Source organism: Ixodes scapularis, unplaced genomic scaffold, assembly GCF_016920785.2.
Source record: "Ixodes scapularis isolate PalLabHiFi unplaced genomic scaffold, ASM1692078v2 PGA_scaffold4__175_contigs__length_147842914, whole genome shotgun sequence".
Classification (NCBI taxonomy): Eukaryota; Metazoa; Arthropoda; class Arachnida; order Ixodida; family Ixodidae; genus Ixodes; species Ixodes scapularis.
The window spans coordinates 44,640,010-44,750,139 of NW_024609879.1; the positions used below are offsets into that span (position 1 = coordinate 44,640,010).

General features: G+C 43.5%; 1 protein-coding gene across 1 annotated transcript; it reads right to left on the reverse strand.

The window, feature by feature from the left end:
• Positions 1-15,070: 15,070 nt before the first annotated feature.
• LOC8029197 (venom metalloproteinase antarease-like TtrivMP_A) lies at positions 15,071-75,232 on the reverse strand. Its single transcript, XM_042293227.1, has 14 exons — positions 75,172-75,232; positions 61,881-62,053; positions 53,357-53,449; positions 48,633-48,759; positions 46,369-46,416; positions 44,899-45,020; positions 42,063-42,137; positions 41,803-41,963; positions 40,252-40,301; positions 37,507-37,618; positions 27,140-27,304; positions 19,948-20,113; positions 18,566-18,670; positions 15,071-15,305 (listed from the first exon to the last, which is right to left on the reverse strand). Exons 1-14 carry the CDS (start codon positions 75,230-75,232, stop codon positions 15,180-15,182), a joined length of 1,584 nt encoding a protein of 527 aa, XP_042149161.1. The 3' UTR covers positions 15,071-15,179.
• Between the last annotated feature and the right edge of the window lie 34,898 nt (positions 75,233-110,130).

The window sequence follows — 110,130 nt, forward strand, 5'->3', positions numbered from 1 at the left end:
TGCTTATGAAATACCCGGTTTTGATACATTCTAACTGTTAGTAATTATATAACTAGTCGGAACTTCAATACTTTAGTCCAGGTAAGTCAACCAGTTAATATTCTGACAGCTTAAAATACGACGGGCAAGGCGTCCTAGATGGCACTCCAGAAAAACACCGAACTTGGCCAAAGTTCGGAAACCCAGGGGCCTAACTTGGCCTATTAAGGCTTTCTTCAAAGGCACTATTTAGTGCCGAACTACACTTTTTAATTCTAACTAGGCAAGGAAGTGTCAAGTTTGGCGTTTCCCTTGTTCACCGAATGATTTCCAAGTTCAAGACAAAAGCCAAAAATAACACGTGACTACCGAACAACCACCAGTGATGCGGAATTCTCGCAAATGCTCTGGAATTGAGGCCCCAGATATGACAACTAAAGAGCAGGGCAATGAAAATTGAATCTGGCACTTCTTTGTGCCAGGTTAAATTTTGCCAGATTCAATTTAGGTTCAGAGCCAGGTATGTTAGATAACAACCGAGCGATCAGACATGAAACATAATGCTTGCGTTTTCCCGGAAATTGACAGCCAAAGAAGCCCACTGCCAACCAAAGCGCCAGGTAGCAAAGCCTAGTTATTGGACATGTTTGGTGGCTCAGCGCCAAAATACCCAGACTCGGGGCAAAAAAATAGCTGCAGAAACCACTACCGTTGGTTGTCTATGAACTGCGGTATCACTCGTTATGACACTCACAACGGATTTCACACTGAATACAGCGACGAAAATTTTGAGTAAACTCACTATTTAATGAATTCACTTTTTCTGCCGTAATTTGATTGGTTCATAGGTCGTGACGTCAAATTTTCCTTACATTTAGTAGGAAAACTGAATTGTAAATAGATCACGTGACGTCTATTTGTCCACTAAGTTTAGCGGAAACCTAAATTGGTGCAGAGGACACAAGACGTAAATGTTCCGCTTAATTTAACAGGAAACCTGAGTTTGTCTATAGGTCTCGTGACGTCAAGTGACGTGACATCAAGACTTAAGTGAGATTTAGCGGAAAAATTGAATTGGTCCATACTTCACGTGCCGTCAATTTCTCCGCTAAATTTAGCGGGGAACCTGAAGTGCAGCTTAGTTCCAATGCCGTAAATTTTCACCTAAATTTAACGGGAAACCTGAATTTGTCTGTAGGACCCGTGACGTCAGGTCACGAGAAATAATTTTTTCTGCCAAATTTAGCGTAGAAGCTGAATTGGTGCATAGGTCCAGTGACGCTAACTTTTCCGCTCTATTTAGCGTGGAACCGAAATCGATCCATAGGTCGCGTGGCGTAAATATTTCCGCTGCATTTAGCGGGGAACCTGCGTTTGACTTTAGGTCCTGTGACGTCAGGTCAAGTAACATCAATTGTTCTGCCAAATATAGCGGGGAAACCGGATTGGTGCATAGGTAACGTGACGTCAATTAGGAATCACTAGGAACCCAGAAGGCCTTAAAGATCCACGGAATCCGGGGGGAGGGGTTAGCTAAACAATGGTATCGCATTAAAATCTGGAGATTTCTTAGCCATATGTTACTTAAAGTATATTGTACCTTAGGTTGACAGACAAAAATGGGGCCTATTTCGCCCACAACGTAAGAAGCAAACGCGTCAGCTCTAGCACGTTCGAGCGCCTTGAGCTTCTCTTGTCGCTGTGTAAGCCTCCTCTGCTTTGAGCTGTCGTACCTCGGGATCCTCAGCCCGTGGCGGCTTCTCGTTCGTTGTCAGTGTGGGCGCGACGCCGATCGAGAGCCGAGGACAACAGCCGTTTCCTCCGCCCTCACTCTTGGGACGGAGTACGTCCTCGGCGCAAAGGCGCCAAGGCCGTATTCCTTCTAACATTACGCGTAGAAACTGAAGACTACCAAAGTGGCAATTTCTGTAACGCGAGTAATGTTTAAAAGCACCTGCGTTGAAGTTATCCTAAGCAGACGACAGGGCAAAACGCTCCGCTGACGCTTCCTTGTCATCGCGTCGATATTGGCGGGTTGTCGGGACTCGCCTCTCTTCTTTCTTCCCGCGGCGGGGCAATGAGAACACCCGACTACTATCGCCTTGCACTATTGGTGGAGAGAAGTGATTTTCCATCTGCGCAGCAGAGACAGACAACTGCAAACGCCGACACCAAAATCCTTGCAAAGTGTCACCAGTAAAGCTATAGCTTTAAAAGCTACAGTCCTGTGTGAATGCACAGTACGGTCAAGGCGATAGCTAAGACACCTTACCGGGCCCTAATGTATCCTTATGTCTCTCAGACTTGTGTGTCTTTTTCCACACAAGGAGAAACCATCGGAAATCTTTGATCGGAGAGTGACATACTCATCTATTACTCGAAAATCCTCGGAATAGATGATGTCGCGTGACTACCAGTGCAGTGACGTAACGTGCGACGCATTGTGACGCCGTGATGTCGTCACTGCCTCTTGTCATATGACATTGACGACACCGTGAGGACACTTGACATCATGTCCCTAGTGAAAAATCTCATATGTATAAAATATTTATTGCTCCAATAAACGCCTACCCTATTGAAAAATCTCATTTGTATGAGACATTTTTGTGTCCAATAATCACATATAAATCAAACAAGATATATAAGAACATATAAGAACCATATTTGAAGCTTGTGAGAAGTTTCTTATAAGTTTTCTTTATGGTTCTTATACGTTCTTATATATATTATATCGTTCTTATGTAGTTCATATATGTTCTTATCTATCTTGTATGATTCATATATGTTGTTGGACAAAATTAATGTATCATACAAATGGCTTTTCACTAGGGTCTGATCAATTAAGATCATATAAGAGCATACAAGAACCTTATAAGACATATAAGAACACAAAGAAAAGGTGTGGCTTCTATTAGAATTTATAATGCCAAAATCCGTTAAAATAGAAAGGAAATTTCAATCATTCTTTTTATGAGGGGATTTTACTGAGCGCACCAAACACAGTCTCAGAATATCGCATTTACCCTGCGGCATGTTAACGTTATAAGTTTTCAAGAACACTTGGATCAGTTGAATGCTTATTTTCAAGGCAGATTCAATAACCTAGGTGTGTTAGTATTGACGGAAGTCAGTGTTGATAAAGCTGCTTGCTCTGGGTTAAATTTTAATAATTTCATTTGTCATATTCTGTATCATGAAAAAATGAAAGTTTGTTGTGTACTGATGATTGTTAGGAATGATTGGGTGTCAGAACGTCTAGAGATAACATTTACTTTTCCGGAGGACATAGCAGTGATAATATTTTTACAAAAACCGCCGTTCACAACTGGTTCTGTTTGCAACGTACCTTCTTTCTGCAATAAATTTGGCTGATTTTAAGATAGTTCAATATCCCCCCCCCCTGATAATGGCGGGTGATTTTAACCTCAACTGTAAAAATCAATATAGGTATGGATCATCTGAATACCTAAACATATTAGCCGAATTTGGTTTGAAAAACACTATCACTTACTTAAAATTGAAGAATGCTTAGGAGACCATATATCGCGAAGCTGCCTTGGTCATATCACAGTGAGAATAAATTAATTTAGAACAGTGTCCGGAATGATTATGAAAAAATTTACAGATCATTTCTTCGCAACAATACCACTACTTGCTTGACAGATACATTCAAAACCTTGAGACAGAGGATAAGATTGTATTTACTTTAGATGATAAAAAAATTGAGAGGTTAATCCCGGCGCACGATTGGAATCGCCTTGCAGAATATTATCATATTACTATATCCAGAGCTGGGCAGAGATACACCAAAACGTTTTCGGAGATACAAATACTGAGATTCATGTTTTTAAAGCCCAAATTCAGATATTCAGATACACCAGTCTTTTATGCTACGGAATATTCCTGAGATATTTCTGCAGAAACGGCAAAAACGTATTCCGGAATACAGATACAGATACATATAGAAATACATTTGTTCACGAACATGCTACGTGGGGAGGGTGTAGTTCGTGGCGAATGCAGATTGTAATTTATGCTTGCGCTACTCGTTTTGTGCCGTTTTATACACTACCCCTTACCTTGAATTTTTTATTTATCATTAATACCGCTAACAAAACATATCACCCACGTTGAACCACATAGTTAAAGAAAGGTGAAGACTGCGTATCATGCTTGACAGAAGGCGTCTGCCCGAAATGAACCCTGTTTCGCCGTGAGAGCGCATCTCAAATTTCTCGTCTTATACACTTCTGAGTCACCCATAGTGTGGGGAGATTGGACAACAGGGCCGTATTTTTTTTTCCACTCAACTTTTTTGCAGCGTTCACTCTGCTAAATTTGAAAAAAGTGCAGGGCTTTGTGAGTAGAGCTGATTTTGTAATTCTTGTAAGTAACCTTCTTTAAACCACAACTTTTTTATGTTGGGGACTGTGATGGATTATGTTGTAGGGTCGGGTTATATTATAAGTTTCCGAAGCAACTTGCACCAAACAGATGTTTTAACCATTGAATTTACGTTAAAAAGGTAACAACTGTAACAAGATACCTAAGTCTGGCAAAGTATGTGATACAAGGAATACATTGCAAATGTGCTTCACTACTGAGATGCAAATACAATTTTAAAATGTACATCGATACAGCGATACAGATAGTCGAAAGAATTGTTTCGCCACTATAGACCCTTTCCGGAATTCAGTGCCATCTGGAGACTGAAATGTCAGTTCAACTTTTACCGTACTAATGGCGGCAATGAACCTGTGGTCTGCAGTATTTTATGGGGCACCGTCACTTTCGCAAGCCGACAGTAAACGAGAATCCGCGCTTCACTGTACAGTTCATTTCCAATCTCTTTCAGTGTTGATGGCGAAAAAGATGCAACCAGTCAAAACGAAGTGCCAGCCCACATAGACACCTTGATAAAATTCTATACATCAAGGGGCTTTGAAGCTGAGTGTGTGCTCTAACAGATTGACTGGGCCCTAGTTAGAAATGAACGCTTACGTAGCTCTTGCATCAAACTCCTGATTCACGTCGCGCTAACGTCGAGAATGTATAGGCCTCGAATCATCTGCTTAGGAGCATGTTCAACTTATTCCTTCATCAGTAAACAAAAGGCCGCCATTAGTATAGCACATACGCCATTTTTTTTTAGATAATGATAGTGATCAAAGTTGCCAGACTGAATTCCGGAAAGGGTCTATAGCGATACATTTGTACCGCGATACAGTCCAGCCCTGCTACATACCAGTGCCTAGTCAATAAATTAAAAATATATATATACAGCGACTGAAAAAAACGTAAAAAAAACAAAAAATAAAAAATTTTGGATCGATAAAAATGTAATGGGATTCTGCCACTCTAAAAACAAGTTATAGGAAAAACGTAAGCATATTCCTGGTACATTACATTTAAAGGTAGAATTTAAAGAACAATGAGAAAAAATGTAGCAGCTACGATCAGACTAGCAAAATAAGAAATATTACCTAATAAGTTTAAAGACTGCAAAGATAGTTCCAGAAGCAATTGGCAGCTTGTAAGAAAAATAACAGATCAGACGGCTGAATAAAACATTGATAAAATAATCATGAACAATTTTATGGGAGCTACTGACTTTGAAGCTGTTGGAAACTCTTTTAACCATCCATTTGTTAGCACTGTACATCGGTTGAGGGGACACGTAATCAATCAAGACATTACGACTACGGGAGAGCCAATATCTAATTTAATTCAGCATTTTACCACTCATGTCGCAGCGCGACATAAAGGAAATGAGCTTCAATATGTCTTTGGTGAAACCGGCAGGAAATAATCTATACGAGTGCAAGATTTTTATTTCAATTTTGTCAAACTAATAGGTGTGTTATTTGGCATCTCCAATGCCATTTTTGAAAACGAAAACATTCCCGGCGGTATAAAATATGTTATTCTTATTCCTGTGCAAAACACTGAATATAAAGAAGAACTTGAAAGTTATCGACCAATATCCACAGTCCCAGGAATCACACATATCACGAAAAAGTATTTAGCGAAACTTATGAGCCCAATTTGTGACAGATATTCTCTAATACACTCACCGTAATATGAATTTTGCAAAGAAAAAGAAAACGATGTTGCGAATAATAAATTATTTAGTAATCATCTATCAATCTTCAGGTAATAATCAAATTGCTCTTGCACTCTTTCTCGACCTATCTAGAGCATTCGGTACCATAGATCATTCAATTATACTAGAAAAGGTACGTAGATTTCGGATCAGGGGGCCGCTTTCTGCAGTTCTTGAAACGTTATGAACAGATACCAGGTGGTGAAGATTAATGGGCAAACAATTAATCCAATTCAAAAGCAGTTTGGTGTTCCACGAGGATAAACCTTAGGTCATTTCCTCTTTAACCAGTACATTAATGAAATAGCTCACCTGAAATTAAAATCAAAACTATTCCAATACGCAGACGATACAACACACCGCACGAATAATACAATATAGCCGCCACTATTTTTCATAATGATATAGCTGAATTATTTAGCTGGATCGCTAATAACTATATATTTCTGTTGATTGAAATGAGACTACACTAATGTGCTTTCAAAATTCTTATAAACAATTTATTTGATATCCTTCAATTTCTTTATGCTCCACATTGTGGCCCAGCTCGACATTGTGGTGCGTGTAACTGTAGCGGATTGGAAAGTGTTAAAGCAGTATATTATCTTGGACTGCATTTTGACGAAAATGTTATTTGGGGTGATCACGTTGATTATGTTATAAAAACAATTTTTTGTGGTTTTTGTCACATTTTTATAGACTTAAGAGTGGTTGCGACACCAATTTGATGCGCGACGTATACTAATCTCGGGAGTGTCTGTTTTACGATAGGGAAATACTCCATATGGAACTTGTCCTAAATATACACAAGAAAATATTGATATAATCAGTTATAAATGTATCAATATTATGGAGTATATATCAATTTATGAGGCTGACTAAAATAATTAGAAAAAGAATGCAGTCGGAATATCGTCATTTTAAAATATTTTAACGGTGGTTGTTTTAAGCAGTTACTATTTTTCCAAGGGTTTCGAGGAAATACCCAGCAGACAAAAACATCTTCAACATACAGAAGCCAATGCTATTTCAAAAATGTGTACTAACTATAGAAAAAAGCAGAACCAGTATTACGTTCCTACTATACCATTAGTATACCTAAATATCTTAACCTATCGTACAAGAAGCAGATGAAAAAAAAGATAAATGCGTGGTGTTTGTTTTTTTCAACAGATCGAACTAGAGGATCGATGAGTTGAACCATGAAACATTTTGTGAAAATCTGTATTATTATTCATTGCATCTTGTTAATGTGCTTATGGTGATCTTCGTCATTACATATTGAAATGTGATGAACTGAATTTTATCTCTGAAAAGGTTCAACACGAACTAAGTCTATACTAATCCTTTTGATTGCATTTTTTCTTGTTTTATTATTGTGAAGCGCCAAAACTGTATAACAGCACCTTCAGTAATTTTTTGTTTAGGTCTACAAATTGAGGCGATTAAATTTCTGCCCTGTCCCGCATACGCGCATTCTACGCTTAAACGGGCTCGATGTATTCTTGATTATTTTCTTCTATGGGTAAACTTTATCCTTTATTCTTATCCTTCTTAAGTTATCAGTGAGTCGACCTAGATAAAAAGATGGAGCGTATCAGATAAATCGCCAAACTAATTCAGTGAATGAAAGAAAAAAAGCCCAGCCATTATCAGGAATGTTTCCTAAAATCTGTAAGTCATTTGTTAAGACTACCCAGCGTCCATGGAAGTCGTTTGCATAATTGGACACTGAATGTAACTTCATTTTAAAACCATTATATTATGAACGTTTTGACATTTTTCTCAGAAGCAGAAATGTTAGGTGTCCAAGAGTTATTTGATAGAAGACAAAGCTTTCCTAGATAGGTATATAATGCATGTCGAAATCTGCACCAGTATTTGATGGTATGCCTCTAGGATATGCTATTTCGAGGCCTTCTGGCACCAGCAGGTGCAAGAAATGCATTTAATTTTAGGAGCATTATTTCAAATTAAAATTTAACAAACGATATCGATTTCGTCTCGAGTGTTTTCATAGAATACGTCAGGCACTGATAAATACATTTCGTTTATATTTCACTCGCATTTAACTTATATTCCAATCCTAAATCAATTATGTTCTACACATATGTCACTCATATTTTACTTTGCTTCACTCTTATATCTCTTATGCTTCCATCATATTTCACTCATGCTTGGCTTATGCTTTACTCATATTTCACTCGTATTTGACACAAAGTTTACGCATATTTCTCTTATAATATAGTTTTAATTCATTAATATTTGACTTGGATTTTACTTAGATTTCATATATCTGCCTCAGCAGTTTTGTGTATTGAGATAATGAGAGAAAGAAAAATGGAGGTTATTTTCTTTTCATTGCCGTTTTCTTTACAGATCTTCAATACGGACATACGATGCATAAATTGGGAAAACTACTGGGAAGACTACGTGAAGGGAGTACGTCGGTATTTGCTCAAGTTAAAACATGCAGTAGTTCCTGATTTCGCGAAACCAACAGAAAGGTAAAATATCTTGGACTGTCACGGCACTCCCACGATGACGGAAGATTTTACATGTTATGCTTAGTTTTATTTTGAGCAGAGGATGAACATAGTCAGTTCCCTTGTTCTTCAGCATAATTATAGTTTATACACCAGTATGATGTGCATAAAATGTAAGATGAGCAGTCACTTTAAAATGTCCAACTTGTATACTGAAAACCTCTGCAAAATATGGGAGCCTGCAGATGTAGAGCTTGTCATAGACGTGCATACGTCGATTTTACACCCGTGAGCGATATAAAGGTGAACAGCCCTCTTCGTGTTTATGAAGCTCCTGCAAGTTTTGGAACAAGCTCTGTTCCAGAAGAGGTCTAGAACGCAAAGTTTAGACTCCAAGCCGCGTACCATTTGAGACGTTGAGAGTTAATATAGCTTTAGGGAGCCGTAAAACAAACAAGAAACCAGGTAAGGTTTTCACAATTATATCGCCGGCGGGTGCACACACAAAAAAGAAGCTTTTTCACACACAGAATTACGTGTGTGCCACAGACATTACGTGTGTGCCACAGACATTTGTTAGCATAACTAAACGGCCTTTGGGCATATCATTGTAGCGTACATAATAGAAATGCGGATTGCCTTGGTTAGTTTTAACAACAAAGATGACGATCACAATGAAGCTTCTCTGATCATTCTAAGTTAATTTCTTCTAAGTCAATTACTCTTGAAACAAAGCCGCAATATTTTAAAGGTACTAACTCAAGCTTACCTGTGTCTTTTTATTTCAGGCAAAAATATTTGCAGACTATTCTAGCAGTTCCGCTGCTTCTTGGAATCCTGACCATCGTCATTGGCTTCTGCCTCATTTGACTTGAAACAACAGGCGCAACGCCTGCACCGTCCTTAACTTGCTGATACAGACACCTTCATGCATAAATAAACCACAGCTTATTTATGATATCCTTTGTGCTTTTAGGAATGGCATTGCAAAGGCTTTCGGTCATTGAACGCATTACGTTCACAAGGAAAGATAGCGAGTTTCCTGAAAACGCTACTTCAACGAATTGTAAGCGAGAGCGATAATCATTTAAGACCCTGTTTTTTTACGTCTGGAAAATAAAATGGAAATAATGTGAAACGCTTAGGAAGAATTTTATTCAATTTAAAGCTGGCCTAAAATTTTTGCGTTAAAACAGGATGCTAATGGCAGAAGCCGTGCGAATTAAACCACGACAATTGTAGATGACAGTCAAAAATGACCGCAGACTAAAAAATAAAACTTGGTTCTGGAAACAAAAAGACAATTAACACGGGTTGCTTTAGGCCGCGGTGTGAGAAAGGCTATTTAGGTGGGGAACCACGGCTGTCCACCACAGCCAGATAATGTTCCCCCGAGATAGGCTTCGTGGAGTCGCGTACGGATGGTGCTACGAGCTTTAGGCCGGGCGATTCGGGTGGTTCGGGTGGTTTGAGTGGCTCGGGTCCGGACCGGCTGCCCGGCAAACTGCGTGATCGGCACTCTAGGGGACTTACGTGATCTATGCTACCATTCGGGGCACGGTGTTGCGGAGGGACAAAAATATTCCCTGGAGAATGGAAACAAGAGGGACAAGGGACATACACAAATCTCCAAAAACGGCTATGCGACTCGGGCGCGACCGAAAACACTTCGTGGAAGTATAGAGTGTGCGTCTGCATCGGTGTTTGAATTATTAATACTAAAACATGCACCACCGTGGGTGTGTATTTTGTTTCTGCATTGAATACCGCGAACTTCTCCCCAATGGTAGGACGATTTGCTGGACCATTCGTTGTCGAGCAGAACAATTTCGGAACGGTCTGTTTTTTTTTGTTTTGTTTTTTATCGTCGTTTGCACAAATTTTTTCACCTAAAATAACTACCTGGTGAATATTTTTTTTATTTAGAATTTTTTTTAATATAGTCTTATTTTATATTTTTTATCTTATATTTTTTATTTAATATAGTCACAGAAAGATCTTCAATCGTTCCGATTGAAGATCTTTCTGTGACTATATTATGTTATATTAATCTTTTATTGCACCTCTCTTCTTTTTGTTGCACCCCACATACTAACTAAATCTGGAGCGTTCTAATGTACCGACTTTGTACCTCGAAAAGTGTTACACTTCATGAATCCTGACATAAAATCGTTATCGGCGTCAGTTCCCTTCGGCATTCTTGTTGCTGACACAATCTGTGCCTGTGTTCAAACTTCTCAATGTGTTGAATACAAATATTTGCAGACTACATGCACTAAGTTGTGTCTTTTATTAAAATAATTTATTATTTTCAATAAAATGTAATTTCTATGATATGTTCAATAGTTTTAATGAATAAATGGCTTGCCGGTGTAAGCGCAAGTTCTTTTACCTTCGATATTTTAATTACGTCACTTCTGACTATTGATAGCCTAAATCGGATATTCACGCGATATTTGAGGAGCAGGAATGACGCGGTCATGCAACTTAATTAAACAGTTTGCAATCCTTTAAAATTTCTTTTGTCAGATACAATAATGGAACCCCTTAATCTCGTACGGCAGGGAAGGTTGCTTCCGTGTATGCACGCGCGTCCACGCATATAAATTTATTTTATTATTACTTAGGTTTGGGCCTTACCCCACTTCTTATTGACTCGTACGAATATAAAGTTGCTAAATAAGAAATAGCGCTCCTCATAAACGTCCTGGACGTGCACCGGCGCGAGTCATACATGTCGATAAATAATATGTACACACTAAACATTTTCAAGCGTTATTGGTATGAATGGCATGGGTCACACTCACCCCCTTATTGGTGTACAAAAACGCCCTAGGACAAAGGTGTTATTTCTCACATTCTTAAAAGCCGGTGTAACTACTTACACCCTTTACAGAAAGGTGTGACTCTGCTCTACACGATTGTATAAGGGTGTAAAGGCTACAGTACACTCTTCCAAAAAGGTGTACTGCAGCTAGAAGTGCATAGTGAAAAAACCCGAGACTAGTAACGAAACATTGGGACAACAAGCACTGTCTCAAAAAGTTTTGAGAGAGTGTTGTTTGGACAAGATTGGGACATCACGACACTGCCTCAAAAGGTTTCGAGACGTGTTGTGTTGTCCTAATTTTTTGGCCCTAGTCTCCGGGTCGTTTCACTATGATCCTTCACCACATCGCCTGAGCAGTAACTCTCATATTATTCAGCTAGAAGAGGCATTATAAAACGGATAACACAGTCACGGAATATTGCACAGACCGCCGCAGCACTTCATCGAAAGGGTTTTTGGAGATTTGATTGCCAACAAGTTGAAACATGCACCATTTATTATTTTTTTTCAATCACAAGAAACGTGCGTGCAATTTATCTTCTTCTGTCGTGAACTCGCGACAAGCCAATTCAACACATCAAACACCAGCTTTTGTGACCTAATGTTTAGTTTTCGTGACAAAGGCACAAAATTCCTAGAGGCTTAAAACAAATGCACTCAACTTTTTACTAGGTATTTCCTTCGCCTAAACCTACTTTAATTTTTTTTCTACAGGCATCAAAGACCTAGGCTAGAAGGACGATGCACCCAAAGCCACTTTACGCCAACCTTTCTCTTTTGGTATTGAGTTGAAAATCGTGCAAGGTACTTCAAGTTAAATTGGAGTTTTTGTACATCGTCTTTTGTACATCAGGCTTTAGTTTAAAGACATCTTGTTGAAACTGGAGCTTTTGTACATCGTTCTGTACATCAGGCTTTAGTTTAAAGACATCTTGTTGAACACCTTTATTGCTACGACCCGCATAGGCGAAAACACGAGCTTCATACCAAGCCTTTCCAGGATGCAACAGTGAATCTGCTTGTTCGGGCAAGTGCTTGCAATTGTAAGCTTGCCAAAGGACAACTCTACCTTCACGCGCTCGTCATCAACCTCGGGAAGGTAAGACTGAAAGAAATAGTCCCGTTTTACCTTCGCAATTTCACCACGACCAAGAGCCTTCTGAGTCAGTCACGGTCCGTGCGAGTATAGTTAGGCCAGACTAGGACCAGTACCCATGTGTAACGTCATCAACATTCCAACTGGATATTGTTTTATGGACCCGTTAATTTTGACAACCGAAGGCCCCAGTTAAATCTCAAAATTTGCTTTCGTGCAGCATTTATGCCTTCTAGCACAGGTGACGTAAGCCAAACTCGACGTGCTTGCAAAGACGGAACGACCGGGAGTTGCTTGGGACGTAAGCGGCAGTTCATGTTTGTAAACAGTAAAATGGTTCGTTGAGACGGAAGCAGTCTACTATCATAAGCATGCTTGCAGAGTACTTACAAATAAAACAGCGATCTCACGCAATCTGCGATAAATGCATAATCCCATTCCGGCAGCATAGGACAATTCACAAACACAATGTCGAGGATGAAGGCTGTCGCTCACATTCAACGGAAGTCTCGCGGTCGCCGATGAGCAGCCCTCTGTCGAGAAAGATGCAAAACCGATTCAGGCAGCACCAAACCACGCAAATCCTGTGTCGAGGTTGAAGGCGGTCGATCACATTCAGCGGAAGTCTCGCGGTCGCCGATAAAGTGCTCTTCGTCGAAACGCGTCCAACAAACACAGCACAATAATTCCACGGACCCCGAAGAAATAAACGGCCATTACCATAAAGTTGGCCTACATGCATTCTGGCCGTTCAGGACGAACTATCACGGCCGCGACTGCAACCCACGAAAACAGGAGAACACTGACGGGTGCTTTTTGGAAACCGAACCTACGTCGCCCCTACAACTCACCATAACTCGGCATACGGCAGACTACGGCTCCAGTGAGCGCATCAGCGCGTCAGAGCGATTCACGTGACAAATTTTTGTCCAAGCGCTTTTGTTCTACGGAAAGCGGTCACGTGTTTCGCACCACCCCTCTGATTTGCTAGAAGCGGCCTTCGCACTCACTCACAGCCACACGAAGACAGAAAAAGAGGTTTGGAGGCTCATCAGAAGACGAGGTCAAAGGGGGTCAAAGGTCAAAAGCTGGCCATGATTTCTGTCATCGAGGAGTTTTGGAACTGATTCGTGACATTTAGGTTGCCGGAATCGGTGGTCACGGATAAAGGTAGGACGTTCCATGGCCTCCTCTATAGTCACAAAGCCCGGCAGTTCGACGACGGAGCCATAGAGTGCCCGGTCGCAGATTTGGAGAACGAGGGTCTGCTAGCACAGAGCATCAAAGAGGCATTTCTCGGTGAACCTTGACGTCAGAGCAGAGTTTTTGCAGCGGCGAGCACTCGAAACACACTTGTTCGCTCGCAAAAAGCGTGTTTCAGCGTCTCGCCGCAGCGGGGCGCCAGTCACGTGGCTCTCCTCTCATCCGTTGTCTGCCTGTCCATATTTTTTTATTTCGTTGACCGCTTCTCGTGATGATCCCGCAGGCTTTGCCAATATATAGGAGGTTATAGTGGTTCGTATAGCCTGTGACTAAAGTGGTCTTAAAGAACAAAAAAATAACGGTATTAAAGACATCACCAGTGCGCCGTATCATCTGGCAACAAATGGCAATGGCGAAAGGATGAAACAAAAAGCAAAAGTAGCGCTTGCTAAAATGAAGTCAGGCAGCCTTGCATGTATGCTTGGTCGGTTTCTAACCATGCAACATACGACCCCAAGTGTGACAACAGGAACGGCGCCTGCTATGATGATCTTTGGTTGAGAGCTAACAACTGTGATCACTCGTCTGGGTCGCCTTCAGACTGATCAAGAAAGGAAATCAGATGAAAAATAATAATAATAAAAGTTCCCATGAACTTTTATTTAGCAAAGACGCGTTCGCCACAGACTCAACGAAGCAGTACGGTGGATGCCCGGAACTGTCGCAACCGAACTCCAAAGCACCCAAGTAATTCAATCGCTGTAAGTTGTGTTCGGATGGTAGTAGCGTGAAACCGGCTCAAGGTCTTCCATCGCACTGGACAATACCCGTCTGTAGTTAGCCGCCAACAGTGGACGTTAGTCAAAATGCGTCGAACCCTGCGACCATTACACATTCCCACTAACACAGCGCTCCAGGTTCATCCACAGCTCAACGACTCAGACAGCCTTCTGAAATATATGCTGACTGTCTCTAAAAAGAGCAAAAACGTTGTATGTAGATTTGTTTCCTTTTTTTATTGACTCGGTGCTTAAAAACGGCGATCGGGACACACATGCCACGGGATCCGAGTGTGGAGCCACTCTTGAGCATCGCCAGTACCAGCCAGTCGCCGATGGCTGGAACAAAATAAATCCTACCTATTCCGTGGTAACGTTCTGCATACACGAATACGACAAGACAGTGAGACAGGACAGGCGCAAACTTTCATTTAGCGCCTGATCCGTCTTATCCCAAAAACGTAGTGAACTGATATTCATACCCCTAGCAACCGCACAACGAGTGGCTTCCATTATTTGTTGTGGGTAACAATTGTGGCAACTAAATCGTATTTATTTTAACTTTAGCCGTTTTTCCCGTGCTGGATGGTAAAGTAGTGCAATCCAAAACATTTATTTCCAATGCACATCGAAACGCGAACTGCTGGGTTGACCTTGGTTCTTCGTTCACAGCTGCGACTTGCACTAATCACGTGGACACGTTTTAGCCACTTCGACGTCCCCAGTAATAATAACGTCCATAATTACGCGTCGGGGTCGCTGTGGTCGCCCGCCGCGGTGGTGACGCTGGATGCTCGCCTGGTCTTGCGCACACATGTCTCATACAGACCTGCATAAAGGTAAAGGGACCGCGGGCAGAGATTCAGCCAGCGGTTGTAACAGGCGAAAAGTATTAACTCTTTGTCAGTTCGGTCAAACGGCATGAATCGGACTATTGTACACAAGCGTTATTATTTCAAGATATGTTTTAGACTATTGTTTAGCTACCATATATTTTATATAAATCGTAGTTACTTTTTTATTACATTTGTCCTATTTACTATCTAAAACCACCGAATGTAGTCTTGTGTAAATAATGGGATTATAAAAAAATAAGCCAAAAATAAGCCTGTGTAGTCCCAGACCTTAAGTTCTTAACAATTGCGTGCCTAATTTGTGTACTGAAACATCAAGCACAAAAAAATGAATTTTTCATGATTCACAGCCAAGCGGTCTGAAAGGAAGCCACTGAAACATAATGCTGCTGACATGATGCTGCAGAACACGTTTGATCTCACAATCAATATTTTGCAGGGGCTCCTCTTTTCAAATTATCATTCTAATAATATTTAAAGTGTCCGCCTGGATAAAAGTGGAAATGTCTCTAACCAGCAACAATTTTCATTTTTGACTACTTTTTTTTTTAAGATGCACGTGAATCTTAGTTTACAGCGGGCATTTAGAAAACCAATGACTGCGATCTACGAACGGAAAAGGGCCAATGATGATTGCAAAACTATATTAAAACAAGAAAAAAGTATTGCCCACAGCTTGACGTAATGCGATTGACACGTGATGGCCAGGGTCACATCAGAGATTTTACTTTTAGGTCAAAGCATATTTCGGGCCTCTTCATTTGCCCTCCGTCGGTGGATGACCGTCATTCGCTGACCGATTATTCTGCAGGGATGCGAACTCATGAGATTTTTACGTAAGTGACGGTCAAAACCGCCGAAGTTTAATATAGGGATTTGTTGTTTTTTTTTGGTGTGTAAATAAAGTCAAACCATCTAGCAATTCAAATACCAAAACCTGAAATGCTATACAGTCATACCAATAAGACTTCGTAATAATAGCTAGAAACAGATGTTTCAAGCTATTTAAGGTACATCAAAGATTACGGGTCAAATGACATGTGATTTTAGCCCATTAAATTCTTGTTCATTATAATAGGTCTTCTCTTCCAATTACCCCGTTCCCATTCATTTTTACTTCAACGTTCTCAGGAACGTTCGTTTTCATTTTTTCTTTTTTTCTTTTTCACGTATTCAACTCGAAATCAACTTGGTATTAAAATGTGAAATCCTTATAAACGCTACCTTCAATTCCAAAATTCTTTCCGCCCGTGTGTGCATCTATGCATTCCCCGTTAAATTTAGTGGGGAAGTTGATGTAACGTGGATCTATACACAAAATCAGCTTTCCCGCTAAACTTAGAAGGAAGTTTGATGTCACGTGACCTGACGTCATGGTACCTAAGTACTAGTTCAGTTTCCCCGCTAAATTTAGCGGAAATATTGATATTACGTGACGTATACACCGATTCAGTATATAGGCTAAATTTGGCGGCAAAATAGACGTATCATGACATATACGCCAATTCAGTTCTCCCGCTAAATTAGGATAGAAATCGATGTCACGCTACTAGACGTCTTGTATCCAAAGCACCAATTCAGTTTTCCCCCTAAATTTGGCTGGGAAATTGATGTCACGTAACCTGACGTAACGTGGAAAATGCGTCATGATAGTTTTCCCGCTAATTTTTGCGGGAAAATTTACGTAGGGTAACCCGACGTGACCTGACCTTTATACTTTATACATATATCTATAGAGAAAGAGAGAGAGGGATATTAAAGTATGTAATGCTTTTTAAAACTACCACCAATGCAAATTTTGTCTTTTCGTTCGTCCGTTCATTTTCCGCTAAATTTAGCGAGGCAACTGATTTCGCGTGACCTATACACGAACTCAGTTTTCTCGCTAAGTTTAGCAGATAAATTGATGCCAAGTGACCTGACGTCACGGCACTTCAGACAAATTCAGGTGTCCCGCCAAATTTAGCGGAACAATCTATGTCATGCGACCTACGCACCAATTCAGTTTCCCTGCTCAATTTGGCGGTAAAATTGATGTCACGTGACTTGACGTCATGTGGGCTAAAGACACATTAAATCAGAAACGACAACCAAATTAAAAAAAAACTACCCCGTCTTAAACAGTGCATTTCATGCATTATAAAACTTTAAAAGGAAAGGTCGCTGCCAATTTTGTATTACTTAGTTAATTTTAACGGCTTCCTAACCGTATACAATCCTGCATACACTGGTATAAGAGATTGCGAGACTTGTATACAATAGAGTTTTATATATACTACACGTTTATATTTCTTTCTGTTTAACAATTAAACATTTTATTATTAAAGCTGGTGATCCTGCCAGATTGAAAGAACAAGTATAATTCATTATTTCAAAGTGCAACGCGTTCTTGAACAAAAGCACCTCAATCTAGAAACACCTTGCTTCCATAAATCACTCTTTCGTGGTGATCGAATTTCGCCAGCTACTGAGACTTAATGGAAGCTGGAGGGCAACACTGGTTGCTCTTGTCAATGATATTTCAGTACTAAATGTTGAAGAAGACATTTCCAGGAATTTGTCTAAGTTTAAGCAAGGGTCCTGGGCCATACTTCGTTTTACCCCAAGATCCACTAAGTGACGAAGCTATGGGCTGCCAGGACAAATCACGATCCAGACAGAAACCACGATTATTTTTCGCCGTAATGGCACAGACCTCAGTGCAACATATCATGTGGTTTGTATATGCATCGTGATTGGACCTGGCGGACCGTAGTTTCGACGCTTCGCCCTCCCTAAGGAGAGGAAGAGTACGCTAGGTCTGCATATTACGGATCCATACATTCTTCAAAAGCACCCCTACTGTGCCAATATACAATGGCGGAAGAAGCGGCACAGAAGCGTTTTTCATCGTTTAGAGCCAACGGTATTTTTATGCCGAATCCAGGAACCGTCGTTAGCGTCATTCTCTTTCCACTTGACACCCCTGTGTTTCGGTGCTCCTTTTATTTAGGTTGTTTTCCACGTATGTTTTCCTTGCCTCTACATATTTTCGTACAAATCACCTTCCCCGGGAATTTTTTTTTTTTTTTGGGGGGGGGGAAGGAGGAGGGGGAAAGGGGAAGGAATCTCATTCTATGACATGCTTTACGTAGCAACTCAGAGTGCGGAGAACACCCTACACTGTCAGCTATCGGGAACCAACTCGAAGCTTGATTAATGCACAGAGCACGGAAATTTCCTGTATGGCGCTTACCTTTTGATCGCCACATGTCATTCCATCCACCATGTCGTGAACGTAGCACCCTCCGTAAGCTGAGGGGCAGCATAGTAGCTTGCATCGAGGCGCGTAGGCAAGGTGCTACTCATAAAAAACAGGCAGATATCAAAATTAAAATCGCGTGATGCGATGTGTAAACGGTGCAAAATAAGACACCAAAACGAAACATCACCTAAAGGTGATGTTTCATTTTGCCCTTTTTAATGGTAAAATAATCATACAACCGCACTAATTACTTCTACATTGTTATTTGAAAAAGTCACAATTATGAGCATTAGTTTCTGTAGGACCTCTTCCTCAACTCCCTAATCTCGCTGCTTTTTTATAATTTTTTCGTTGTTCTTGCAAAGTGTTTTAAAAAACCCTGCTTTCAGGAATGATTTTTAAAGATTTCATACATTTTTTTTTATTTTATGCTTTAGGCTACCAGACTGAGTAGTAACCTAATTAAAGCTTTTATGTTGGTGCAAGCCGCCGTCTCAGATGAAGGATTCAGCCTATTCCTCCATCCATCCATCCATTCAAAATACCACTTTCGTCCTGCTAGAGTGACTAAATAAGCTCTGGTTTAAAAAAACCGCTGACCCAATCTCAAATTTGAGTGCAGTGTTTATTTCTTGGCGAAGCTTTGCTTTTTCTTAAAATATTCAGCAACGTAAGAGTCCTCTTTTCACAAAATTGTGGTTGAATAAGCTGCTATAAAAAAAAGCAACAAAACATTAGAGATTGTAGAGCGCAGCTCTTAAGCGCCCGTTTCCGGCTTGAGCAGCGTCGCCGTCGCCGTCGGCGTTACCGCGCGTTGCATTACGGGACGTTTCCTATAATAACGTCATGAGTGACGTCAGAAGGGTCCCGCGCACTGCGTTATGGGATACGTCCCATGATGCAACGCGCGTGACTATCGTGACCCGCGTGTTGCATCATGGGACGTTTCCCAATTTGGCGTCACACGTGACGTCACGAGGGTCACGAGTGACGTCATGGCGTTCACGAGGGTTACGAGTGACGTTACGAAGGCCACGAGTGACATCACAAGGAGGAAGGGAAGGAGGGGGAGGAAGAATGGAAGGGAATGAGAGGAGGAGAATGGAGGAAGAGCATGGAGGAGGGGGTGAGGGAGGAGGAGAAGGAGGGAGAAGCAGAGAGTACGGAGGAGAAGGAGGGGCATAACCTTCTCTCCGTACCATGCCCTCCTCCTCTTCAAGAGCTGCGCTCTAATTTGGCATTACAGGGAGTCGTAAACGTCTCCTTTTTTTTAAGAAATAAGTATTTTCCTCTGCAACAATGACGCGCAGTCAAAATGAAAACAGTGGTTAATATCGGTATTTTGTGTAACAAACAAAGGTCGTGCTCCTTACGTCACGTGCTGTTACACGCCATGAATTTGCGTATAAGCTCTTGCAGTAGAATGTTTTGTCTAAGGCTCGTCCCGGAAACGGGTTCCACTTTGTGCCCGGAATTGGTTTCGTGGGCATTGTGAAGGTACTGGACACCGAAATGTTAAAGCATCTTTGGGATAATGTCCTGTGGAAAAAAGTACAGCATGTCATAGAAAACGGTAGCGAATATTTGTGATTTCTTGAATATAGCAATATAATTTTTACGGTCCTGGTCCGCTGGCGAAATGTGGCAGTAAAATGCAGAATGCCTTTACTTTCAAATGCTAGTTCTGCCATGGCCTAAAAGTATAAAATTAATTCTACGTCATCGAGTTCATACTTTGTAAAAAAAATGTTTTAATGAAGCTGTTAAGAAGGCAATAAGAATTAAAAGTAAAAACCATACGGCACTGAGCTGTCGTGAAGCAACGTGTTTAATTATGTTCCAAACAATGAATATACCAATAGGATCAAAACTCCCCAAGTCACCAATAATATTTATGTTCTTTCGTACTTTTTCAGTAATTTCTTCAAATATTACCGACCGCTTCGTTCCGAACATACAAAAGGCCATTGTATGTTCTATAGAAATATCTATCCCTTATAGAACATTTTCAAATGTGTGCGACATCTAGTTGCTCCGAGCCTACATTGCCTGGGCACGCACTTAAATCATGTAATAGAGAAGATTGCTAAGCTACGATAGGTTCAGCGCCGCCAAGGACACTGAACCTATCGCAGGATCGATGCCCAAGCAAAAGCGACCACCAGCGTTGGTTGATTGGACTGTGATCGAGTGTATTGTATCATATTTCATACCAACAAAAAACATTCCTCCACAACAAAGTTTTTTTTTTTTTTGTCGTTTACGTCAATTGTGTTTTGACGTATCGGACGCCGAGAGAGTTTCCCACGCCTAACAGTCACACGCACACACGCGTATGTTGGTAATACTCACAGCACTCTGTGCAAACTCCACATTGCAAGTGTTCGGCAATATCTACAGCCAGCTCTTATTAGCTCTAAAGATGTAGTCGATTATTCGCCGCTTCACTGATTGTTAACAAGCGCCAGTCGACCAGTGACGTAGTTTTCAGTGATCTTTCCCAGTTATCTATCCTTAGCAGTTCTCAGGTTCAATTCAGTCGATTAGACAGAGCCCACAGAGATTTGAAAACATCCAAACAAATTTCAAAGGAAGAAAGAAAGAAACGCGTTTTTTTTTTTTTTGTAAAATTCAATTACGAATGTTACGATTCTGCGTATATATTCCTAAGTTATGGATTTCCTGTGCCGCGCTAAGTGATGAGCAGGTGGCAAGATTTAATCATATTATCCTCAGATGGTCGCATTACACTGGCAAATAAAACCGGCCAGTTTAGTTTTTCACCACTGATTAGCGGTCAAAGATAATACACAAATGCAGAAAATATGCCTGTTTTTTCCCCGTTGAGCAGCCGTTTTGACTGAAGCGTCCAGCGTTAACCAGAGAGCCTATATTTAACAGAGAGAGCAACTCATGACACGGTGAGCGTTTGCAATTTCATAGTGGACGCCTCCTGTGCCGATTGATCGCAAGTGCGAAAGCTCTGCGTTTTCGCGTGGAGAGGAGGAAAGCGGGCGGAAAGGTGGAACACTTGCAGACGACGTCACCACCTCTGCTCGTAATGCAAGCAATGCTCAGAAACCAAAAAACGCCGACTGAGCAGTTGGAAACTATCCAATTAACCAGGTGGCGACCTACCCTCATTTCAGCAAAGGACAGTCTCTCGCCCTGGTTTTCCACTCTTAGGGTGGTAACTAATCCAGCGCCCCACAGCCCCACCAGTATCATGAAAACAGCAGACGATAGTCTGTCACCATCAGGAGCGCGACCGCAAAATTCTACTATGACCGCAGGGCCCGAGATTTTCAGACATCATGGAATAGCCAGGACTATTGTTACATCTAATGGAAGTAAGGAGCATGACGAACGTAAGCCGACTCGGCTCTTCCATTGGACTTTTGACGTGTTACAGCGAGTTTGTAGCAAACACGGCTACTCTTCTGGCGCCATTGTATTATAATCTTCCGCAAAATGAGAGCTGGATCTGGGACGAAACAAAGGAGGACGCTTTTCAGAAGCCAGACCAGATACTGCAGAAGGCTGATGTGCTCCCTCATTTTGATCCGTCACAAAAGTTATGTCCGGAGTGTGCCACGTCCCTCTATGAAATTGGCGTGGTGCTGTCTCACCATGTCGAAAACGGGTACAGACAAATCGGGTTCAGGTCGGGGACACTGCCAAAGGCAGGAAGAAATTCTTTAAAACTGGAGCTTGTACCTTTAGCCTTATCATTTGGGGTGACCAAGTTCAGATACTAGTTGGTGGTATGAGAATTCACTCTCGTAACGAATCACAAGCCCTTGGTAGGTTTGTTGAGGGAAGAATGCGCAACTCCCGTGATGGCGGTGGCCAGTATGGAGCGCTATCAGTACAAAATTGAGTACAGACCGGGGCTCAGAACCAGAAAGCCAACGCACTAAGCCTCCTCCCAGTAAAGGTTACCAACAATGACACAAGTAGGGCTGGGCATTTGGTCGATTAACCTACCGATTAATCGATTAATGCTTTAATCGCGATTAATTTTTTAACCGGTTAATCGGTAATATTTTAACGAATTAAAATAAAGTAAAAAGTAAACGCTTTCACCACGCAGACGTGGACGAGAAAACCTCTATGAAGGGCAAACTTTAGGTCAAAATTTAGCCTAAAGTAAACTGTAGGGGGAAGATTTGTAACTCCTGACAAAGTGCAGATGGTTACACGTCTCCCGGCCACTTCAATAGCGTTTCAGTGTCCGTTTAGCGCAGCAGAGAGAGACTATAGTGCGAACAATCAAAGGAGGTCGCTCCTGCCGGATAATATCACCGAACCTTTTACCTCATGCAGCTGAAGTAATAATGTGTGAGTGCCTCCGAACTGTTCTTAACTACACATTAAGGTTGATTCAAAATAAAACTTGTGTGTTAGGCCCTTTATCTCATGTTCAGCAAAGGCAACAACAGAAAACAAATATTAATTTTTGACTTGCTAAAAATATTTTGCATGGACAATTAACGAGACCGATTAATCGATTAATTGATCGATTAAAGGGTGGCGATTAATCGGGTTAAAACTTTAATCGACGCCCAGCCCTAGACACAAGCGAGCTAGCGGAATATGTGCTCTCAGGGCCGGTTGCACCAACGTCCCTTACCTTAACCCAAAGCGGCTCTTTCTTAAGTCGGCTTAGCGTGCTAAACCGAGCTCGGATAAGCACGGGTTTAAATTCCAGTTGCACCAACGTAAACCCGGCTTTACAGACACGCCCCTAACTAAACACTGGATTTGCCTAGGGAATGTACGGGCAAACAGAGCGAACTAGGGATCGCTTAGATGAACGAATACGATTGGCGGAGAGGAATTTCGAGAAGTAAACAAAAAACCTGCTGTAGTCTGCGTCTGCTTTTCGCTGTATTTCTTCGGTGAGTAAGGAATTAAAGGTCTCCAAATTCAATCTTTTTTTCGCTTAACTTCCAACTACAGGAGTCAACGCTTTAAATAAACACGGATGCTCTTCACGTTTGTGATTGTGTGTTTATTATCGGTCAATAACAGAATATTTTGACAGTGACAGTAGTTCTCGTGCTCACATTTTGAAATAAAGGAGCCATCGGGGGCCCCAAATCTCACCGAACGCCAGAAGGACGCTTTACTCGCTACATCGCTGAAGACAAAACATCATCAAGAGTAAGTAGGCAGGTAAGATGACTACTAACATCAAGTCATGCCTGAGACCGATGAAGTTCAAAACAGTGACGAACTCGCCACGGCAGCTGCGAAAATGCCCGGAAATCGACGAATATAAGTCGTCGAGTTGTCGTCGCCACGAATATAAGTCGTCGTCGCCACGAATGAAAGCTATAAAGCAAAATATTCCTAAAAAACGCGACCACCAGAAAAGTTACGGTTATGGAACGCTACAGTTTTCTGAAGCCAAGATTCTACTCGCGAGACAAGAAAAATTCACCGAAGATTGTCTCAAAACTCATAAAACAAAAGAAATTGACTTTTCGCTGTTTTATAATTTAAGAGCGCCGCAATCTGATGCAAACGGCAGAAGTGTTGACATTCAGCTGATCGCCGAGATGATTTACTGTCACCATTCAACGCGCTGATCGGATTGAACGATATGCGTTGCAAGTAGAAATAAAGAAGGTGGTAAATAGCACTACGTTACAGTTATGCGAAAATCAGTAGAGTAAGTATATACGAATAAGCTCGTTGACAGGATAGCCAACGGGAAGACAGACGTGAGCCCCACAGCTCCGTATGTATCTCGGTTAGGGCTAACACGCACTGAAAGTGGAGAGCCAACTTGAAAACAGGGGTTGATAAACACTTCACGCGAAAATATTTTGCACCCTTGTCACAATCGAAGGTCATTCTGCCGAGACTCTCACGCTGTTCTAGCCTAAAACACTTTGTACAACTAATTTCGGCCACCGCGTCGACAGCCACAAACCAGCCGCCATGTTTTAAATCCAGGATTAAGAAACAATCAAAAGCAAAGCGCCAAATGTTGAGCGCTTAGGATAGGCGTAGTTTAGTGCTAGGTTTAGCGATAAGCGATTTTGGTGCAACCGAACGAAACCGAAATTTAGCTTAGGTTCCCGGCTAAGCTCCGCTTTGCGCTAAGCGGCGTTGGTGCAACCGGCCCTCAGTGAATCAACTTGACGAGAGGATTTTCTCGGAAAAGTAACTGCAAACATTAACAAACCAGGATCAATTTCGCTCACTGGCGAAACCTTAACAGTTGTACGGCTGGCCAAAACTACTAGAACGCGATGATCCGCGAGTGTAATCTTTTTTTGTGTGTGTTTGGAACTCACCGAGGCTCACGATTTGCTCTATTCCGGAAATCTAGTGGTAGACCATAGGCAGCACGGGGCCTAATTTACCAAATGCTGTACGAGTCTCACAAGGGAGCCTCGGCAATAAAAGCGGTTGCTTAACCCTGTTCTGGGGGCCAGGCTTGGATGGTAAGATCGGGCATCTTTCCCGTCACTGCAGTTCGTGTGTCCAGGCACGATCAGTGCCTCGTGCAAATGTTCCTGTGAAGTGTCCGGAAACACACAAAAGGTTGTCGCGTGTGCATTTGTACTTGCAGGGCCTATAGGTCAAGCTATGATATTTCTACCGGTGGACTCTCATCCCAAATGGAGAAGAGCTGTTTTATGAGGAGCGCCACCTCAGATTCAACTATAACCGTAGTGGGCGAGTTCTTCAGCCATCTCGAAATGCCAAGGACTATTGTTACGGATAATGGAACTCAACCTACGTCAGAATTTTTATCTCAATTTTTCTTGGGGATTGACTTAGAACACCTGCGCACCGCACCATAAAACTTTCAGTCTAACGGGTTAGCGGAGAAAGCTGTCAGGGAAATAAAGGATGGCCTAGATAAGGCCAAACAAAGCAGCCTATTCACGCGCCTGGCTATGATACTACTCCCGTGTTGCAGAACGCCTCTGCCGGACGGGACCTCTCCGTCACAGCGACTACTGCGCTTTCAAGGTAGATAGCGCATCGACAACTGCGTACCATCCCCTGCTGCTCCTGTTGCTTCATCGATGCCTCTGCAGGAACCGACAAGTAAGCTGTGGCCCGTAAATGTGGTTTGGGCACAAAATTTCGGAGAAGGGGAAACATGGTTATAAACAAACATAAAGAACAGCGACCGGAGCCGCGATTGTGTGCCTGGATGCACCACTGGGATAAGTACGACATCACAGGGACGAGGTTTGCTCTCGAAAGGTACTGGCACATAGAGCACCCGAGGCAGCGCCGGGAACAACATCCGCCGCTTGAGAAAAGGAAAGCACCATATCTGCAAAACACACTACCTACCTAACCAAACCAAGCCTAACCTAACCTGCCATAAAAATATGTCTGTTATTTCTGTGACTGTGTTATGTGGTACAACCTACAAGAGTGGCTTGAAGCCTGGATTTAATCGTGTCTTCGAGATGAAAACGTCAACGAAAATAGCTCAGCACTGAGATTTTCGTGTGTCTGCGCCTACAGTGGTTGTGTGTTCGACGAGGGTCTGGCAACTGCTACGAACCGACGTACGCGGTGTTTAATAAAATCAACATGAGAAGTACTTTTCGTTCCTTATTTTATCAAATTATTCTTAGCTCGCTGGCAGATCGAGCATGGCCTACTGGGAATGAGATAATTCCGACTCTTTCCTCCATGGCATGGAGGGGCTCTGTGTTTTTAATTTCAATCAATAGTGAAAAGGAAGTTAGTCCGACTGTGGCCCTGAACGCCAGTGTGGCCGATGCTCAGGTATGGTGGCACAGCTGAGCTCTGCACATATTCATGAAAAACGACTGGCGCAATGCTTGCTCGTCGTCGGCTGCTACACCCGACACGCAAGCAAAATGGCTCTGCTATACTTTATTTCAGCTTAAGTACAGACGCAGCGCTAAAAGCGCAAATCACTGGGGCTTTTTGTTTGTGATTATTCCGGTGATGATAGAACACAACAAAAACGTTAAGAACACTATGATGGGATGCTTTTGGCGTTGTCTGAATTGTCCCATAAGCTCGCATCATCGGCTGCGTCTGGACTTAAAGGTCCATTGAAAATAAAATTAACATATGCCTTTTTAACAATCGGGTTGGGACACACGTGTAAAAACAATTTCCCCGAAAAAACAAATTACAGCAATATTGACGGCGCGAGACGCGATTTAATTGGTAGTCACCTCCTTTTCACTTGTTTTCTTTTTCGGCATTTCGGCCGTATGGAAGAGAGCTGGATCGGCTTGTCCATCTCGCTGAGGTGGAAAGATTGTATGACCAGTCCGTGACGTGATGGACTTGGCGCGCAGAATTTAAAATAAATCTCCGGCCATCAATATTGCGTCAAAAGATTTTTTTTCGCGTAATATTTTTTTTTACACGCGTGTCTCAACCTGATTGTTTTAACAAATATGTTTGTTGTGTCCCTTTCAAGTGAAACAAACTATAGGTATCGCCAATGTCTTGTCGCCCTCTTCCAGTAATTAAGCTTCAGTGCTGTAGTCTGAGAGTGCACTGTAATATACTTCTGAAGAGGTGATCATGCTGACAGCTTACCCGGCGAAGGACGACAGTTGATTCAGGGAACAGGTGGAGAATTTCCCGAAATTCTTGCCGCCAGCGACAGGCGCCATAGTATATTCATCACGTGCGTTACAGCCGCTGACTCGTTTTCCGACGGTGGCATAGATGGGTTGATCTCCGTCATGAACACTTCCAAGACTGCCAAATCAAAACAACTTTGTTAAATAAACACTACCTTAGTAGACTGCAGATTAAGCATAAGCGAAATTCGGGTTGTTACTAATGTGGTAGGGTGACAACCCGCATTTGTGTGAGGCTAGAAGACTAAAAAAGGCAGGGGGAACTGAAGATTGCTGAACCTCAGATATAATGAGATGCTCCAGAAAATATTACTTGGCGAATTCTTATTAATTCAGCTACTAATTACGATCTAATTGACCGGTGAACTGCAAGAACCATATTTTTTGTTAAGTCGAGTAGAGTCGGTTGACACGTGCGATATTTCCTCATTTCTGTTATTTTTATATTGTATTTGTGTTGCACACGTCAAAAGACAAATAAGCAAGCAATTTGGTCGACATGCTAACTGGTCGTTACATTTTAAACATGATTAATTATATTAGCCCATTCAAACGGCAGCTGCATGCTCTCGGTGACAGCAAGGCACTAAACTGCCAAAGCTCAGAGCTAAAAAAATAAAATAAGAATGGTTCATGCAATAAATGAAGATACCGCACATATATGGGACAAAGTTCACCTGCTGAAGTTCGCAGTTCATCTGGTGATATAGAAACGTAAATTAAAGGAAAACAAAAGCAATTCTGTACTGTAAAGGCAAAATAAGACGACATAAGAAACTTTGATTAAAAATTTCTTATGTCGTCTCATTTTGCCTTTAGGATCACGAATATCGGGATTATTTTTCAATGACATGCACGCAAGCTGCAGAAAATCATGTTCAAAGTACCGCCGAAGGCCCTCCTTCCCGGAGCGTGACGTCATTTTCAGGGTTTTCGGAATATTTGTTTTCCCGCATCTTCAGCGTCTATCAAAGCTATGCACGCGTACCCCTGCTATTTTCAAAAAGGTAAAACAAAACACGTCACGACTGATATCAGTGCGGGAGAATATGAGGGTTTCTATTTTTTACAAAAATCACAATCCACACCTGGTAAACCGCAGTCCAGCCAGCGCTCGCTCGCAATAGCGGCCAGCCAGAAAGTGTGCTTGCATAACACACACACGCAGCGACGAACGCGTCCTCATACGCATTCATGGAAAGGCGTATGCCTGGCAAGCTTGCAATTGCACTCGCTGCACAAGCGAACGACACGCGCTTGGCCGCCGAAAGATCTGGGTAGGACGCAATGACCGGTCGAAGGTTTTTCCTGTATTATCACGTTTAGTTAAACCTCCGGGGAAAACGAAAGTTGTATTCAGATTCACGGGATAGAAATAATCTAAAATTCCCCTCTAACTCTTTTTTTTTTTTTTTTTTTTAGGAACGGCTTTAGCATGCTTTTGAGACTGAGACCAAAAATATCCGAAAGTAGGCAAAACAAAACTATGTATATTTTCATTTCCGAAAGGAGTTCTAAATGCTATGTATATACAAAGCTTTTCATTGGGTTCGTCCAAAACCAGGATCAAACGCACAAAGCACATACTGCCCTGAGCAGATTGTCAATGAACTGGTGCTTGAATTGCCAGTCGGCCGCTCTGAAATGGCAGCTGTTTTTCTGTGGCGGTTGGGTGGGCGTTTTCGTTTTGTAGCCAAGTCCTTTGCGCATCCCTCTTCACCTTGCTGCGCCCGCCAATGAATCTCCGTCAGCGATTTCATGGTGCACAAAGTCTGCATGCAAGTGGCTTCAAAGTGCGTGTAGTCCACTATGCGCCTCCGAGATAACACTTGAGAAAGTTCCCGGTCGTTCTGAGATAAGATCGAACAACCATGTCCGGTGACCATTTTTAATTTTGATGAAAAAAAAATATTTTGCTGGCGTCATGCCCAAACAAATAATCCCCCCCCCCCCTCCCAATCTTTGTTTTCTACAAAAAAAAATGCTTTTGTCTGCGACACAAAAAAAAAGTTGTAAGCGCCGTCTCAGTGAAGTGCGCGTTCTGCGTATCGCGCGATGTTCACATTTCGGGCGGCTTCCCCAAAAAGACTGTTCTAGCTACGGGCCTAGAAAAGATTATTGAAAAATTAGGCACAGGAAGAATTGACAAAGAGTATTAATCACCAACTTATAAAGTTGTTATTTTGAGAAACAACATCGCAAACAAGGCACATTGCGCAATAACGATCTGGATTCACCATTTTTTTTCTCCGTATCTATAAAAGCTAAGGTCTTAAAATTTTGCCAGCGTGTTGCCCTACATATAGTTCAACTGGGCATGAAATATCATTGCCCTGGTTAGCGGGAGAAGTTTACAAGACTTACTCACACAGGTGCTTTTAACTAAAATGCCTTATTTTTATTTTGAGAATCATTTTTAAAAAAGGACATCTTTAATTTTCTTCACACTCTCCGAAATTAACATTTATAATATGTACTAAACGAATCTGCAAAAAACGTAATGCAGTATGTGTGTGTCTTTGAAGTTATAAAGCCAGAAATATGGCCAAATTGATGTGCACTCCCCATAAATGGGGAGTGCACATTCATATTTTTCACAAGTTCATTATTATTAAAAAGCGTAAAAATGCTACGTGGTTGTAAGGAAAAGACAAATTGACAGCACAGAAGTGGACGGTAGTTTTGAAGGGAAAGCTCCTAATGCATTTTCGTACAACCGACCCAAAAATGCCCATGGGCCGGAGCGATCGAGGTTCGCCATCTTGGAACATGCTTCGCGGTGCCTGTTTCAAGAGCCGACGTGTAGCGTCTCCGCCTACGCGACGTAAAGGAAGCAACCGGAGCAACTTTGCAAGCAGATGAGCCTACAACCTTGGCGGTAACATGATATAGGAGGAAGGGCCCGGCAGAACCTGAACCTGCGCCCCCTGTGAGCGCCAATAGATCCGCCGCCATGGAGGGCCGCACAACGCGTAGAAAATAAAGAAACTTAAAAGAAAAAAGATTTCAGATCGACTCGGATTCTCTGTATTGGACGTTTTCACATAGGATCGAACGACCGCGTCCGGTCGATATTTTTCTTTTAATTTTTACCAAAAGATATATAGGAAAGAATCCCGAAGAAAAGCTCACCGGAGAAAAGCTCACCGCAAAACCGGCGGATGCGGAGAAAAGCTCACCGGCAATTGAACGTAAGCGGAGAAAAGCTCACCGATCTTTTTTCTTCTGTTCATATAGAAGTTATTGGATCATGCGTAACATATATATCAATTCATTATTTTTAAAATTTATCAGCTTTATAAAAAAAGAAAATGTCCTTTTTGTAATATTTGTTAAGCTTATCGGATATATTGCTCCCAAACTAATAATTGCGGGCGAGTGTTTTTCGTGGTTTGCTGTCCAGGCAACGAAAGTCTAACTGAAAACTTCATGAACTTGGAGAACAGGAAAAAGTTCGAAAACTTATAATGTCTGCCTAACACCTAAAAAAAAAGCAAAATGGTAAATGCCGAATATCTGAAAGTGCATGCGCAACAACGCGGTGCCCGAAAATCTCAATGAAGCTTTTGGTAACCTGTGAAAACAGGATAGAACGGTCACTGGGATATCGAGGTTTCTTTCTCCCACGGACATGCATGTTTTCAAGCCGTTCGTGCTGGTGTTTCCACACTTTGCCTTCGTGTGATAGTGTCCTTCTACAGCAAGCCACCCATGACCTTCAGAGCTGCACACTGTCACCGTTCTTAAGCGCGAAACAGATGTACGACGAAACCGTCCGATCCGACGTCCGACCGCGCAATACGACGGTCGGAGGCGAGGGTTTTCAACGCTCTCTGATGCTGCTAAAACCCTCTCCCCCCAAGGTCATTCCGGCAGTCCGCACGTCGGATCGGAAGGTTTCGTCGTACACGTGTTTCGCGCTTTACTCGTGACCTATATAAAAAGTAGCCTTCTGTCAGGTAGCGAATAGGGCGAGTTGGTAAGCGGTATACATAATGAAAACAGCTTAAACGACGAAGACAGGCTGAAGACAACAAACAGGACAGGACGAAGCTGTTCTCACAACTACAGTTTTACTACTGAAAATAACAGAGAGACAACAGCGCAGTCGACACTGATTATGATGAACAAACACCTACTCAAATCTGTCAGGCACCATACAATCTTCGAAGCTGAAACAGTTCTCACACCGCTATTCATACTAGCTCGCAAAAAAACAAACCTCTTTATCTGACAGGGCTACCGACGGCGCACTGTCAAGCAATTGTGGTCTCTTTTACGGGCGTCCGATGTTCTCATTTTATACTTGCGGCGTCATTAATACTCAGAACGGGTGATTACTAATTTCTGAAGAATTAGTAACCGCCGAATTCAGAAACCTCACTCAAGCTACACTCAAACTGAAGAGCCCCTCCACTTCCTCGAGGAAGGCGCGAGGGCCGGCGCTGGCCAATCGCGACGGCGGATCTGTCCTCGCGATTGGCCAGCGCCGGCTTTCGCGCCTTCCTCGAGGAAGTGGAGGGGCCCTTCAGTTTGAGTGTAGTTTGAGTGAGGTTTCTGAATTCGGTGGTAAATATGCCCAAAATCTCCAAGAATATTACAAAAAAAAAAAAAACAATTACCATAATTTCTAATGAAGGGACGAATTCTAATCGTGCTAAATTGCTACGTGTGACGCACAATCCGCTAAGCTAAGGAAAAACAAACGGTGAGCTTTTCGCCGCATCCGCTCAAAGGCCGGTGAGCTTTTCTCCCCATCTGCCGGTTTTGCGGTTAGCTTTTCTCCGGTGAGCTTTTCTCCGGTGAGCTTTTCTCCGCCGCCCAGTTTTCTTGTTGTCCAAGCGCAAAGGCATATTCGAACTTTTTTTGGCGAAAATAAAATTTCTTTTGAGGATCAGAAATAACAAACTCGCTGTCGGTATGCGCGCACGTTTTTGCGAATTGTGTGAAACCGTCCTTCTGGATATTTATAAAAGAAAAACTGTTGTAGACTTATGAATAATGTTTTTGTTTAGAGACTGTACATAAACTAAAAGGAGGTAAACATGCTTTTTTGATTACGAAGCAATTCAGGGTTTTATGGATCCGGATATTGAATGACTGAAAATTTAATTTTATAACAAGATTTGGGGGCGTTTGCTCTATATACGCCTTAAATTGTCATTAAATTGAAAACGATAACCTTTCTAAAAAAAGAAAAATACACTGAAGTGTAGACAAGTTACCAATGTTGCAATAATTCGAAACTCAGTTTAAAACAAAGGCCAGCTTAATTTTTCTTCTATTTTTCACTGATCAAGGCTCAAAATCTGTTCTATGGGGCACTTCAAAATCGCTTTGCAATATGTTTGTATTTTTTATTTTACAGAGTGCTTAATATACAGAATTGCCATAACGGGAGTAGAGAAAGATACGACGCTGCCGATTTCAAACAAGGGCAAGAAAGGTTTCGAAAAATGTAGCAAGTCTGTGAAGAGAAAGCACTGTGGCAGGAGTTCGTGAAAAATAAGAATTCATACAAAAGATCAGGCACGTAGCCAGGGGGGGGGGGGGGGGGGGGGGGGGCGCCGCAATAAAATCCTGTCTACGTGCCTGCAAAAAAACTACAGGTGAGTTTTAAGCACAACTCAACAATTTAAATACAGATTCCATCGGATCAGTGAATTTCGGAGCCTACCCTTCTTAGGGAGGCTGGGCTGCTAAGCGACAAGTTTTAAATATTATTAAGAACACATGTTTAAAGTGGTACAATTGAAACGAGTTTAATGGATCAAGATCCTGTGCGCACATTTGGCGCTTGTCGCGTGCATCCTTTCTGCCGGACGCTGACCTGTGTCGGTCATGGCGCTCTCCTGGCACTCCGAGGAGGAACAATCTTTTCCCGTATTTTTGTAGCGATCACTCTTCATTTCTTCTAAGTGGCACCGCAAGCTCGCGACCTCGATCTGCTTTTCGCAGCCATAGGAGACTTTACTTTGAAATATATATCTTTTCTGCGTCTACTGTTCTTGCTAAAACAGCTGTGGTTGCGAAGCGTCGGACCGCGTACACTGCTATAAATGAGAGGACTGAATTCCACGCACAACAGAAACAGAGTACCACCCATTTGCTTTCATGTTCCTGAACGCTTTGACGTAGGCTTTCGATAGGTGGATTAGTTTCACGTTCGGCAGTTTAGTGGTCAGTGGGGCAACCATCTCTGACGCCGACCTGATCACCGACTTGGTGGGCCGTCGGAAATTGTGCAACGTTCCCTGGTGCTTGACACGACCCCCGATTCTATCGCAGGCATTCTTGCAATGTCTAGTTGCGGAAAAAAATACACTTCGCTGACGTGTACTTGTTCCTCTGCAGCTCGTGTAGTTGGTACGTGTTCTTAAAGTGGCTTGCTGACGTAGGTCACATGAGCATACACAAATTCGATTTCACGATTCTTCAATTGCTGTAATATAAATTAAGTTACAAACAACCTGATCCAATCGCAATTTTTTAAAGTATTTTTTTCCCCTTTTTTTTAAGCGTTGTGCGGTTTTTTTAGGGCGGCGGATCCTTTGGCGCTCACAGACGGCGCAGGTTCAGGTTCTGCCGCGCCCTACTTCATATATTAAGTTACCGCCAAAATTGTGGGCTCATCTGTTTGCAAAGTCGCTCCGGTTGATGCATTTACGTTGCGTAAAAGGAGACACTATACGCCGGCTGTTGAAACAGGTAGCGCGAAGCATGTTACAGGGTGACACACCTCGATCACTCCGGCCCATGGGCGTTTTGGGTCTACCGTCTACCTCTGTGCTGTCCATTTGACTTTTCCTTACCACCCCGTAGCATTTTTACGCTTTTTAATAATAAGGGAATTGTTAAGAACGGCTATGTGCACGCCCCATTTATGGCAGTTCGAAGATATGCGCCCAAAAAGAAGGACAAGAAGAGACGTAAACAATGGCGCACTCGCAACTAATATTTATTGAAAAAAACGAATCCCTTATATGGCCGTGAAAATAAGTGAAAGCCGTTTACAACTCCCTGTAACGCCGAATTAGAGCACAGCTCTTGAGGAGGAGGGGGGAAGGGTACTGTGGGGGTGGGTCAAGTGACCTCGGGTGGCGGGGGGGGTCACGTGACCTTGGGGTGTCACGTGACCTGGATGGTCAAGTGACGATGACGTCATAAGTGACGATGCGGATACCGATGACGTCATCAGTGACGTCATTGATGACGTCATCAGTGATGATGACGATGACGATGTGCATGCCGGTGACGTCATCAGTGACGATGACGATGCGGATGCCGGTGACGTCATCAGTGACGTCATTCATGACGTCATCAGTGGCGATGACAATGACGATGCGGAGGCCGGTGACTTCGTCAGTGACGTCACTGATGACGTCATTAGTGTCGATGACGTCAACGGGGGGTCACGTGACCTCGGGGAGGCGGTCACGTGACCTCAGGAAGTGACGTGGCCTCGGGGAGGGGTCACGTAACCCTCCAGGTCACGTGACCTCGGGGGCGGTCACGTGAGCTCAGGAGGTCACGTGGCCTCGGCGAGGGGTCACGTGACCCTCGTGAGGGTAACTCTCGTGAGCCTCGTGAGGGTAACACTCATAACCCTCGTGAGAGTAACTCTCATAACCCTCGTGAGAGTAACTCTCATAACCCTCGTGGCCCTCGTGAGGGTAACCCTTTTGAGGGTAACTAACCCTCGTAACCCTCGTGATGGTTGCGAGGGTTAGGAAGCCTCGTAGCCCTCGTGAGGGTAACCCTCGTGAGAGTAACCCTCGTATCCTTCGTAACCCTCACGAGGGTTACGAGGGTTAGTGGCGGTTACGCCGACGGCGACGGCGACGCCGACGCCGCTGAAGCCGGGAACGGGCGCTTAAGAGCTGCGCTCTAAAACCCGTTTCTAGAAAACCAAATTATTTTGTCGATAAGGTTATTGACGTGTCACTTGCGTACATCTTGCCCTTTGCTTTGATTTCAAAAGCCTCCTGGAGCTCCCTGGATATCTTATCTGGGTATCAGGCCTTATCGACAAAAGAATTTGATTTTTTTAAAAACGGGTGCCTATACTTTGCCTCATCCTACGATGCACTAAAAACCAAAGCCACGGGCCGCCAGGTCGAATCACGTTCCGGGCTATACTATGACACGCTTAACATTGAATAGGGGTGGACGAATAATGCTCGAATCCAAAAGCGCTCCACCATTTCTATAGCTTCGACGCTGCAAAGAGCCTATATATGTCGTGGCTTTCTTTGCGATGTAATACTGTTGAGTCACTCAGTGCTCTTCGATTCGAACCACTGTCCACCCGTTTCCTTATAAGCAATCCTAGACGCTGGCACCGATACGTGCAACGAAGCGAAATACCGCAGAATTTCTGAGTGGCTCGTGATTGGATCTGGCGGTCCGTCACTTTTGCCTGTAGTCCATCGTAGGGTGAGACGAGGTATAGTCGTGACGAAGTTTTTTTGTTTTTTTTTTTACGACTATATACGGGATTCGTTTTTTTCAATAAATGTTAGTTGCGAGTGCGCCAGTGTTTACTTCTCTCCTTGTCCTGGTTTTTTCGGCGCCTATCTTCGATTATGAACCAACTGGCCTAAACTTCCATCTCAATGTTACATATGGCAACTGCATTAGCGTCGATTTTGCCATATTACTCGCTTTATAACTTAAAAGCAAAAAAAAATATTGCATTATGTTTTTACAGACTCAGTAAGTACATATTATAAAAGTTAATTTCAGAGAGTTTAAAGAATATTAAAGCTGTCCTTTTTTAAGATGATTTTCAAATATAATTCATATTTTGTTTACTGCCCGTGTCAGCAATTCTTGTAAATTTTTCCCGCTAACCATGACAATAATATTCCTTGCAAAAATGCGCTATATACAGGGCAACGCACTGGCAAAGTTTAAAAACCTTAGCTTTTATAGACACGAAGAAAAATATTTTTAATCCAGAGCGTTATTGCGCTATCTGCCGTGTTAGCGATTTTGTTTCTCAAAATAACAATCCTATAACTTGGTGGTTAATATGTTTTGTAAATCCTTCCTGTGCTTAATTTGTCAGTACATATTTCTAGACCCGTATACCCAGAACAGTTTTTTTGGGGGAAGCCACCCGAATGGTCAACATCGCGCGATACGCAAAACGCGCACGTGAGTGAGATGGTGCATACAAATTTTTTTCGCAAAGAAATTTTTTTTTCCGGAAACAAGGAGTGGTTTTATTTTTTTGGCACTGAGCCAGCAAAATATATATTTTTTCATCAAAATTAAAAATAGTCACCGGACATGATTGTTCGATCTTATCTGAAAACTCCGTTCCAAGAACAGTTGCCGATTGCTCGCCGGATGACAAATCGGCAAAATCCCTTTTTATACCGCGAGTCGTGTCGAGCCTACATCTCAGACCCGCACACAAAAGCGCTAAGTGTTGGCCCTATATGTACTTTGTATTTAAAAGGAAGGTAGACAGACACAAAATCATATTTGTCCATTCGGCCGTCTGTCCATCCTTCAATAGGCTTTCCGCCACGTTCCTTCATGTGGCTGTTTTAGTTATGTTTCACTTGCTGTGATGTTTATTTATACAAAAATTCAAAGAACTGATTCGCCTTCACTGTTGAAGGAAACCAACAAAGTATAGAGCACTTTAGAAGAAGAGCCCATTTAATTTTTTGTCACTCTCTTCATGAAAAAAAAGAATTGTCATTGTATTCAGGTTATTTTTTAAATCCGTTTTCCACAAGACCTGCTAGGCACCATCATCAGCATTCCTTAGCACAATTTTCGGCAGGCACTTATCTGTTAAAATTTTTGTATTTCCCTAGCATGATTCAGGATGGGAATTCTCTTCCATGTCCTGTAGTTTCATCTTCGGGCTTTCAAACATCATTAGATCAATAATTCTAGATTTTTATGAGGTGTCTTTTTAGATTCACTTCTGTATTTTGGAGTGCTTCGGTGTTGATAAATTTGGTGCTCGTAAACTTCGGTGTTGAGGTTTTTGTGCTGCTTGCAGTTTTATATTGTATCGCCTCTCTTGGGGTTATCTGTTGACTTGCTTTTCTTTCTTCTTACTTTGTGTCGCTTTTTTACGAGTTTTTTACGTTTGTACTTTGCTCCCCCTGCATGACCCAATTGTGGTCTGTAGTATCAAATAAAGATAAGTAAATAATTAAACCAATTTTCTGCGTACCGAGGTTGACTAAAAATGGTACACAGCCCTAGATATCCTGATTTGGCGCCACCCCAACTGTGCCCGGCACTATATTCTCAGTGCCAGCATCAGATCTCGTATTTGTTGAATTCACTTACGCGTGAGCCAGTTCGTGTGCAGTGACGCCAACCGTGGAAAATGTGTAGGCGTGGTCCTCAGCAAGAGCAGCTCGTAAACTTGCACTGCAGACGGCACCAAGGTACGCAATTCCTAAAAAAACAAATGGAGAATCTATTTAGAGCACCATCATTTAAAAGATAGAAAGTTCCTTCATCCTAAATAGGGCGGCGCCATTTTTGTTCATTAGACAATCATCTGCGCTAAGAAAATATAATTAAACAGGACGATTTATTGACAAGCGTTGACAGCGACACGGATTGATGATGCACTATTTATCGTAGCTTTTCCAACTGGTGGTCGACTTAATTTTCAGTCCGGTATTGGCGGATGCCATAACCGACAGCGCTTCCAAGCGGTCTTCGCACACACTTACGATTAGTACTCTGCTTAGAACGCGTCTCTGAACTGTTGTATTTACCGAGTCCAAAATCTTCTACTCAGATTTTCTCCTCCAGTTCACGTCATACAAATGTCTTGCTCTCGTCGACCGCAAACCGGGCGCTGTCACAGCATCGGCGCAAGACGTGGAAAACGCTTGCTCTGCTTCGTTTTCCAATTCACTGATGCTTCCGTAGGCAAGAAAAGGGACGTCGCGACAGCGAGATCGCTTTCCGTTGTGCATATTTTCAGGACATCGAGGCTTAACCGCCTGGATTGCGACATCCAAAGCATGACACTCCGACTGTCGTGAGGTCATTTATGCCACTTAGGGGCCACTTTGAATGCATGAGCGGAGTAGGACGATATACACATCTGTCAAACACGCGTTCCTGCACCGCAGTATGTTAGTTTTAAGACTAGATGAAACATTTCCACTTGTCTGCAGCCGAGAGCGTTACGAACACTCGTGAATGCTTATGACTAGGGAACGCCCTGGCACCATTTTCGAATTGCTCGGGAAAAATTCTGATATGCGTGTATTTCCGAATATTTAAGCGCCATTTTTTTACCATCCGCTCGAAATAATTTTGACAATGTTACCCGCGATCATTTTTAACAGGAACCGCGAAGATATCATATCGGAAATGCGTGAAACGCCTCGAGCCTACTTCAGGACTCAAACCGTTTGAGCGCTATATGCAAGCTCTAGCATGCGTTATCCGTTATATGGTATCAGTCGATTTCGGGAAGTTTGTCGGTCTTCATTTCTGCAGGAATAGATCTGGACTTTGAAATTTAAAAGTTTGAGCAATTTATGTGCCTGTGGTGACTTTTTCCGGTTTCCTTTATAGCGTGAGAAACATTTGGGGTAAACAATATATTATCGTTCCCAGCTTAAGAAAATAATGTGCAACATATTCACACGGATGCAAGATTTGCGATCTTCTGACAAAGCTGTCTTGGAAAAATAACGGCCTATAAGAAAACCTATAAAAAAGATGCGTGGAAATTGCTTTTTTTGTTGTGGTAGGCAAAATACTGTAGATTTGAGGTGCCCCGTCAGCGTGACCAGAGGTAAACATGAAAAGCTTTTCGCCGAGGTAACTGTGTTATGTCATAAATATTACGCGCATAATGTTCTTATAACCATATTGTACATAAAAAAAAGAATATTATAGCGATAACGAACCATGCAGCATACGTTGGTGCTGAATTGTTTTCCACTGCGTTGTGATAGGCAACTTAATATATTGTCCTCGCATCTTAACATACAGAGTGTTACGCAGCTTGCAAAAAGTCATCATTTAAAAATTGTTCCCTTTTATATTCTCTCGCGTCTACAAGCCTGTTATCATAACAGCTGATATGGTGGGATGGGTTTACGACGGCACCAATTTTTCCGGGTACGTATAGTGTACAACATATAAGCAGACAAGTAAAGTGCACAAGAGTAATGGTGTCATGCTCGAACTACCCGTGTCCCGAAGCTTATGCTACAGTGGCTTAAAGGGGCTAGTGTAGTTACCGCGTAGCCTTCACCATGCATCGGGAACGGCCGCTCCTTGGAAGACGGTGTAGTGGCGCTTCGATTCGCAGCTCCGTTAGGGGGAATACATCGGCCGGCAGATAGAGGCACCTTAACACGCTTCATAACTAATATAAATACCTTAAAAACAATTATTTGTTTCCAGAGAACTGTGAAGGACATGGTTTGTGCTCGTAGGTGAAAAAATGTGAAACTAGCAGACGACAGTGTAGTCGACAGCTCGGAATCGGCCGGAGTTGGCCGGAGCCATAGCAGGAACGACGGTGCTGCAAGCGCCAGCGCAACCCGCGGCCGTCTTCCAACGCTCTGCCGCCTCTCCGGTTTCGTTTTAGCCACTGTACTTATAGCGCGAGTCATTGTTTCAAAATGCGACTTCGGGGAACCGGAACGCGAGGACGGGCTCATCTTTCAAGGGGCAACATGGTGACCGCGCAAGGAACGCCCGATAACGAAGCAGTCGAGCTCGCGTCCCGAAGTTGGTATTCGGAGGGCAAACAAACGCACAGGGAGCGCAAAGAGAAGACAAACTTCACCGCCGTACACGTTGCACTAACAATATGCCTATTCTCTCACTTATGTGTCTTCGGAAAGCCTGGGCATCGCTAAGTCATTTCCTTCTTTTAAATCCATGCTGCTGAAATGTTTTATTTTTCTAGTTTTTATTTGAATTTTTCCCCCAAAAAAATAAATCTTCAAAGGAAGTGTCAGTGCAGGTCAATATGTTAGTGTCGTGCGAGAACCTGGCGTTAATTTTTGGCTAAGAAAACGAAAGCGATGAAAGATGTTTTATACTAACCCAAGACTGCATTTTCTACTACGTCCCCTTCTTTATCTGCCAAATCAAGTCTGTAGGAAAAATATAAAAAAAACACAATAAAGATTATATGAAACAAAACACAATAAACAATTAGTACTATCATCGTCGTCAACATCATCATTATATCTTTCTCTCTGTCCACATGAGCAGTTGGTTTTAGTGTGGAACATCGTAATAAGATATTTAACATGCTGAAACAAATAAAGTAGAGATATATACATTCTATTATAGCCTCCAAGAGATAAGTTAAGCATGTTCACGCTGCCTGATTCGCGAATGGTTCTTATCGGCTAATTCCGACGTCGCATTCTCTACGGAGCGATACTAATCTGCCGAATACTCGCCGCACCGGGCATTTTTATAAGTTTACAGTCTCAAATATTGGGGGTGTAGTGCTTACACCCATTGTCTTATATGTATAACACCCAAATATTATATTCAGAATTTCATACCACTGACCTTGAACTGAGGAAACAAACTTTTATGAGCGTCTTGAAGGTTGTGTGATATAACTTCCTAAATAGCTAATGTACGTTTCAATGACTACAGAAAAAAACACAGTTAGGTTGTGAGTAAAACCGACAAAACCTTGAGTTTTTTTTTTCAATAGTCTTTAATGCGTACATTAGCGATTTTAATAAGTTGTATCACAGGACAATCAAGCCGCACGTGTAAGTTTCTATCGTCGTTTCGACGTCAGTGGTCTGAGCTCCGAACTGTAGTTTTTGGGGAGTTATATGTGGAGAAGGGGTATAAGTACTACACCCCGTAATTCTGGGGAGTATGCAGTGAGAAATAAAGTCGTTTTATGGTCTTTTGGCACCGGGACCACGTTGCTAGCCGTGGGGGCTACTACAAAAGAGGCGACAAGGTCTACTTGGTAATTACCCCAAACGCTCTAGCTAGTATTTTTATATTCATTTCTGGGAGCATAATGCAAAGGAGAATTAACGCTCGAGCCCATATAGTGTAAGCATGCCGAAGGGTCTTTATTAAAAAAATGTTTAATGGGTGCTATGGTGGAAGTAATGTCACCCATTTAGATAACTTGAAACTGATCGCACAAACAGTGACAATGACGTCAACCCCTCCGCCATCCGCCAACTTTCCAAGCGAATCCGGCGGCGACACCGTCGTTATTCGCACGAAAAGTCTAGGTTTCGAGAAGTGTGCAATGGCGGCGTCCAACTACTGACGTTTGCTCATTCCGTAGACCGTCAATTAAAAAAGCGAGCTGCGGCAGAACTGGCGTCTGCCATTTCTACTTCCGCTACTCCGGTACCATCAAAATTGGCTAGGACACAGCACATGGAAGTAGGAGGCATCTTTTACCCTACTTTGAACGTACTTTGACAACTGAATGTTGGCGATAAAAAGCTTACATTTGTAACGCGCCACCAAAGCAGAAAAGCTCGAGTGATTTTGACATTGCCGTGCCATGTTCGCGCGTGCCGTACAAGGAAGGTGACAGTTGTGGAAAACTGTAGGCAGAAATCAGAGGATGGTGAGTCGTGTGACAAATGTTCTCACCCTGTCACGAGGATCATCATATCCGCAGTAGTGTCGAGCACCCCGTACTGCACTGCCTTCGCTAGCCTGGAGACTGTGATATCCGACTGCATGTATAACTTATTGGGTCCGCTCGGCTTTTTCACGTCATACTCGTACATTGTCTGTGAAACTGGATCGCCCTAGCGTATAGAAAAGAAGTCGCATAATTGAGGCGAAATTTAATTTTCAATAAAAAGTATACAGATAATAAAAATATCGGTTTTTATTGTGAAACTTACATTTTTCCCCAGGAACACTTGAGTCAGAACAAACTGGATGTACGGGTCATGTGTGTCATCATACCTCAGGTTTATCTTTAAAAAAAATGAAAGACGTTTACAATTCCCTGTAATGCCGAATTAGAACTCAGTTCTTGTGGAGGAGGAGGGCGGATATGGAGAGGAGGGTATACCCATCCTCCTCCTCCGTACCACCTCCTGATCCGCTCCTTCTCCTCCCCCTCTCTTTCCCCCTCCTCCGTCATTCTCCCCCTCCTTCTCTCATTCTCCTCCCTTCGTCACTCGCGAAGAGGAAGGAAGGACTCGTGACGGCACTCGTGACCCTAGTGACCTTCACTGTAAAGGTCGTGACCTTCGCGATGTCACTTGTGACCCTCGTGACGTCACACGTGAAGTTACGTGTGACGTCATTATGGGTAAAATTTCATAATGCTACGCGCGGTTACGCCGATGGCGACGACGACGGCCCTGATGAAATGCTTATTTGGTTTGGAATGCTTTATGGTAATTGTAACAGCTGAGTAACTACATTGTAGAAAGTGATGCCTTCTGTCATATTATGCCTATGATATTGCACATTCACGAACAATAATCCTGAGTGAGAAATTATGTACTTCGTAATAATAATTACAGTTCAAAAGCAACGTCTTTTTCATTCTTTCGTCGATTCAAGTGAACAAGAAAGCCTACAATACTAGGGTATTTACTCTAGAAATGAACGCACCCTTCGTGAGCGAATTCCGTGCGTCTACCTTTCTGAAGAGCGTACATCCAGCGAACCATCGCGTTCTACGAAAGAAACGTATCCAGCTCGCTGCTCGCACTCTCGCGGCGGAAACGGGAAAAGCTCTTGTAGTGGTCCACCGGTTTTCCTGCTCAGCGGGCAAGGTGAAAGTGTTCGCAGTCAGGGCTCACCAACAGTCACTTACGAATGCGAACAACACTATTCACTGTCCGAGTGTAGTGCTGCAGTAGGTATGAAATTGAGCGTTAAGCCGGTGTCATACAGCCTACAAAAGGCAATCAGCAAACGCGAATCACCGCGATATCCGTGGCTTGAATGCCTTGTGCCAAGTTTTCTCCTTCCCCTCATTTCCATGCAGCATTCGGAGCACTTATATCGCGATGACTCGCGTTCGAATCTGTATGCACACTCTTTTGTATGATGTATAAGCAGCTTGACCCGGGTTTATAACTGAAAAGGTTGAAACTGCCAAAATGACGGCCTTAAATATTAAAAAAAATGTGGCGTAAAACGTTTGTAATAAAAAAAAAAAATCCGTTTTTTTTTTTTTTTTTTTATTTTACGCGCTTTTTGCCCAGAAGGACTGGAGGCGAAATCGGAAGTTTCACCGGCTGCAGTAAAGGAAGTGCCATTTTACCCTTTTTGCAGGCTCTAAAGCAGTCAATATATTGGTTTATGGCAGTCACTGAACGCCTTTTTTAGCAGATGCCATGAACTGTTATAACATCTCTCGTAAAATAAAAAGGGATTACATCGCTAAATGAGTTCAACTATGGTAACATCGAAGGTCCCTCTTTGATAGTGGAACATTCTACTTATTTTATTTGGTAACAGCAGTATATAAAGCAGAAAAGAAACGCAAAGCCTTATTTTTGGAATAGAGATCGAAAAGGGAACTATGGCGCAACACATTGGTTCAGACAAGGCTTTCTCCCTCCCTCTTTTACACGCGGAAGTTAATTTATGTTGTAAAATCTCAGTAAAATGGCAACAAAAGCAAGCACATCCGCTAACACGCCGGTGACCGGCGCCTGGCGTTCCCGTTCAAACGCATTCGAAGAGTGAGTAGAGGGGCGAAGGCTTTTTTTCTGCCCTCTAGTCAATATGAAACAGGAACAGCGCGAAAATAAACGAGGGACGAGTAGAAGGGTAACGACAGACACAGCGTTACCAATCTACTCGTCCCTCGTTTATTTTCGCGCTGTTCCTGTTTCATAATGTCAAACCAACCCACCCAACTTTATGCGTTGTTGCACCTCAAGTTCTTTTCAACAAAGCGCAATCTTCCGGTGTATCCCTCTCTTCCTCGGGTTGAACCCTAACTGACAGCTTAAACAATGCAGGGCGCGGCTCCTTATATTTCGATTTCCTGCTTTCTGATTGGTTCTTCAGTATTGTGATTGGCCGTTGCCGCAATCTCAGTGGCCGCGGATCGAAAAAATGAGACCCTAAACAAGCCACACCTTATGTGCCCTTAAGCTGTCAGCAATGTTACTAGATTACCTCAGTTGTGGAACTCCCGAGGAACGTACCCCTTTTACTCCCTTCAGTCCGCCTCCTGTAATTTGAAGCGCCATCTAGATTTCCCTTCAAAACTGCGTGTCCCATAGAGCACGGTGGGATGCCAGCTAGACGCTGTGCTTCAAGATGTGCGCGATCCATACAATACATTGCAGTTACCGCAGCAGTCGTCCGGCGCGTTGAATGACGGGGGGCGAGCCGTGAAAAGGGGGGGGGGGGGGGGGGGGGGGGGGGCGTTGTGGTTGTGAAAGAAGCGTCTACGGGCAAATCCGTAAAGAAGCTCATCTAATAATGTTGGCTGTCAGTGACTCTACAGCGGTAATCGAATCAATTGATTCGTCTCGTTCCTTAAAGGCCCCAAGAGATTCACGCCGTAATTTGGTAGATTAGGGAACACTTCAACCCCAATGTGCCTTTAAACTCATAAACATTTGTACTGTGTATTTCTTGACTAGTCTACAAAAAAAAAAACGTTTTTCTTCCTGGACGCCTTTATTATCTTACGAACCTTTAATTTTAGTTCAGCCGCGTCAGCGAAGAAGGAGGGTTATGCAGAAAAGTATACCTTACCAAAGTCAGTATCATAGCCAGGTACGGTACGATGTGGCTATCGTTCTTGAACTCCTTGTATAAAAACTTATCAATCAGGATGGCAACTTCGACGGTAAAATTTACAGGAACTCTGGTGTACTCTAGCAAGGTCACAGAAAAAAATCACGCGTCAGTTGTTCATTCGGGTTGAATTTGCGGGCAACAATGGCGTAACGTGGCCGCTTACCAAAATAAAAGCGGTTTCGTAGTCAGACGTACCTTTTCCGCTGAAAAATTACTACTGGCGGCTTTTGTTAAAAATGCGTTTATTTAGGTTATTAGATTCACTGGCGGCTCCAGTAATTCAGGGCATGGCTTATCGTGTTTACTCGCCTCGCGTCGTCATTTGTCCTTTGGCTTTCTTAATGGCAAAGACCAGAATCGCATTGGCACTGGAGCGAAATAAGATTCTGGGGACTCTCCATTCACTGCGTTATTTGTGAGTTATCACTGGCCGCAAGCGATTTTGGGCAGTTTCCGTTTTCGCGGGTGCTTTATGTGCCTCGTCAAATTCCATCTCGGCCAAACCATTCGATAACGTAATCTATAGTATCTCTTGAGATTAATAATGATATAATTCGGAGGCTTTCTGTTGCAGGTGACTTACGACGTAACGAATTCAAATACTACGAAGGTTTCGCAGAGTGCAGATCCTCTTTCGAAGCCCACCGTGAGCGGCAGCGAAAGGAGCCTGCCGTGTTCCCCTGGTCACTGTCACGGTAAGAACTGTAAGGCCTCTCTCTCAAACTCCCGGACTCCAGCGCGCGCTTGTTTCGTTCAGTCATGCCACGGCTGAGCGTACACACTACAAGCTCACAAAACGCCAAAGCAATAAAAAAAAGAAACTGAAAGCACACCTAAGCATTATAAAAAAAAACTTGGAGAGTGGAAAGCGACAGCTAAACATATAAACTCCCGCTCGCACCCAAGGCTTACAAGCGTCTTTACGCGGCTTAATCAGTGGCGTGTCTGGCATGGGCAGACTTACCAGCAGGCAGAGTAGGCAGCTGCTTAGGGCGGCAGTATTTTGGGGAGTCCAATTGGTGGCGGCCCCCAAATCACTTAGAATTATTTTTTTTTATAAAACTCTAAATTTAGCTACATCGGGAATTCTAGATTCAAATCTAGATAGTTTTGATAATCTTAACTCGAAACTGTCGAAACCAGCCTTGCGTTCCTGTACGGAGGACGACCAACTGAACAACGAGACGGTTGTTGTGCGATTCCAGCCCTTTTTGCACGCTCTACCTGTTTGACCTGGAGTCGTAGAAGTGCTTCTCTCGGGCCTCGCTTCAAGTGCATGAAAACAGACGTTACCGTCAAAAGAGTTCTTCCTGTCGTAGGTGTGTCTTGTTTTATCTGCGTTTCCTCGGCGGATCATCTCTATCATGTACTAGATTTACCAACTGACCCAATTTGCTACGTTACAACTTTAGGTTATGTACTTACTGTTACGGTAAACCACTGTACGTTCTTGCACTTTCAAACTGGGGGGAACTGCAAAGTTCAAAAGAGTGTTAGACAATAACTATATTAACGCAACAAAGCTGTTCACCGTAAGCCTGGTTCCGAAATTACCGAAAGAGACGAGTTGAAAGAAATAAAGATGCTATAAAGGATAACTGAGGCATACTTCAAGGTTCCACGTAGAGCGGTAGTACCGTGATCTTTTTTTTTTCGATAGTCTTAAAAACACGGATAAACAACATACTCTACTCATGCACATATCGCATTCAGCTCTATTCATTTACCGCAGAAGACGCACAAACCGTGGTTATACAGTTTCCAACCGATTGATATTTTAATAAATATTTTCTTTATTTTGTGTACTAATTACAAGCTACCAACCCTCTGTCTGTAGCAGTAACTAGGCGGTGACAACGTACATCAGCTCTTACAAATCGATGTGCGATTTTAGCGTTTAAAATAAATATTTGACGTAAAGGCATTCACCTATGGAATTACCAACATCCTAATAAATGTAGGCCGTGGCCAATAATGCTCGGTTGCTTTGCGATTCGTGTTGCGGCGTTTTTATCAGAAAATTTCAGCAATATTATTTATTGCAATCCAGGAAGGTGACTGGAACCACCTTGCTACCTGTCACGTTATTGTTAAAAACGTCTTAGTTTGTCTCGTCACGTAACCAATGGTTATTATGTATTCGTCTACGTTTTGTTACGTTTTCCTGTACGTGTACGCACTTCTCCTTTGTAATGCTTGCGCCCTGAGGGTAAAATAAATATATAAATATTACGCTCGTGGATCGCCTCGCCTTCCGTCTTCTTGGCCGCCCTCGGCAGCCAAGAAGAATGCGGCATCGGTTGATAAGAATGACGATGGGACCAATCGGGAATTGTGAACATCACAAGTCATGCTCCGCGTTTTGTTTTTTAAGCTGTCGGGGATTACTGTTGACCATAGATGTGTCATTCTCAATAGGTATATGTAACAAAAATGTTCCCATGAAGGCAGCTGCGCTCGTTAAAGCTCACAGTCTGCGTCATTTTATATCAAGTGATCAAAACTTCTACCGATGCCGGGAATAAAGGTCACACAAAATGGTTTATTTCTTTGGCTAATACTCAACACAATTTCAATATCACAACTACTTTTTTTTTGTCTCTGATGCTCACTTATTGGCTGTTACAAGGGTGTCTCAGTGATGATCTTCATTACAGCGTTAAATAATGTAAGGTTTGTACATAATAAGTGAGTCTTAACACAACTCACAATCGCTGGAATCACGTGTGACACTCGGAGATATTCACAAAAGAAAATGCATTAGAAGTATTCTAGTAATTAAGTTTCGTGAGTCCACAAACTACTTATTTCGACGGGGTTACCCTGAACAAGAGAAATGCTACGTGGCTCTTGGAATTGATAGCGAAAATTTCGTTCTTAAGAAGCAGCGTCTTTGTATTTATTACGCTGTTTCACAATTCATATACGCTTAAAAAAAATGTGCAATTTTATATACGTTTCAAAATGATGCCAAGGACTAAATAATTGGAACGGTGCCATTTAATGCTTCTTGTTTTCCCCAGTTAAACCAGCAGTTATGATATATAGAAAATCAGGATAAATATCTTCACGGTAAATCTAAAAAAAAAAATCATTTCTATTTTTTTTTGACCAGTGTCCTAAAATTTAAGAATTCACTCATTTTCTTTGCAATATGCTAGCAACTCGAAATCGAATGCTTTTTATTGCGCTTTGTTAGTTGTAATAGATCCTAACCTAACCAAATAAAATATTTTGCGTGAAGCATTTTACAGAGTAACTTTGGTTCCCAATTCGGTGTATTAATCACCCTAGCCTTCTGATACACTCATGTTGAGTGTCAAGTAGAGGAGCATATAATTTGGAAAAATATTTAAGCAAAAATAGTGTGTGCACTTGCGAAATACGAGCACTTGATTATTCAAGCAAACAAAAAACGTGGATTTGTTCCTGTCTAACACTCTACACACAATATTTTGAAATTCTAATATAAATTTACTGACCGAGCACCATATCTCAAAGTTTAGAAACGCAGTATTCGATGTCATTTTGTGTCCAGCTTTATTGTGAAATGTTTCTTGTGCCAGCCACTACTTTTGAAATAAATAACATCGATGCTTTCAAATCTGACGCGGAACCCTTCCCAACAATTTAGCAGATAATTGATCAAAAGTTACCATGAAATGTAAACAAAAATCGTGCGTTCTCACCAATATAATCGCTCCTAAAATCACCATGCTGCTCGATTTCGAATATTTCGTGGGCCATCTGCCCATCTTCGGAACGAGCTTTGAGTGGCGAAGGGGCGATCCTCAGCTTGGGGCTCAGTGCTCCTCTCTACATAAAAAATTAAGTTCCAGTGAAAACTTTAAAAAAATGTTGTCGTGCCTTTCTTTTTGGAAGTTGCGATATTTTAGTATATGTCATCCTTGTGCACTCGTGTAGAATGATATAGATTTATTTGTAATTTCTAATAATCAATTGCTTAATTAGTAAATCTCAGTCATGATAATTAAATAGCAGCAGCAACCACTTTACAAACCCTCAGCTGGTAGCCCCAACATCAGAGCAAATCACGGCATCAAATTTTTGGGAATAGCATGCGAAGTGTCACGGTATCCGATTTTTGACAGCAGGACCTGCAGTTACTAAAGACAACTTAGCAATTTTCTGGACGCATAGAAACCTTATTCAAACCTCGTAGACCACTCACAACCCTCAAGAAAAAAGGCCGATTTTCATCAAACATCTTTAAATTCATTATAAACCGCACTTTTTTCTTTCTTTGTCCGTCGTACACCATCGTGTCAACGAAACATTTCCGCACAATGTTACGTCGATTCAATCACCGTTACCACAAAGTCCGAACCAGACAAAGAACGCATCGCGAAAACAATGTTATGGACCTCGGTTGTCTTAACCGCGAGTTATTAATTATTTTTCGGCTGCGCCGTTTAAGATGACAGTTGATTCTTTCAGGGTACGTTCCTGGCTCGGTTCTGGCATATCGCTAGCGATAACGCTCTTAAGGTAACGACATCTTAAGTCATTGAAACATTTGCTATGGCGGGGATTTGGGCAACACCACCTTGAATAATCTAAACCTGCAGGGATATTCTCTCCTACTTTACGTGATGCAATTTCAGAGTCGGACGCAGAGCGTCTTTCGACGTAATGTATGGTCACGAAAGGCAACCGAAAGATGACGCAGCACTTCGGCCCTAAACTCGTGAATCACAAAGTTTGAGCCGAAAGGTCGCGGATCTCACCGACTGGACGTCGACGAAGAACGCGCGAAATCATCGTCGTGATAGGCAAATCGGTGCGCTCCGTCAACTTTGGCCCCAACTTTGTGTTTGACAAGTTTAGCAACCCTGACGTGCGGTTTGTGGCAGCTCTTTATCTAACTTTGGTGGCGTCCAAGTGCTTGTGCACACGGCTTTTGATTATTCATGGCGAGGCTGCTCCGCCACAGCCTCAGAGAGACATCGCAGACTCAAAAGACGATAAGACGTAATCTAGCCAGACTTGCGCCTATCTTAAATACTCGACTCAAGATACTGCATTTTAAATACTTTTGGTAGTGTATCGGCACCTTGCAAAAATATTTGAAGTACAGTATTTACTACTCTATCTTAATTACATTTCTCACTATCTTGTACCCAGTATCTCAAATACATTTTACTACGGAGCCTTCATGTGCGCTTTGCTAGGGTGATGCCACCCTTTGTAATATCACTCGCTGACAAACCAGCAGCCATTTTGGTTTTCGGCGATAATCCGTGGGGCTTATAGCCCTCCCGGAAACAAGCACCTTATCTCACAAGTTCGGAGCAGCATTGTGGAACCCACGGAGGGAGGATTAGCATTTTCCCCCTCGGATGGGAGTACCGATGGACACAAAGGCCACTTTCCGGCACACGGGGAAACAATGAGAGGAACAAAATGGTGGTGGAAGAGGGTGTGGGAAAGGGAAACAAGCAGTTGGCATCAGTCTATGCGAAGCGCACCATGAAGGCACCCTACATTTTACAACCTTCGAAAATATTTGTCGCCAGAACAATCTACCAACAAAAGACCAAAGGGATGGCCCCACACACGCCCCTTTTTGTGTGCAACTGTCCGCTCTTCTTTTTTTTTTCATGTTGTCTTTGGGAATGACACAAGTTTGGAGCTAGCAAAATGCTGGTGACGTCATCGTGGCTTTACACCTCTTGACTGAAGCTAGAGTGGTTCTATCTGCTACGCGATCGCAGTTCCGACTTGCGAATTATATCTTGCTGCTGCGAGTAGTAGCCGCCACAAATCCGTTCTAGGACTGCAAGAGGTAGCGATTCATGGCAGACATGACAAATACGGCCAAAGGGGGTGGGGGGGGGGGGGGGGGCGGGGTGTTTATAAGCTTTGGGATTCGTGGTGCTGTAAGTGGAGGGCGCGGCCCCCTGCTCGGCCGCTTTTGTAGTGAGAATAGAACAAACAAAGGAAGCGAGCGAGCAGTCGGATCTGAGGGGCACGTCCCTCAGATCCGACCGCTCTGTTCTGGGGCACGCCCCAAGAACAGAGCCCTGGGGGCGTGCCCCAGGGCTCTGTTCTATTACCCCTTCTCTTCCTTATATATATAAACGATCTCCCTGTTAGCATTTCTTCATCGATTCGACTCTTCGTAGACGATTGTGTATTGTATTAAAAGATAGTACATATAGACGACACCTCGACAGTTCAAACCGATCTGAGCTCTATTGCTTCGTGGTGCGACAAGTGGCAAATGCGAATTAACATAGGTAAAACCAAATATATGACCGTGACAACAAAGAAAACATCAATTAATTGCAGCTACTCTATCAACGGTGTCCCTCTGGAAAAGGTAAATAAATATAAGTATCTGGGTGTTTTTATTTCCGATAGTCTTAATTGGTATGACCATATTAACTACTTAGTTGGGAAAGCAAATCGTTCTTTAGGATTCATCAGGCGGAAGTTGTTTTTAGCTCCTCCCGAAACTCGTTTGCTAGCTTTTAAGTCCGTTGTCAGATCGCAGCTCGAATACGCCAGCATCATATGGTCTCCCCACCAGGACTACCTGATTGACCAAATTGAAAGAATTCAAAACAAAGCCGCGCGCTTCATATTTAGTGACTATTCTTCTTACACGAGCGTTTCGGCACTGAAACAAAGGGCTAATTTACCTTTATTAAAAGTCAGGCGCCAAGTCTCCCGTCTTACCTTCATTCACAATATTTATTACTATAATGTTAGCCTTAAGGAACTCTTATTACCTCCCCCTCATTGCATCTTTCCCAGACATGATCACCCTCACAAAATTCGTTTATCAAATTGTCGCACTAACCAGTTTCGCAACTCGCCATTACAGCTTGCCATTGCAGAATGGAACTCTTTGCCCCACCACGTTGTAGATATCATAGATAAGAATGAATTCAAATCATCATGTGAACGTTTGTTTCACTTTTCCATGGAATGAATCGCGGGATGGTGTCTTTCTTGTTTTCCATGTGCAAAGATGGTCTTTTCTCTCTCTTTTTGTAGCCTGGTTGGCACGTTGTTTCCTGTTTGTGTAAGAGTGTATTCCTTTCGAGTGGGTGTATTGCATTGTTTCTTCTTTATTAAGCAAATATGTACGATATGTATCGTTTCAATATTTTTGTCGAAACCCTTGTATCATACAATGCCCGAAAGGGCGCTTTGAGGTAAATTAAATAAAAAAAAATAAAAGGGATTTCCATGGCGTTTCATTTTCGGTGAATTGTAAGAATGAGCGGAGTAAGACCGATCGCAAAACATGACACGATTATTTTTATTTTCTCTCGATGACTTTGGCCCTTTACTCATATCGACCCCTTTCCTCGTCATTTATATTCAATTACAAACAAAACATATTGCTTAAAAACAAGCATTTATTAGCACTTTATTCGATAAAAAAATAATACCCTATTTAGAATGCGACGTTAATAAAAACAATTGCAAAGAATTGCTTTACAAACTTTAGTTTACCGAAAGTCTTCGAGTCTGAAAAAATTCTAGTGGCGTTGGATTAGCTCTCGTAACACTGTAATCTGCAGCGGGTTGCTAACGTTGTACAAAAGCTTGAAATTGTCGTTCTCCTACGGTACAAATAGCGAAGGTCGCAGTGGATTGCGGAGAGCGTAGCGTGAGTGACTGGACGTTTTAGTAAAACATTTCAATATCTCTGATCTTACAAAAATTGCTAATTGTTCAAGTCGAAGAAAGGTGTCAAGGCAACGAATGTTGTCTGGTAGGTATAAAAAAACATAACTAGAATTTTTAACCGATTTATCAGACAGACATTTATGTGCACCTTATTTTTATCCACAAATTTATGTTTACATTCCAATATCACGACATTCATTCTGAGAATTCTACCCAAGAGTTATTTCTAGGATTCTGTGTTTTCCACAACTACCGATAAACTCCGAAAATTAAACCCAGAATCGGTTTTATCGAAATCCCAGAAAGCAGAAAAACCCTGTATTTGAGCTGTATGTTAGTAAGAACAATTAATGACTCATGGAAAGATATTCGAATCTCCGAGTGCTCGTTCTTATAAAAACCGGATCCCTTATCTTTTTTTTTTCTTTTTTTTTATCTATATCGGTTTGTATTTCTAGAATTCATTACGCGCACTTTTTTATGTTGGAGACTATTTTACGGTGTACGTTCTTTTTTTCAAAAAAAAAAATCCACGACGATCGTCGACGTTTAGTCGCACACCCAAATCCGACATAAAAATTCAGTGATATTGTAGTAAAAATGAAGTCCGAAACGACAACCCCGAATTCAAAACAAATTAAACCCCGAAAACACACGACTTTATAGTTTTACGTAAATATCTGCCAAATTCATATTAAATTACGATTTAATGGGGGAAACGGTCCCAAGCTAAGACATAAAGACATACCACTTCTAACGTTCCGTCCTGTTCTTCGACCGATACTGCAGCCGCCTGGCTTCGGTCTCGGTACACGTTTTTTTCCAGGTTCTTCCCGTTCATCTGCAAAATACATTAGTTAGAGACAAACCTGTCAGATTATCAATCAATTAAACATTTTCATATATTCATGAAACATCAACATCACTGCTAATGACGCATCCATACGTATCCATAGTGTGTTTAGCTATAGACAGACACGATTTCCTTTTCTTCAAAAAAATGAACCAAATCGAATATCATAGTGTGTGTGTGTGGGGGGGGGGGGGGGGGGGCAGCCCCATTTTGAGTGATGTGTCTGGAGGACCAGCTTGTCTCCCCTTGGTTTCTCTCTTCAGAGACCCCAGCCGGTCCGTCCGTAATTGTCAAGCTTTCAAGAATTTAGAATCTCCGAAGGTCGCAGCGAGTGATCGACACAAAAAGACGGTTCGCCGCAGAGCTTGCTGCTGAGTGTAGCAACGAGGGGGAGGGACAAGTTTTCTTGACTTCCGCGTGTCCCCCAGTGGCGTGTTACTGTAGTTCCCGTAACCGCCACACGTAGTTGCAGATCAACAAATAACTCAACGAGGTAGAGGGGATTAGAGCGATAAACCGGGGTTCCGGTCTGCACTCGAAAGTGACCCCCATAAGGCGGCTGCCATTGTACGCAAAGTTGACCGCTCGTTACATGACCGAACCAAATGCGTGACGTCACAGGAAAGATGGCAGCGCCCATGCAGCGGCTGGCCCCAGCTGGGACGGAGTTTGTTGGATGCTTTGTTGGTTGTCGTTCGTCTCGGCGAGTTGATTTCAGACGCAGAAGCCGTCATATGAGGCCGGTCGACAGCGACTTTAGAGTTCAGCGTGGTGTCTGACGTAGGTACAAGGTGAAAATACGGAGGAATGGTGTGCATTTCGCTGGTGACCGACGGCGCTATTGCCACTGAAGAGACAACCTGCCCTACGTTGCTCGCACCTCGGATTGATTCGGATACCGCGAGGATAAAATTTAAGGCGACGTTTCTGTGCTCTCGTTGACCGTCAGAACCTTCGAGATCTGCAGTAAAGCGTGTGCAATATATTTGGATACACAGTTTAGCGACGGAAATTGCGTGAGTCGTGCTTGGCAGTGTGCAATCGTGGTGTCGCTTCGTTCAAATGCCCGAAGGCTCACCTTGGTTGTGCGGTGCACCGGAGAGCTGCCTTGCCGCTTGTAGTTTCCGTGCCGTGCTAAATGATACTGTGCTGCCTCCCAAATTGTTCCGGCGTAGACGTGAACTTTCATGGAGCACAGGTGTGCGGCGCGCCGAAGAGCTGCCTTCAAGCTGGTAGTTCCTGTGCCGTGCTTTAGGTGATACTGTGCTGCCTACTAAATTGTTCTGGCGTAGACGTGCACCTTCACGGAGCACAGGTGTCGCAGTTGGTATTGATTCCGCTGGTCTGTCGCACGTTTCGTCGACACCAAAGTTTCATCAACACTCGTTACGCGAATTGCAAGCTGTATGGACATTTCATCGCGCGTGTTACCTGCTCAGTCCACCCATTCACGCCGCTTTGCGACGGCAGTCTGCAGCGGCTCATTACCAGAAAAGTGGTCTCACATCGATTTCAGTTCAGCTCGTCCACGGCAGTCGCCAGACCCCGAAGGAGAGGATTTATTCGGACAGAATGCCGCTAAAGCAGTGCAGTTTCTTTAGTGGCCAGGATAGACTCTCTTTTGTCTGTTTTATTATATTGTCTCGGATGCTTGCTCCAGTCCTATTTTCTATCAATATTTACTATTCTGGAAAGTTCCAGGCCATGCTCAGCTATCATTGTATGTTCTGGTGGAGGTGCTGCGCACATTACCCATAGCCCTTCACTCTGTGTGGACCCTAGCGGCTCCTCAGCCGAGTTGCCCGATAACAAGACACGGGTGGCACATTATCCCGACTCTTAAACCCACGGCGAGCCATGAACCAAGTCCTGTCCCGAGCCCGGCAGCAAAATTGCAAGACGAGCGAGTACCACAAGGGCGAAACTCGGAAATACACCACGAAGAACTTGAAATCCAAGTCAGTCGCTGCTATCAGCTAGAACCACCGGAATTAGGTCTTTTGCCAGAAAAACCGAAGCTGACCAAGCCAACAATGACAACCCTGTAACAGCAAACCACGTCCGCTCCCACCATCGTTTGCATGCCCGTCGCACCTCGCACTCCGATGCCCTTTCACGCAAGGTGCACAAGACGTCGAGGGCTGGATTGAACAATATGACCCTGTCGCCCGCCACTGTGGGTAGATGGACAACCAGCTCCTGCAGAACCTATACTTCTCGTGGAAGAAACTGCGAGGCACTAGTTTGAGAACCACGAATCCTCCTTAACGTCGTGGGAAGTTTGCAAGGTCAAGCTGAAGTGCATGTTCATCAGCCAACATTGACAAGAGAGAGCTGAATTCCTGATTCTGTCCAGGACACTGCCCCAACAAGAGCGTCACCACCTTCGTGGAGGATGTTTTCCTTCTGATCGAGCACCCACGCCAACCCTGATGCTACAGAAGACAAGAAGCTAAGAATCTTATGTTCCTCATGTGAGGGACAACACCTTGAGCAGCCTTGCCCACAACCCCACGACAAAAGTCGAAGGGTTCATATCAATGAAGCTTCCAACATTGAATGTACACTGCAGGCCCGAGCATGTCACTATTAAAAATAGTGACATGTTGCAGCTGGACGACACTCGAGTCGTCCAGCTGCAACTTCGACGCCAGCCCCCCAGGCATCCGTGACATCATTCACAACGGTGACCGGGAGGAGATAAGGAAGCTAGTTCCTGCCATCAGTTGCCCGGCTTTAATTTTGATTGCCGAGATTTTAAGAGGTTCGACAGGCATTTCAACTGGAGACTTCTTCGAGTGAAACGGCATCTGACGAAACGAGGGCGACTTATGCGACAAAGTCACAACGGCCACCACCGGCTACCTGTTACTATTCAATGCCAATTCAACGAAACACCCCAATGCCGAAGCATTCTCGACATCGGGAAAAACCAGTGTAGGTCCGAGCTGAACAAAGTACACCGAGGAAAACGGGAGGTACTGCCAATGGCCGACCGAAAACCACTCTGCTACCACAGCATGAGGCCGACCATGTCTACTGGAGGTGCCCGTACAAATGAATTGGCCTGCAAGGGTTCGTGCCGAACGACCCTCGACCACGTCTCGACGAGAGTCCGGAGAAGATTGAGGATTATCTTGGGCGGTCTTTGTCCCTGGTGCCGACATTACCCCGAAGCTCGTGATCTACTTCATCTGGACGGGAAGTAAGCACGACAAAACAGGTGAGCGGCAATGCAAGGAGAGTTGATTTGGTGTCGGTTGTCGTCCAAGGGCAATACCTAATAATTTGCTGACACTAATTATCTGTGTCCACGCCACGAAGCACACAATTTCCAACTTTGAGGGAGAATGCCGCTCTGTGACCTTAAGAAATAAAATGGTTGGTTGCTCTCAAAAGTGAGCTGCAAGCATCACGAGACTTCACTTTGCCACACAAGACTTGCACAAGTTGCAGTGGTCGTGGGATGCACAATAAATCTCCATTACGAAATGGAAGTGAAATGGCTTGGATAGCAAACAAACATTGTTGCCAGCTATCAAGTCAACGGTACAGCAAAAGGCACAGCCACATAACCAATACATGCCCGAGCTTGCTCCATTGATGCAGAAAACTACCAGGAAACTTTTGCGGATTAGAAGCCAGCCCTGCAACTTCGGTGCATCAGATGTCAGTGGGCACACATGACGTATGATCACAAGACGGCATCAGTCGGTCAAAGTTGCTACTCGACCAAACTGAACACCGACGTGCCAGGAGCGTCATCCCACAACAAGGTCCACAGGTATAACGACTGAACGCCTGACAGGAGACTGTCCCAGAAAGAACTCGTTCTGGAACCAATAACTAAGAATCAATAATTATGTAATCCAGTGGAAATAAACATATTTGATACACTAACGAGATAAACCTATTTCCGCTTGCCTTTACGCCTTGAGAGTTTAAACACCAAGAATTGTATTCACCACAAGCGCAAGTCCTTTTGAGGATACTCGCATCTCTGACCCTTCAGTATTAATAATGGGACATACCAGACTGGCAGACTTGTTGCATTGGGCTGCACTCATTCCCCTTTTCCTAAACACACCTCTGAGCATATATTTTAATCGTATTTGTTGATGCATTGTTATATAGCAGGACACTTCCTATACGTAGACCCTTTGCAGAACCCCATCAAGCAACACAACTGTTACCATTTTTTTCGGCGTAAAGCACGCAAATGGGCCTCAGTTCACGTCGAATGCTAATGCAGCATTCGAGTCCAATAGACGCTGAGCCGAGTTCACAGTGATGGCGGACGTAACATTCTTGTCGAACAAATGATCAAAGTATGAAAGCGTGGGGTAATTAGAGTAGTAACTACTGTAATTTGTTTCGTCACAATTTGGCAAACACCAAAGGCTACAGTCTCGGTGAGCCAATATGCACGTTGGAGAGAGGCACATGACAACATGTCATTCAGAGTGCTCGTCTGCACAGATTTGTCACACACCTTCGCTCTATCTTTCTGATTGGCTCGAGGGGGCTGTGGCGGTTGTCCTTTTCCAGGTTACAATGATACGAAGTATAGGCAACCCACACTTTAAAAAAAAAAGGCTACTGAAGAGACCGAAAGGAATGGTCAACATTTTTCAACAAGACTGCTCTTCAGGCAAGGGATGAACACAAATATGAATCATCTTATTCAGGTAATTAGAACCAGTAAATAATTGAATGACTAATACAATGCACTCCTGATGAAAAAAAGTATTGCTGCAATAAATTCTACGAAAGAGAAAAAGGTGCAGTTAATCTATGCATACACGAAAACACTTGTTCTTATTGCAAGTCGAATAGCTTTGAAGCAGATGCCTGCAACGATTTATTCATCCCCACACTCAATAAAATGTCATCCTCGTAGCTGTAAGTAAGTGCGCACTTCGCACTCCCCAAAAGAGGAAGAAAGGCGATTGAATGTAGAATCGTCGATTAGCACAAAGGGTTAAAGATCGCAGGAGCTTCCTCGCTAAAAGTTGCTATGGTTATTCGGTGACGCAGGCCTGAAACAACTTCTCCTAGGCCTTAACGCAACGTATACCTTTCGCGTCGATTCACAGACATTTCAACGCTCAAACAAAGCTAAGGGAACGCGAAAATTTCGTGCTAAAAGCACTCAAAGTTCTATCGATCCTCGAACACATCCCGGAATCCGAGCACCGGTACGGCGATACGGCTGATGCTGTCTCACAGGTGTTAATATCCAGATGATCCAGAGCGATCTTGCGCAAAAAGGGTATAAAGTCTCATTCCTTCATATTTTCACAATATACCTGCGTCAGCGAGCACGAAAAAGCCCGAAATCGTCGGAAAGCCGCTGCACATAACGGCTGCCGCGCACCGAACAAACTCGCATCCGCCAGCTCTGGGCGCTGCCATCTTACCTGCGACGTCATGGCTCTTGTGAGGTCAAGTGACGAGTGGTCACATTTGCGTAAAACATGGCGGCAACCGGGGGGTGCCACTTCCGAACTTCCGGTTTATCACTCTAAGCCCCTCTACTTCCTTGAAATAACTATTTTTTTTATATAAAGGCATGAAATCCTATTTTGCCGTTGCCCCCAATCCCAAATTTTTTTTCCGACCATCGATCCGCCGTGCATTTCTCGCAAAATTTAGCGACGGAATTGACATCAGCACGCCTATACACGAATCCAGCTTATCAGCTAAATTTAGCGGAAAATTGACGTCACGTGACCTATACATCAGCTCAGTTTCCCCACTACACTTAACTCGAAAATTGACGTCTTGTAGCCCAAGCCTAATTAAGTTTCCCCTCTAAATTTACAGAGAAACTGACATCCCGTGACCTCTATACCAATTCAGTTATCCGCTAGATTTAGAGGGAAGATTCACGTCTTCTGACCTAGACACCAATTCAGTCTCCCATCTAAATTTAGCGGGGGAAATCGACGTCACGTTACCTGACGTCGCGTGACCTATACCATCATCGTTTTCCCACTAAATTTAGCGGAAAAATATGCGCCTCGTGACACGCCAATTCGCTATAACGCATTTCATTCATTATAAGACTTTAAAGACAAAGGTTGCTACCAATTTGTTTTTTTTTTGCGCTTTTACAACGAAATAGTAATTTTCCGGGAAAAATATTTTTTTAAACTTTTGTTTAGACAAACAATAAAATAGAAACAGCAAATTATTTCACCGTTAAAATTGTTGCACTACCCCTTTAAGAAACAAAGGAAGTGGCGAGTTCCATGTCTCGTATCATTGCTTCCAGCCAGGAATATTGTCGAGGACGGAAAGAGTTTCGACAAGCCTACACTGAAAATCAAGCTTTAATCGTCAAACTTGTCCCAGAAATAAACGAACAGTCAAAATGGGTAGATAAAAACGAGTACACAGCGTCGCGGGCGTCGGTGTCGGTGGAAACAAAGAGGCCAGCGCTGGTGAAAGAGTGCGGGAGGGTGGGTCGGCAAGGGCCGCGCTGGGCTCCTCACCTACTATACACTCGGTATCTCCAATTGGGTCTCGATATTTGATTTGCCGCGCATTGCATCAGTCGTTATCGCTAAAATTTTTAAAATTGAAATTGTTCAACAGATCATTTCTAGCGACCCTACCCGATTGCGAAACATTATTAGATGGTAAAAGGGAATTAGGTATCAAAATATTGTGCATCATAAGTGCAGATTTAAAGGCACGTATTAGGTGAAAATCTTTACATATCTTAAAATGCTAAGCTGTGCGATCATTAAAGCTTGGATTAGCTATTGCTTTCAGTGGTCTTAAACTTTTCGGAATTCCTGCCACGGTTAATACAATACGTATGCTGTCGCGTGCATGGCCGAGTTAGCCTCTCGTACGGCTCCCGCGAGAAGGCGCGGCGTTCGAACCCGTCCATCCTAGTTCTTTGTTTTATATACTGTGAGTCTCCTAGAGCATTGGAAAAGAATGCTGTGACGTATCACTTGCTCCTGTTCAGTATTTTCTAGACCCCGTGTTCTGTATAAAACAAGCTGATACTGCGACGCCAAGCCACATTAAGAAAATATTTTTTTAAAGAAAGGTGCGTACTAAATACATCTTAACACCCTATTAATCTAAAATAGAGGAAACATAGCGACAAAACGAGTGAAACAAAATGTCCGACGTACTACAAAAGGTCCTCTTTCCAAGAGCAATATATCAGAGGAATAATCTGCTGCAGATAGTGCTCCAACTGGCAGTGAATCCTTTGTTTCTTTTTTATTATTTCTCTATGTTCTCGACTTACTTCCTTGGCTGCTGTTGTACAAAAACGACGTGCGCTATCTGTGATTTTATTGTTTTCTAATATTTTGGAACTTTTGTGTTTCCTTTTAAGGGCTGCTAATGTGAGCTTTTTGATTTTGATATATTTTTATATTTACTTTATTGGAATTTTTGTTTTTCTTATGTGTTAATGAGTTGCGTTATTTGCAAAACAATTTATTTCCGATGTTTGCATAAATTGTTGTGTTCTAATAATATATACATATATATATATATATATATATATATATATATATATATATATATATATATATAACCCACTCTCCTGCCATATACATGTAAATGCTTCGGCGCTGCTGTTTTTGTAGATATAAACTAAATACATGTGCAAAAATTATTTTGCCACAGGAAAACGTAGTCTTTTTCGTCTAGTCCTGGACTTTCGGATTTTTTCAGCGAGTGTACTCAGTTTTGGAGTAACTTGGCAAAGGGCAAACGCGGTTCTCTCCGTGAGCCAATCAGAGCGCCGCCGAAGCAAGCCACGTGTACGCTCTTCGTCAGAGGAGAGTGCCCGAACAGAGCGTCATCACGTGCCCTGACATTTAGTTTCCTGTGGGTTATAGCGTTCTTACCGTTTGCTGGGTTTTCTTTAAATAGCGTATAGAGATTGGCTCACTTCTGTTTATTCCGCCGATAGTTCTGACAAAAACAGCCCGAGCGTTAGCATGCACTTTCCCCTGCACTGAAAACATAAAATGCGTCGCGCTGGTTGCTGCCCAACACATTTTCGCAACAACCAATATGCCGCTGGACAAAGGGGAAGGGCAAGGATTTTTTTTTTTTATTGCTTCTGGGCGGGTAAGTTTGGTAGGACCTTTAAACAGGAATCATTCACTGCTTGAAAGTCTATCAGTGTATGGCATGCACACTGCAAATTATATTTATATTGTATGTTCCTTAGTGCCATTTACCCAAACAATTGAATTCGAAATCCGTACAACTCTGTCTGGATAGGCGACTATTCTTAAACAGCTACTCTATGAAAAGACTTCATATTTTGTCAGATAGCGCTTCCTAGGTGAATTTGCCTATCGTGTCAACGTGCACATCGAAGCAATTCCACAAACTATTTTGATAACTCTTAACAATGCAGAAAAATAACGCTTACCGTGGAATGAATTTGATTTCCGCCTTCGAATGTGGTGATGGTGAAGTTCTCGGCCAAGACAGAGGTCTTTTCCAAGTGAAGCGTCAGTCCATTTTGAATGTGAAGCAACTTCTCACCATTCGCTCCTCTCGCTTGTAGCAGCCGAGGATAAACAACCCGCTCCGCCGTAGGCCCTGGTGTTTAAACGCATAAGAGACTCAACTTTATGGTTCCGATTCGGACATCCTAGATAGCCGAAAGGCTAAACTATTGATGTCTGACAACCACAATATAAATAGAAACCTAAAATTTGTCAAAATAAACAAGTCGTTTTAGGAATGATATCACGACAAAAAAAAAGAGTATCGTTTATGTCCAAAATTGTATTTACGACAGCCTCACTCGGTACTAAGAACTCAAATTAAATCTTCATAAGCTGTTGCAGTTTCTCTTTTACCTCCCACTGCAACCACGCTGTCTTTTTTACTTAAGCACTTAAGCTCCTCTGCCAGTTTTTTTTTTTTTTTTTTTTGTGTTTGCGTGTGTGTGTGGGGGGGGGGGGGGGGGGGGAGGGTTAACGTATATGGCAAAGTGTTCGCGTGATTCTCCGTTCTCCCTAACCTGAAAGGGTGGTGGGAACTCAAGAACGCATGTCGTTTTTCTCTCACTGCTCTTCGCACAGTCGTTTTCAGCTAGTGTACGCGTCGGTGACGTGGACGTCTATAAAACAAATTCCCTCAAAAATCGAATGCGTACAGCATGCATTCCTTTTAATGTGTGAGCATCTTCTTTAGCTAAGAACGATTAGGCTTTGTTTGTGTAATATTACTTGGCCTTTATTAATACCAAAGAAAGCCGATTTGTTGTATTTGTAATACATTTTGCGCAGCTAATTTTTTCAGACCCCAAAGTGCCTACAAGCTTTAATTCAACTTTTCATACAGTTGACCGCTCAGTGAACACTTCTCAATATCTAGGTTATTAGAATGTTTCTATTGTAAACTCAAGCCAACAAATTCCAAAACCAAAAACTCTTCGAAATGAATATATATATATATATATATATACATTGGCCGGTAGTGATTAGACAGCGTAACGTTAGTCTCTATTTGAGGTGCGGAGGTGCAGCGACAGTGTTTACGCTCTAGATGAGAGAATTATCCGGTGCAGTACTCCACCTAGCTTTAATGTGTATCACGCAGTAATGAAACGCGACCTCACTAAAGTGCAATGCTCATCCAGATTTCAATTAGCAGAGGGAACTTTGGACTCTGCAGCGTGAGGCTCCACGTGCTCGGAGTTTTGTTGCGCTACCACACTGGCCCACTGATCTTTCCTTCCTTCGAATTGAGGCATAGATGAGATGTATCAAACTTGTCTAGTCTTTCACATACAAATTTATAATCGTTGCACATTTTGCTGTGACTCCACTCTCACGTTGTTTTAAAGTACACAACTGACATATAACAATCACTCTAAAACTCCGCCCATAGAATTAAAAATTATTTGAATGCTATAAAACTACTATAGATTTACAAGGAATGGAGGGTTATTAAGTTATAAAAAGCATATTTTGTCATTGTCGTGATGTTCACAGTGAACCATATGTCTTTGGGGTTTTTTGTTTTTTTTTCATTGGGGTACTTTGACGCTGACAATTCACACACGCGGATTATTATCTGCAATTTGAGTGTGAGTGATTGTTGTATGTATTTTATTTGTCTAGCTGCCCGTAATGTTTCTGTCCTCTGTAAGTTGTTATGTATGTGTGTGTTTTTAATAACTTGCTTGAATCTTGACACCCAGGTTTTCCTTATCCATTTTTTGGAGCTTCTAATTAATTGATTTATTATTTGTGTTCACATCAAATCAGCATAGGCGTGAAGCTCGGCAAATATCAGACATTGCTGACGACTGAGATACTCAATGAAGAAAACGGATATTTCCTCCAGACTTAAAAGCGCCTGTAAGCAGACCATGAACAAAACTGGGATTTCACACCAAATTCAATTTCACTTCTTTAGGCAAACGAGTACTCCAAATTGCTACGTCACGCATACAGAGGCCATCATCACTTCCCCGGCGAGTATAAAAACACGAAATTCTTATTTCCTTAGGCCAACAAGTTTAGGTGCGCCCTACCCAAGTACTCCGGTGTTTAGGCCAATATTGCGTCCTTCCCAGATCTTTCGCAAGTAAAACACCAGCCTGTTTGTCTTTTTTAAAGTCTGCATTTCTGAAAATATTTTTGTGCCTAATTTATTATGAAATATCTTTCAACCCAGCAGCTCCTATTCTTTACATATTTAATCAAAAAGACGAAGGGGGGGGGGGGGGGGGGGCGTCTTCGTGACGTGTGATAAACGTTTGCTTGAAGTTCAGTTTTTACCAGTGGGGAAGACGCAAAGCTTTCCCACTGGTAAACAACGTTTGAAATTCGAACAGTTTCATGCCGGTACCGGTTGAGCCATTCCGGTAACCGGTTTGAACCTTCGCTTAGTGGTATAAACGAACTGCTCACCTGTTTGATTAAACCGTTCATAGGTTTTATCAAACTGCTTTCCCGGGTGAGCTTAGTGGTATGCGGACCTATTCACACCACATAGATGTGTGGCGAATCGATATTAAACGGCTGACTTGTTTGGTTAAACTGGTAAGCAGTTTGATCAAACATTTGACTATCTTCGTTATAGCGATGCTTCGCCACATTAGGAAAATCAGCGGGCCCGCCCTTGCGGACTCTCTGTTGGTACTTGAAGCCGTCCGGATATGTCACCACCCTAATAGCACACTTCTCCCGCTTATGCGTGGGCCAGTTTGGCGCAAGCTTGGGCCAGGCTTCAGCCAATTTGGCTACAGCTCGCGACAGTCTGGCCCAAGCCTGGGCCGAGGACGTGTGCTACTTAGGAACCGCTCTGACGACCATCTTTAACCAGACTCCCGGAAAAGGGCTAAAAAGTAAGCCCTTTTCCCCTTGTTACTAATATACTCTGTTTCTTCTTACAGTTGTCCAGCTGATCCAGCGAAGTAAAGGTATCACACGACTAAACACTTCGCGCTTTGCTGTGCATTTCCCGAGGGTAATACGTGACAGTCGAACGGCTTTGGTTCGGCTCCAATGTCTTTTAGGGTCCGATGCGGTCCTTTGTAAGGTAAAACGGAGTAGAGTGTTTTATTTTTTATACACTCTCAGAAAAAATTGTATATTCTTATACCCCTGTCAGACGGCAGCTAAAATGGCATTTACGCCAAATGACATTCAGGTTTTCAAATGACATTCATGATGGGACCTGCCAGACGACAACTAAAATGACATTTAAGTGATGTCTATTACAATTGCGATCGCAAATTCGTCTCGTGCACATAGAACACGTTTTCGTCAATAAACAATTTTAACACGGCAAAACACTTGTTTTTGTGTGTGTTGTCTGCTGCGACAAGAAAATATAACAAAAAACTGGGATAGAAAGTTGCGCTCACTAGTTTCTGACGAAAAAATAAAGCGAAGCGTGGGGCGAAATCCATTAGCCAACCTAACGTCGTCATAAGCCGATCCGTAAGCCGAGCCTCCCGCGCTCCGCCACTACAGCTGACAGCTTGCTCGCACAGTTCTTTCGTTAATTTCGGTAGTGCTTGCTTGCTCTGGCTGTCCCTCACGCTCGATCTTCGGCTGCCGTGTTCACTTCTACGTCTGCGAGGGATCTTGGATGCCGTATTGCGCTTCCGCCGTCACTATCACGGCGGTATGGATTGATCTTGGTTCGAGCGTCTCCGGCTGTTGAGAAGGCCGTCCATCATCTTCGTCATAGACGCATTCCGCGAGCTTCGGTTTGAAGACAGTCTACCGTACCTACTAACGTACTGCGTCTTCAAGCAGGCGTTTGGCTGATGTCGGCGACGTGATCAGGCACCTTGTGAATGTGTGTCGGTGTTACATGGAGTGCTTGGTTCGCCAGGTGACTTGCGTGCACCTAACCACCCCAGTGACAAAGTGAGTCGGCGCTGCAAAGCTATACTCTCCTGCGGAGGACAGAACCATCGCCAACTTGCTCGTCGTGAGGCAAACCACTGCCAAGTGATCGCACCCCTCCGACGCGACTGGCCGAAGATCTTGAGCGCCGCCGCGACCGCTGAACGGTTAAACACACACGGGATAACCGAACTGCCCCAGGACTCCCTCAGGTCATAGGGAATCGCTGTAGGAATGCCACCTGGGACATCAAGTTTCAGCACCAGCGGCTACCAAAGCACAATAAAAATAGTAAGTACCCTTTTTTGCGAAAACCAAGAAAAAAATGTTTGAACTAGTAGAAATAATATCCCTACATGTTTTTTTAGCTCTTAGAAAATGCAGGCAATCTTGTTTCAAACTCACAAAATTAAAAAGATAAAAAAAATTCACTTGTCTTCCTTTTACTGAATGTCACTCAAAACTAACTGATATAGCTCCTGTCAGCATTCTAAAGTTATTCGTTAACTCGTTTTAATGTGAATAAAACAACTGGATTGATCATCTTCCCAATTGTGCATCTTTGATGAGGTGAAAATGACTGAATAACTGTTTCTAAATACGAGACAAGAGTGCCAGCTTCTAGCACTGTAAATACTATGTTTAGAAGCTATAGAATGTTTGCCATTCTGTGAAGTTTCCAAGAAATGTTCCAAGCTAGCTGTGTGGTGAAATTTTGACTGCTCTGCTTCCCCATTGAATCTACAATTTTGAGAATAATATGTCTAAGGTGTAAGATATTTTATGCCTAGAGGACTGATGCATCTGTTGCAATGTTTCTATCCAACTACAGTGATTCTTCTGGCTCTCCTAGACCACTGCTACCAGTTCCAGTATCTCAATGTTGGGATGCTGAGGCAGTTTCGTGACCATCTTCCAGAGGTTGGCACTGGCTAGCACTCGGGAAGCAGTGACGCCCCAGGCACATATGGCCACAGTCAATGGGACCGCCGTGTCCCCACGGATCCTGTGTAACCACGTGTTCCTGATAGCATCCAACATGCTCGAACCTTGCCCAACCCAGGACATCATCTTGCAGGGAACGGCACGTCGATCAGTCAATTCCGTACATGCGACGACCCTCCCAGACTTCTCAGCATCACTCCCAACTTCTTGTAGTGATGGATAAATTTCAGCCTACTACTGACTTGGAGAATTAGAGTGGATACAAGGGCTATGGTTTCATTTACTTCATGCGCAAGTGAAGCTGAAGCTATGAGCATGAGCATGTTGCCCTGAACGATGCTAACACTACATGATCGTGCATGCTTGGTAGCGACATTGAAAGCCTGGATCTTGCACTTAAAATGAAACGGAATCTTGCGTCGTGAGTGTTGTGTGTGCATCTGCCATCATCGGCGAGTCGGCAGAAGTCAAGCCAAGGCGAGTCAAGCTGGTTTTACCGAACCGTTTGTCATTCTGGGGACTCCTCGTAAACCACGTGTCTCTTGTCTAACTCCTCTTTTCTGCACGGCCAAGTCGGCCGCCTGAATAAAGCTTTGGGCAACAACGAGAATGAAGAAATTCAAACTCCGAGGCACGCAACCACACTTTTTTGAGCAACGACAGCTTCGTGGCAACTTGGCAACGACGAGAGCATATGGCGAAAAAAGACGAGCCTAACGTTGTCATCAAAGGGCGGCTGAGACATCTCGAAGAGTTCGACCCAAAAAGATTGAAACATGGCCCCTGTACCAGGAGCGACTAAACGTTTTCTTCATTGTGCTCAACATCGTCGAGGAGTCCCCAATATGCGCAGTTTCGTGTAGCGTTTGTGGACTGACAATCTACTCCGTCGTATGCTCGTTGTGTGTGCCAGTGGACTCCCTATGCGGACATTGTGTTGGAGCTCACCGCCCACTTCACACCGTGCCTGTCAGTGATTGTTCAGTGCTTTGCGTTTTATAAGTGCAGCCAACAGCCTGGAGAAAGCATCTCGAATTTCGTCCCCGCCCTACGCCGCTTCTCCGAACACTGCAACTTTGGTGAGACCTTGTCAGCCATGCTATGGGACCGTCTGGTGTGTGGTGTCCTGGATAAAAGGGTGCAGCGTCGTCCCCTGGGCAAACCAGTGCTGGAGCTCAAAAAGGCGTTTGAGGCTGCAGATCCTTTGCCTTTGTAGGATTTGCAGCAACGACATTGATTTCCGTCAACAGCTTAAAGGGGCACTCAAGTGGATTCTGAGATTGTCTATTTAATGGCATAACTCAATCTATGGGCTTTAAGCATCCTAAAGAACCCAAGATAGCATTCAAGGGCAGCCGATTTTCATAATAAAAATCCAATTAAAGATTGTGGCACGCCACCTTTTCTGTGCCGTAGCGCAGAACACCAGGGGGTGCCACCGGACAGGAAGGCAGCATGGGAGGGCACGCGACAGCCAGTCGCAAGTGACGGCTTCTCGGCGGACTGATTTTTCAAAGGCGCACATGTTTGAAAATTTAGTGTGCCGGGAAGCCATTATTCGTAATTGGCTGTCATGTGCCCTCCCCTGTTGCCTTCCCGTCCGATGGCACCCTCTGGCGTTCTGCGCCACAGCGCAGAAAGGAGGGCATGCCGCAATTTTTAATAGAATTTTAAATAGCGAGATTGACCGCCCTTGTATGTAATTTCCGGTTTCTTAGGATGCTTAGAGTTCATAGATTGAGTTATAACATAAAATAGACGATCTCAGAATCCACCTGAGTGCCCCTTCAAGACAATGACCGACTTCTTTATTGAAAGTAGCTACCCACTCAGCGTTCTGTGCAATGCGAGCAGTCGCGTCTCTAACATTTCGCGACACAACGCTCCATTTCCCCAACCAAGATCTAAACCACCATGCAACACCCTCATCATCACGTTCCATCCCTCCATACCCAGGCTCAGCAGACTAATCATCGAGACCACTTTCCACCTGGTAGACTCTACAGTTATCTCTAAAGCACCCGCCCTAACGTCCCATCGAAGCACAACTTACGATCCCTTCCAGTATGCAGCAACCACTCCGAAACCCCCTCGTCTTCACGTGCCATCCCTCCATACCCAGGCTCGGCAAACTAATCATGGAAACCACTTCCCACCTCGAAGACTCTACAGTTATTTCTAAAGCACCCGCCCTAACTTCCTATTGACAGCCCAACTTACGATCCTGTCCAGTATGTGGCAACCATTCCGAAACCCCCTCATCTTTACGTTCCATCCCTCCATACCCAGGCTCGGCAAACTAATCATGGCAACCACTTCCCACCTCGAAGACTCTACAGTTATTTCTAAAGCACCCGCCCTAACTTCCTATCGACAGCTCAACTTACGATCCCGTCCAGTATGTGGCAACCATTCCGAAACCCTCTCATCTTTACGTTCCATCCCTCCATACCCAGGCTCGGCAAACTAATCATGGAAACCACTTCCCACCTCGAAGACTCTACAGTTATTTCTAAAGCACCCGCCCCAACTTCCTATCGACAGCCCAACTTACGATCCCGTCCAGTATGTGGCAACCATTCCGAAACCCCCTCATCTTTACGTTCCATCCCTCCATACCCAGGCTCGGTCTCACCTGTAAATCAAGGAAACTATACACTCTCTTGCCCCGAAAGGATGAGGCTGCCATCCAACGCATTGATGATGTCACCATACGAGACGATTTACCCCTCACTGCCCCTGAACACGTTATCTCATCGAAGGGCCCGTTCTTCGTTCCTGCACTTCAAAGCCGACCTTACCCTTTTTTTGTTTTTACATGTGGACAGCAAACAATTCTTCTGATGCCTACTTTTAGATGCCCACTTCACCCAGCATCCGTCTAACTTTAATCGCACCATGTTCGACACCATTAACCCAAAGACTACTATCTGGACCCTGCTTCCCGCCAAACACCCTGAAACTGACAGTTCAATCAAAGCATGTCGTAGCATTCTTGCCAACTCCTCTAGCAAACTAATCTATAAATACCGCAACGCAACCCCACAAGAAGTTACCGCTCTAAACTCCCTTCGAAACAGCACTAACCTCGTAACCAAGTCAGCCGATAAGGGTAAAAACGTGGTGGTCTGCACTCTGTAACGCCTTAAAGACGATGACCGCCTTCTTTACTGAATGTAGTTACCCACTCGACCTTCTGCGCAATGCGAGCAGTTGCTTCTCCAACATTTCGTGGCACTGCTACTGCGACTCGCATCTTCTGAGTGCTCTAGTGGGGCATGTCGGGCTGCTTCAACGAGCCGAAACAGCTTCTATGGCTATGTGGCCTTTTCCTTTTCACTCTTGTCAGCTCAGCTGCACATTACTGTTTGTGCCGGCCCTTATACCACTGCTTCGTCGGCCTGTTCTGGTACTTGTGGCATCATCACTGACATTGCCACTAGTCTCAGGTATCTTGGCGTCAATACCAGTGACAGCCTTGATGCTGGCTATTGGACTGCCATCGTCAGCCTCACACAATTATTTTATTGCTGCTTTTCTAGAAGGTACCTCACCCAGGTTGCTTTCTGCGATACTTTTACACTGCACGTCTGAAAACAAGTGAGGAGAATGTCACAAAAGTGGCCATGGCTGCAAGAAACTGCCACTTATTTAGAGACAGTGATCTTAGGAACTTGTAAATTCCTTTGTAATGTAGCCAGCTCACTACTTTGCCTACTTCTATGGTGGCCCCCAGCAGCAGATGTTTTCTGGAACACGTAAATATCTCAAGTAGCAGCTGTGCAGCAACTGTACTCAATGTATATATGCAATGCATTATTAAACAATTTTTAGGATGTTTTGGAATAAAATTGTGCACGTATCATGTAAACACACGTAACATATTTCGCTTTGAAACAGTATGGGATCATCCACCATCAAAGAAAGCTAGAAATAGAAACATTGAGAGACTGACTTCACGCAGCATTTCTTTTTATTTCTTTTTGGAGGATGTCAATGGGAATGTAAAAGCCGGTCGAAAGTCAGGGTGACGAATACCTACACTACGTTTATTAGAACAGGGCATTTACAAGATTTGTACCACTTAAAGAAAAGTAAACTTTTTTTGTCGTATTGCATTCTTCCTAGAATCTCTACTTCGCGGCAGCCAAGTAAAGATTCAGCCAACTTCGCAAGCTGTTGCCAGAGCAACAAACGCGAAATTTAAAACGCTGCTAGGCGAAGTCAGCTAGTATGAACCACGACCAAGCCGGCCGTGCAATGAACTCGTTCGAGGTACGCAGTACTCGTTCGAGGTGCGCAGTGCTGCGACGACCCACACACACAAAACGAATACTAGGCGGCCGTCCGCTCCGATAATTGTTTTGCGTGCTCCTGTTGGCTATGCCCACCGTTAAAGTTATATCTTACCCAAAAATGTTCCTTGAGGTTTCGGTATTGTGATGGAGCGCGACGTATATCTTGAGGAAACGGAGGGCTTCTCAAATCGCCCGTAGGCCGGTGCAGAACCCGCCGTTCCGCTTCTGCTACCGAAGACCATTCGAGGTGCTCGTCTCACATAGTTTGAGTACCGACATCTTGCGGGACAGGTCGCCTTTTTTTGTCGGCAGGCGCTCCTTCCGATATCGTAAAAACGCGTAAACGAGGAGCGCATCGCAAGTGGAACCAACGAACCGAGAGCCGACCGAGGCGAGCACGCGACAAGTTCAGCGGTTCAGAGCCATTAGGCCTACTGGGTAACTGGAGTTGCTGGAGTCGTGAGTAGGTTAAACAATTAGGAACGTAAAGTGCGTGCGAAATACGCGTTAAAGAAATTATTTTCGTAATTAAAACGATGTAAAAATTGTTTCCGTAATATATGCCTTCTTTTTTTAAAACAATCCCGTAATATGTGTCGAGCGCTGCCATCGAGAGTACGCTTTGCGAGCCGTAAATGAGTTTGGGGAACTCTGTTTACCCGAAATGGCATTTACGTTAAATGCCATTTGAGTTGCCGTGTGGCAGTGCCTAAATGACATTTACACTGAATGTCATTTGGTGTAAATGTCATTTTAGCTGCCGTCTGACAGGGGTATTACACCCCTTGCCTCTTAAGCGACACCCCAAAACTTCATTTCGACGTACAGCGCCCCGACGTTGCACAGGCAGCCCCAACGTTTTACGAGGTGCTTGAGGACGGTGAGATATACCTCATTAAATAGCTAAAATACGTATCAAAGGCTACAGAAAAGAAACAATGAGGCTTTGTAGTAATACCAAGAAAACCTCGATTACTTTTTTTGTAGTCAGAAACACGTACATTAGCTATTTCAATAAGTTGTACCACTCGGCTATCAAACCGCCTGTGAAAGTTGGGAACGACGGTTCGACATCAGCGCGGTACGTCGAACTGTAGTTCTGGGGTGTCGTATATTTGACAAGGGGTGTAAAAATATACCCCTTTTTTTCTGTGAGTGTATGTTATCGGAGAAATACGCACCTAAAGTGTCTCACCATATATTTGCGTCCGTGTGCTTACTTTCTAGAACAGCGGGCAGGGGGTGCAGCAAGCATTTGAACTCCTCGTAGAGACTCAACGAGATCTCCTGCGGCGTGCCGCAAGAGACCACGGGGATGCGGTTCGGCGGTCGGCCTCCTCGCCCGGTTCCTTCTAGCGTTCAGATCTCCACAGTTCGAACCGAAACAACACCACTCCTCTCCGCGGCCAACTGGTTTGAAATTTTAACTCGTGCAGTATGCAGAGCGCAAATAGATTGGTCGCTTCGTCATTTCAACTTTTTGTTCATTTTTGCTTATACAGACCCGTCAAGTTCAAAGATATGCACCCCTGCAGGGCATTCTCCTATCCGAGCTATTCTAAACAATTTGATATCAAAAAAAGCCTCACGGGCTACTTCTATGCGTGTCCTGTGTTGACCGTATCGTCACAAACGGGTACCCGTTTCAAACGGGTGCCCGTATCGCATGATACTATGTGACCTGAGCGACTTGAGCAGTTTGCACTCCTTTCGAAGTTCAAAGATATTTTTAATTTAGTTTTTCTTTTTAGGATTGTAGCAACGCCTTGAGCCTTTGTAGCTGGCCAGATAGATTTAGGAGAGAAGAAAAACAAAAGAGCGCTAAAAATGCGGTAGGGAAATAAAAAAAATACACAAAAAGAGCGCTGACTTTTGACCGAATGATATTAATCGAAAGTAAAAATGCAACGCAGCCAGAGACGCGCCATTTTTTGTAAGCAGTAAAATCTTTCCGTAATCGTATAGTCATCCAAACTTTTAAAAGTTCAAGATCGTTTTGAATTAGCTTTCGACCCCCCACGGCTGGAAAAGTCAAGGCTACTGCCCTCCAGCGGGTGGTCGCTAAAATACGACCAACCGCATTCACCCTCTCTCAAAGACAGGGTCAGCGAAAGTAGTCATTACAACTTATAAGGCTTTCGAGAGGTCCTTCCTTTTAATTGGATTTAGCGTAATCATAAGAATTATGTGCCTCGAAATGTATATAGTCATCAACCGCTGCACAACTTCCGTGTAAAACTACACTCTTAAAAAAAGAGATCTATATAGTCCCCCCTAAAGAGGCAAACGGTCTTGTAACCTGTGTTTCTTCAGAAAGTTCCTCCGTCGCCTGCTTATCATTATGGCGGCCCCGAATCCAGCAAATCAAGCTCAATAAGGCTTAACGAGGATGATACTTCTATTGTACGCAGCGAAAGGAGCCGCCAATAAAAGCGTAACAGGAGCTTTCCCTGAACTGCATTTATTTCCGAAGCCAGCTTCCCACGCCGGTAGGAAACTTCCGTTTCGAAAGCAGTCACTCAATCTTCTCGTCTTCAAAACTGCGATGTTAAACGAAGACAACCGATGCCAAATTACTTCGAGCACTTTACGTCTTACCTTTGCTATCCTTCAAGCCGCAATTCCTTCGTCAGCACCACACACCACTGACGAGTGGTAAACCATTCGCAAAACCAAAAGCCGCTTTCCAAATATATATCAATTTCGAAGCAGCCTACGTCGCTAATTCGTACATGCTACCGCGAAAAGTAAAGGAAGGTTAAAGTGCTTGCCACGAGATGGCACGGTCAAGCAGTGTAGTTGCAAGTCGCTAGGCTAGGTACCGCTAAATACCACCTAATTCATGTGATAAAAACGATTTACATTTTCTCACGCCACCTTTGCATTCGGGCACCTATATTTACTTTATTAGTACAACGAGCATCAGGTGAATATATTCAAAGAGCATATTCATACAACACTGCCATCGCGAGGTTGCTGCTATGTTGCTGACACGCAGAAATGCAAAGCCCCGTTGATTGCCGATTGGCACTCGGCAGTAAAACCTGCTTGTCTTCGACGCAGTTTCCGCGGTTTCCCTAACGTCCCTAACGTGACTCCACAACTCGGAGGTGGCCACCTTAGCCCAGTGTATGTTCCGCTTCCGGCACTGCTCCAGAACTTTGCAATTTCTAACTGATGTTTTTGCTCGTTTCACAAAATTTTTGGTAAAAACGCCAATGCAACCGCGATGTTCTGCTGGTGGAATCAGAATTGCAGTCGGCCTTTGTTGCCGCTGAAGCTCAGTCAACTCAACAACATTTATTAAACAACGCGCGCGACGTGCTTGAAAAACGAAACCGAAGGAAGATGAGGTGGGTCGGCGAAACCTTTTTCCCGATTGCGTGGAGGACAACAACGTGTCGTTTAACCCTTTTTTTCGTCTCCGCTTGGGGCGTGTCAGTAGAAGGGAGGAAACTGCGCCATTGTTACCTTTTTTCTTCCTTTTTTTTCTGAGAATATAGTACTGTTTGGATTGTAGTCGCCTGCAATTCTACTTCAGTTTGTGACAGGTTAAAACTAAAGTGGGTGGAGTTTCCTTTGAATTCCTTTTCGTTAACAGACTATGGATAGTTTTATTTTGTTTTATCATAAACATGTCTTGAATTTATGCCCTTGGTAAAACAAAAACACTTTACAAAATAAATTCACTTTTGTTTCTTAGTTCTACTGAACAAAAGGTGCACTTGAAGTGTATTTAATATACTTATGCGTACATTTTACATAGTTTCACTGTACACCGTCTTTTGGAAGTGCGGTTCACGTTCCGACCTGCATTGCAACTAAAGTGTGCATACTAAAAGCATATGTTTATTATTCTATTAGGAAACAAAATATCTGCTATATGTATATTTTGCAAAGTGTTTCATAAAAATGCACACTTCGTACTATTTTGAAGTATTGCTTTTTACCGAGGGCATCCACCTTTCAATGTTGAGTTCAAGAAAAGCCAAGCTGCTTTCACATTGATGACTGGAGATGATTGAAGCGTTTCAGGAAGGCTTCAAGTAGAGTGAGAAAAACCAATAAATTGCAGGTTGTTCATAAATAAAATATTTACCTGAGAGAGTGAGGTCCAACGACGCTGACAGAATAACCACCAACACATAGAGCCACAACATGTCGCTCGGAAACTCCTTCTGAACTTCTTGCACTCAGTGATATACCCCACACCAAACGTCGGACCTTTCAGTGAACTTTCTCAACAGGCGCGTTCGCCATGCAAGAACAAAAAATGACGTCAGCCAAAAAGCTACGTCTTTTGTTTGTTTGTCTTCTTTCTTTCTATTTTTTCTTTAGTTACTTATTTATTTCGATGGTCATTGAACTTTGTCCACGAGGCAGTCATATACGAATTCTAGCAACAGCTAGCTTGTAGGTACTTATATTTCGATGAGCAAAATATATCCTAGGATTCTACTCAAGCAAATAACAACCAGCTAAACGTCAGCAAAAGTCAACGTAATCTCACAACTTTCGTTAGACTAAAGGTGATGGGAAGTCCTGCAGCTGTTTAAAAAAATATATTTTATTCCTTCACTAATGACTGTTGTGACGTGCAAACTTTAAGGTCGCTAAACTCGGTAAACACAAAGTTGGGGCCAAAGTCCGCAGAGCTTGCCCATTGAACTCTCGCGATGATGGCGTCATGCGGGACGACATGTCAATCAATCAAACTCTCTCGGTGGTCAAATTCCAGCGAGATTGTGAAGCACAAAGTTGTTGCGAGCTTCATTAGAGCGCCAGCCGATTGAATGGTTGCACTGATAACGTCGCGCCCGCCTGTCCCTACATCCCTACGCCGCGTTAGAGTCAATGCTCTCTAGATTGTCCCTAGGTGGGCTGTGAATACTCTGAACATTCTTGTCGCAAGATCGTCGTATGTGGAAGTTATTGGTGACGACAAAATGAGGTTTCACAACTTTCGGAAGGACTTATTTGAGGCCAAAATCTTCGCATTGCACTCTAAAAAAAGGGTGTCATGGAGTACCACCCCCATACGTGGTGTAAGTGCTTGTCGCATATACTACACCCTTTGGGGGAATACTTGTGCACCCCAAATATGGGAGCATGTGTAAAGCCATTGGTGTGGTGTATATGTACACTTTTTTCTACAGAAATCTTACTCGAAGGGAACATAGGTGCATGCACCCCATTCAATGGTGTACGGCTACACCTCTTTCTACACCCAATGAAAGGAAACACAGATGCACCCCATTCGAAGGTGTACCATTGCACCGCTTCATAAACCCGCCTCACTCAAAGGAAACACAGATGCACTCCGCTTCCCCCCGCCTCCCCCCAATAGTGGACCCCATTACTCCCCTTTCTACATCTACTGCTCTCAAAGAGAACACAGGAGCACCCCGTTCAATAGTTTACTGCCACACATTTTCTACACCCACTGAATTCGAAGGAAACACAGATTCACCCAATTCAAAGGTGCACCGTCACACCACTTTATGCACCCGCTTCATAACTAACTTCATAAACCTATTTAAGACATCAAGAAAACCCTTAAAAAATGCATGCGCCCCAGTGATTGCAAAAAGGCAGGTAAACGGACACACTAAATTGTTTTCAAATCTCATAGAAGTTTATTAGACAGCCTATTCCGTAAACAAGTACAAACTTGCAAGCAATCCGTGATATGTGAAGAGGTACGAAGAAGCTGTTACAGAACTGAGAGGATTACTAAGCAAACAAGAACCGGGGGTGAGTCTAAGGTAGTGTCTATTCTCCCCGTAGCCGGCAGAATTATTTCCACGAAATTCCACCGGCAGTCGCCATCCATTCATCGAACAGCGTTTCATCGACAGCTCAGATGAGCTTTCCTATATTAGCTTCTCTCTTTTTTTTTTTCTTCTAATGAGCCGCCCCAGAATGTATCCGTGAAGTGACGTGTACCGGTGGGACAAGTGGGTTAATATTTTTGTAATGAGCCGCCGCAGACTGCCGCCACGAAGCGGCGTGAACGGATTGGCTGGGTCGGTGAGCACACACCTCAGAGATACACGCACGACAAAATGTCTCTACAGCGTGCATTTCGCGTAACGAGTAACGATTAAACGTTAGCGTCGATGAAACGTGTCTACAAAACGTGTATCAACGAAAACGTGCTTTCACAAAACACAGGGAGAATAAGAAGGTTAGTATTCTACCTGCAGTTGTCACATTTATTTATTTATTTATTTATTTATTTACCCTCAGGGCCAGAGGCGTTACAGAGGGGAGTGGGTATTAAAAAAAGTACACTTTGACCAAGCACAAGCTGATCGAGGCGCGTGACTAGCGTGGCGGTGCACAAATACTCCGAGAGGTTTTTAAGGGAGAGGAGGATGCTCATTGCCGGTGTACAAGTACACTGGCTGGGTAATGGATGGTGCATCTTTCAGGAAAAGTGTGCATGTGCGCCTGATGCACCCGACTACACCCTTGTTTTCTTAGAGTGTGTAGTATTAGTGGCACCTTAGGAATATATAATTTTATTTCTACCATGGTCCATCTTTCCATCTTGAATTCATGGGCACCATAACGGGGAATCGTAACATACCTGAAGATTGTAATAGTGCACGATTCGAACCGCGTATATCCCTTAAACATTCGTTTGTTTCCATAAAAGCTCTTTATTTCTCGGGATAAAACGGAATGTCCCCGCAAACTTACCTATGTTATGCCAAGCTACCGCGGCTTACAAATGTCACTTTTCATTTTAGTATTTGTTCTTCGCGTGTTGGGCATTTCGTACTACCACTATTTCTTTCCTCTCAGTGCACACACATATAAAATGTGAACACGCGCATGTTTCTCTGATATTTCTTGACAAAAATGTTTCAGCGTTCTTTATAATTGCAATTTTTTGTTTGCTTCTGTAGTCATAACCCACGTACGCACCTTGTTTACAAGTGCGATGTGCAATTATGATATTAAAATATACCAAGAAACCATCCCTTTCGACCGTTTTTTCAATTGTTAAAAATCTAAAGTTACGACATTCTACAGCAAAGCACTAAACATGTTTCTCTCGTTGTGTTTAAGATAATTTTTCTTTTCTGACTCAAATGAGAAACTTCACTGTTGGGTTTCATTGCAACCTTGCGGCGGATGTTTATCTGGCGAAATTGTTTATGCCTCTTACGAGCGCAATAATCCTATTAGAAAAAAATCTAATGCCATGTATAACTTTTTTAATACTCACATCCGAAATTATACGAAAAAATATAAGGTGGACATGAGTTATATATTTGTTTTATTATCTTTTCTTTTCTCGTATAATTGTTCGACGAATTCCTTTCACTTCTTTCACGAGGGAAGTTTCGCTGAAAATGCAACCTTCAGCGACTATATTTTAAGGGCCGCAATTAGGCTAAAGATTCACATTGTTTAAACGGTGATGATATATTAGAGCGTGCGAAATTACATACATCGACGGCGATAATACGGGTTGTCATTTCTGTATGAAAATTTGCTCGGCTTAACTGATTCAAAAATCTCTCCATTGAACTAAATATTAGGATGCTTAAAGCATTTAAGGTTGAAAGGAATTTCTCATACATCCAGAGCTTGTAGATGATTGTGCCCAATGCCTAGATTATTGAAAAAAAAGTCAACGAGAGGGAGAATCTAATTAACGTAAGTCTTCAGAATATCAGGGTTAAAAACCTCTCCGAACTGAGGCAGTGTTGATATGGGTAGTCATTTTTTTTTATTCAAACGCGTACAAATTTGTAATATTGGCACGCCTCGTTATACATTCGCCAGCGAGTCGCCTTGTTTTAAAGCACGCCACCGACATTTAGCGTCACTCTAAACTTCTTCAAAACATTATTGTAAATGTGCGAGCTATAGAGATTTATAAGGAACACAAATTTTATTCAACGCATGGTAAGTAATATTTTTTTTTGTTCACTTGTCGTGTACCTTTCTCCTTTCCCGGGACGTACTACACTAGCGTATGAAACGTGACGCGCGCATTTTTAGAGCGCAGATCTTAGGCGCCCGTTTCCGGCTTGAGCGGCGTCGCCGTCGCTGTCGCCGTCAGCGTCAGCAGCGCTGTCGGCGTAGCCGCGCGTTGCATTATGGAACGTTTCCCATAATGACGTCACGCGTGACATCACGTGTGACGTCACGAGAGTCACGAGTGACGTCACGAAGATCCTTCGTGAAAGTCATGACCTTCACAGTTAAGGTCATGGGAAAGTCATGACCTTCACGGGTGACGTCACGAGGGTCACTAGGGTCACGAGCGACGTCACGGAGGACGAGGAAGGGAACAGGAGGAGGAGGGGTGGAGCAAGGTAGGAGGAGGGAAGGAGAAAGAGGAGGAGGAGGGAGGAGGGTGATGGAGGAAGGAGACGAGGAGGAGGACAGGGTAGGAGGAGGAGGGGCATAGCCTTTTCCCGTACCCTTCCCTCCTCCTCCTCAAGACCTGCGCTCCAATTCGGCATTACAGGGAGTTGCAAACGTCTCATTTTTTCGATCATTATTTGATTTGTTTGTATTACTGCAGTGTTTATCAGTTTTTGTCAATAGTCAATGACAGCTTAAAAAATGCAGAACATTTGGGTCCCCAGCATCTTAATTATCGCTCTGGAGTTCACAAGATTAGCCATAGATGGCAGTATCGGCAGTAATCACAATACTCCTCGACATGAATGTCCGGAAATGCGGCGACCAGTGCTTTTCCGGAGAAGCGATTTGACTGCGTCCGAGTCAGAACAAAGAAATTTAGGCATTTTCTCAACCTTGTGCAAAATGGATACGGGAAGGATGGATCCCGTTCGCCGAAGGTCAAATAAGGGGCAGTTCAGCACATCTCACAACAGTCGTTACGACTTCACGTAGAAACGAGCTGCTGTGGCCACAGCAACTGACGTGGACGTCATCTCCAAAATCAGGAGAACATATCGCTTCAATCATTAACCGATCAACTTCACCATTGAATGAAGAGTAGACATGAGAGCCGTCTCTTTTAGTCCTGCCTTAAGAATCTCTATATTATGCTCAACACTTCCGTCGTCACGGGCAGGAATTATTGCATGAACAGTGTTCATAGCAACTGAGAAGAAAAAAATTCAAGGGTTTTTAATGACTGTCAAGGTCCTATCAAAGAATTCTGGAGGACTTGAAACAACCCTTTTTGAGATCATAGAAAAAGACAACACCATCTTTGACGGCATGGAAGCACATCTTTTACTGCACACAAGTGTAATATTCACACGTGTAATATCTTGTGGTTACACGCTCGGGCATTGCGCTCCAGCACCACATATGTATGTCCCTCTGTTTTCTCTGCAGGCAGTCGGTCAAAGACTCATCAAACAGAACGGTGTAACCATCAGACTGCTCCAATTCGCGTTGTAGGCACGAGAGAAAAAAGAGTCTCAGACCATGGCACACCACAAATGCAGATTTATTTTCGTCGCAGGAAAATGCCTTAGCGATCTCGCTATCCGGGAACATTTTCTTGAACAATTCCCCGGCATGCGATGATGAATTGTAGGAATAGTGCGATGTAACCATTTTCAGGATCCACAGTGTCTCCGCGTCGGTCACACAATTGTGCGCTTTGCACAGGCTGCTCACATCCGACGACGTCGATGGAGCTGGCCCGATGCGTTGCTCATGAACAGTTGTCGTCAAGTAGCTCTGCACAGTACTATGCGCCGTAGTCGCTTTCCTATTCTCCATGTGTTTTGCGCTCTTCGTGTGACTTTTAAGGGCTGACTCGCCCATTGATGACACGTCAAACGTTTTCCCTCATGGCTTGCACATTGCCTGATGCGAGTTTGACGTATCCGGAGAAATCCGCTCTTTATAAGCACCATTGCTTAACCACGACTGCTGGAAATTGCACTTTCCAGGCATATTGAGGCTGCAAAAGACGCGACTTTGATTATCCGTGCACCATGTTCCCAAACCGCAGGTAGGTTAGAATTCGTCGTTGCTGCCCCTGGCCGTACATGCCTTACTGCATTGTGGCTACAGAAGTGGATTGGATTGGATGTCTAGGTGGTTCGAGTACTTAGTTGCCAGGCATTTAAGAGGCACCCGCTAAAAAAAGGCTGAACGAAACTCTATTGATGAAATTCAAGGAAATTTAAGGACTTCAAAAAATTTAAGGGTATTCAAGGCCTTGAAAATGCTATTTTAAAATTCCAGGGTTTTCAAGGGTTTCAAGGACCGCTACGAACCCTGATGAAGGAATTCAAAACTAATTTTCAAGCAATTTCATTTCGTTTCAAAAGTAACGGTAATGCAATGTAATTACTTTCAGTATGCGGTAATTTGTTATGTAAATTAATTACATTTGAGTATTTCTGAGAAAACTAAGGAGTAGTGTAATTTTATTAGTTTTGAAAAGTAATTTTGCCATCTTTAAAATAAGGGCATTAGACGATGAGATGCATGCTGCATTTGTTCTCGCTGCTTTTACGTTCGACAACGGTTTCTACGTTGTACTTGATATCAACTTCATGTGCATACCAAGTGCGTACAAGCGTTTCTTCAATCTGGGGTGACCACGTTCGTCCGTCAGAGCCAAGGAAAGATCCAAAGAAAACAAAATTCCATTTTGCTGAACCTCAACTACCCCCTCCCAACGCACAGCATGTTGTCGTTGACAGGTCCCCTCCCCCCCCCCCCCCCCCCCCCCCTTCGAATCAAAATCCTGGCTACGTGCCTGATAAACACTGATTCATTGACTGATTGGATTGTTTGACTGTATGGTTCATTATTATTATTATTATTGATATTAAGTCATACGTTTAATGTTTTCATGAAATTTCTTTCGCTGAAAAATAACTCATGGTTTGCGGCACCATACTTTTGTCTTTAAATATTCTTGCTTTATATGTTTGCGTATGTATATTACTTTAGAAAACATTCATGTTATACTTACAGTTTCCACAGTACACAAAATTGTGTTTGCATTTACCCCCTTCTTTTTTTCTGTTCTTTGAATGTTTGCTGTAGCTGAGTATTCGTTTTTTTTATCGGAAGATGGCATCGCACAGGCCTGTTATTGGATTCGAGGCGCCCACTTTACTGAAATTCCCCTCTACATGTAATAATGAAGCTATTATTACTATTAAGTCGCCGGTATTGTATTGCTTAGGCTAAATATTGCCACGTCAAGCAGGTCATGCTCTAGATTCCTCCATAATGCATAAAGATTGGCCGTCATCATCTTCTCGGGGTGACTAGGAATAAAACGCGCCCAGTTCCTTGGGCCAACATGTTGAGGTGAGCTCTGCCCTTGTCTCTGCTCGTGTATAGGCCGACAGTGCTTTCTTCCTTGGCCATCCGTCAGCGAAAGACTACGTCATTTTTGACGGAACTTTACAGGGCGGTCTCTCATTGTTAAAACGTCCGGCAATATCAATCTTGTTTGCACCCACCAGGTTTTCTTAAGACATTTACTACGCAAGGTGAGAACGCGGACGCATTCATCACATTCCCAGTGACAATTGATTAAAGTCTATGAACGACTCATGGCCACCCGCGATTTTATACTTGAGTCGTTCTATTCGTTACCGTAAAACGTCTGCTGTTGTGAAACGCGCGCCATACCATGCCGGCTAGGTTTGTAATATATCTGGCAGAGCCAGCACTGAGTCCGAACCAATGCCGCAAGATTTAGAAGGATTTCTATTTATATAGACACATAGGGCTTGCAGACGAACCCGCGTTTTCCACACCAGGTGAAGCAGAGCGCGCGCGCAGTGCCGACAGGCGCGCCACGCAGTGGCGTAACGTGAGAGATTTTAGTTGGTGTGTTGAGAATGGGGGAAACGTGTAACCAGCGCAGTCCCGGCACTAGCTAACATAGCGCGAATGAAACCGTATCAACCGTTTCGTTACTCGCATCGGTTATCAAAACAAATGCAATGTAGGTCAAGTGGCTGTAAACCTCAAGATCCGACTACGTAGCAAGACCACCAAGGTCACACCATGTTTGTACGTGCCGAGCCTCTTCACTGACCGCAATTTGTGCGTATTAAAACACTCCGGGATTTTTTTAACGTGCATAATTTACCTGTTATTTTTCGTTTCTTAAGCGAAACAAAATTTTTAATACGAAGGCTTCGAAAGCATTGAAGACTTTGACGGACACCGTATATAAAGCAGAGAGGAATAAAATGAAATGCAAAATTTCAGCTATTCGTTCGTCTTTCAATTTCTATCTTTAGATCCCATGGAAAAGCGCCACTGCACTTCTCTTCTCGTCGACCAGTGGCGGTTTCTTTGTCGTCTACAGAATCCCTCTACCGTGTGCTCCCACCAAACAATAGCAAAAACATAAAGGAGACAGAGAAACAAGGGCAAAACAATACAAAGATGGAAAGACAAAAAAAGAAAAACCAGAACGAATGAAAGACGTTTACAATCTTCTGTAACCGCGAATTAGAACGCAGCTCTTGAGAAGAAGGACGGGAAGGTACGGAGAGGTGGCTATGCCCCTCCTCCTCATCCCCACCCTCCCCTCCTCCTCTCCTGCTCCCCTCCCATTTAGCAGGGAATTTTCCCGCTAAATTTAGCTGGGATTTCTTTCGCTAAATTTAGCAGCTAATTTTTTCCGCTAAATGTAGCGGAGAAATTTTACGCTGAATTTAGCAGGCAATTGTTTCCGCTAAATTTAGCGAGAATTTTTTCCCGCCAAACTTAGCAGGGAAATTTTCCCGCTAAATTTAGCTGGGATTTTTTCCTGCTATATATAGTGGGGACTTTTTTTCGCTAAATTTAGCAGGGATGTTTTGCACTAAATTTCGCAGGAAAATGTTTTCGTTAAATTTAGCGCGGAAATTTACCCATAACGCAACGCGCGGTGACGTCGCGAATGACCCTCGCGACGTCATGATGAGACGCGTCCCATAATGCAACGCGCGGTTACGCCGACACCGCTCAAGGCGGAAATGGGCGCCTAAGAGCTGCGCTCTAAAAGCAAGCATGGTCAAAGGTTTAGGCGAAAAGACGCACCTTGGTCACAGGAACTCAAAACCTGGTATTTACTGCTGGCTTCCTGGAGGAAGACCTGTTTACAAAGGGGGCACTCTGGGATGGGCTAGAATGGCCTATCTTTGCCTACCCCTGACAGACTCTCGGCGCAATACCGCCTAAAATACAAGGCCTACGCGTGACGCCCCCCCCCCCCCCCCCCCCCTTGTTCACAAACTCCTTACCACCCCAGGCGGCAAACACAATCAAGCTCAATACGCAATGAAAGTAGCGCTGCATGAATCCACTGGTGATGACGTCTGGGGGACGAAGGCGCAGGCCTCTAACTGGAATTGGTCGGAATCGCCGAACTTTTAGAGAGAACCAAGGGGGTGGAGATTTCGTTGCTATATTTCTTTTAATTGGCAATAAAAATAAACGGTGTTTGTTTAGTTGGCAAACTCACTTGTGTTTATTTTAAATTAGGTAGAAATCTGCAGCGCTAACGCAGGAGAAGAATTGGCAACTTCATTTTTTTCTATTCTTTTCCTCCTTCCCCCTTCCCCCCCCCCCCCCCACACACACACACACACAATTGAAAACTTTTAACGAGAAAGGGTCGACACATACGGACTGTAGGTTCCGCTGTGTTCATCATACTTGGCACCAAGTATTCATCGTCTTTTTGTCTGTGATTGTCAACTTTTTCAAACACCGTATCCACCTTCCAAATGATTATCTTGAGTGCAAAAGCTGTTCTTACGCTATAGTGTGCTGTATATTGTTCACTATCATCTGTGTGCTACTATATATTATATAGTATATGTAGAAAAGTTTACGACTTTACGTTTTTGCAGTCTGCTGCTTTCCTATCAAAGACTAAACTAACCACGCAGAAAAAAAAAAAGGAGGATCACGCCACATTTGCTGTGCGCCATTGGCTTAGCTGGGGATAGCAAAGGAACAAACACAACGAGCGCCACAGCGATGATCTTTTTGCTCGGCTTAAGCCGGGGTTATCCCATCGTCTCATCGGCTGCAGCCGGACTTTGCGTGGAATGGGCTACAAAAGAGAAATGGAGCAAAAAAGGAAAACGTCGAGGAAGCAAGTCGGAGGAGAGGTGGGAAAAAAAGAGAAAGAAGGCGGTTCTCGTTCGGCGGTAACCCGACCAGGTGGAAGCACACCCGGCAACGTCCCGAGGGTGCTACTGTCGGTGAGACATCGGCTTGGCGGTGTGCAGCCAAAGCGTCAACATCCGGTACAATTCGGCAGCGACCCGAAGTAGCCGCTGGTGGGGACGATTAAAGACTTCGGCGGTGTCCCGGAGCAGAGCATTCCAGACCATCATCAAAGAACATCACTCATCAACAACCAAGCGCTGCTGAAAACCAGACAGGACCAAGACCTTCAGCCACACGAGGACGGACTGAAAGTGAGACAGCTTCTGACTTGTGCATTTGTGTATAACTAGAAAGTTTCGTATTTTTGTTAATTTTTTTTAAATATATATATATATATATATCGTGATCAAACCTCATGGTGTGACTGAATTCCTCCTTCGGCGGTTTGACCTGAACCTATAACATCACAGTGTGGAACGGGCTATGGTCGCTTCGCCCCGTGCTCCATTTCGTCATTGCTCTAAGCACTTCGGACTCGGTTCATGCGTTTCCAATGACCATTTGTTTTCAACTAAGGAAAACCAATAAAATGGTATACTGTTAAATAATAAATATTTACCCGAGAGGGCCAACTCCGGCGAGACTGAGAAGATAACCACTAACACAAAGAACGCCAACATGTCGCTCTCAAACTCTTTACCAACTCGTTGTAGCGAATTATATACCTTACCCCAAATGCCGGATATTTGGGTACTTATTTTTTTCAGCCGTTGCCTTCGTAGTACAGCAATAATGTACTACAAAAAAAAAAACTGCGCCGCTTGTTTTTCTTGGTTGTTCACAATGCCTGGTGAACTTTATTTAACGACGGTCTATCCAACAGTTCTAACAGCAGTTAAACTTTCTTAACATGTAAAGTCATACCAAAATATAGATCGTGAGTGTTCACATAAAGAGAAAGCAACCTAAATGTCAGCAAAGGTCAGCAAAAGTTCGTAACTACCAGAAGACCGACGATGTAGTTTGGTATTAAACTAATGGGTAACCAATACATAGGCTTCAATTGGGCTGTCCAAGCACATCTCTTTTATTTCTGTCTTTGGAACAGTATCCCACCGGTACAAAACCAATACCATAGATGTAACGGACTTTCGTCGAATTGAAGATTTTTTTAATCCAGCTTCGAACTTTTTTTAGAGCGCAGCCCTTAGGTGTCCCTTTTCCGACTTCACTGGCATCCCCGTGGCCGTCGGCGTCGACGTAACCACGTGTTGCATTATGGGACGTTCCCATAATTGCGTCACACGTGACGTCACGCGTGACGTCACGAAGGTCACTAGGGTCACGAGTGACGTCACGAAACTGATTCGTGAAGGTCACGATGAATCTCACGACCTACACGAGGCCTTCACGGGTGACGTCACGAGGGTCACTAGGGTCAGGAGTGACGTCATGAGGGAGGAGGGAGGAAGAGGAGGGAGGAGGAGTGGAGGAGAATGAGAGGAGGATGCAGGAGGGGGAGAGGCAGAGGGAGTGGGAGAGGAGAACGAGGGAGTGGAGGAGGAGAAGGAGAGGACGAAGAACGAGGGGAAGTGGAGGAGGGGACGAGGAGGAGGAGGAAAGGTGGAGGAGACGGTACGAGGGAGGGGGAATGCCATGCACTCCCCTCTGCACCCTCCCCTCCTCCTCCTCCTCGAGAGCTGAGATCTAATTCGGCATTACAGTGGATCAATTTTTTAACACTGTTGCACGAATTTTACAACCAAAAATTATACACAATAGACATCAAAAGCGCCTGCAAATACATTTAATAAATCTGTTTGTAAATGTGAAGCACTACACCGGATAAATATTCCACTCTATATCCGCAATGTGGCGACAGATCGAATTCAAACCAGAATAATTAAACCAGAACAGAGGTATCCAAAACGTGACCCGCGAGCCGCATGTGGCCCGCCACTCTCTGAGACACGGCCCACAAGATTGCCGTGGTTGCAAGCTCCCTTTCCTATGCCTCGAGCGCTGCATCGGCCACACATAATGACATTTTGTTGTTTAATCATTTTCACTGGAAGCGTAGTTTTCCACTTAAGGTGTTTCTATATACTTCTTACTAATATATTTTTTTTTTCTTTATGTCGCGGTATGTGTCGACTTAAATGCAATTATGACACGAGCATTTTCTTATATTTATGCTATACAATTCGTCATGGGAGCAAAAACTACTCTATGAAAAGATTTTCTTTCGAGACCATTTTTAACTCGCATAATTTACGAATCAAGTGAGCGACGGAGTAGCGAGTTTGTGCTTGGTTTCCAGTTCTATAGCAAAATTCCAGTGCCTTGGAGGGATGGTGGTACTTCATATCTTGTAATCACACGTAGTACAACTCCAAAGTAATTTTATATCACAACCAAGGTTGTGATATAAACTGGCAGAAAAGGCAATTTTACAAAAAAAGAAATGAATGCAAATTGCACGAGATCCCTGCTTTCTGGGTGTCGCTGAAAGACCAAACTGCTTTGGAACTTTAAACACCATCACTTCTTTCATTTTAGTTTTTGCTCCTAAAATATATGAGCCCCCCCCCCCGCTCTATGTTGGCCCTCGACATTGCAGGGGTAGGCTATCTGCCCCCCCCCCCCCCCCCCCCCTCCATACTCAAATACGTTTGAGACTCCTTAACAAGAACCTCGGCTAGTCAGGCACGGTGGAACCCTCGGGAAAAGAAAACTCCCGTATCTCTCTCTGGAATAAAATTATTTCGTGCGCCCATTTTAAATTTTGCTTATGACGTTGCGTGCATCCGTATTACAGTTCACATCGGATGTATGAAAGGTCTAAAGTAGACATAAAGAAGTGACCGTTTTGCGTGCATTCCCGAGATGTAAACAATCTGGCCTCATCAGTTCTAAGCTGCTTTCGAAACATAAAGACGTTGTGATTATTGAGTTCATAAGTTCCGACTGCTAATCACCCTTGTAATTACTCATGATCCATCACGCGCGACATGTCATTCCAAAGATTCCGGAATTATCACGCAAATTCACTATCATGTGACAGGGATCTCCTTAGAGTTTCCACATCAATGGTTTTACTTCAATATGAAACATGATAAGAAAGTTCGTGTTGTATCTAGTGCGGGTGTTTTAATTCATGTACTTCGTCTCACCCTACAATAGACTAAAGGCAGAAGCTAAGAACCGCCAGACCCAATCACGAGCCACTTCAACATTGCGTGGTATTTCACTTCGATGCACGTATCGGTGCCTGCGTCTCCGATAACTGATGGGAATGGGCGGATATTGGTTCGGATGGAGCAATGAGTGACTCAACAATTTTACATTGCAAAGAAAGTCACGACTTACTGGCTCTTTGCAGTGTCGAAGCTATAAAAATGACGCAGCGTTTTCGAATTGGGAGCATTATTCTTCCAAGCCCAATCAATGCTAAGCGTATCATAGTTTAGCGTGGAACGTGATTGGGCCTGGCGGCTCGTGGCTTTGGCCTTTAGTCCATCGTAGGATGAGACGAATTATAGTCACTCCATTTGCAGGTAGAGTTAAACCGGTTGCAGGTACCGTTAAAAAACTCGCCCAAGGGCTTGAGTTGAACTTGTCACTACATTCCTAGGATAGGACCAGCTTGAATTTCGGAGACGAAAAAACGTTCAAGAAAGACTGAGATAGAGATACTGCTGTACTACCAACTATGGATTTAATGCTTCTCCCTCTTGTTGAACATTACCTATCTGCTTCTTCATTTTTTCTCGCCCTACAGTGCCATACAATCCCATAGAACCTAAAGATAAAATGAAATAAAAGGAATGAAATGACATTAAATTAAATAAGAGCCACATACATTCCCCACACGATCCCAGATTGAAAAGACCGCACTTCGGCACTACGTGCCACACTGCTAATACTGCTTTTTCTTGTCAGGTGAGCTTCAGCGGGACGTGACACCGAAAATACTGTTTTTCTTTTGTGGTGACATTCATAGATGGCACGCTGACGCACGTCTCTTTATTTTCTTCGATCGTCATTGTCGCCAGCATCTTTCGTGCATACGTTCTTTTTTTTTTCGATGATGGTGATGCTATTGAAGTCTCCGCTACATTTAGAGTTGCGGCAACGAGCTAGTAGGTGGCCCGCTGTAGTTCCCTTAAGAGATCCAGCATGCTCACGTGTCCTGTCATCAATACGTCTGCCAGGCTGGCCTGTGTAGCATTTGCCGCATGATAGGGGGATGTTACAAACAACCCCCTTGTCACACGGGGTGGTTCTTAACATTGGGCGGCAAGTGCGAAGTGTGGGGCATTTCCCCCCTCAAACAGACAATGCCGCAATATGCCACGAGACAAGTTCGGCGGCTTTGGGCTGCGAGTGCGAAGCATAGAAAATCCCCCCCCCCCCCCCCCAAAGAATGCTGGTGCCTTGACCCGAGACAAGATCGGCGGCATTTTGCGGAGAGTGAAAAGAGTGGGGCATTTCCACCCTCTAATAGATGATGCCATAGCCATGCCCCGTGACAAGTTCGGAGACTTTCGGAGGGAAGTGTGAAGCGTCTAGTGTATTTTTGCTCCTCAACAGACAATGACGGTGTCATTCCCCGATACAGGTTCAGCGGATCATAACTAATATTATCGTTCATTATACATTTCTTCTCTCTCTTAATATTAGTACATTGATTGAATACCAATAAAATGCTTAAAGTACGGACAAGCTGGTGTATAATAAATACTAGGTTAAACCCCCTCATAAATTATAACATTATGTCGTTTATATAATATTCCCTTGTTACATAATATAAGAACATCCGTTGTTTCTTCCTGCGTAGTAATATCCAGTTCACGAACGCAACTTACCAGAGTATAAACACGGCAGCGTGCAAAAACTAAACGCGCACAGGAGTAGAACGTAAACATTGTCAAACGCGGTCACACGAGGAATTCCAGTAGAGCTCGCCTAACATCAATGCACACCAAAAGAGTCGCTTAATGTGAAGTGGTTCCAGGAAGAATACCCCTCATAAAGCTGAAGAGTATTTTAATATGTATATATATAACTTTTTCTTGTCAGTTATATAGCTACGCCTTCGGCCTCCCTCGAAAAGAATATCCGGGAATGCGGCGACCAGCGCTCTCGAGAAAAACGATACGACTGCGTCCGAGTCAGAAGCAGGAAGTTTTAGTCATTTTCGCCACCTTGTGAAAAAATCACATCAGCCATTAACCCACCAAATTAGCCGTTGAATGAACAGCAAACGGATGAGCTGTCTGTATTAGTCATCTCTTAAGAGCTCTATATTATGCTTAACACTTCCGTCGTCATGGGCAGGAATTACTGCATGAAGGTATTTAAAAGTAAGTTTCAAGTAATTTTGTTACTTTTCAAATGTGACGGTAATGCAGTGTATTACTTACAGTATGCGGTAATTTATGTCAATTAATTACATTTGAGTATTTCTGAGAATACTAGGGAGTAATGTAATTTCATTATTTCTTGAAAGTAATTTTTCCATCTTTAAAATAAGGGCATTAAACGATGAGATGAATGCTGCATTTTCTCTCGCTGCCCTTACGTTCGACAACGGTTTCTATGTTGTACTGGATGTCAACTTCGTGTTCGTACCAAGTGCGTGCAAACTTTACTTCAATCTGGGGTGAGCACGTCCTTCCGTAAATCCGTGATGCTAGGCCTAAAAGGCGGTGCAATCCAAGCAGCCAAACGACTTCGGGACCCGGAACCCGTTTCTTATTTGTTCGCGTCTCCAGCTCGTTGCTCGCCCTCTCGCGGCTGCAACGGGAAGCACTCTGTTGAGGGTGCACCGTTTCGCCAGCTCAGCAGGCGCGGTGGCACTATTCCTGATCTTGGCCCGAGAACAGCCATTTCTGAATGCAAACGGCGCTATTCACTGTCAAAATGTATCACTGCATCCCGTATGGGATTGAACCGCACTGCTTCGCTGATTTTACAACATCAATTAAATGTGCCGCCGGGAACAGACGTGCAGCCGTTTAGGCGTTCTTTTGAACCAGAAAGGCTGAGATCGGAAAAACGAAGGCGTGTAAAAATGAAAGGAAATATATGTTCCCGCAAATTTAGTAATTGCAAAAACAAGAAAATCCGCTTTTTTTTTACTTCTTTTTTTTTTTTTGGGGGGGGGGGGGGGTATTTTGTTTGGAAGGATTGGTGACAAGTTTGAAAATTTTGCAAGTCGCCAAAAACGTCGAGAAGTTGAGGACACCCACAAATGTTTTATTATAATGTACATTTTATCTGGGTTTGTCATAGTATACATTAAGATATATTAATTTTGTTAATATAAGCGCCATAATGACATTAAATATGCACTGTAATACCAATCGTGTTGAGAGAGAGGTCTTTTTTCTTGTAGCACATGAAATGCTCAGATGGTTATTCACGTATATGCTGTTATATGCACCAAGCGTTACCTTAAAAAACACGTTTTTGTTGTTTTTCTCTAATTCCCTTTTAGGTTTTTCGTAGTTACGACACATTTTCAAAATACACGCTTATTCAAAGTATTATAAACTTTGAATAATATAACGTGACGGTATTTTGCAAAAAAAAAAAAATATTGACTATCTTATTGTTCTTTTTGGAATGATTGTTTCACCAAAAGACAACCTCAATAGCGGAAACCCCGTTAGAGAACCCGAAGTTCGTTATTTCACACGAGTGTTTAAAAACGTATGTTCTAATGGTATGCGGCGGTCCATTGAAAGAATGATCTGTTCGCATTGTCCGCGGTGATGTATAATATGGCTCTTGCGCATATAATGAGGAAGAAATTCCTTCTTCTTTACGATAAATAGAATAAAAAGCTCTAGTGGGAGACGTCTGCTGCGCTCCTCCCAAAACATCTAGTCCAACTCTTGTTTCGTTTAGGTTATGCTGAAAAATCTATCTTGCCTCCATAGGACAGACCGATCAGCAATAGATGAATGCGCTCAAGCGCACTGAAATAGACAGGGTAAACCGGATCCCCCACATGGCTAGCATGTTTCAGAATCGGCCTAACGTATGCTTGATAGGCAGCTTCTTTAGCTTCTCTACTAACATGCTCGAGGTTACGCTGCAAAAAAAACTTGGAGACCTGCCTGCCTTCCCGATAATAGTGTTTATTTTCGCTGACCATAAACCGCCCTCAAGAAAATGTCACACGTAAGTATTTGTATGATGATTTTGTTCTTTTTGGTTGACTGTAGAAAGAATATTTAAAATATCATTTCTTTTTCTTTTCCCCCTAAATCTTACGTGAACGCACTTGCTAACATTTAGATTTATTTTATGATTCGTGCACAATGTCTCAATGCATCTAAGGTCACCAGCAAGCTTTGTGGAGTTCGTTTCACTAGGCGCTCTCGTAAACAGTCGTCCGCGAACAGACTTTTTCAAGATAAAAATAAAAATATATCATTATTTAAGAAGTGACCCCAGGGAGGACGGTTGTAGCGCTCCAGAGGTCATATAAACCAGGATTTAGCATTTTCCACTTACTACAACCTGCTGTTTACTTAAAGTAAAGTAATCCCTAAACACAGCTCTATAAATATTTAAAGCTCCAAGTTTTTGTAGTAGTATGCAATGTCGATCGCTTTTATGAAGTTTAAAAAAAATACGATCAATCTTATCTGTGTTAAGTTATTTAAAAATATGATAATAAAATTTTTAAAAAATATATTATGTCGTTCATGAGAAACCATTTCTAAATCCATACTGGTGATTGTTCAGAAACCCAGTCGTACTAAGCTTCTTCACTAAAGGTGAGTACAAGATATGTTCAAGTAATTTACAAAAAACTGAAGTAGGTGCAGTGGCCTGTAGATAAACAGATTAAATTTCGATCCGCTTCACAAATCCGGTACCACATTAGCAACCATCCAATCATCAAGTAGTTTTCCTCCCTAAAGCGATGTATTCTAGATTACATGAAATACTTTTCTTCTTTCCAAAAAAAAAAATGCTTCAACACTCTAGGTAAAATTCACCAATATTTTCAAGGAACTTGGCAATAGGACTAAAAGAGAGGTCATTTTGTTCCACTATTGCATGCCGATCGCTGAAAATCTGCAAAGAGATAGGTTCATTGCGTAAAACAACTGATGCAGCCAGTTGAGTGGCCCTGTTTTTTATTTTTAGAGCACCGTTTAATATACATCCAAAACTTATTTTTGTTTCTATTTTTAAGGTCCACAGTTACACCTTGAAAATCTTATTTCGACAATCGTTCAATTTTGATTTATATAGCGATGTTAGATAACTTAACTGTACACATATACTCTATATATATACACTGACACGCTGTTTAGAAACAAGCCCGCGTTTGCCCACACCAGGTGTGGGCACTGCGCGTGCGCAGAAACCGAATTCGCGTGAAGTGAAGCGTCTGCGCATGCGCAGTGCCGTCAACCGCACCACTGCAGCTGCGTGACGTCAGAGCCGCGTGTTGGTCTATAGCCAAGGGACCATGTACTGCATATTGTATATGCAGCACGTATTATGATTTTACGTTTGTGCAGTCTCCTGCTAAGCTCTATAGGGGATGGGGCCTAGTCAGGCGATTCTATACCCCGCGTTTTACATTAAGTCGAACCGCAGTCGACACTTCGGTCTAGTGGAGCCATCTGAGCAGTGCCACGTCTGCGTTTCCTACCAAAGACTAAACCAACCACGCACAAAATAAAAATAAGGGTCACGCCACATTTGCTGCGCTCCATTGGCTTAGCTCGGGATAGTAAAGGCGCAAACACAACGAGCGCCGTGACGATACACTTTTTGCGCCGCTTAATCGGGTCTATTCTATCGTAGCATCGGCTGCAGCCGGACTTTGTGATAAACGGGGTGCAGTCGCTTTGCCCCTTCCTCCATTTTGTGATTGCCTTAATCACTTCGGACTGGGTTCATCCGTTTTCAATGGCCATTCGTTATGAGCTAGGGAAAACCGATAAATGGTACAGTGCTCAATATTGAAATATTTACCCGAGACGACCGAACTCCGGCGACGCTCAGACGATAACCACCAACACAAAGAACGTAAACATGTATTTCCGAAACTCCTTGCCAACTCTGTGTAACGAGTTATATAAGTTACCCCGAATGCCGGATATTTCGGTACTTATTTTTTCGGCCGTCGCCTTCGTTGTACAGTAATGACGAACGACAAAAAAAAAACTGCGCCTCTTGTTTTTCTTGGTTCTTTATAGTGTCTGGTGAACTTCCCTTGCCGGCCGTCTAATTAATAGTTGTAACAAATGTTAAACTTTCCTAACATTTGCAGTCATACAAAAATAATGAACGTGAGTGTCCACATAATGCAAAAGCAACCTAAATGTCAGCAACAGTCAGCACAAGTTCAAGAGAAGACCGCCGTTGTACTTTGGTATTAAACTAGAGTAACCAATACATATAGGCTTCTATAAGGCTAATAAGCACGTCTGTTTTATTTCTGTGCCTAGAATAATATCTTGCCGGTTCAAAGCCAATACGATAGGTCTGACGGACTTTCGTCGAATTGAAGGTTCTACTGGTCCGACGAACCTTCGAGCTCTTTTTTTCTTTTTTTTTTAATCGACTAACTTCCACTTTTTGAACACAGATGCCCTAATTTTACAACAACCAAAACTTATACACAATAGACATCCGAAAGCGTGAGCACACATATTTAATAAATCTGTTTGTACATCTGAAGCACTACACAGGATAAAGAATCGACCCCATCTCCGCTAGGTGGCGTCCGATAGATTTAGGTGACAAGAGGAAATGTCATAAAATATTTGACAAGCACGCAGTATTATTAAATATATGACAACACAATATCATTATATAGTTGACACCGACACGATCACGTCCAATATTTTGCAACCTTATAATGTCCTAAAATTTTGAACATCCACAAACGATTATCAAATATCTGACATCACGCAGTGTCATCAAATGTTTGGAAACCACGCAATACCATCAAATATTAGACAATATTCTAATATCATCAAGTCTTCGAAATCCACATTACGCAATAAAATCTCTAACAACGACACCCTGAAGGAGCTACTTTACGCAGTGTATAAGCAGTGCGCAAAGTACATGCTCACAGAGTATTGTGGTATGACCCACACGGTCGCAAACGTATCACGACTGAGATACAAAATTTGTTTTTAAAGGATTCTGAATATAAAAATACTTGCATCCAAACAACATACTATTGCGAACCTTCGCAGGCTAAACATAAAAAATCTGCATATCTACAACTTCTTTGTCACCACAGACCACCCCCTCCCCCAGTAGCCTGCCAGCGCAGATTTACGGAAAGGTTATAAGCCAAGCGGAACCACTCGTACTGCAAGACCAGGCACAAAACAAAACCTGTGGCCACACTTGCGCTTCCTGCAGCTAGCCAAAAGTAAAAAAAGAACTATGAGATCACATCTTTGATCTCTTAACAGGTCATGAGGAACACATACTCATAATAAAAGAACCTGAAATTCTCGGCCGAGCAGCGTGGCACGCATAACATTTCAATATACATGGTGGCGGAAAAGTAAAATAAAAGACCAGGGGCCCTAATCTACACGGCGGGACCAAGCAGGACAAAGGAAACAGGACATTGCCGCTTGCTGCGATTGTTCAGCGGTGCGGAGCTCGACAATTGCAGCAGGTGGCAATGTTCCGGTCCCTTGGTTCCTCCGTGTAGATTAGGGCCCTAGGGATGGTTCATTAATGCCCCTTGTCATGTGGCCTGACGTGCGCAATATTCAACTCTATACTTTGTTTTAGCATAGGGGTGCGCTGGTTGCCCTCTTGGCCGCAGGACCACTTGTCCGTTGCCCTGCTGGTACCCGCCTGAAGTTCCTTGATACTCCTTGATGCCGCCTTGAAAGAAAGACCTGTCGGCTGCACATTTATTGAGCGCCCGTGCCTTCCTTAACTGAAGGCCAAGAGCATCATTCATTGCCGTGAAAGGTCTTACACCATGTTTCTGTGCCTCCAATCTGGCCATGCGCTTCCTGGCACTCTCCATGCGCCACTGGCATGTCTCGTTGAACCGGTTCTCAGCACGGACTTTCCGCAACAACACAACAAACGCTTCAGAATGTTTATCTTCAACCTGCAATTACCATCATTCTGTTAGACATTTTCACCTTGTCGGTGTTTCTTGGGTGCACCGAGCTAACCGGTGACGCCTCTCTGCAAGTCATTAGAGAAAAAAGAGCTAATTTGTTATCATCAGCGTATAGCTCCAAACGTTATTCAATTAACTGATCGCCACCAAGGAAACCTACGAAAGACGGACACAGGACACCGTCCATTCCCTAATGTGTCATTCGATCAAACGTACAGAGTGGTGAAGATTGATTTGCCGAAACGTCATATGATCAAGTGAGTGCCTCCCATATACCCTGCACTTATTTTAGAAACGTTCGTGTTATCTAACATTATCAATGTAGTTCAAGTGGTATATGAACATTCGACAATGTTGAATATTTTTAGGTGTCATCAATATTTCTTATCCACCCAGGACAATAGCCATGCCCTGCCGCAATGTGCTGGCGGTGAGGCTTTAGGCGTGAATGCTGTAAAGTCAACATCTGGAAGAAAGGGGTTAAGGGGGAAGGAGGAAAGGGGAGAGAAAAAGCAGGTAGTTCCACAGCACCTTTTAAAGGTTGCCATGGTTTCTTGAGACCGAACATGTTGACCAACGTCACCTAGACTCTCGTGATTTTACACTAATTGTCTCAAAGGAACTGAATCACTGTCATGTGTGCCCCACGAAAGCAAGATGACTCCTCACACTGCCATTGTCCTGCGAGTGGTCAGAGGCGGCCTCTGTGAGTAAGGCGAGAACTCCGTGAAGAGAGGAACCAGGCGGTTAAGTGAAGGTATAGAAAACACGAGGTAGCACTCGCCTCCTCAAAGGAACTCAATCCCCCTCATGTGTGCCCTGCTAAGACAAATCAACACCTTGCGGGGCCGCCATCTTGCAAGAGGTCAAAGGGGCAACCCCTGCGAGTAAGGCAAGGCCCGATGAGCAGACAAACCAGAAGGGAAAGGGATGCATAAAAAGCAAGAGGTACATAGAACAAAACTCCTGATAACAACGGAACTGTGGTATTGTGTGCTCTGCCGAAACAAGTCGTCCCCTCACGACGCCACCATCCTGCGAGAGATTAAAGAGGCGACCCCTGCGAGTAAGGGAGACTTTATAAGGAGACGAACCATGCAATAAAGTGAAGGCAAAAGAAGCATGAGGTAGCACTCACCTCCCGAAAACAGCAATAATGCGAGCCTTTGTGCCTTCCTGAAAGAAGTCGACGCCTGCAAGGAAAGCAAGACTCGACTAGTCGCAAGAGGTAGCTACAACCTCCTGCCACTAGCGGACATGTGCGCAAAGACGAAAGACAACCTGCCTCAATGTGCGGCTACCTTTCACTAGCTTAAAGATGTGATAATGATATTAACCTCGTGGAAAAGTGAAGGAATAAAAACCGAAAGCTGGCACCCAACTGACTGGAGCAGCGGATATGTGTGCTCGCGTGCACAAATGAAACAAGACAACCCACTTTAAAGAGTGGCCATCCTGCATAAGCTAAAAAAGCTTATATGGAGAATTCCATCACGCCTTTAAGGAAGACAAGACTTAAATTGGGCAGAGGCCACCCGGGAAAGTGAATTAATAAAGAGCACAAGGCGCCATTCACCTGCCGCCAAAAGCGAATATGCATGCTTGTGTGCCCAGGAGGAACAGTCGACGCGCAAAGGGGTTGCACCCCTCACTGGCTCACAGATGTCATGCCTGCGAGAAAGACAAGACGAGGACAGCCTCCATGCAAGAAAGTGAAGGGATCAAGAGCACGATGTAGCACCCACCTCCCACCACAAAAGCTGTGGCTATGTGAACATCTCCTGACACCTTGAAAGCAGAGTCTTCATCAGCTCGTTGCAGTTCTAAGATGGTGACGATCAAGATCGCAGCAAAAAGGATATATTCACCACTTTCAAATATCCATAGATACTAAGAAGTAATAAACTGCTGCCCCTGACACAAGTTGAAGGTGTCTCTCTTGTACGCGTTTACAGCAAGTCATAAAACCGTTCAAACTAGTTGTAAAGGACTCGACAAGCAACGGTTATGCATATACATTGAATATGTAAAGAGTGGGCGGTTTTCACAGTCTTGTGGAAACAAAAGGATGCTATTCATGGTGTCATGCGGTCTGGAAAGATACATTCATCTATATTACATCAGTCTTGTCCTTGCCCTTGTCCATCTTTCCGCCGAGAAAAGCTACAGTGCCCCATGGAAGTTCAGCCATGTCTGTTTATGTTTACCATTGACCCTGCAAGTGATGACGTCCCAACATGGCGCTCTGCTCGAAACAAACCCCTGCTACGTACATTGTTATGAACAAATGTACGGGGGCTCGACATGAGGCTAAAAAAGTGTCTGATAACAGAAGTTAGAAAAAAATTGAAAGCATTGTGCCTTCTCAGTACTTAATTATTAAGACCTTTTCTCGCCTCAGTGCCATACGGCGATGACTAAACCCCGTAATAAATTTCACCAACCCGTTTTTCCTTGCTAACAGACGCTACGATGGCTTCGCGAACTCAGTGGTTCTTTCTGAGGAAGTACGCGAATGCGTTGAATGAGGTTGGTGAAGATCAATTAAACATCTATTCTAGGGGTCCACTTTCTGTTGGATTTCGGTAGCGAAGAGTCTCCATCGTAGCTTGATCGACGCTCTAGGTGTGCGAGCGCGCCAACGCCTTCCCGTTGAGCTCGCTTCCTCAATACATGATAACATGAAAACTCTTCGATGTTTAATCACGTACGACGACGACGTGCAGTGTATATCAATGTCGAAATGCAGGCCAACTCACATTACGAGAAGTTCTGACAACACAGGAGCGGCTTCACTTTATATTTGTGTCATAAAGCGAGCTGCCCGTAACAGGTATATATATAACTCACCCGAAGTTATTTTGAAGCTCCTTCGCTATTCGGAGTCTTACATAAAACAAAAGAATCAGTAGGGTTTTTTCTTAGTGTGACGATTACAACCAGGTACGAAACACACCCATATTGCGAGCCTGAAAAACGAAGTTTGGTATCTCGAACGGCTCATGTTAGAGTCAAAATAATTTCTCCTTTATAACAATGCACGTAAACAGCAACATCAAAAAAAAAAATCCAACGCTGCTTTGATATCATATTCTAAACAGATGCTTTACACGCAGTATTTTTAACAGATTTCCATGTGTGTGATGATTTTCGTTAGACAGTATCTCGTATCGCACGAAATTACAATTTGTTTCTATACACCTAATGAGGTTCTTTAGGCCTTGCCATGTTCCAATTTAACACAAAAAGAAAATGGACCTTTTCCACATACCGACGGCACCAGGCGGTGGCTGCACGAACTAAAAATCGAGGAAGTGACCTACCTGCGATACCAATCGATAATGGGAGCCACGCTACCAGTTTCTGCGCTCTCTAAGCAGCAGCGCCTGCCCAATGCGACTTGAAAGGGGGGCGTCCGTGGCGTCCACCCAAACGTCGTGTTTTCCTTTCCGTCGACGTTCTTTTTTGTGTAACGCAATTATATATATGCTGCAGTTACGTGTTCTACTCGCTGATATACAGCCTCCTTCCGAATTTCCTCGATTTTTCGTTCTGACTTCCGCCGCTTGGCATCGGGCGCTCGCGCGTGCGCAGAACGCTTCTCGGAAAAGGTCCATTGTATCATTAAGCAAACGATTCAAACTCTTTCGTACTGCATACTTCTGTCATTCCGTGTGCGTTCGTCACGCGTTCGTCGCTTGCAGCAGGCATCTCGAGGCGTCTCGAGGAATGGAAGCTGTCGACGCAGATATTTCAGAGACAGCCGATTCTAGGCAAACTCCTGTCGTGGAAAGCGTGAAATCTAGGCTTCCTACACCAATTTTTTAAACGTTTCAATTCCACATCTGATTTTTGACCGATCATACTTTCAGAGCGAAATCCAATCCTGTGTATTCGTCCTTAACAACGCCCCTAGCAAAGGTTTGTTTGGAACAGTGACGTCACAGTTATGGATAATTTCAAAACAGAAACTGAAACAAGTATCATGTGTGCACATGTTTAAATCTTTTGACGATTATAAAAGCGCTTTTAAAGATTACAATGCAGGAACAGCCACGTTGCCATCGTTGACAGGAATGGCTGTCAACGATGGTGACGTGGCTTTCCGTGAGCTCCTGGACCAAAAACGACCTGCAGGGATCGTTCCGATTGCGCTGTCCCCTCATTCACATCTCCTCACACTATGCTTGCTGCAGGGACTCTTTCCAGACGCTCCCCCAAGCGTTCAGGCACAGTAAGTGGTTTTGTAACGCTGGCAGTTTGCAAAGACACTGTGAACACCGCCATCTTAAAACATCGAAGAAAGGATAAAAACACCGGCGACCTGGCGAAGGACTTCCATAGTAACCGGAGACACGGAACGATAGAAACATCCGGTTTTTATAGTTCCGTGTCTCCAATTACTATGGAAGATCTTAAAACGATTCGCCGTTACGCTCAACTGCTACGCCAAGTGTCAATGAAAGTTAGATTCGCCGTACAAAACCAGCCGATCGCGATTAACTTAAGAGTCGACAGTTCAATAACAGCTTAAGAGTGCTCGGGAAAGCGTGGACTTCATCAGGTGACGAGCCTGAAAAAAACATGCGCAAAACAAAAAAAAAAAAAAAAAAAAGGTTTTCGCTTTCCGAGCAGGCAATCAGTCATGTTCCACCTATTCTATCATCCGTAGGGTGTCCACCGAACTTGAGAAAACCCCTAAGTTGGTTATGTCGCTAGACTTGGCACTCTAATAGCAAGCCAGAGTCCATGATTCACAGACGTGAATTCTAAAAATGACCAGTGGCCCAAATTGTGATCTATACACGCGACCTTCTGTAACGGGTGGTAGGTTGCACTACCAGGCGGTTTCCTTACGATTGAGCATGTCGCTGGACGATCCAACTCTCTCGAAGCTGTGGTCCCTTTTGCTTCAAACGAAACCTGTGGCTCTTGGGAAGCCTCGATTCTCGGACGATGAGGACCACAGTGAACAAAGACAGCCCGCAAAAAGCGCGCGAAATGTAGCGGAGGTCACGTTGCGCCACCTGGTGATGTGGTAGAGTCCGGAATACTAACTTACTTACGATCTTAAGATAGTTTATTTAATAATGGCAGTGAGTAATAAGCAGAAACATGCCGTAATAATATATGGTGGTCAATTTTCAACTTGGTTCAGCACCAGCCAATATTTATTTGAACATGTTCGTATCGAGAGAAATTTTAGAGCGGAAATCAAGTAGACAAGTCAAGCCAAGTCTAGCCAAGTCTAGCCACCTAGCCTAGTCGACTTTACAAGCTCCTCGAGTCCTCGGCGAGTCCACGGCACGAGATATATTGTGCCGTTTTCTATGGTCTAAACTTTATGTAGCTTATATTGAGTTTAGTCATGTCGGTGGAGAATGATAGGGGTGCTCGGGACTTGCTGAAAAACTTTCAAGTAGGTGTACTAAGGACGCACCAACAGAAAATTGATGTAAACGTTTTTCTGCCGTGCGCAACTTCTGAAGTATTTTAGCAGTGAGCAAAGTAACTGGTATTTCTTTCTGGATACAAACTCTCTTGTCAGCATTCGGTAAGAATAACTACGAACAAACAGCAAATCTGCTATACATCTATGGCACATGTAGTAATCTGAATTTAAATGCCGCTGCGGGACGAGTCACTACACCGCTCGCAAGGGCTAAATTCAAAGTTTGACTATTCGAACTGTATACTACGAAAAATTTTCCGCTCCATTAAATGTGACCGCAGTCATTGTTATATGTACCCAAATTTCGCTGCTTAGACATATCTGTAAAACCTTATCTTACGCATCTCCGTCAACGACTACTCAATTTGTTTCTCCAACAACGTTGCTTTTTCATTCCATCCAAAAATGTTATTTCCCCCTACCCTGCCTACTCATGCCACTGTCTAAAGTTGTTGTGTGTCTTAAGCACACCATTCGGGGAATTAACACTGCTAAAAAAACGAACAAAATGGGTTGTGTAAAATTACAAATTGTTTTAAAGATGTTACACATTTTTTGTTCTGCAAGTTAGCTTGCAAAGACTTGTAATACAAGCATTATGAGCAATTTAGGGACGTCACTCACTGCGTTTTAATTGTCGGAACGTCGGAACGCTGAGCTCCGATTGGCTCGATTGGAAGGATAGTGGGTAGACCTCAGGGTTGCTAGCATTCAGGTCTACCTGCTATCCTTTCAATCAGAGCCAATCAGGTCTCAGAGTGTGACATCTCCGCAACCCCTGCGCTGGAGCAGACGAACTTGCGCTCCGAATAAAAATGCGCCTAGTTCCGAGGGTGTGAGTCACTGTGTATGACCCCCGCTCAGTGCGTCCTAAACGGGTGCGTTTCGCTCACCTAGCTATATCTTTTTTCCGATATCAGTATGATCAGGATGATGATTTTTTTCCACCCCAGAATCGGCACACCTCCCAATCACAGTAAACAAAGAAAGCGTTAGTGAGAAATTTCTTAGTTTCTAAAAACATCTATTGATAACCATGTGAGAAAACAGGAATACTCTAGAGATGGAGCTTCCGGGGCACTGCTGGCGAAACGCCGAAGCTTTAGGTACCCGGAGCTCGGCTCATAACATCCCAGTAGAACCCATATCCTTGTACCCCGGTGCATTTTCAGGAATTCCCAAGGCCCCTCCAGGTGTTGCACCCTGTATCGAAAACCATGCACTCTGCCGCTTGCGTTTTTTTTCGCACAGATAATACATGTATCTTTTATACTGTATTGCGGTGCAGCTTGCGGGCGCCCTGATGCCCGCAACACAACACACCAGGTGTACGAACTACGTGAAACAAGGAGGAGGTGCCGGGACAATAACAGACCACCAGTGCAGGCGGCCATGGACGGTTGCACGCCGCCGTCTTTGACGTCAAACTAACCGTCCCGTTCTTCTAACATTATATGTATTTTGCTGGGTTCAAACCCATGGCGCCCAGTTGTTCCTCTGGGTTAAGCATGCAGCAAGGTAACTCTCCCACAAGTTCCACAGATTGTATCAGCTTTTGCTTGCTGGGCTAACATGTGTTGGAGTAATGGCATAAACATACATGTTTAAAGCACTGTGATACATTTTTAAAGCACTGCGTGTTTGGGAAATATATGATACTTCACAAGTGCACTAACGTTTTCTGTCCACGAACCCTAAAGCTTCTCAGTGATTTTCAGCGACTTCCTCTCTACCTATTTAATTGCTAGTGTTGAGATTCAGGCAACAACGACAGGTTAACCATTCGTTGAACGGCACATAATCTCCTTTTCATATATTCGTTTATCTGAGCCGGCTCCTTATTACACGTGCTGAGGTTGTTTCTTGAGATGCATTTTTTTTTTCTCTCTCGCGTGTTAAAGAAGTTATTTGGACATCTGGTATTCAATGTGGAGCCTTACAAAAATTATAGGGTGGCAGACGCAAAAACAACCCTAAAATAGACTAGTGGTAACAGGTAGTATATTGCGAGAAAACATTTTGTTTTATGCAACTTGGGAGCTTTCACCACCGAGTGGGCACAAAGGCAGTTGCCTCTCTAAGTGTGTGCCCTGCATATCCACGTACCCGCGGATCATCTGCAGATATCCGCAGTCAACCGGCGACCCCGAATATAAATTAATCAGATTTGGCGGATCACGGATCATATGCGGATGCTAGGGGCTGCGGATGCGGGTCAGGTGCGGATATCCGTAGATTCAGATCTGCAATTTTGTCAAGGCGAGCCATGAACACGTGCGACCGCAGAGTGCAGAGTTAATAGGTGAGTTATACGGTAACTTGCCCCAGCACGAGTTCCCGTACTTCACTCTTGTAGTGCAGTTCGAGCATGCCATCACAGCATAAAATGCACCAGCGGAAAGAGACTTGTCATGAGCGGGTCTTACTTTTACTAGAGACGAACCATTCTGAATCCGCCCATGCTGACGATATTCTTTCTTCTACCCAGCAACCTCGACAAACAAAACGATGCGTGTGTGTTCGTTTTTTTTTTTTTTCTTCCTCTCAACAGTTGGCAAGTTCTTTTCAAATATGGGGTTCCGAGAATTCAGTTGAGGGCTCGTGTTTAAAACGAAACCACTAGGGGGAGTTGCCATTCTTGAATATTGTGACATTTTTCCGGTGGTGACTCGCGCCTTACCAGGTGCATACCAGTACTTTGCTACGGTGAGCAACCGCCTTTCCTCTCAATTTTTTTATTCTTTAGCCTAAATAAAACGACGGAGTATTCTTTGTTCATTTTTATTCTGAGAAATTAGGTGTCTGCTTGCAGTTGTTTTTATAAAGAAAAAAAAAAAGAAAACATAAAATGTATTTTCTTTTGAGCGCATCTTCTGGACAGTGTCACGGACTCCTAAGACGATCTCATTACTGCGAAGACCTTCCCAGCTATGCGAAGTGTCTCTAGAAGGATGGCCGCTTATGATATAAATACCATAAAACGGAATACAATAAAATTACATTAACCATATTCTGGCTCGAATGATTTTTTGTACAAAAGTAAACAGACGGCTTGTAAACCATCCAGATGCTTTCCTTTATTTTTTTAATATTAATGCTTGGTTTTATTATGTAAAAAAATGCGCGGATTGCCGGTCGAATGCGGTTCCGAATTTTGCGGATGCGGTTCGGATGTGGACACAAAATATGCGGTTCAAGATCGGATGCGGATACAATGATCGTATGATCAGATACAAAAAATAGGATACGAATACAGATGCGAATGATCAAAGTGGTATCCGCGCAGCGCTCTACATCTCCTAAATGATAAGGTTTTGCAACCCTGCTACTGGTTGGAGTTTCAGTCAACACATTTCTGCACTCTAAAATTTTAGTGTCCACTTTCCTGCAGATCACTTGGAAAGCCCATCATCCATCACTACAATCTGGAGAGAACTGGTTAGCAAGTGACAAGACAAAAACTATCGTCAGACCTGAAAATGAAGTCTGAAATGGTTTACTAATCCTGTAAAATGCCATGCTCGGAGTCCTAGGGCAAACTTCACCTTTATGCGTGAACGTGATTTTAACCTCATCCCTTGTCGAGCTTTTTCTGTAGGCTGCAGTGACTGATTTTACAAATGATCCACGACAGTTTAGATACAAAGGCAGTTTCCAGCCTTCAACCCCCCTACGATTAAAGCTGAGCATTACTCACACTTTATTGGAGGTACTGAAACCAGTAGTAATTTTTAAAATTAACTCTTCGTGGTTGCTAGTTGCAGTGAGGAGATAGATAGTTAGAATTTATCACAAAGAGCGATGCCTACAAGCTTGTAACGAAAACATTGTAGTATCAGCTGAGGCATGTGGGTTGTACTGGGCGCATAGTCAAGTTGGGCGCAGAGCCACAATTAAAGACGTCATGTTAAAGACATTCGGGTGATGGAGACGGAACTGATTTATGTGCAGATAAATAAAGAGCATGAGCACGAACGCTCCTGTTACTGAGTCGAAGCTCAAAAGTAAAATATGAAGTCACAAAAAAGTGAAAAAGTGAATACTAAATTACGGGTAAACCATCCCGAAGAGCCATTCTGGAAAAAAGGAACGTGGCATCATTTTCTTCCAGGAAAACGTGCCAGGCCACTCTGCGCACTGTTCCCAAACAATCGACACCTGTGGCTTCGGACTGCCACCATGACCCTATACACCTGACTTCAAACCATGAGTCTTTCATTTATTCCCCAGCAAGAAGGAGGCCTGAAGGGGAAGCATTTTTCAATAAGCAATGACTGCATGGCTGCTTCTATGGATGATTCTCATGACGCTCAAGGGTTATTTTCGTTTCGTTCTAAGGGTTGATAGCAGATCAGGAAAGCCTGTGGAAGTAGAAAGCAACTATGTGGAACAGTAATGAAGATTCATCGCTGTCAGACTTTTGCGTTACATGTAGCTGAAAGGCTTTTCAACCAGTCCTCGAAATGACAGGGTGCAGCAACATGTAAAACCTTGACCTTAGAGTTCCGCTTGCTGCTATATTTTTGTCGATGTCGTCCAGTACTTGAAGACGTGTCCTAGAAGTGCATATCGCCGGCCAATGTCTGATCTGTTTATGTCAATAAAGTACCTATTGCAACCTTTATGGGAAGGAAAGATTAACTAGCTAAAACTGTGAATGGTCATCCAAAAAGGTGCATTGAGTACCTTCACCTGCTGCCATATCATTTTGGGGTGCACATCCAAGGCATGTCGTATCTCAGCAAAGAATACATATCATCTTGTACAATAAATTGTCATAGACCTCTGATAAATTGCTCGTGTCATTAAGAACTCTGATTTTATTTCTCCCATAGAACTATCCCGGTGACAACAGGGAATCTACTCTGGGCACCGAACCCGCTCTCCTGATTTAAATTTGCTCGTTTGTATGCTGGTTTTCAATAAATGAAGCATGTAACTAATTTCTACAGTGGCGGAATACAATACACCTTTTTCCGAATTACCCAAGTATCAAAGCGAATGCCGGGAATGCAGGTACACGCGCTACGCATACTGGCATCTGCAACTGTAACTGTAACTGTAACTGTTCGAAAGCAAACATCTAAAACAAATGGCACTTCGCACTAGCGTACCACAAACGCTTTATTTTGGTTATTTTCTTTGAATTGTTTGTATCGGAAGGCGCGCCCGCGCAGCGCATGTAGCTACGATCCTGGCGTTCTTTTTGATTCTTGGGTAGTTTAGCAAAATGTCTATTACAATGAATGAAATACCGAGAAGTTTTATTGTCGAGTCGGTTGCATGCAGTCAACCATGCTGAAGTTAGGTGGCTGTTCTTTTTCCCTGTGATCTATGTGCGTGACTGTAATCAGTTTCCCTACCGACTAAAGAAAAACGAAATGCTCTGTTACTAGGGTTTAGATGGCCCACCTAGAAAACGTACAGCAGAAGTCAAAGTATTTTAGAGCGAGATTTAAGGACGGACACGCAGTCACCATCACCATGGTTGAGATAGATGGAATACAGAGATGAGACGTGTGTTTTTGGAAGTCGTCGGAACTAAACTGGTTTGTTAAAATGTAAAGCTCTCCCAAACACCCATGTTTCATTGCATCTCTTTTTCGCAACTTCATTTACTAAAGTAGAATGTATACTCTGTAAAAGGAGTATCTTTGATATCGGGGCTCCAAGGCACTTCGGACACTGTTCCTCAGTGCTAAAACAATATGACGGGTTCCAAGCATCGTGGACGAGTTCGTTTTCACCATTCTGCTTCGGAACATGTGTGGACACAGGTCATTGCAGGGTCAAGGGTGAGTACATCTAGGATAACTTCGATGACTAGTGCAGCATATACACTCCGTGCGGGAACTATACGGGGCGCTTTGAAAAACGCGCGCAGCGCCGCTAGCGGAGGAGCTGGCGTTCGACCGTGAGGCGCGTTCAGCAGCCTGCGGCGCCTTTTCGCATGCCAAGCTGTGGCGGCGGAAGCGCGCACGGACGAAACTTTTGCTTTTTGAGCCGATACGTTGAGGGTGACGTTGCATGGGTGCTGGGGCAGACCTAAGAAGGGCATTTAGCTGTTCTCCTCTTTCTATATATTGAGTTTTAGTCGTTATAAGGGGTAATTTCTCTAGTTGCGGCCAAAAAAGGAGTTGGAGCAATTTTCTGAAAAGCAAGACGGCCGCCACCATAATTGCTTTGAGTGGGAAATTTATTTCGCTCGTCGCTGTAAACGTAGGACTGCTGGAACGGTGATATTGGAGACGAGTGAGATGTACACTAAGTTTCTGCACGAAGTGTGCCCAGTTTCATTAAGACGGCAGGTGGGAAAGTTGTTTCTAACAAATAAAGAAATAAAGCTGTACGGTATATCCAATATTGGACCCAAAATGTTGTGTTATAGCGGGCTGTGCAAAGTGCAGATTTGGGAACACAGGTGCTTGGACTTGACAGTAACATGACACAGCACTTATTATACAAAAAAAAAGTGGCATAGGGAAACCAGGTGAAAATTTGGTTTGGGCGGCGTAACTCAATGGGAACCGGTTTTGACCACGAAAAGGCTGTCAAGAGAATACCACTGGTCGGGGAGGTGGAGACTTTAGAGGTAGGAAGGGACTAGTGGACTGTACTTCCAATTGAAACAACTTTACGAAAGGTGGTTCCAAAGCCGAGAAAACAAAGTTGTCGGCCAACACACGGTTTAGCCGCCAAGGACTTTTGCGGTCAGCTGTTGTGTAATAACCTGTTGTGCGAGGTGCTGATTTTCGGCCCACAGGTACTTTTACATGACCGTCACTTGGCACAACACTTATTATAACAAAAATAGTTGGCACAGCGAAACCATATGGAAATTTAGTTTGGGCGGCGTAACTAAATGGGAACTGGCTTTGACCGTCAAAGGCTGCCAGAAAATACCACTCATCGTGGGAGGTGCACACTTTACAGGTAGGAAGGGACCAGTGGACGGTACTTCCAGTTCGAACCACTTTGCAATAGGTGGCTCTAAAGCCGAGAAAAAAATTTGTTGTCTACAGAACTCGGGGTGTCAGTGTTTCCCCATCCAAAATGAGGCTGATCAAGAAAGAAAGCACACCACATAAACTTCCATACTCAAACGCCGATTCTCCAGTGATTCCGAGTTTCATGGTTGTTTTCTTTAGATTTATATTTGTCACTTTTTTTACCGTTCGAATCTTTCTTCATGAAGTAAAGATTGTGTCCCATATCTGTCCGGAATTATCATCGACTCGTACGATGGGGACGAAACTTCTTTGGAGGGCATTCCTCCAACGAAATTGGCACTGCATACCCGCGAGTGTGGGATGGCATTTCAGTTCGTCCCATCGGCGCTGACACATGTAGGCGTTACTGGTACGAAAACAAACGCAGAGCGCAAAGCGGCAGTGTAGAATATGTCAGCCGTGTCAACACAGTGGCAGACATGATCGGGACACCAAATTTCTCCCGTCGTATGGCACGGCTCCATCGTTGTCGCTGTCCCACAAAACATCGGCGAGGTGAAAAACTGTGAAACTTTGTCTCCACGAGATACGACGCATAACTATTGAAGCACTTAATGACGCAGCACAGGCTGCGTCATTAAGCTGTGAACCCAGCGCTGTGAACCCAGCGCAACAGCACCACTCCGACTTCAACGCGTACACGCCTACGCGGCGTGGTTTCGGTTTCCTTTTCTCAGGGGTGCTCACTGCCTACCTTCGGTACCGGCCGCGCGGCGGCGCGCCAGTCGCGTCGCACGGAGTGTATACACCAGGTAAAGGAGTGAGTGTGAACAGGCCACAGGCGCGTGGCCAGGCGCGTTGTTGGTGAGAAATGACTCGGAATAGAGTTGTTAAAGTAAAGTTTATTCCCTCTCAGTATTTCTCTCTTTCTCTCGTTGGCAAGCATTGAACGTGGCCACTTGGCGAATTCGTAAACGGTAGGCGATACGCGGCACCACCAAGTTTGACAACAGCCTCCCTATTTAGAGAATAATTCAGTGGTGCCCAAGCACTAAAACCCACTGAATATCGAGACGGCGGGTCTGTCATCACCCAAAGTTTTGAAGCATAAACAACCGGTGATCGGATGTTCGCGATCGATGTGTTGCATTTTTCACAGCCTGTAATTAATGTTAGACACATCTGTACACTTTTCCGCCACAGAATAGGGCAACAGCAAATGGCTATTTGGCTTTTCGCGTACGCGTGGTTTTTCAGCGAGCGTCAATATCCGCGCGAGTGAGCCGTCGCTTTCTTGTCCGTTAGCTAAATAAAAACATCAACGTACTCTGCTGGCGTCTATAGTCTGTTTCATACTTAGTGTGCAACGCTGTCAAAGCTACTGGCGCGAGCATGGGGCTTGATCTCGTTCAT

Excerpts from the sequence above, each read along its gene's own strand:
- LOC8029197 (XM_042293227.1), bottom strand. The coding sequence starts at position 75,232 with ATGTTGTGGCTCTATGTGTTGGTGGTTATTCTGTCAGCGTCGTTGGAC. Across the intron at positions 48,760-53,356 it reads AGGACGGAACGTTAGAAGTG|AGAGGAGCACTGAGCCCCAA; the intron begins GTATGTCTTTAT and ends TTTTTTATGTAG. Across the intron at positions 20,114-27,139 it reads CAACTGTCGTCCTTCGCCGG|GACATTATCCCAAAGATGCT; the intron begins GTAAGCTGTCAG and ends TTTTTTCCACAG.